This window comes from Ceratotherium simum, chromosome 15 (genome assembly GCF_057802395.1).
Source record: "Ceratotherium simum simum isolate JZ-2026a chromosome 15, ASM5780239v1, whole genome shotgun sequence".
In the NCBI taxonomy this organism is placed as follows: domain Eukaryota; kingdom Metazoa; phylum Chordata; class Mammalia; order Perissodactyla; family Rhinocerotidae; genus Ceratotherium; species Ceratotherium simum.
The window spans coordinates 37775515-37919693 of record NC_141914.1 but is presented as its reverse complement, the minus strand read 5'-3'; the positions used below and the strand labels follow the sequence as shown (position 1 = coordinate 37919693).

Below are 144179 nucleotides of genomic sequence, written 5' to 3'. Positions count from 1 at the left end.
CTGTTACAAAGATTTGTGTACAAGTCTTTGATGGACATATACTTTCATTTCTCTTGGGTAAATGCCTTTGGAATGGAATGGCTGACTCATATGGCAAATGTATGCTATCATCTTAAGAAACTGCCAAACTGCTTTCCAAAGTGGTTATATCATTTTACTCTCCTACCAGCAGTATTTGCAAGTTCCAGTTCCTCCACATCCTTGATATAGTTGGTCTTTTTAGTTTTGGCTGTTCTAATAGGTGTGTATCTCATTGTGTTTTTAATTTGCATTTTGTGAATGACTAATGATGTTGAGCATCTTTTCATGTGCTTATTGGCCATCTGTATATCTTTGAAGAAATGTCTCTTCAAGTCCTTTGCTCATTTTTTAAGTGAGTTGTTTATCTTTTTGTTGTTGAGTTTTAAGAGTTCTCTGTATGTTCTGGATATTAATCTCTTATCAGATATGTCATTTGCAAATATTTTCTTCCATTCTGTGAGTTGCCTTTTTACTCTGTTTGTAGTGTCTTTTGGTGCACAGAAGTTTTTAATTTTGATGAAGTCAAATTTGTCTATTTTTTGTTATTGTTGCTTATACAACTTTGGTGTCATATCCAAGAAATCACTGCTAAATCCAGTGTCATGAAACTTTTCCCGTATGTTTTCTTCTAAGAGTTTTATAGTTTTAGCTGTTGCATTTTAGGTCTTTTATTGATTTTGAGTTAGTTTTTGTATATGGTGTAAGGTAAAGGTCTAACTTTGTTCTTTTGCATATGGATATCCAGTTTCCCCAGCACCGTTTGTTTAAAAGACTGTCCTTTCCCCATTGAATGGTCTTGACACCCTTGTCAAAAATCATTTGACCATATATGTGAGGATTTATTTCTTGTCTCTGTATTCTGTTCCATTGGTCTGTATGTCTGTCTTTATGCCAGTAGCACATTGTTTTGATTACTGTAGCTTTGTAGTAAGTTTAGATATTAGGAAGTGTAAGACCTCCAACTTTGGTCTCTTTTAAGATTGATTTGGCTACTTAGGGTCCCTTGAGGTTTCATATGAATTTTAGGATGGATTTTTCTATTTCTGCAAAAAATGCCACTGGGATTTTGATAAGGATTGCATTGAATGTATAGATTACTTTGGGTAGTAGGGACATCTTAACAATGTTAAGTCTTCTAATCTATGAACACAAAATGTTTTTCTTTTTATCTTTGTCTTTAATTTCTTTCAGCAACATTTTATAGTTTTCAGTGTACAAGTCTTTTGCTTCCTTGGTTGAGTTTATTCCTAAGTATTTTGTTCTTTTTAATGCTATGGTAAATGGAATTGTTCTCTTAATTTCCTTTTTGGATTGTTCATTGTTAGTGTATAGAAACAGAACTGATTTTTGGGTATTGATTTTGTATCCTGCTACTTTGCTTAATTCATTTATTAGTTCTAGCAGTTATTTTTGTGGAATCTTTAGTTTTCTATGTATAAGATCATATCATCTGCAAACAGATAATTTTACTTTTTCCTTTCTAATTTGAATACCTTTTATTTCTTTTTCTTGCCTAATTGCTCAGGCTAGAACTTCCAATACTGTGCTGAATAGAACTGGTGAAAGCAGTCATTCTTGTCTTGTTTCTGACCTTAGAGGAAAAGCTTTCAGTCTTTGTCTTTCACCATTGAGTATGATGTTAGCTGTGGGTTTTTTTATATATGGCCTTTATTATGTTGACATAGTTTCTTTCTAATCCTAGTTGGAGTGTTTTTATCGTGAAAAGGTGTTGAATTTCTGTGTCAAATGAGATGATCATATAGGTTTTTTCCCTTAATTCTATTAATGTGGCATATATTTATTGATTTGTGAATGTTGAACCATCCTTGGTATAAGTCCCACTTGATCATAGTGTATGATCATGTTGGCCTGTAATTTTCTTTTCTTGTAGTGTCCTTATCTGGCTTCGCTGATAAGCATTACCTTATCTGGTAATGCTGACCTCCTAAAATGAGTTTGGAAGTATTCCCTCTTCTTCAATTTTTTGGAAGAGTTTGAGAAGGATTGGTGTTAATTCTTCTTTAAATGTTTGGTAGGATTCACCAATGAAACTGTCTGGTCTTGAGCTTTTCTTTGTTGGGAGGTTTTTGGCTACTAAGTCAACTTCTTACTAGTTATTGACCTATTCAGATTTTCTGTTTCTTAGTGATTCAGTCTTGGTAGGTTGTGTGTTTTAGGATCTAATTTCCCTTTGGTTTTTTCTTTCATCCTAAGTTTCTAAATATTTGGGAAATTTTCCAGAGATATTTCTGTTATTGATTTCTAATTTATTTCTGCTGTTATCAGAGAAGCTTCTTTGTATGACTTAAATCCTTTTACGTTTATTGATAATTGTTTTATTGACAGAAAATAGTCTAGGTTGGTAAATGGTCCATATGCACTTGAAAAGAATATGTATTCCATTTTTTGGGTGAGTGTTCTTTAAATGTCCATCTGATCAAGTTAGTTCGTTGCATGGTGTAAGTCTTCTATATGCTTTCTAATTATCTGCCTACTTGTTCTCTCATATATCAAGAGAAAGGTATGGAAATCTCGGGCTATAAAAGCTATTTCTCCTTTCAGTTCTATCAGTTTTTGTTTTATGTACTTTTAAGGTATTAGACGCATAGACCTTTAGGATTGTTATGTCCTCCTGATGAATTGACCTCTTTATTATTAGGAAATGATCTTCCTTAACCCTGGTAATAGTCTTTGCTCCGAAATCTAGTGCTATCATGGTTTATTTTTCCGATCCTTTTGCTCTTAACCTATTTGTGCCTTTATATTTAAAATAAGTTTCTTGCAGGCCACATGTAGTTGGGTCTCGCTCTTTTATCTAATCTGACAATCTCTCCCAACCCCTCAACTATTTCAAATATTTCTGTACCATCAATCTTCTCTTCCTTGAGCTAAACATCCTTTTATTATTGTTTGGCTGGTACTTTTTATAAATCTTCCACTATTATTATCAAACTCTTTTGTGCATGTTTTGCTTAAAAGGGATATTACATCACAAAGGATACTTTGAGTTGGCCTTTGCAAAAAAAGCTGACTATTGCGTATTGTGTCAGTTGATTAACATTGTCAACAAAGATCTATATCTATTTGGTTCCTCACCATTTGGTTAAAACCAACCTGGACCATCTGTTTCACTTTTCTTACCCCAGTCATATTTTTATCTTGGCTAACTGCTGACTTTTGGATCTCCAGAAAGATTTCAAAGGGACTTAACAAAAAAATGTATCATTCCTCTGTTTTATCTCAGTTACACCAATTCTGGTTGAATTATTTTGAGAGTGGATCAAATAAAACTAGACCGTAACTAAAAGAATATTAAAATATTTGCCTTTTTTTTCCAGGTAAAAATGTCTCCATCCTGTCATCCATCCAAAGGAGATCCTGCTGTTAGGAAGGTGAGTGAGTTTTAAAGGCAAAAATCCAGCTTCCTCCTTCAGTGTGTTTATTCTCCTCTGGTGAACAATTTTCTCAAAATGACAATGATTTTTAATCATCTTAATGCTTTCAAGCTTCTTTCTGATTGGAGGCCTTAAGGACGTATCTCCAGACTCCCTGGGTCTTCCAGAGAAGCCAAGTGTGGGCTTGGGCCTAGCATCAGTCTCCTGGCAACTAGGAACTGTCATTGTCCTAGAATTCCCATCCTCTCTACCAGGCAAGCGTCCTAGTATCAGTGAGTGGCAGCAAGTAAAAGATATTCTAAGGAGGAGAGCTATATAGTTTTTCTTAATAATACGCTTTCCCTCCAGATAGCTATGCCTAAAAAAAACTGGCCTGAGATATTAACATTTCAGCACATACCACATGAGAAAGTCCTCAATGAACACTTGTGGGATAGAACTCTTACCCATGTCACTTCAATCCCTGTCTGTAAACTTTGTGGCACAGATAGAGTGTGAGTCTTTCAACTGAGCAGTCCTCGGATGATCTCAAGAGAACCACTAAAATCCTTTTCTTTATCCAGTTGCAACAGTGCAGTTGAAACATGGTAAACAGATTGACATTTTTGCTATGTTTTCTTTTACCATTTTTATTTCTCTGATAGTTGAAGTATACATGGATGTAGGTTTTCTTTCCTTGCCCTTCTTTACAATTTCTTCCAGCATTCATGTCAGCGAAGGACTGTAGAACAAAAATAACAACTTCCTGGCTCTGTTGACTAACAGCAGGTTCTAGCTTCAAAGCAATGTGCCAAAAATGGGTCCCTTTTCTCTGCCTTTAGAATCCTCTGAGACTTTTTCAAAAAAAAGAATAAAAACAAAATAAGTTGTGTGAAAAGCCCTACAACATGCTGCACGTGAAAATCTCTTTCTTCTTGTCAAGACAGCAAAGGCAGGCAAGACTGAGGCAATAATTGTTGCTGGTCAGAACCTTCACACCGTAACAGGAGAAGCTGGAAAGTGCATAAGTGACTTAGTCTCACTCAGTAAAAAAATGAGGACATTGGATTCCAGAGAGAAATTTTTTTGCCTAAGCTCTCAAATCAGCTATGGGACACACGTCTAAAGGAGAAGTTAAAAACATGTGCTTTGGATTCAACCAGACTTGGGTTCAAATATTGACTCTTGTACTTATTTATCTGAATAACCTTGAATAAGTCAGCCTCTCTGTTTCCTCATCTGTAAAATGATGATGCTACCACTCAGAATTGTCCTGAAGATTAAATGAGATACTATTGAAGTGCCCAACACTGTGTTTGACACACATTAAGTACCCAGTAAATTATTGACACATAGGAAGTACTCAGTTGTTATTGAAACTAGTATTAAAACACAAGTCTCCCAACTCCTCATCACATGTCCTTTCACTTTATTATTCTACTTGTAGATTATTATCCATTCAGGAACTGTTTCTTTATACTAGATACTGAGCTAAGAAATGGACTACAGAGATGAAAAATACAGTCCTTCTTCACCAGAACCTCAGTGTTTGGTGGGAAAGGTAGACAGGTAAACTGACAATTACCATACAGCTTGACACATGCCATGGAAGGTGCACAGGGTTGAGCATAGAGGGGAGGCTCTGCTTTGAAATGACTATGCTAATTTAGTACAACTCTTACATTCTTTATAGTAGAGTCCAGTGAAGAAGTTTGAGAAATGTTTAGCTGCTCCCCTACAGCCTCGTTATTAGATTATAATGAAAACAAATCCTGCCATATTTATAGACATTCATTAAATATTCATTTAGAAAATGGTTCATGCAACCTATTTTTTAAATTTTATCATGTCCCAGCTCTCTGTCATTTTAAGTGTCTGACCACTATCAGAGATGTAGCAATGTTGCAGAAGGAGGATTGTGCTACTCTTATAATCAGCATTCCTTTTTTGAGCTCTCATAATACCTTGAACTAGTCCCTGCCAAGATACTTACCTGGCTGTGTTGAAATTGCCTTTTTACTTATATGTATCCTCCATTAGACTATATGCCTCATGTGGGCAGCAAACACATCAGTCTTGTTTACTTCTGTATCCCTAAGTGTAGAACCGAGTAATCACTCAGCTGTTGTGTGAAACAGAGATATATGAGATTCCACAGGGCTTCATAGTTCTTTATGGGAAGTGAGGGAAAAAAAGAAGTTTCTGCCTGGATAACTAGAGAAAAAACAAGTGAAACATCATTGCTGTCCCAGGCTTGTATTCCCAGCATGGTCAGTTCCTTAGTGTTTGAGCTCTGTCAGCAATACCCTGAGTGCGATCAGTGTGAACCTCAGCCCCTGGTTGTTCCTTCCCTGGGGCATGTGTTTTTGTGTGTATATGTCTGTGTGTGCATAGATAAGTACATCTACATATGTATTCTGGTTATCATCCTGGAGCTACAGTCTCTCTTCCCAAAGTTGTGTTGACAGATGGAAACACCACCAGTGTCTGTTGAACACACTGACTACCAAAGTGACATGTGTAAGAAACACAAAGGAGCAGTAGCGTTTTGATTTGAGCCAAAGATTCTCTGTTGACCAATAACTGAAGAAAGTGTTTGGTGACTTTGCTGTCAATATTGGCCCTGCCAATGGCTGGATTCAAGTGCCGAGGAAACGGGTCGTGTTCTGTAGGGCTCTGCGAACTTGGGATAGGTGTCTCGTGTAGAGTCATCTGGCAGATTCCGTGAACATGTATACATAACATCTTTTTGCTACACAAGCGTTTTGTATTTTAGATATTGTTTTAGAAAGCTCTGGATTAGAAATATCATATATAGTATATACAGTTTGTATATAATATTTATCTTATGTATATAAAATTTCTTTTTAATGGGCTCTGACTGATTACTTCAATAATAAAATTGGAAGATATACATGTTTCCCTAAGACTTTTTCAGTGTTTGATCATGGATGACCAGAAATTTAAAAATTAGAAGGCATTTCCCTTAGATAAAAATTGCCATAAAAGTCCATTGCAATAAACTCGCTGGAATAGACGCAATGTGGAGGGGTTGACAGTGTTTGAGGTGGATTAAAGGAGTTTAGAGAGTTAGTTTAAGGCAGCATCAAAAACCACTCAGCTATGATGCATCTCTTCTTGACTACTAGAGAAACTCCAACCAGGAGTTTGTGGGACAAAGTGGGGACTGTTACATGCATAATAACTAGAGAAAGCAGTTTGGTCTTATATCATGATCTCAAAAGCATGGTCACACTCTTTGAGCCATCCTCTGTTTTAGATGACCTTTCTTTGCTGGTATGTTTGCAGAAGCCTGAGGAGCCGGATTCTCTGGCTGAAGAGTATCCTTAGGCTGGTGGAACCCACTGGAAGAGTCTACAGTTGATGTTCTCCTCAGACTGACTTCTTCCAGTTAATGGCAGAGTGGAAAGCCTTTCTGATAGTTCTTAGGGAAAGGAGAGAAGCTTAACTGAAGTTTGGTCATCAGTTAACGAGCATTTTGTTCCAGTCAGTCAATGAGGACAAACAGCTCAGCTAATCTTTCATGAGGCAAAGAGTGGGAATTTGGTGGGTTGTGTCTGGCCTTGTCATAGGTAAACACGGGGGCTGAGTCTTCCCTGAGTCTTTGGGGAGGGGTGGTTTTTAAGCTATTTCCCAAAACAGGGTGGGGAGATTTCCTTAACTGCAGCTGTTTTCCAGGAGCTCAGGGCTCAGGTAAAGTTTAACATGGTCATGGGTCTGACTGCCAGGTTCTTTGCCAAGTTCTTTCCTTATTCCTCTCCATGATTGTGACCTGAAGTCCATGACCTGGGCTCTTCTGAGGTAGAGGGAGAGAATGTCAGCAGGAAGCAGTTACTAAGAGGGACAGCGAGTACCATTTGTTTGTGGTACTCACATTTCTCGCCAATAATTATGTGTATCTCTGGCCTGAAAAGTGAGACTAGCTGACAGTTTCAAAGGATCTCAGAATTCTTACCCAATATACAAATCTACTCCCCACCCATTTCTTTTGGATTAAGTGAATATTTTCTAATGTAGCATTTTGATTTCTTTAATGATTTTTTTAAATTAATAGACTTTATTTTTTAGAGCACTTTTAGGTTTACAGAAAAATGGAGCAAGAAGTACACAGTTCCCATATATTCTCCCCCACCCCAGTTTCCCCTATTGTTCACATCCTGCATTTCTGTGGTACATTTATTATAATTGATGAGCCAACATTGATACGTTATTATTAACTGAGGTCCATAGGTTACATTAGAGTTCACTTTTTGTGTTGTACATTCTGTGGGAGCTGACAAATGTATAATGAAATGTGTCCACCATTACAGTATCATACAGAATAGTTTCACTGCCCCCAAAATTCCATGCTCCACCTATTCATCCTTCTGGCAACTGCTGATCTTTTTACTGTCTGCATAGTTTTGCCTTTTCTCAAAATGTCATGTAGTTGGACAGTATGTCCACCTTTTCAGATTGGCTTTTTTCACTTAGTAATATGCATTTAAGGTTCTTCCGTGTCTCCTTGTGGCTTGATAGCTCATTTCCTTTTAGCGCTGAATAATATTTTATTGTCTGGATGTACTACAGTTTGTTTTTCCATTCACCTAAAGGACATCTTAGTTGCTTCCAAGTTTTAGCAGTTTTCAGTAAAGCTGCTATAAACATTTGTGTGCAGGTTTTTGTATGGACATGTTTTCAGCTCATTTGGGTAAATACCAAGGAGCATGACTGCTGGATCGTATGGTAAGAGTACATTTAGTTTTATGAGAAACTGCCAAAATGTCTTCCGAAATGGCTGTACTATTTTGCATTCCCACCAGCAATGGATGAGAGTTCATGTTTTTCTACATCCTTGTGAGCATTTGATGTTGTCAGTGTTTTGGATTTTAGCCATTCTAATAGGTGTATAGCGGTGTCTTGTTTGAATTTGCAATTCCCTAATGACATATGATGTTCAGTATTTTTTCATATGCTTATTCACCATTTGTATTCTTTGGTGAGGTCTCTGAAGATTTTTTCACTAGTTTTTTTTGAGGGTTTTTTTACCGGTACTCTAGGGTTTACCATATGCATCTTAACTTTTCTGGATCACCTCCTCATTTAAACTAGCTTAATTCCAGTTATGTGCAGAAATGTCCTATATAGCTCTATTCCCTTTTCCTCCTTTTTATGGTATTGTTATACATCGTACATCTATTAATGTTACAAACCCAGAAATACATTGTTATAATTATTACTTTACCATCTGTAGTCATTTCCTTAGCCCAGTAAAGCTTTGCCCCCACCCACCTCCTTTGTGCAAATATTACACTTCTATGTCTTATGGCCAACATTGCATTATATACATATTATTTTATACAATTGCTTTTTTAAATCAGTTATGAGAAGAAGGGAAAAAATATATGCATCTATACTGTACGTTATAATTACATAATTACCTTTACCAGTTCTCTCTGTTTTGTATGTGTGGGTTTGAATTACCTTCTAGAATCACTTGCTTTTCATTAGTGACTCTGTGAGCAGTGACTGATAAATTCCATTAGTATTTCTTGTAAGGTGCTAGTAACTTCTCTCAGTTTTTGTTTATTTGGGAAAGTTTTTATTTTATTCTCATTTTCAAAAGATAGCTTTACTGGATATAAGATTATTGGCTGACAATTTTTTCTGTGAACACTTCGAATATGTTATCCCACTGCCTTCTGGCCTGAGAAGTCAGCTGTTAATCTTACTGGGGTCCCCTTGTCAGTGACTAGCCATTTTTCTCTCACTGCTTTCAAGACTGTCTCCTTGTCTTTGAGTTTCAGCATTTTCACTATGATGTGTTTATGGATCTCTTTACACTTATCCTACTTGGAGTTTGTTGAGCTTCCTAGTTGTGTAGGTTATTATTTTTCAATAAATTTGGGACATTTTCAGCCATAATTTCTTCAAATATTATTTCTTCTTCTCTCTCTCTCCCTGCATTTTTGTACTCCCATTTTGCATTTGTTGTAATTTGCTGGTTGTATCCCACATTTCTCTAAGACTGTTCATTTTTCTTCATTCTCTTTTCTCCCTGTTCTTCAGTTTGCATACTGTCTATGCTCCATCTTCAACTTCACCAATTCTTTCTTCTGCCAGTTCAAATCTACTGTTGGGACCCTCGAGTGAATTTTTTATTCAGTTCTTATACTTTTCAACTCCAGAATTTCCATTTGATCCTTTTTTATCATTTTTATCTCTTTATTGATTTTCTCTATTTGGTGCAACATCGCCATCATACTTTACTTTTAAAATTATCTTCCCTTTAGTTTTTCAAGTACATTTATAATGACTACTTTGAAGTCTTTTTCTGTTAAATCTGACATCTGGTTACTCTCACAAGCAGTTTGTGTTGCTGGCTTTGTTCCAGTGTATGGTCATACTTTGCTGTTTCTTTGCATGCCTTGTAATTTTTGGTTAGAAACTGGACATTTTAGGTAATATATTGTAGAAACTCTGGGTATTGATCCCACATTCCTGGGGCTTGTTATTTGCTTGTTTATTTTTTAGTGACTGCTGGGTTATTTTAGTGAAGTTTTCTGTCCCCTCCCGCAAACACACACAGTGTTAAACCTCTGATATTGCTCCTCAGGGAGGCACAGCCTTGGATATGCCCATAGTCACCCTGGGATGGCAGTGGTATTGGTAGGGCTCTCTTTCCCCTTTTCCTTGATCACATCCAGCTGTTAAACTCCTACTGAGTGCTCTGTTGTGTTCAGCAATGCCCTGGGACATAAATTCCTCTACAAACTAATCCAGTCAAATTGTGACTTCGTTGAAGGAATACTTTCTGGGGTCTGTTTTCAATATTTGTTTTGACCTCCTCACCAGGGCTCCTCCCAGCTTTTGTTTTCCTCAGTTCTCTTCTGCAAAGTAGCTAGCCTGCAGTCGAGGTTGTATCTTCATTAAATCCATGAGTCTCCTCCCAGTTGCCTTTTACCACAACCTCCACTGTTCTCTTGTTTTTTTTTTTTTCCATGAGGAAGATCAGCCATGAGCTAACATCCATGCCAATCCTCCTCTTTTTGCTGAGGAAGACTGGTCTTGAGCTAACATCTGTGCCCATCTTCCTCCACTTTATATGGGATGCCGCCACAGCATGGCCTGACAAGCAGGGCATCAGTGTGCACCGGGGATCCAAACCCGGACCCCCAGCAGCTGAGTGCGTGTACTTAACCACTATGCCATGGGGCTGGCTCTGCCTCCACTGTTTTTAAGAGCACACTTAGGTTTGAGCTTCTCCAGACTCATTTGCAAATGAAGTCATTTCTTTTGGGAAGAGATTAGGAGCTGTCTGTTTTACTGCCTGCTTCTCCCCCAAGGAAAAATCTCTGAACCTGGGCTCTGTTGCAGGGGTAGGGACAATGGCAAGCTTCTCTCTGAATGACACCTCCACTCTAGGACTTGAAAGGGGAGCAGGGCGAGTACCTGAGGTCCTCTTGGCTTGCCTTCCCTGGTATGGAGCCACTGCCTCAAAAGCCAGTGTAAGGGTGATCAGAGACCCAGTATTTTTCAGTGCACAGCATCCAAGGTAGAACCTCCATTCCACAAGCAGCATGTGTGTGGAAGAAAAGAGCTCCCTCCACGTCTTGACAGCGCTTGCCTAGGACATAGCCTCAGCAACATGTAGCTGAAGGCAGAATGAAAAATGCTGAAGTCCTGCTTCTACTGGGAAGAAAACCCTCCAGCTGGGAGCCTGGGGGAGAGGGAGCCTGGTGTTCTCGGCCACAGCAGTCTGGAGTGGAGGCTCTACCTCGCCAAGCTGGGAGGGTGGGGAAGGAAGCAATCTTGGTTCAGGTACCACAGACTCACCTTTCTTAATGAATTTGCATAGATTTTTTTTGAATAGTTATTTCTTCATTTGCTGTTTGTCCTTAGGTAACAGTGCCCACAGTTCCTTTCCTCATTCACCTCCACCCTATCATACCACAGCTCTTCAACTACCACCATTGTGCTTCAGGGGAGGTCAAATTTAGAGCAGAATGAGATCATCACTTTCCTTATTCTGGGTTCTGTTTCTGTTAATGGAACCAAAAGTACATTAACTTTTTTAGCAGCCATTTTGCATAGTCGATTCAATGAACATGTTGATAGCAAACTCTTGATTCTGTTCACACATGCTATTGATCCCATCTTATGTAAATAGTGTTGGTTTCTAGAGCCAAGTGCAGGGCTTTTCTCATATTTTGTTTCAGTTTATAACCTTTGGGAATCATGTTTTGTCATCCCATGCGTTGGCCTCTTTTATCTTTATCTAAGTCATTGATAAGATATTTGTATAGAACCAAACCAAAGACAGAGCCCTGCAGCTCATCATCAGAGACCTAGGTAGCATTATTTAATTAGTCACCATACTATGGCAATTGAGAGTTAGGGGGTGTGATTTTTCTGTTTCTTAATATAATACTCCTTCATGAACAGTTGACAAGATTGTTTCCTGTGAGTAGAGTCAGATCATATGAATATCTCACTGTGAGGCTGTATGTGAGATCATGTCAGAGCCAGTGGTGGTTGTTTATGCCATTTTGTACTCTCTCAGTATATGAAAGTGAACTCCCCTATCAAAACAAGTAATGCCATCGTGTCTACCATTTCCTTGGAATTTTGGATCCTACTTCAGTTTAGAGTATTGATCGAGTTACAAATGGGCTTTACCCCTGCAACAGTGTTTCCTGATGAAGCTTTTAGGCACTTCCCACAAGACGTGGTAGGGATTTGTTTTTGTCTTCCGCATGTGTGTCAAAGCAACTAACAACCTGTTATTTTGCATTAAAACAAGTCAGTAGGCCATTCTTAATTTCACTGTGCTGAATTATCACTTATCTGTAAAGGTCATAGAATCCAAACAGCAGAGCTTTGCAGAGTTTGAGCTGTTCTAATGTATGTGATGTTCTTGAGTGGCTGATCTACTGCTACTGCAGAGTATAGCCTTCTGTCTGGAGCACTGTCCCAAATCAGTTAATGTGTCACCCCTGAAAGCTCACACTCCTTTCATATAGTATCAGACATGGGATTGAGTATGTTCAGGAAACAGTGAGAAATCTTTGGTTAATGCAGAAGGAAAGGAAGAGAAGATGTGGTGTGGGCTGGTGCTCAGTGCAGTCTGTTCTGTCTGATAGAAGTCACTGCCTTGGGACTTTTTGTTTGTTGTTTCTACACATATCCTGGGGGCATTCTAGTTGGGATTTACATTGGTTCTTCTATTAGGACATGAATAAGTTTTCGCCTCCTGGTTTTGTAGTGAACTATCTACTAATGGTAGGTATTATTCCAGATATACCGTATCCTTGAAGGAGAGACCCCGCTCTACATGGTTAAATCACTTAACTTTATTTATTGTCTGAGTCAGTTAAGGCTAGCTTTTTATGGTACCAACTGGGGCAGTTCACATCTCTCTCTGGCAACTTTACAGCAACATATAAGAGCAAATGAAGTTATACAGAAATTTCTTTGCAATCTTTGGAAGGAAGCAATGGTCTAATTCCAATGACCTCTCTGTGTTTCACTTTTAGCTCTGAGAAGCCTTCTTCTACATGCCAACCATCTCCTTCTCTGCTCTTCCCGTTTACTTCAATGGTGGTGTCGTTCCCCAGTCAGAATGTACCTCTGCTTCCAAAAGTCTCCTTATTGACCCCACTGCCTCTCTCTTCTGGGGCTCCAGTCCATCCTCCTCCCCCTCTTCTAGTGCTTAGAAAACTTCAGTTACTCCCTGTCACTAACAGAGTTAAGTCTGAATAGGTTTAGATTGACAGTCTAGGCTTTTGATGCATCACCAGCCCACATTTCATCATCATCTTCTCTTCCTTTCCTTCTTCTTTAACCAAAGGAAATTTCTCACTGTTTCCTAAACATAACCAATCCCATGACCATATCTTTCCTCTTCTCCTCCTTTCCGTAATCTGCTATGTCCTTCCTTCCCTCCCCTTGTAAGTGATGCTGCGTTTTTAGCCTCCAGTTCAAATTCTGCTTCACTCATTCAAAAAATATTTCTTGGGCACCTGCTCTGCACCAGGCATGGGTCTAAGTGCAAGGGATCCTGCAGGGAACACAGCTGAGACTCTGCCTTCACAGAGCTCACCTTCTGGTGGCAGGGGTAGATATTAAACAAATAAAGATGGCACATCAGATTTTGATAAGGCTACGGAGAAAAAGCATGATGAGGGAGATAAAAAGGGAGATTGCTGTTTTATGCGGAGTGGTCATGGAAAGTCGATAGGTAACATTTTCTATCTGAAAAAAAGTGAAGGTACAGTCCATGTCAGCATGAGGGAAAAGAGCATTCCTGGCAGAGGGAACAGCAAATGCAGAAGTCTTAAAGCAGGAGAATGCCCGGCATGTCCCAGGAACAACGAGGAGGCCACTGTGCCTTGGCACGTAGCTTGGTAGGTATGGTAGTGAGCACTTTTGGAGGTTCTCTTCCTTCCAGTTTTCTTGTTCACTGAGAAAATAGAAGTAGAATCAATTGAGACTATGGAGGAGGTGAGAAATGTTGGAGGTTTGAAGAGACAGGTGAAGGTATGGAATAAACAGCTAGTAGTGGCAGAGTGACTAGACTAGGGAAATATCGGGGCCCCACTTGCAGTTCATAATCGTGAGTCTTTTATTTAAATGTCTGTGAACTGGTCACCTCTTCCTCTGGATTCTTGTAGCCATCACTGCCCATACTGCATTTGGCACTTGGTGTACACAACCTTCTGTTACTGTTTTTGGTGTCTGGCCTGACTTTCTAACTTGTTATTTGTTGTTGTTTTTAAATGTGTTATACCACCCCTGGCTCCTCAGCTGCTTTGAGGCAACTTGTAATATGCACACAACAGAAAAAGACAAAAATAAATAATCGAGGGCATCAGAAAAAAAAGAAAATATACGTGAGTTCAATAATAGCTTAAAAGCATTTAGGGAAGAGGAATCTTGAATGAAAACTTTTTGTGTGTGTGTGTGTGAGGAAGATCAGCCTTGAGCTAACATCCATGCTAATCTTCCTCTTTTTGGTGAGGAGGACCGGCTCTGAGCTAACATCTATTGCCAATCCTGCTCCTTTTTTTTCCTCAAAGCCCCAGTAGATAGTTGTATGTCATAGTTGCACATCCTTCTCGTTGCTGTATGTGGGACGCCGCCTCAGCATGGCCGGAGAAGTGGTGCGTCAGTGCGCACCCGGGATCTGAACCCAGGCCGCCAGTAGCGGAGCATGTGCACTTAACCGCTAAGTCACGGGGCCGGCCCAAATGAAAACTTTTTTTAATCTTCACTATCTAAAACAGGACAGTTTGTTGAAACTGGAAATTTAAATCATTACTGTGAAAACCCACATTTGCATTGCCTTAATTTTTGTCCCTTCATTCACCTTGATTCCAAGGAAAAAAAGTTTCATATGTACCCAGTATATCGATTCCTTACAATTTACACTACCATGTCAGAAATATTGGGTGAGGCCTGCAGTGGCAGCCGTGAAACTTGCTGAGAAGAGCACATAGAGGCCTGTGTGCTTTTGAGTAAATGCCTGGCATAGTTTTCTCAGGCACAGTCTTCCTAGACAGGCACTGCAGGACCTGGGGCCTCCTGAGTTGAAAATTCAAGTTCATTCCACAAAGGGATCTATAAGGATTTTCCCCCTTGAGAGGCTCTTATTGATGGTCACACTTATAAAATATCCATGATGATTACAGTATGTATTTTTTCTTTCAGCTCGTTAAAAATGCTACTCCACAGCCTTAGGTTTGCATTGTTTCTAATAAGTCATCAAAGGTAGTTCTTATCATTGTTTTCCTATGTTACGGATGCTGTGGTGCCCACTTCTCCCATCTTTCAGGAGAATGAGAAGCACTCATTCCCTCAGCTGCTGGGAGTTATAGCAACTGATCGCTTTCAGCTCATCCTGCTCCAGGAATTGTCCTCGGCTAAAGAGATCTATCTTGCCAACAGTGACAGCCTCTTTCTGAGAGCAGCCTGCATCTAATGACTAGTCACTGAAGGATTATAAAGGCCAGAACACCTTATCTTAATGCAGGACAATTCTTCAAGGCCATCTTAGCTCCCGAGCTTTCCTTGGGATCACCTGGGGCCTTTGTTGTGATTGCATCACAGTTTAACTTCTCCCTCTGCCCAGTTCTGCTTCCTTTACTTCCCCATAGGCTTCCATTCCAAACACCCACCAATAACTTCTGGCAGGCAGATCTCCACCTCAGAGTCTTGCTTCCAGGGAAGCCAACCTGTAACACTTTGTATATAATGTGTCTTTTTTCCCTTTGGCTGCTTTCAAGTTTTTCTTTCTATCTTTGATTTTCAGCAGTGATATACCTAGGTGTAGCTTTCTTTGTGTTTATTTTTGGGGGTGTTCATTAAGCTTCTTGGTCTGTATGTTTATGATTTTCATCAAATTTGGAAAACTTTTGGCCGTTATTTCTTAAAATATTTTTGCCCCAATCTCTCTCCTTCTGGGCCTCTAATTACATGTATATTAGACAGTTTAAAGTTGTTCCATGGGTCGTTGAGGCTTTTCTCATTATTTTTACCTTATTTTCTCTCTGTGCGGCAATTTGAATAGTTTCTATCGTCCTGTCTTCAAATTCACTGATCTTTTCTTCTGCAATATCAAATCTGCTGTCAAGGTCATCCAGTGAATTTTTCGTATCCAATATTATACTTGTCAGTTCTCAATGTCTGTTTAGTTATTTTTGTCTTCCTTCTACTTAAGGTTTGCTTATCTTTTTCTAGCTTCTTAAGTTAGAAACTTAGTTCATTAATGTTAAGCCTTTCTTCTTACCTAATATAAAAATGTAAAATATAAATTTCTAAGCACTACTTTAGCTGCATCCCACAAAGTTTGATAATATTGTATTTTCATTATCATTCACCTTGAAATATTTTCTAATTTACCTTGTGATTTCTTCTTTCACTTATTATTTAGAAGTGTATTATTTTACTTTCCAAATATTTGAGGCTTCTCTAGATATCTTATTATTATGGATTTCTAATTTAATTCTGTTGTGGTCAGCATACCCTGTGAGATATAAATCTTTGGAAAGTCATTGAGACTTGTTTATGGGCAAGCATACAGTCTGTCTAAATGAACATTATTTGTGCACTTGAAAAAAGTCTAATCCACAGTTGTTGGGTGTAATTCCTATAAATATCAATTAAGTGACTGCAGCTGGTTCATGTTATTTAGATCTTCTGTATGCTTACTGATTTTTTTCTGTCTAGTTATCTTATTAACTACTAAGAGAGAACGTTAGAAATCTCCAACTATGATTGTTGATTGTCTTTCTCCTTTAGTTCTGTCATTCCTTGGTGTATTTTGAAGCTCTACTATTAGGCACATATACAATTATTATTGCTATATATTCAGGGCATACTAATCCTTTTATCATTATGAAGTGCTTCTCTTAATCTCTAGTAATACTCGTTCTATCAAAGTATATTATCTATTCATGTAGCCATTCAAGCTTTCTCATGATTAGTGTTGTCATTATCTTTTTTCCATCCTTTACTTGTCAGTTTATTTTTGTCTTTGTATTTAAAGTGCATCTGTTGAAAACAGTGTATAATTGAGTCTTGTTCTTTTAATCCAATCTGACAATCTTTGATTTCAGCTAAAGAGTTTAATTATTTAATATGTACTTTGGTTCTTCTATTGCTTTTTTAGCTATATCTTTTTGCTTGCTTTTTTTTGTGGTAGCTCTGGGGATTGCAGAATACGTCTTTACCTTATCGCAGTCTGATTAGAGTTAATATTTTACTACTTAACATAAAATATAGGAAGTTTGCAATGCTCTAGGTTTATTTACTAACCTCCCATCATTTAGTTCTTTTTATAGTTTCCATTTCTCTGCTGGGGTTCCTTCATGTATTCAATTGTTAGGTTCATCCTTTCCTTTAAATCCTTAAACATATTTATAAAATAAATGTTTTAAATTCCTTGTCTGCTAACCCAGTGTCTCTGTCATCTCTGAGTCTGTTTCTATCAGTTGCTTTTCTGGTTATAAGTCATGTTTTCCTATTCCACATATCTAGAAACTTTTGATTGTTTGCTGGATGCTATGTTGTTGAGCATCTGAATTTTGTTGTCTTCTTTTAGAGACTTTTGAGTTTTGTTCTGGCAGGCTATTAATTTACTGTTAAATCAGCTACATGTTTCTGAGCCTTATTTTTAAGCTTTGTTCGGGCAAGTCTAAAATATCCCTGCTCCTAATACATGGCTTTTTGGTGGTCTCATTGCATAACCAGGGTATTTGTCAAGGTCTTTCCACTCTAGCTGGTTAATATTCCCATGTCTTCCTGTGCTCTGCAACCTCCAGAGTCTCCATTTATCTCACAGCTCCCCAGCAACTATTCTCTGCCAAGCCTCTGGAGTCTTGCCTGCATATGTGCAATTGAGTATTAAGCCAAAAACTTAAGGGGACCCCTGTATACATTCCTAGAGTTCCTTCTCAACTCAGCTTCCTCCTCTTCAAATTCTACCCACTGCCCAGCTCCAGACTCCTATCTCTAATTCCACAGCTCAGTAAGACTGCCATGCTCCACTTGGACTAACCCTCCCTGTGCTGCAGTCCAGAAATTGCCTCCAGGTAGAATGCCAGGGAGGTCACGGGACTCACTTTGTCTGTTTTCCTTCTGTCAAGGATCACAGTCCTATTTCTTTTGTCCAAAGTTTGAAAGCAACTGCTAGATATACTTTGGGTGATTTAATATTTCCTTATGATGGGAGAGCTAGTCTAGTCCAGTACCATTACTTCATAATGGCAAGATTTGGAAGTCTCTAGTTGGCTTTTTTTTTTAGATACAATAAACATTAGCTTAATATATCAATTTCACTCGATTTCCATCTTCTTACTTCACTTCCTGCCCTCCATCTCCTAACAACCAAGTTCTACAAAGAGAAATGTTCCAAAATCTTTTCTCTCTTTTAGACAGCAAATTGGTGTCTAAAATAACCAGAGTACAACCACAAGGCATCCCTGCTCTTTTTCCTTTGGTTTGTAATTACACTGTTACCTTGTATTGGGTTTTGCTAATTTCAGGGTTAAACTTGCTTTTCCAGTTGATTCTATATTCCTCTTGTTATCAGGTAATCATTTTTAGGTCTGTGTAGTTAAGATGGGCAGGAGTACTGGAACTGAAAATGTTTCAGCAATAATGGCTCTGGTAGAAAACCATTAAGGACCCTGCCCTCAGAGGAGCACTTTGTCATAATTGCTATACCTCACAGCAGCATCCATCACGATAATTGTTTGACTTTCTTCTTAAGTAGGCAACAATCAGTTAGATAATCAAAGGTTAGTAAGCCTTAATTACATATGTGAAGGGAATGCTTTCCTGTTTTTATTTTTTTTTAATAAGGCCAATGATAAGACAAAAGGGGATTTCTCACTAACAATAGAAAAATGCCACCTCAGTAAGAAGCTTTCTTTGTAACTCTACTTCCCATAATAAAATTTTCTGGATTTTTTAAGTCTTCCTTTCCTGACAAAAAGAAAAAGCAAGAATGGAGTGACTACAATATACCAGGTAGCAAGAACCCTCAGGAAGGAGAGGTTTGGGGTCCCAGCCTAGTTGTCCTCCATCTCATTTCCCAGTACTGTCACTTTTCATTTCTGTTTATAATGGTCCTAGTCTGTGTCCTGACATCTCCAGATAATGTTGACTCTAGATAATGCCTCCAGTGCACTGGGGGTGGCAACATCCAGCAGTTATTTTTAATCTCTTTAGGAGTTTGAGCCTCCCGTACCCATGGGGAAGCTAAACTAAGATGACCAACCCTTTGTAATAATAATAATCCCTGTCAAGATAATAGGCAGGTTTTAATGAATTTGACCAAGGAACTACGTTAGTTATTTAAAGTTAAAACTACATTCTGCAGTTGCCTAATGAGTTAAAAAAAAATCCATTTTTTTTAGGCACAATGAGATCATCAGTTTATTTTCCCCAGGTTGTTGCCTTTCAAAGCAGGTTAGGCAAGGAGTAGCCAAGCACAGACAGGTAGAGTATAGAGGTATCAGAGACTTTAAACCAATTTGGGGACATCTCTTTTTGTGAGGGAGAAAAGTGGGTAGACAAACCAAACAGGAAAAACTACTGTGTTCTTTTGTGTAGTGACACAGCGTTATGTGGCACTGGCCTTATGGATGGCCCCACCAGGGGTCCTGGTAGGGGACTCAGGCAGATCACCATCAGCCTCCCAGCACGTTGAGCAGCTCCCATTGTCCATGGCAAGTCCGTGATACCTATACCTGTACACTTATAGCACCTTACGTTTGTCACAAGCGTGGTATAGTGGACTCTAGGAATAGACCTATTATCAGGAGCTGCCCTGTCTCTTACAAATTGTATTTTGACATGTCTGAACCTCAGTTTCCTCACATGTAAATTAGACAGTAAAGTCTACCTCATTGGGCTAATGTACCCATTAAACAGGAAAGTAGCTAGAATAAGGCCAGAGACTAAATAAACAACAGGAAATGTGTTTTCTCCATTTCCCTCTACTCCACTCCCCTCACAAGAGCCTTGTGAGGTAGGCTGTACAGATATCCTCTCTGTTTTATAGATAACTGACATCAAGGGTATTACACAACTAATTAGTGTCACTAATTAGCGTCAGAGCCAAGTTCAGAGTTTTCTCTGTGATGGCAGAAGACATTCATGAGCACCCAGTGTGTGCAGTAACGTCTGCTCACGTGTGTGAGGTCTCTCACCGCAGAACTTAGCTTAGATCTTAACATCGCTGGCTCCCACTGGGCTCTGCAGCCCAGTCTTCCAAAATGCATTTTTAAGCCAGACACTAATAGCCTTAGCTCATTTTCATCAGCTGCTCTCTCTCTCTCTCTCCTGGGCCTTTTGTTGAGACGTCATAGGCCTGATGGGATGAATTTCTTTAACTAGAAAGCAGAATCATGAAGGATCCCCAGGAGGAGGTGGGAGGCCGTCAGTGTTTCAAGAGTGTGGCTCAGGCATTGACCTCCAGCTAGTCCTAGTCTGCTCTGGACACAACCATTTGGTCCTTTGAAAGTGACTTTCTGTCAGGCTTCTTCTAGACTGATACCAAGAGCATGGCGAGTGAAAGAAACCTTTGGAATTGCACTGCCCAAATTCAGATCTGGACTCCACCACCAACCAGAGTGACCTTGGGCACATCACTGAACCCCAGGATCTTAGTTTCTTCAACTATAAAATAAGGCTAAGAAAAGTACGGACCTCATAGGGTTTGTGTGATGATTAAATGAGATAATACATGCACAGTGCTTGGAACAGTGGCTGGCACATAGTAATGACTTGCTCAATAACTTAGCTGCTGCGGTGGTGGTGTTGGTTACTGCTTTTCACATCTTAGAAGACTTAAACCAGCATTTTCTTCCTACTGCTGAGAAAAGTCACTGTGTTGTTTCTTTTTAATTGTGGTATTGAAGGTCTGGGTTTTTCATGGATATTTTCCAGTCAGCCTTTCACAATCTCCATCTCCAACCTCAAGCCCTCTCTTCCCTTAGAGCTGGTCATTCTAGAGCTGTGATTACTACTCTAAGCAAAATCTCCAAAGGGATGTCCTGCGAGGTGTTTCTCTCCTCTCTCCAGGCAGCTTAGCAACATACCTGCTTATTGTATTATTTCATTACCTAATTCATTATTAGCTGTGACCTCTTGAGAGTTTTTAGGCATCAGGAAATGAGGGGGTGTGAGAGGTCAGGTTCTGTCTGAGAGCAACTGTGTTGTGGGTGGGAATTTTAGGAAAGGTGTTTTCTGTTTGTGGGGGAGGGATGTGTGGCTTCACTCTTATCTCTGTAGCCAAGGTTTCATTTTAAGCAAAAGCATTAAATATGAAGGACCTGTAGTTTGAAGTAGCTTAGGTAGTGGCAAAAGTCTGAGAGAGGCCTGTAACAGAGAGTAAGATCTGACAGTGAGGCCAAGGGCCAGCAGGGAGAAAAGTGGGGAATAGGCCCCTCATTCCGCTGGTCCTGCTCCACCTCTCCCCGAGCCCCACCAGCAAGTTACAGAAGTAACTTGACAAATACTCAAGTTGCAGAATTACACCAAGCGTCCCATGCCTCTCACAGATTAGGTTTGACCTTCTCGTGTTAGTGTGGGAAGACGATTAGGAAAGGGAGTGTTGGGATTTTGATTTCAGGACCTTATTTATTGTGGAGAATAAGAAATGATCAAGCAGAGCTCAGACTTCTGTGACAGTCCCTGTCTTCGTATATGATTCAGAAAGTTTTGTATCCAGAACCCCTAGTATTTACCTGTATTCCTAGGAACCGATCCTCCAGGGTGGCAGTGGATCATGGTTGTTTTCCTTATCGAAACTCAGTGTGCTGGTTAAGAGCTCTGTGGATCCTGAAAGCCATAGTCTGTTTTCTTCCTTCCAGCGGATGTAATTACAGCTTCCACTCCCACCCGGTCTGTGAGTCACTGGGCTCTGAAATGTGCTGGCACACTGTGTTAGCCCCATGTCCCTCTCCCTGGGGCTCTCCCAGAGCGTCAGGACCTCATTTTCCACTGGATTTACTTTAATGATGAGTGTTACAAGGTTGTTTCCAGGGTTGTCACTGTTTCTTCCTCTAATGTTCAGCTACAGTTTTAATTTTCAGCTCTTTTCACTGGCCTTCATTACATAGGAAGAAAGAAATTTGCTCTAGCAGATCGTATCAAATGTGTTTCTCTTTTTCTTCCAATTAGAAAATCACTCCTAATCAGTTCTATACTGGTGGGTTAGATTTTCCACTGGAGTTACTTTACTGCTGAGTGTTACCAGTCTGCTGGGTTAGATGTCTGGAAACACTGGGAAGGGTGCTTTATGTTTATGGATCTGCCAGACTGAGACTATGCTCAAATTTTGTTGCTTCCACTTTTGTTTTGTGCATGACACTGATTTGGCAAATCAGTTTCTCTGTGCAGCATCTTAATCTGAATCTGTTACTTCTCTTTAGGTCTATCGTGAGTCTTTGTGACAGTGCCTCTGGTTGGTTGCCCTAGTTTGCTTCTGATTATGCAATAAAATCCATGATTAGTTTCAGTAAACATTACTATCTTACTTGAAACTTTCATGCCCTAAATGCCTATTATCTCATGGTGCCTACATCTTCCCTGGATGGTAGAGTGTGGCCCAAGGTGCCATTGCCCTTTGATAAATCGGAACATAGACCCAAGGGGGAGCAATGTGACCTGCCCAGGTCATACAGGGAGCTGTGACAGGATTGGAGCTCAGGTTTCCTGATTCTCAGCCCATGTTCTTTCTTCCAGGTACTTCTCTTCGAAGTACAGTCGTCTCTTGGTATCCACAAGGGATGGGTTCCAGAACCCCTATAGATACCAAAATCCTCAGATGCTCAAATCCCTTATATAAAATGGCATAGTATTTTCATATAACCTACACACATCCTCCCGTATACTTTAAATCATCTCTAGATTACTTATAATACCTAATACAGTGTAAATGCCACATAAATAGTTGTTATACTGTATTGTTTAGGGAATAATGACCAGAAAAAAGAGTCTGTACATGTTCAGTACAGACACAGCCGTCGTAGGCCTTTCAATCCATATTTGATTGAATCCGCAGATGCGGATACAGAGGGCCAACTCTATAGATAACACAGTTGCAGTAATGGATGCCATTTATTGAACATCAGATAGGTGCCAGGCCCAGACATGACCTCTAGTACTCCCAACAATTCTGCAAAGTAGAGTTTTACAGATAAAGAAACTGAGACTGAGGGAAGTGAAGTAACTTGGCCAGAGCCTTAGCTAGACATCACAGAATGCAGGTAGAGCCCAGGTCTGCCCGAGCCGTGCCCTGTGCTCTTCTTACTGCATTGCAGAGGGCTTATGAACGCTCCAGTGAATATGTGTGAAGTAGAAAATCTGCCTGCTTGCCCTTTCCATCCCTTCATCCATTTTATCAGCAGATAACTATTCCACAGCTGCTCTTGCGGGGCATAGTGCTGGGCGCCTGAGAGCAAGAGTGACAGAGGCCCTGTCCTCAGGGAGCTCTCCCCCCACTCTCCCCGTTCTCTCTCTTCTGCAGCATCCACCCATCCCTTTCATTGCCAGGTTCGCCTGTTTTCTCTGCACTGTGCTCAGATGTGTCCTTGCTTTCCATTTCGGTGGCCACGTTAGGACTAGGCATACATGACCGTTATCCCATGTAGGCTGGCTCTGAGTGCAGTGCCTATGAGGCCCTCCTGTGAATAACTCAGTGAGAATGTACAGCATCTGGGCACTCACTGCGTGCTCTGCATGCATGACCTTCTTGCTCACAGAGAAGAGGTAACTTGCCTGAGATGGTGTTGCCAGGGATGGGTGACGTCAGGGTTTGGGCTTAGGCAGGACGGACTCCAGAGTCAGGCTCTTGCCCACTAGCCGCTGCGGTGTCACGGGCGTTTGGGAAGCAGGCCCTGCCCCGGGCAGCAGGCCTCAGTCACACTGAATGGCTCTGCACTGAGAAGTGCCAGGGCAGCAACAGAGAGAGGCTTTTAATCACGGGTTCCCCTGGTTTGGTAAATTTTCCTACCTTTTTAAAAGGGTTGGTATTTATGTTTTCTGACATGTAAAAACTAATCCTTTCCCCAGAAGTGAATTAAATAAAGTGAAATAGATATTTCACTGAGACACAGGACATACATGTCAGAAATCACAAAGAATCTTTACAAAGTCCAAGTTCTTGAAAATGGGAAGACAAATGCTGGTGATTTCACACTGGGCTAGGTGCCTGCTCTTCTGCCTAAAATGGGCAGCTCAGAATAAATCAGGATATAGATTATTCAGCAAATGTCTGTTGAACACTGGTGTAGAGCACTGGGAATAGATGGATGAATAAGCTCCAGTTATGATATTCAAGGAGTTCACAAACTAACGGAGGAGACAGATGAACAGATAATTACGCTACAGTAAGTGCAACAGCACGGTTATGGCCAGGCCGTGTGGAAGCTCATCCATTGACAGGACTGGGCACTCAGAGGAGGCTTTCCGAGAGGTTAGAGCTGAGACTTCCATGTCTCATTATGTGCAAGAGAGTCATCTGGACCCAAAGATGTAATTTCAGGGACATTTGGATGGTTTATGTAGATAATGGGAGAGCATGTTTCAAACAAGGCTGCCCTGGCAGACGTGCAGTCTATGGCTGTTATACCTCAGCAACCTCTCAAACTCTGCTCCTCAACACTGGAGCAGGTGAGAGTTTTTGTGGGTTTTAGTGTGCCAGAATCTGTGAGACGTTCAACTCCTCTTGACTCGCTCATCTTTGTACCCCAGGGCCTGATACAGCAGGGACTCCAGACGTATCTGTTGAACCACAGAACTGGATCCAAGTTCACGAGGCCTGGAGGTGACAGAACAGGAGCCTGTGTAGGCAGGACATTAACCAGCCCAACGGGCCTTCTGTGGGCAAGCTGCCTGCCCAGGAGCCCCATCCCTCCCCACTTTTCGAGCCACAGAACCAGGGAGACGAGTACAGAAATCCTCACCTTAGTGATTTATTAGTCATTCCCTGAATGCTTCCTTTTTAAAAATACTCTGTCTTATTCCAGGAAGGATTTTAAGACAGGTGAGCATCTCCTAGGTCCCAGGCACGCCTACAAACAGCTGTCCCGTTTCACCTCAAATGACTTGTATTCAGATGCTTTTCCACAGAGACCATGTGGCCCAGCCGAGAATAGGGCGTCTCCATCCTGCACTGACTTTGCTTCCAGAGGCTCTCAGGACAGCCCAGCAGTGGCTCCCTAGTTCAGTCCCTGGTTGCCCAGGATGGTGGCTGTGTTATAAGAAAGGACCTGTCACCTTCAATTGTTTCACACCCATGCAACAACCATATTTTTCAATTTCTGAAGGATGTTGTTGTTGGAAAACCCCTTCTCTTGGTATCTCCAAGGAGTTTAGGGCCTAGAGGAGGAATAAGATCACAACAAGCCCAGAGCTCAGTGCCACCCCTGCACACTTATCTGGGCTTGTGATGTTTGAAATTATGAGTTTGCTTGTGTGTGTGTGTGTGTGTGTGTGTGTGTATAGACGTGTGTGTACATGCTTACCTATTGTTACTCCAGGTGTTCTCCCAGCAGAGGGGGAGTAGGGTTTACAAGGTGGAGACGCTGGTATGACCCTTCATTGGTTGTGAATTTTCATTTTACGTTGGGCAGGTCTCCTAGCCTTCTCTTCCTCAGTTTACACAATCCTGTTCACTTATTTGGTAAAATAAGTGTAGGACTGCAATTCAAGAAGATTCAAAATAAATCATGTGGCAGGAACATTTCTTATTAAATTTTCTTATTATACCCTAGGGTTGCTAAGATGCATGTGAACTCAGTGAATGTTGAAAACAACCTACCTACTTGGGACACCTTAGGAAAAAAGTCTGTCCTGTCACCATTAGGACTCAGTGGGGACTGACGGTCTGGCCGCCCTGAGCTGTCCTGCAGTGCAGATTAGCGCCTTGCTGCTCGAAGTGCAGACTGAGGACCAGCATTTGCAGCACCACCTGGGACTGTGTTAGAAACGCAGAATCTCAGACCCCACCCCAGACCTTCTAACCAGAATCTGCTTTTTTTTTTTTTTTTTGTGAGGAGATCAGCCCTGTGCTAACATCCGCCAATCCTCCTCTTTTTTTGCCGAGGAAGACAGCCCTGGGCTAACATCCGTGCCCATCCTCCTCCACTTTATATGGGACGCCGCCACAGCATGGCTTGCCAAAGCAGTGCGTCGGTGCGCGAACCCCGACTGCCGCAGCGGAGCGCGCGCACCCAACCGCTTGCGCCACCGGGCCGGCCCCCAGAATCTGCATTTTAACAAGTCCTCTCAGGGATTCTAATGCACATTAAAATTTGATGCATGCTTCGCTACTGGAGGCCCGGGTTCGGATTCCGGGTGTGCACCGGTGCACCGCTTGTCCGGCCGTGCTGAGGCCACATCCCACATACAGCAACTAGAAGGATGTGCAACTGTGACATACAACTATCTACTGGGGCTTTGGGGAGAAAAAGGGAAAAGAAAGGAGGAGGATTGGCAATAGATGTTAGCTCAGGGCCGGTCTTCCTCACAAAAAAAAATTGAGAAGCGCTGGATCAGAAAACATGGGTTGGACCATTATTTGAGACTTCTGCACTTTCTGCCTCAGTGAGCAAACTCCCAGGGGCTAATCTGTGCCTACAAGAGACTCATCTGCTGAGTAGTATTTCCTGGGGGTGAAAGTGTGATTCTATTTTTAACAGTAGCATTTTCTACATGACCTTCACTTTCCCAAAATGATTTGAGTTGGCTTCCAAAATACATCCAACTGGGTTATAATAGCTCACATAAATGTTTGCACCAAGTCCTGTGCAGCTGCTAGTTCAATGTAGCTGACCACTTAGTTCTGAGTTCCCTAGTGAGAAAAGCAAAAAAGAAAACACAATTAGTAACAAGTATACACAATTAGTACCTGCGTCCAACACAGTTTTTCTCATCGCAGGGTCTGATGGGAATTTCTTCAGTGGATCATCACAAGTGGCCTGTACTATCTACATTTCCATAATAAGTACGATAGCACATTTCATGAGGCTTTTTTCTTACAATAGCCCTTCAAGGCAAAGGGCTGTTTTACAGAAGTACTTCTATAAGGAGAGGCCTTTTCTTGCTCTGCTGCTTTGTCATTTGCTAACTCGGCCTTTACAACCTTCTTTTTTTGTGAGGAAGATCAGGCCTGAGCTAACATCCATGCTAATCGTCCTCTTTTTGCTGAGGAAGACCGGCTCTGAGCTAACATCTATTGCCAATCCTCCTCCTTTTTTTTCCCCAAAGCCCCAGTAGATAGTTGTATGTCATAGTTGCACATCCTTCTATTTGCTCTATGTGGTACGTGGCCTCAGCATGGCCGGAGCGTTGGTGCGCGCCTAGGATCCGAACCCAGGCCGCCAGTAGGGGAGCGCGCGCACTCAACCGCTAAGCCACGGGCCGGCCCCTACAACCTTCCTTTTAATTAACCTGCTTTAACTGCCCCAGCACCACCTTACCTCGCCCATTCCCGACTTGTTTCCATTGTTAAACCCTCCTTGTTAAGCCTATCCCACAGTAATCAGGGAGTGAGCACAGGTGAGCGCAGGGTGCCTGGTCCCTTGTCCTGTGGACTGTGGGGGTGGTGGCCCCGCAGCTGAGGTTTGGAGTGGCCAGTGAAAGGCATGTAGCATCCTTGTCCATAACCCGCCCTGCTCCCCCGTTTAGCCGGTGGTACTAAAGGGGTTAGGAAAATCACGTGGCGGGATCGTGTTTTCCATTGTTAAGTCTCTTGAAGGTAATTATATTTTTTGTCTTTTTGCATTGTTTGAGCTAGGTTTGTAAAAGTATTTCTCAAACCTTCAGATCATCTCTAGCCTGGAACTCCCCGGGGGCTCTTACTTAGTGTCTGTGGGGAGTGTGATACTCCACACACTCTCTCTCCAAGAATATGATCGTTTTTCCTTCCAAATTATATTGAGAAGAAATGTTTTTTTAAAAAGTGTCCGGGCAGGTGTAAACATTGTCAGATTAGAGAATGATCCTTCATGTGTCTGGCAGACTCAGAGACACGAGTCTAACAGAATGAAACGTGGAGCCCCTGGGGGTCCATCCTCTTCTCTTTCTGGCTGCTGTTTGGGATCCTCCTGCCCTGCTCAGGAATCCCCTCGAGCCATCCCCACATCACTGACAGCATCAGGAAGAACTGAGGCGCTGTGCCCTGGGCTGGTCTCCGAAGCCTTGACATTATCTTTGGGGCACCACCGTGGGATTCCAGAAGCCCATGAGATGTGAGCCACCTCCTTACTGACAGCTGCTTTCTGGCTCTTAAAGCAGGTCCTTTTCTTCTAGTTAGCAGATGAAGCTGGGAAGTAACTTCACGCTTGGCCAGCACGGTTTCCTTCAAGGGCAGTGCTTGTTTCCATTCTCTCTTAGCTCTTAGTAGGTTTTTTTCCTAAGAGTGGTGAAAATTTTGAGGAAAAGAAGCTAAGTCCTTCCTGGAAGACAAATTTACATAACCTCTTAAAGCTTTTCAAAGTTCAAATCCTTCTTGGGGGTGGGAAATAGACCTGACAGTACCTTTCTCCTAGAGTGGTTTCGAGGATTTCATGAGCTCACCCATGGAAAACACTTAGTGCACAGGGCTTGGCACATAGGAATGCTCAGTACATGGTAACTATTAGTAGTGGTATTATTTGCTCTGTGTCTCCCCTGCTCATCCACTTGCTTGCCCTGTTCCTGAACTTCTTCCACATCCTGGACACAGGCATTTGTTGTTATCATTGTTTTGGTGGCTGTTCTTGCAAGGAGTTTCCTATAAACAGAGCATGTCTTCAGACCAGCTTTTGCAGCTCCCTTCAACCCCACAGCCCTTCCTCAGCCCACATAGGTACGTGCTCATGTCGACACCCAGATCTTTCATCATTGAAACACTTCTGAAATCAACGTCTAACTAAGGGTATCTCTAAATTGTAGTAATAAAAGCTGGCATCTACTGAGCCATTGGGGGTGCCAGGCAGGTTAAAGACACTTTAAATATGTATCTCACCTAATTTAATTTTCAGTAACCTCATAGGGAAGCATTATCCTCTCTCACTTAGAGGTGAGGCAGTTGAGGCTCAGAGAAGTGACTTGCCTAAGGTCACACAGCAGGTTAGTGTCAGAACTGGCATTCCAATTCACCTCTGACTCCAAAGCCTGTGGCCACCTCCACCAGGATCCCATTTCTTCTCTCTAGCTGTGAGTTGGATCAGATCCACTGAGAGCAGAACCACAGTATTGGCGTGTTCTACCACAGTGACATGTGGAACAAAACCAGACTACTGTAGAAGCAAGTTAGACTTCCCCTCTTTCAAAAAGCAGTAGATTAAAACTGCATCCCCATAGGTGGCTACCAGCTTTATGATGAGGCAGGGAAATGACGTGATTTTTCATTTATAATACATTTCCCACTACCACCACAAAGAAGGGGCATCTTTGCTGGCCATATTCAGTGATGGATATGGGAATGCAAGGCTGGATGGAGCTAAATTGCTCTGCATCGTAAAGGCAAAGAGGGATCAAGAAGCCCTATAGGAAGCTCGTAAGTATGGGAAATGTAGAGACCACATTGGGGAAAAGGTCTACAGAGAGGTCAACGTAGGGGCTGGCACCAAGGGACTGTAGAGGGACATGCTGATTTCTAATTCACGTTCAGTAAAATCTCTCTCCCCAGTTGCTGGTAGCAGGGATTTTCTTCAGAGGGATGAAGGAAGCACCACGTCCTGTTTCACCATTAGCCAAGTACAGGGGCTGCCCGTGGGGGTTATTAACCTTACCGTTTTTGATTTCTCAGGCACCCTCAGAACCTGTTTTGGATCCACAGCAAATCCAAGCATTTGATCAGCTCTGCCATCTCTACCGAGGAAGTTCCAGGGTAATGTTTGCGTGGTTGTCTAAATTTTTATTTCCCTATTTATAATTACTGTTTTGGAAACACAGTGTCCTCAAGTCCTTACTCCAGCCCCTCCTCAGTCTATAAAGTTCCCTGGCATCCCTGGTGTGGCCACGTGGAGCCCTCAGAGGAAGTGGAAAGATATCTGTCCCTTACCTGCCATGTGCTGTGAGGACACAGGAGGGCATCTGTGTTTGTACTTCCTCCAGAGAGAGCAGGCATAAGCCTAATCCCTCATCGGGGAGGCCTTTGTTTATCCTGATGACAGCCAGCTCTGCCCTGAGCCCCAGACCCTGCTGGACATCTGCATTGGTTGAATTTGTTTTGGCCATGAAAGGCAAATGCTAAATTATAGATTATATGGCTTAACCAAGATAGAATTGTAAATGCAGGCATCAACAGGGTACCTTCCATGAACCTCTCTCCAGATTCCTTCTATCCTGTGGCTCTGCCATCCTTAACATATGGCTTATACCCATGGTTCAACATAGTTGCTCCAGCTCCAGGCATCACATCTGCATTCTGGCTAGCAAGATGGAGGAGAAGGAGAAAGACCATAAGTCCTGTAAAGACAGTCCTAAAAATTGTATATACCACTTCCACTTACCTCCATTGTCCAGAACTTAGACACATGACCACACCTAGCTGCAATGGAGACTGGGAAAATTAGTCTTTATTCCAAAAGGCCATGGGCTGAAACTCTTGCTATCCTGTAAGTGTAGAAGAAGAGTACAGATTTGGCGGGCTGCTAGCAGTCCTGCCACAATACCAGTCTGGGTGCCCCACAGGCTCTTCAGAAGCGTACTCATTGACTTGCTCGACCTGTTCTTCCTTGCCTGGTGCCTGTCTCCGGGTTGCATCTCCTCTCATCCAGTCACCCAGAGCAGCACCCTGGACTCATCCCTCCCATTCCATCCACTCACTGGGGACATCCTGTAGGCATCTTCTCTACCTCTCCTGTGTATTTCTCCCCTTCCCTCCAACTCACAGAGGCCACTGCAGGTCGTCTGTCCCTTCTCCGTGCTGCTGCCTGGGTACCCTCTCCAGACCCAAATGTCATGTTAGCCGCTTGCTTAAAACACGTTCCTGGCTCTCCACCACCTGAAGGTGGAGTCCAAACCTCTTCCACTCCCCAAGCCATACCTACATCCCAGCCGGGCCGGGTGTGCTCCCGGAGCGTAGCTTGAGCTCGCGCAGACACTTCCGTGCTCCGCTTCTGTGCCTGGGCCCCCTTCTCCCACTCTCCGTTCTTAGGCAAACACCAGCTAGGTTGCTTGGCAGCCAGAGGAAAACTGGTGTTTCCTTGGAGAGCTGGTCTAGGCAGAGGTTTGTATGCCAGGAGACGTCTCCAGGGCTCTCCTGAATGTGGTCTGGCAGCTCTACTCAACTGGCATCCGCTCCATCCCTTCCCAGCCTCAGCCAAGCTCTGCCCCAGGAGTTGGGTTTCTGGGCCTTCTGAGGAAGTTCTGCTGCTTCACACTGTTGAGCCCTTATTCAGGACTCATCGATTTCCAGATCACTAAGTTACAGAAGTAGAACACAAAAACCTCTCTTTTCTTAGGAAATAGAAAATATTTTTTGTGGTTGATCTTTCTGCCTCACAGGGTCCAGTGTGAAAGAACTTGGAGTTTCTGTGGCGTCTATTGTTGGTTCTGTTCATGGCATTGCAGTAATCATTCTCGTGGAGAACTTCACTGGCCGATGGGCCGCTAAGAGGGTTACAGGAGACAGGCAGTGGCACGAGGTGGGCTCGAGCAGAGCAAGGGCCGTCTCCCTGTAGCCTGCTTGGGCGGCAGTGGAAGTCCCTGGCAGGACTGCTTGAGCGAGTGTACCTCCTGTGTCCTTGGCCAGCTGAGTAACTTTCAGTCGGAGCCTCTGAGCCAGTGTTATGAGTTGGACCACAGACGTGTCTCTGAGCCAGGAGCTGGGGCTGCATGATTTTAGATAAATTGGCACTTTGAACTTAGGGGGCTTCAGATGTCTCCCCAATTACCACAGCCACTGGTAGGGAGTTTTCAACAGAAGTGACAAACAGACGCACGTGAGCCTTGTGCCCTTATTGCCTGCATGAGGAAAGAGCCCCTTGCCAGAGGTCAGAGAAAAGCTAGAAGACACACTTCCTGGCAGAGTAGGTGGGTGGGGAACAGGCAACAGAGAAGTTATCTCCAGGGAAGGCAGAAGCGTAGGCAGCTCGGCTGAGCAGAAGTCACCGCGTGGACCTGAGTTAGAGTCCCACACCACCACCGCTGGGTGACTTGAGGCAAGTTACTTAACTTCTCACGGCTCTGGGTTTTTTACCCAGAGGATTGTCATGGAGGATTAGAAACAACAGACATATAAAGGACCTGGCATAGCACCTGGCCCCTGAAGGGCACTCACTACAGATAGTTACCTGGGGCTGTGAGAAGTACCCGCGGGCTTCGGGGCCAGAGCCCAACACAGACAGACCCGCCCTGCCGTGTTTGGGGCTCACTCCTCACACTGCCCTCTCCGGGTGGAATTCTCTCTTCTCTGACCTTCAAGGGCGTCTCGAGGGCCAGGCCATCAGGCTCCTGCTTCTGCAGAAAGCCTCTCTGAGGTAGAAGGGTTGGCCCCTCTGAATGGCAGAGCCTAGTTGCCCAATGGGCTGGCATTAACCTTTCCTCCTGCCACTCTCTCTCCTTGGCGGGTCTTCAGAACTGAGCCCTGCACAGATTGAGGGTTTTGCTGGGGTCGTTGGTGGAAATAGGGAAGCTGGGAGCAGGGAGGACTCCTAGAGGAGAAGGTGGAGTCTCTGAGTTTCCCTCAGAGCCCCTGAGTTTGAAGTGGCAGCTGGGCATCCATTTGGAGCTGTCTAGGTGACACAACGACAGAGGTCAGAGCCAGTGATCATAATTCCAGGTTACTCACCCCGAGGAGAACTCACTGAGAGGGAGAGTGTGGAATGAGATGAGCAGCGAGTGGAGAAGCTCAGCTCAGGGGGTGGCCACAGGGAGGGAGAGGAGGCCACAGGGTCACACACCAGCGGGAGAAGGAGCACTCAGGGCACAGGAGGGTCAGGGTCAGACAGCTTTCTTTTGTCGGAGAGCATCACAGTTTGATGTGCCCACAGCCTTACCCAGTCTAATCTCATCATTATTAAAGGAGGAAATTTGGGCCCTAAAAGATGAAGTTAACTTGCCCAAAGTCACCCTACTTGTCTGTGAGATGCAGACCTGGGACCCTAAGCCAGTGTTTATTCTCTCCCTGCAGGCAGCACCGTCCCTCATGTATTCGAGGCCGAGGAGTTCAGGCTCCTCTGCCTCTGCTCCACATCCCCCTCCCACGCCACCCACACTGACCTCTGCCCCCGCAAGCCTTGGTTAATGTGTGTCCCCCCTTTGCAGCTGGCTCTTCTTACAGAACTCGCCCAGAATCGCAGCAGCGAGAGCTACCGGCCGTTCAGCAGCTCCCAGAGTGGCCCGGCTTTCAACAGCATCTTCCAGAAGGAGAACTTCCAGCTGCAGCTCATCCCCCCGCCTGTGACTGAGGACTGAAGCCTCTCAGGGGCCTGGCCCTGGAGACCAGAGATGATCCAAGGCAACTGGCTTGGCCCCCACTGCCCCCCACACTCTGAGCAGAGGCTCCCAGGTGGACTTCTGTGTCCGGCCTTTCTCCACGCCCGCCCTTCCCCAAGGAGACTCCCTGTCTCCTCCATGGTGTTGCCGCCACATCACTTCACCAGACTGGTTGATTTTGTTTTGCTCGTTAAGGGCAGGAATGTCACATACCTCCGTCTAGCTTTTTAACAAAATGCGCTTTGCCTGTTGGGACATTTTCCTGTTTCCCCGGAAGCCGAGAGAACAGGCGGAGCTCACACAGATGGCATTCCGGAGGCTGTCGTACCCCGTCTCCTCCAGCTGGTGGGTAACATGAAGGGACTTCAACTCCTCTGCTGTTGGAACAGGGCGCAGTGGTTGGCCAGGCTGCAGTGTAACCGAAACCTGCATTTCCGGGAGCGAAGGACCTTCAGGGCTGGGGCATCCCCTTTTGATGTGTTCATGTTAAAACCCATTTGAATGTCAGATTTTCCCTTTCTAACAATAAATGCCTCTGTGATGAAGTTCTGCAGGCCTGCTGGCGGACTGTCTAGCTCTCAGTCTATCAAGTCAAAAGGGCATTTAGAACCCTTGCTGCCACGATTCAGTTTTATTAGCTCAAAGTCAAGGACCCTGATTGTGGCAACCCTACCTTTATTCAAATCGGCAGCTCCCTCGCAGGCTCCATTCAGAGCAGCCCAACCACCCAAGTGCTCCGATGACAGGGACGAGGCTGCCAGAGCAGTATTTTTACGTTTCTTGGCCCTGGGACTTTGAAAGTCATTGAGCCAACAAGCACAGGAGGTCACCACACGCAGAGACGAGGTTTCCACCTCACAGGCAGAGGTGCTCCATCCCATCAGGTAACTCAGGGATGACCAGACTCTCATGGACTGGCTTACGCTAACCAAGCCCACAGGAAACAGACGTGTAAACTGGATGCAAATACATTGACTTTTAATAGAAAGTAGATCCTGCTTCTGCCACATACTAGCTGTGATCCTGAGCAAGTTACTTAACGTCTCTAAGCTTCAATTTCTTATAAAATAAAGCCATTGTAAAGACTAAATGAGACAATACTTGTAAACATTTAGCTCTGTGCAGGCACATAGCAAATGCCCCCGAAATGTTGTTTTATGTTGTCTTTTATTGTTTATTTCTGCTTTTATTATGTAATTCCTCCAAGACCTGGCGGCACAGGCTGCTGCCTCCTGATGGACGGGTGAGCAGGTCAAATTAGGGGAAGTGGGTGAGCATTAAGTGATCACTGGATGCCGGTTGCAACCCCATTTTACAGAAGAGAAAGCTGAGGCTCAGATATGATAAACAATTTAACCAAGGCAACATTCTCAAGAAGTGACAGAGTGGGGATTTGAACTCAGAACTGTAATTCCAGACCCAGTGATGCTACCTCCCCAAATCACATATCAGAAGGTTTCTTAAGGAGCCTAAAATTAAGGCCAAAGGAGCTTCATATTCTCAAAGCAAAACCTGGTGATTGCCCTTCTTCATTCCATAGTCTAAAGAGCCAGGGCAGCTTACTGAGTGTCAGACCCCTGTTCAAATCAGGGCCAGTAAACACCAACTCCAGCCAGTGTCCTATTTTGTCGGTCCCCAAGAGTTCTTTAACTTGTCATTGGAGTCACAGCACCATTGAATACAGCATGTTCATATTCAGGTCGTGCCTTCCTAAGGATATGGAGTGGATTTGGAGAGCCCTCTTGTCTCACCTGAGGGTAGGTGAGTGCTGGGTAGCACTCGGGCTGTGGCAGGCCTGAGCTGAGCCCCCATCCCTGCCATCTGGAAGCCACTGTCCCTGTCCCCTCTCCTGGCACTTAGCACACGTTCTACTCTGCAGTAATCTCCAGACCCGCTTCAAAGCAGTTCCTTAGGGGCAAAGACTTATCTGGAACTTTCTAGACTCAGCAACAGCAGTGGTTCTGCTGACATTGCTGTGGAGTTCATTGAGGGGAATGGGGGGCGCTCCCCGGATCGAGGAGCAGGCTACAGCAGGCAGCTCTGAGCGCCCCACTCCAGCTGTTTTTCTAGGTCACGTGCTCACCCCTTGGCTGTGACAGCTGATAAGAGGCAAGAGCTGGGGGAGGGAGAGTCCAGAGACCCATCAGCTACCATTTGGGGAGGGCAGTTACCTGGTCTGAACGGTCTCCTCCCATGCTGCCGAGGGAGAGATGAGCCTCTGAAAGGAAATCAGGGCCCTGATTGATGGGAGAGGGGAGAGGAGTCTGGTTGGCAAACACAGCAGTGTGCGTCACAGTTTTGTTTCTCCTTTGAAACAAAGGTTACCTGGTAACCAGTAAAGGTTTAAATGGAGGGTCTATGTCCCACCTGAAAACAGTTCCTCTCAGCTCCCAGCTCTAGCTGAAGGCCGCCCCCCTTCACTCTGCATTGCCCCTCCCTCCTGCCATCAGGGGGACAGCGTCTCACCCAGTTCTCCAAGAGGCAGAAGGGACTGGTGGAAAGAGCCCTGGGCTGCCAATCAGGAGCCCGGGCTCTAGGCACAGACCCACTTGTGAGCTGAGGAGGGCTGTTTGCTCCTCTGAAAACTAAAGATGATGAAAGCGATCTGCTCCATCTACACAGCAAAGGTCCAAGTGACGTGTGGGAAGATGATTTACAAGGGGAAAGGGAACAGATTACCAACCAGAGCCTACCTCGGTTGGAGGTGTTTGTGGAGAGGAAAGCCGGGGGGGCTTCATTAATGATGAATGTTGTAGTCAATAAATAATTCAGAGCTCTGGAGATCCTTTTAGAAGCAGTGTTTCCACTCAGCTCTGCCTGCTGAAAATGGTTTCCCAAAGGTGCATCTCCAGGATCAGATGCCTGTGACAAGCCCAGAGATGCAGGGAAGGCCTCCTGGTATGTTGTCCTCTGGGCAGCCCAGGGCCAACTCCAGGCCCCCAGGGAGTCTGAGCACAGCTGAGCTCCCAGAGGGCGGCCCTGGCTCATCAGAGGTTCATCCCAGCGGCCTCTCCTCTCTGGGGTGTCCGTGGCCATCTTTCTGCCACCAGGCCTTCCACACCCTAATCCTCTGGGAAGCCTCCCCAGCTCCCAGAGGAAAGCGGCAGTTTGACTCACCCTGTTTCCACGCTTGGGTGTTTTCCCGTCTGTCTCCATCACTCCTGAGGGCAGGATTGTGTTCTGTCCACCCCTGTGTCCTCCATAGCACAGTACTTAAAAAGGAACAGGTATCACCATCTTTTCTTTACAGTCACTATTTTTTTTTAAGTAAACTTTTTATAGACAGAAATGCTCACAAACCATGTGTACAGCTGGATTAATTCACAAAGTAAACACATCTATATAACCAGCACCCAGATCAAGCAAATAGAAATGACCAGCACCCAAAGGTCCCCTGAATTCTCTGTTCTTCATGCCCCCAGGTTAACCACTATCCTGACTTCCACCAGCACAGGAGCTTTGCTTGGTTTGAACTTCATATAAATAAAGTACATTATGTACTCTTTGGGGAGTAGCTTCTTTCACTCCAGTTAAACGTTTGTGAGATTTATCCATGTTATTTGTTCTCATTGCTGCATAGTATTCCATTGCATGAATATACTATAATTAATCCATTCTATCGTTAATGGGCATTTGGGTCATTCCCAGTGCTGGCCTATTACCATTCTTCTTCCTGTGTTTTGGTGAACATATGTATGCATTTCTGTTGGGTATAAATTTTAGGAATGATTTGGCAAGGTCAAAGGGTAGGTGTAATGAACACTTTTTAAAATATATGCCCACCTGCATGAATGAATGAATGTCGACAGCTCCTGGGGGCGATGGGATAGATAGGACAGGAGTTGGTGCACACCACCCCCTGCACAGTCCCTTCCCGAGCTTGGCTCTTGGTGCACAGGCCCCGAGGTCTGCCTCCTGCCCCACCCAGGGGGCAGCTGGCTCAGGAGGCTGGCGGGGTCTGCTGTGAAGCTGCTGGTGGGGCTGGGCCTCAGCCTCACAGCAGGGCACTTCTCCACAACTGAGTGCAGCCAGCAGCCCCCGTTCCTACCTGACATCTGTTCCCTCAGAGGTCTGCACTACATCCATCTCAAAGGTCAGGATTTGGTCCTAATAGTCTTAGGAGGCCATGTCCCAGTCCCCAGCAAACTCAAGGACCTCATGCTTTGCCCAACCCGGCCTCTTCTCTCTCTAGAAGAATGAGCTGGCGCATCATCCAAACACTCCCACAATCCACCCTCCCCTCCACCGCAGATGCTGATTTCCAGTCAGCTCCCTCTTTCATCCTCCCCATTGCTGACCTCTCCATGATCCCATTATTCCCTGAGTGGTTGTATCAGACATAACATGGGACCCAGGCGATTTCCTGTTTGAGTCAGGGAATACATTGCAGCCTCAGGAATTCACAGGCTCTCTCTAACTCTTGGATATGTTGATCATCAGGTGAGAATAAATCCTTTGGGGCAGAACTGACCCCTTTGGGACCCCATAATCTGAAAGGACCCCAGTGAATTCTAGTTAGACCCACTAATCTTATGCTGACCTCACAGTGACCTGTCCAGAGACGCCCACTGTGGGGCCCCACATTCATCTAGGGCCTTGGGTTCCTCAGGAAACCCAAATCCCCAGTGTCCCCCCATATACTCAGTGCAGCCCCTAAGTCATGCTAGAGTCACCTCTCATTATTTTAGATTCCCAGATAAAACAGGCTCTGTGGATCCACATGCAAATTCCACTCAGGCCTCAGTGAGCCCACCCTCCAAACACAGCACCATCCCCCAACCCTGGGTCTTCCCAAGGGGTGCTGGCCTGATTGTGTGGCCTCTTAGAGTGGCGCTGCGGACAGACTGTGAGGGCTTTTCCAGGTCCTACAGATACAAGGGTGTGCCTACATTTGCTTTGTGAATTTTGGCCTCACAGTTCACATAGGCAGATCTAAACGTGAGGGCAGAAACACAGCCCTTTGTTTACTGCATGGGGCGCTGGTGAAGGCAGATATCAGATGTTCACGGCTGGGTAATCAGACAGTCAGGGTCCACGTAGTCCCCTGCAGTAGACTGGCCCCAGGAGGCAAGTCCAAAATGAGTGATAACTGAGGACAGGCCTTAGTTGAGGAAGCAGTTGGTATCAAAGGCCTCACCCAACCGGGCTGGGAAGGGGAGGAGGCAGAAGCAGCTGATACCAAAAGTGCTAAAATCTGAGGCCAATTCCTAGAGAGCTCTTACATCTAGGGCCACACCCAAGCACGAGGCAGCACCTGGGTCTTGTCTGGGTCTCTGGCCAGGCCCAGACCCAGACCCAGGTCCAGGTCCAGCCAAGCTGGGCACAGAGCCAGAGCGACCAGACAAGAGCAACATCAGGCGATGCCCAGAGGGCTGAGCTGTGGCTCCTCGATGCTCCACCTAGAGCCATGGCCGGTCTCAGTCTGGGGTGGGCCTGGGTGTGCAAGGGATGGCCTCCCTCGGGTGTCGGGAGGAGACAGGCGAGAGGAGTGGGAACAGGCCTGAGCAGAGCAGGGCAGAGGCTGACTGCTCAGACTCAGGAAGTGAGGGAGTAACAGCGGCTGGATTTGGAGTCAGCAGAGGTTTGGAGCTCCGCCCTGCTACTTACCTGCTGGGTGTGACTGACTGACTTACCTTTAGAGCTGACTTAGCTCTTGGTTGCTTCAGCCATCAACCCACGAAGTTATGCCGCCCTGCCTACCACACAGAGTTGCTGGGCACAGCGGATAAGCTGAGAGCTAGGGAAACGCTTGGTGAGTACCCCCTCAGACGCCTCAGACGCTGCGGTGCTTTGCTGATCCGCGATGCTGCGCTGTCATCATCTTCAGTGACGCTCCAGATCTCTCTCTTGGGATAAATCATCAATCTCTAAGATGTCCCAGCAGAGCCCAAGCTTTCTCATCTCCCACCTCCAAATGCACATGCAGAGCTTCGGGCTGGGGACTGAGAAAGTAAGAAACAAATCCTCTCCTCCCTCCAACCCACCAGGTCAAGAACTTTCCAGCGTGGCTGGAGGCCCGGAATGGGGTCACTCCTCCGTGGAGGCCGGTTAGTCCCAGGACACACACTCCCCAAGCCTGCCCTCAGTCTTGTCCAGTAGGCGCATGAGCGGTGAGCCACTGCCCGGCCTCATGGGCTCTCCACCTCCATCCCACACGCTCAGCAAAGTCAGTCCCCACCTGCACTCGCTGCCCTGCAACTCATCCTCCTCAAAATAGCTTATTGGGTTTGTTTCTGATTATAAAAGTAGTATCAATTCATTTTAGAAAACTAGGAAAATTCGAAAAACAGAAAAATACCATTAATATCTAGGCGTATTTACTTTGCCTGGCTTTTCACTTGTATTTCCATCAAATTCCCTTTTCTGCCTGGTTCCTGAAGAGTTCTGTCTGACCCCTAATCACCCCTCTTGAGCCCGACTGAGGCGAGCCTGAGTCCTGAGGTCCTGTCTTTCCCACTTCATTCCGCACAGAACTGGTGGCACACCAAGCAGTAAAGGAATTAGCAGCTCCCAGTGATGGAACTGTAGTGAGGACGAGATGCTAAATTACAGTTTATTGCGGAATCAAGTGTGTGTAGTCAGCATTTGTAAGAGGCTGCAATGAGATGCCTTCTAGAACTTGGCAATACAACTATGTAGTTAAATTAGTAGAATGCACACACAGTAGATGAGATTAGCTGTCTGCAGAAATCACTTTAAAAGTTATCTTTTGTGCAGACAGACAGAGCTAGCCTAGGATGCTAGTCAAGATGTGATTAAACAGAAGAAGCAACGGCCTAATCAAAGCACTGAGGTATTCACAGAAGGATGGGGTGTGTGTATTTTGGGGGGAGGTCTGTGTGGAACACAGAAAAGGGGAGAGAGGAAGGAAGCCCGTTGGTGTTTTTCTAACACTGCCTGGAGAGCAGCCACACTGGGTGGGGAATGAGCCACCAGCCTGTGGGAAGGTGTTCGCTGGGTTCAGGACAGGAATGAACACCTTCTGCTCTCCTCCCAGGCTCACTAAGCAGCCGCCTGACTCAGCCTCCAAGTCAGGGAGAGTGGGAAGGGGCTACAAGAGTGAGCAACGCAGGCAAAGGGCCCCGAGCATGAGCCCTAGAGCCAAAGGGACCGGGCTCAACTCCTGACTCCCAGTACTTACAAGCTGTGCCACTCTGGGCAAAAATGTTCACCTCTGGAGCTCTTTTCCTGATCTGTGAAATGGGGATGCTGAAATCTCCCTCAGAGAGCTGCTGTGAGGATCACTCGTAGAAAGCAGTAAGGTAGCTATTGAGCTATAATTATTAATAATATTAACAATGACATCATTACTATTACTGATAAATGAATTTATTTAGCAGTCCCTAGGGAGGTTACTCAATAAAAGCCACCCCAGAAGCTGTTCTTTGCTGGGTGTGCTGAATTACAAAACCGAGCTCCTGGATCTGCCATGCTGAGGCTTGGGCCCTGGGCCTGGCGACCATGTGACTGCACCCCAAGACCTGCGGTTAGAACTGTCTTACATGGCATCTATGAACCGAATGCAAAGCTTGTAGCTTTGTGTGAAATAAATACTGTTTGTGGGGACATGTAAGTTTTATTTGTATAAACCTAACGTAGCCAACAAAAACATTCTTATAAATGGTTCTGGGAGTTATGAGCGGTGACCATGAGTGTGTATTATGGATAATAATATTTACCTGCACTTCATAAAGTTTTTGTAAAGTTTAAATGGGATAATGAAGTATACTGCTTATCTCCTGGCATAAAGTAAGCACTCGATATAAATGTTTCACACTGTGCAAATGTGGGTTTTTGTTTTTGTTTAGCTCACATTGTGTTGTTATTTAAATCAGACAAAAAGAACCTCTCCAAAGGGGGGTGGGGGGAGAGAAGACTCCAAACTCCAAAATATCAGATTTGTGCTGGTACAAAAGAAAAAAAATCACATTTATTTTACAAGGTAGTATTTTCCTAAAGTATTATACACAAGGGAAAGTTGAGCTGTCTGTAGGAAAACAGAATATAATTTTAGGAAATTACAGAAGAGTCAACATTGTGCTTAAAACTTTAAAATAGACAGGTTTTAAAAATAGCACAGTAAGTGAATATTGCAAGGTATGAACAGCCTTAGAAAGTGTCTATGAACACAACGATATGAAGCTCAGTATTAAAACCTCTACTGATGATTTGCTTTCAGACTTGTTCAGACTATGAAGAGAGCACTGCTTCAATCTTAACAGAAAAAAGAACTCCGAGCGCTAATAGAAACATGGCCCTTTCCTAATACAGTCAACTCTCAATTATCCGTAACAATGAAAGGGAGCAGTGACATAAAATTTTTTTAAGGTAAATAATTCCAAAATTAACTTCAAGAAGTGCCCTTGTACTTATGTTAGGATGTGAGAAATCTGACATCCCTACAATTCACAGCACTGATGAAGTGAGTAGAACCCCACTTCCCTTCCCCTCCTCCACAGGAAGAGAGACAGTCACATAGGACTTGCTGAAAAGCCTAAAATACAACTGGCCTTCTTAATTCCGGCTCACACCTCCCCCTGGAGAGGGGCGTAGGAAAGAAAACTGCGAAAATCTTGTTTTCCTCATATAAAAAGCCAAAACATGTCAATAAAATTTTGCAAACAAGATGGAATAATCAAGAGCTGACTATATCAATATTATTTTATCTTGTACTTTTTTTTCTTGCCTAGTAGTGTTTATACTGCCAAACATATCTGGGTATGTTGACAGCTTTCTGACTTATCTGGTTACATCCTATTACCCAAATAGAGGAATGTGCATAAAAGGAGTTTGTTACGATCAGTCCCAAAAGAACTGTGATGTTTCAAATAGGCCAGGAAGCGGAGGTTAAGAAATAAAACCACCAGCCGCAAAACAGAATCACATCAAATCCACAAGGGCCTCCAGGGCAACCCCCGCGCAGTTCTGCTCTGGTTCTGGTGGTGCTGTACTGTAGTATCTCGAATTGTAAGTCTCCCCTTTCCAGGAAAGCAACTGTTTTTCTTCAGGGTTTTCATCAAATTCTCATTTCAAATCTTGAAAATTACAAGGTGAAAAAAAACCCTAGATTTGATTATAAAGCCTCATTTGTTAATGTACCAAATAGTCATAAACACAAAAGCATTTTAATTGCTTTGTCATTTCTCAAAAAGTTCTGAGCATATTTGAAACTTGAAAGTTCTAAAATAAATCTTGGTTAGGTAAGAAAGCTGAATTCCACACCGCACTTATTTTGTATCTTCTACCTAACAGCTTTCACAACTTTCAAAAAGTGGGAATGGTGCCAGGTTTCCACAGAGCCCAGGAGAGCAGGCTCTCCATCCCTAAAGCCCAGCCCTTTGCTCCCAGTGAGCACACCACCAGGTCCGAACCATAAAGCTCTCCTCTCTCTCCATGTACAAGATTAACCAAGGCGATTTAACATGACTGTGTTCAGTGTCTATAATACATGTTGCAGTCTAAACATTTTCTAAAGTGCCTATAAATACGCTTATACAAATGAGCAGTATAATATCAGGATTACAGAGAAATTCTCTTACATAATATAGAACAGAATAGGCCTAGATTTTAAGTTGAGACTACACATTTTTATATCCTTATCAGTTGTTTTTGGAATGCAAGCATAAAGAAAGAATTCTGGTTCAATCGTATATGATTTCCAGAGAATTATTAATATTAACAGTGCTAGGACAAAGAAATTCTTGCTTGTGCTTGTTTAGAAAAGGCTATTTTGAGATCCAGGAACATCTGATATTTAGAATCCAATGGAACATCTCCAATTCTATAAAATTGATAGTAGTAAGTGAAGCTTAGTGAGTTTTTAATTATAAACAGATTGTGCAAATATTTAAAATGATTATCAACCATTATTAAATCCAAAAATTCCATTAAAATCGTGGCTAATCTGAATGGCAGTTCAGGAGTTTAAAAAACAGGAACCCAGGCAAAACTTGTAGATACTACTGATAAAGGGCCCAACCCTGAAACAGCCGGCTTCAGAAACCTGGCCTGTGACCACATATTTCCATGGCTTTAGAGACCTAGTGGTTGACTCCAATTATTCTAATGGACAGGAACATGGGCCCGGAGTAGAGAACTGATGGGAACTGTGTAGAGAAAGAAGACCTTCTATGTGCCCACCCAGGAGATGCAGTGTGCCCACCCACGGGGTAGGTGCAGACAGGGCCCAACGGCTACTGCAGGCTCACAGGTGTTTGGCTTCCAAGCCTGCCTTCAGCTGGCCACTCAGTCATGGGAGGCACCGAGGACCTCAGGGCTCATCAGATGTCTGTCCCTAAGCCACCTGGGCCGGGCCGGGCTGGCTGGGGAAGCCCCTCTCTGCACCCCTGCCTCCACCTGCCCTCTCCTGTGCCCTGCTGTCCCTGGAGCTCCTCTCACCACCTTACTGGCTTGACTTGTTGAGTCTTTACATTTCAGTAAGTGGGAACTTTAGGCTGCATTCCCATCTAGCAGAGAAAGCTCTAACTAACACTGTTTTCAAAGGAATATACACGCTCTGCTTTCTAAACCCTACAGATGTTTTGGGCACCTAAACCTAACAAAGTGTTCTAGCCAATAACTTGAACTACACATACAACTAGGAAAGCAGATTTTGTCTGGTGTGATTGGTGCAAGATGTCAAATGGAGGCTTCAGGGAAGAACACAACAGGCCTCTTCTTATGTCTTAAAATACAAACTGACATGACATAGAAGAGGTGTGCCATAATGCTGACAGAGCACACTCACGGATAGTTAGGATCTAAGAAATATTTCTCTATCTCCAACTCTGATAGTTCTAGTTTCATTAGGCCATATTTTAAACTTCCTGGATTCTTAACTATGCCTCACAGAGAGTAGATTTGGAAAAATGGCAGATAACCAACTCACACAAGAACACCTGGTATAAATGGAGATTAGGAGTAGAATTCTGAAGAGAGCTAAATAAGAAAGACCTCTTCACTATTTTGTGTGTGTGAGAAAAGAGAACATGTACAACAGACCGTGACTATTACTGTAGTAAAAGTGAATGTATATTACACAAAATATTTTCTCCTGACTTAGCAGCAAACTATTTCAACTGCTTTTGCATTTGCATAAAAAATCCATGCATCATACTGAATTCTAATCCATTTCTCACCTAAGCCATTCTAATGCTTCATACAACCAAATGAAGCAGAATTAATCAAACCTATTAGATTCATTCCTAATCCCTAAAGGACTGCTGTCTTTAGCATTTCCATGCTAACTAAAACTATTATTGATTTTTTTCTTAAGACGTCAGATGTGGCTGCCTCCTAAATATAATACCTATATAACTTCCTAAAAGTTTGCCCCAGATTTGAAGAACAATTAAGAAAAGCTGAGAAATGTTGGGGAACCCACCCAGGAGGCCAGCTCAAATGTTGCAACACGTTCCCAGCTAAAAGCCAAGTACCTCTCACCTCCCCCTCGGTTCCCAGAGCATCTGGGTACCGTTACCTGTATGTGTTATCTCCCCTGTTAGACTGTGGGTCCCTTTATGTTGGGAGTCAGGTCTTATTCATTCTGTATCCCCACAGCACCCTGAAGAGTGTAGGTCCTCAGCTAAAGCTACATTGAGCATTAAAGTGAGATGTCATCTCTTCTTAAATGAAGGCCTAACTCAGCCCCAGGTCATGAAGGGCTGTGCAGACAGTGGCCATAACTAGGGGCCAAGCTGGCCTCCACTAACCTCCTAGAAGTAAGCTGAGGCAACACTGGCCCGGACCCATGCAGGTGGTGAGAAGGGGAAAGGGAGAGAATGGCATCTTCCAGTGCACACTCTTTCCCCTCACATGAGCTGATTGCCATATGAGACTGGCAGGGGCGGGGTGCCTGTCAGCATGCCAAAAGGAGTGCCAAGGGCTCTTGTGTGAAGAACTGGCTATTTAGAAAATACTGTCTCGTTCACTCTGGGTAGCTCCTCAACCTGATCCACAATACTCTGTGATCATTGCTTCATCGCTTTCAAAGTCCCCAGTGAAATTAAGGCTGGGTCACAATTCATGACACCAGATGCTACATAGAAAGTAAGTGAAGATACAAAAGAAAACCATTTATAAGAAAAAGAATGTCTTCGTTATAAGACTAATTTAAGGGTGAAGCTAATCAGCAGACCACTGGTCGCTCTGGTTGTTAGAGGGGTAGAAATACCAACTGCACTGGAAAAAGGATCCACCAGACAGAAGTACAAAAGCTCCGTGTGGATCAAGGACACGCTTCCTGCCTGGACACTCACACAGTGGTTTCTATCGTTTCAATCACTTCCAGGTCAGACTGCGAGGGGGAGAGGAGGGTGCACTCGTCCGGCTCCCAGCTGCTCTCTGGACTGTAATCTTCCTCTGAACTCAGTTCTGCCCCTTCTTCTGTGTCCTCATCACATGATTCCACATAGTGAGCCCCGATCGCATTGATCCCAGAGTCCTCAGAACTTGAGGGAGAAGAGCAGTGATCTATTTTTGGTGTATTGCTCTCTTTTGAAATTAAGGCATCGTGTGCAGAGACCTCCTCAGGGCTCATTTTGTGGGAATGTGGTGCTGGCTGCTTCTGCACATAACACATCTTCCCATTTATACATTTAACCTGATAGTTGTCAATAAAGAGGTCTGAGATCATGCAGTACCTTGGAGAATCAGGGGGCAGGGGAGGCTGGAAGACAGATGCAAATTTCATAAAGTGTTCGGTGAGTGAGACTGAGATCTGAATGGTGTTTGTGGGTTCCCGAGGCTTCGCAGGAATCTCAGTGCTGGGAAGCTGCTCCACGGGGGTCATAGGCTGATACACATACTTGCCTGTGGGGAACACAAAAAAGGCGCCTGAAATCTAAGAGTATTACACAAACCACATTAACATAGCCATAAGGGTTTCTTTCTGAGGACTCAGAACGTTTTTAAAAATATTTTAATAACATCTCAAAAGACACTAGTAATAGAATCATTCAACACTGTTATAATCAATTAAAAATAGAGCATGGTACATAACATCATGTACCATTAACATTTTCATCTAAGAAACTCAACACACTTGACAAATCTTACTTTATATTTGAGTCTTTCTAATGCCTCTGAAGTAGGTGCGTGGATACTATAATCCTTATTTTACAGACAACTTTAAATGCTTTACCCCTCATAGTAGAATAAAGAATGTCCACGATGTAGTATGGTAAAAACATGCTGTAAAGTAGTATAATATACTACAAAATTATATTTCCACTTTTTATCTTTAATAATTATGTTAATATATATGTTAATATATACATTTATAAAATGGAGGAATATACACCAATTTATTATCAGAATTAGGGAAGACATTCACTTTTTAGGTTTCTATGTTTTAGTCAGAATACATACACATATTTAAAGATTTTATTTATTTAATTTTTTCCCCCCAAAGCCCCAGTAGATAGTTGTATGTCATAGCTGCACATCCTTCTAGTTGCTGTATGTGGGACTTGGCCTCAGGGTGGAGGGAGAAGTGGTGCCTCGATGCGCACCCGGGATCCGAACCCGGGCCACCAGCATTGCAGCGCACGCACTTAACCACCAAGCCACAGGGCCGGCCCCATACACATATTTAATAGGTAACAGCCTGTAGGATCATTGTGGCGACCCTCAATGTCTGGAGTGCAGTGTGGGGTGTGAAGTGATCTCTGTCAGGATCAAAGCTCATCAGTGGCCTAAGCTAGAGATGCTCTTTCTCCCTGACACCAGCTCTACTGGCACTAGGCACCCACGCCACACAGAAGCAAAGCCACAAGGAGGTGCGGGGGGTGACTCCTGGATGTTTCTAGGAAACCAAGAAGCTTATCCCCAAATCTTCCCCTCTGCTCTGAGCCCCCAAGTGTTTCACACAGTTTACACGGGAGTGAAACCTAAATGGATCTGATCCTAATGTGTCTCCTTCCCCATTCTCTTTCACTTCACTCAACATTTAGCAAAGCCTCCCACGTATCAAGTGCTAAGGAAATAGAGGGAGAGATGAAAATTACCCAGTCTGTAAGTCTAAAATGATTTAAAAATAGAAATCTAGGAGAAGAAAACCTGAAAAACCCAAAGACAGTAGCCACAATTGTGGGCACCATCTTGAGTTTTTCCTAATATCGTTGATTTATCAGTCAGGCCATACCATATCTTCTACACGTATTTATGACAGGGTTCTCAACTTCAGCACTATTGCCATTTTGGACCAGATAATTCCTTGTTGTAAGGGGCTGTCCCATGTACTGTAGGAAGTTTAGCAGCATCCCTAGCCTCTACCCACTAGATGCCAGCAGCACCTCCTCCTCAGGCATGATAATCAGAAATGTCTCCAGACATTGCCAGATACCCCCTGGGGGGGAGGGGGTGGAAAATCGCCCTGGTTTGAGAACCACTGATTCAGACATCCTCATGAGCATCTCTCAGCAGGCAAATCACTCACTGTGCATGGCACCTGCTCCTGTTTGTTTTATTTCTTGGTCAGACTGAAAATTCTAGGACAGGAATCACATTCATAAGGAAAATTACCTTAGATTTTTTAATAAGTTACTTAAGCCATGGAAAAATAGGAATTTCAGATCAGAAATGTGAGCAGCAAACTACGCCACAAAGAGTGCAACATCAGTAATCTATTAAGATCAATCAAGCCTGCCTGTATTTTTTACTTCTGTTTCTTGACTCCTGTACAAAAACCAGGCTTAGATTTCACAATTTCTTTGTAACTAAATTACCCTAAAAAATATATTCAGCTTCATTCTAGAGTACCCACATGGAAAACGTACATTTAAAATTGTTAAGCCTTTGGGTTCCCAGGTCTACTTCTAAGCTTGGACACATATCATGCAAACCCCATGGTCTGATAAAAATACAAGTGAGAAGAACCCGTCATACCTGCCTGGAGAATTATGTTTAAAATATGCCAGGTAACTTCATTCCTCTGTTTTCTGTAAAAGACTATGGTACTACGACTTGTCAGGCAAAGTTCAAATCCAGTAAGGTCTAACAGTTGGTACGGTAGGACCTCTGCCTCCAAGCATCACAGGCATTACCAGCTGAAGGGGGCGAAGAAAGGAGACCTTCGCGCCTCCCCTCCAATCCACCAGCCCCAGCATTAGAGAAAGACGTGTTCCGCAAGGGACAGAGAAGGGACTTGGAGAACTTGGGGGACTACTCACTTCTGTCTACAGAGTGGTGAATAAAGCATCTGGAATGGAGGTTTGGTCTTTTCTAGTCTTAGCTGGTGGACCGGTGGTTACTGAGTTAAGGAGGCTGAGGATGGCGGGCTCGCAGGAAATGCTTGTTGCAGAATGCTGATTAAGTTCATTCCAGCCCTAGTGACCTCTGGTTTAGTTATCCGCTTGTCACAGCCATAGGAGGTTCCTGGAAGTTGATCCTTAGACTCAGAAGGATCAGGGCTTTATTTAATCCAAAGATGGAGGAACCATGAAGCCTGACTTTGGGACTTCTCTAACCACCCTCTCCTACTCTCACCTAACCCTCCTCGCCCTGCCCTCTTCTTCCTTCTCCTCTTTTGTGCTTCTTCATAATTCCTTTGCTTTTTCTCTTCTTCTCAGTTCTTCTACCTCTTTCTTTCTCTAATCCTCTCTCCTCCAAAGCTCTATTTTTCTTCCTTCAAGTGTAGTAAAAAAAGAGAAATGCAGCTGATAGAGGAAGATGAATATAGCATTCCAGATTCCATTTTCTTCTACAAGTTACCTCTATTAAATATGCTTACTCAGAGCTAAGGTGACAGCCCATTATCTGGTGAGATGGAGATACAGATGCAAAGAGTAAGGCAGAGAAGAAAAAACAGTAAAGATGACCAGATGAGGAACAAAGTTTAGTAAACATCTTTCAAATATCAATTATTATATAATACTATATTATTTGATTTGCTTATAAACACATAAATAATAAAACAAACTCACATCAAGGATTTAGTTTTGCAAAGAGTCCAGAGGGGTTAATATTTTGCTCCAATCCCCAATAACTTCTACCCTGTGGTATACTACGCTGTGAATCCACATTCACAATGATAGCCCTGAAGCATCACAAGATCCTGAATTATCAGAGAGATTCAATCATGTCCACTCTACTGTATTTAGAGAATAAAATGAACTAACACACTCTGCAATAACAAGGACTGAAACAAAGGGGTTTCTGGCCACTTAGCCAGGAAATTCAATAACCACTATACTCTGTTCTCTGAACAATCCTCCTAATCAAGGGTTTACTACGTTATTTAAAGAAATAAATGGATGGGAACTTTTAAAACTTAAATCTTTACAAGGAAAAAGTACTCAAAGAGAGTCAGGGCTTGGAGAACAGCAAAGTAGAGGGAGAGTAAAAGAAGGATCTAGAGATGATATGATCCAGCAATCCCACTTCTAGGTACATGCCCGAAAGCAGGGTCTTAAAGAGATATTTGTACACTCATGTTCATAGCAGCATTATTCACAACAGCCAAAAGGCAACCCAAGTGTCCATGACGGATGAATGGATAAACAAGATGCGGTATATACATACAATGGAATATTATTCAGCCTTATAGAGTAAGGAAATCCATGCTACAACATGGTTGAACCTTGAGAACATTATGCTAAGTAAAATAAGCCAGTCAGAAAAAGACAAATACTGTAGGATTCCACTTATATGAGGTACCTAAAGTAGTCAAATTCATAGAGACAGAAAGCAGAATGGTGGCTGCCAAGGGCTAGGGGATAAGAAGGTATGGGGAATTGTTGTTTAATGGATACAGAGTTTCAGTTTTGCAGGATGAAAAGAGTTCTGGAGAGGGATGGTGGTGATGACTGCACAACAATATGAATGTTAGTTGATACACTGAACTGTACACTTAAAAATGGTTATGACGATAAATTTTATGTTATGTGTATTTTACAATTTTTAAAATTAAAAAAATTAATCAGTATAATTCACTATATTAACAGACTGAGGGAAAAATCTATATCCAGATCCAGAATATCCTCAATATTCAAGAATGTCCTCAACATATCCAGAATATATAAAGAATTCTTACAACTCAATAATAAGAAAACAAACAACCCAATTTTAAGAATGAGTGTGGCTATACAAGGGCAACATGAGGGATCCCTACAGTGATGGAAATGTTCTGTAACTTGACTATATCATTGTCAATACCTTGGTTATGATACTGTACTATTGTTTTGCAACTATAGCTGTCATTGGGGTAAGTGAGTAAAGGATATATAAGATCTCTCTGTATTTTTCTTAAAACTGCATATGATGGGGCCGGCCCCGTGGCTTAGCGGTCAAGTGCCCGCGCTCCGCTGCTGGAGGCCTGGGTTCGGATCCCAGGCGCGCACGGACGCACCGCTTCTCCGGCCATGCTGAGGCCGCGTCCCACATACAGCAACTAGAAGGATGTGCAGCTATGACATACAACTATCTACTGGGGCTTTGGGGGGAAAAATAAATAAAATTATAAAAAAAAAACTGCATATGAATCTATAATTTTTTTCAAAATAAAAATATAATTTAAAACAGAGGAAAAAACACCATAGAAGTGATGTTGCACCCTCTTCAGTGCATTACATAAGGAGGCACATGCTACTGCCATCTCTCATCACAGATGACGTTAACTGTGAACACTTGGTTAATGTGCTGTCTGGGTTTCTCCATGGTAAAGTTAGTATTTTTCTCTTTGAAATTATTAAATATTTTGTGAAGAGATAGATATGTGAGACTATGCAAATATCCTATTTCTCATCATACTCTCACCTAGAGTAATTTTAGCATACATAGGTGGATCTGGTCTGCAATAATCATTACTGCAGTGTTTGCCAGACAGTGTTTTTCTATTTCCATCATTCTTTCTATATTTATTAATTAGAATTATGTGTAAGCAAGAGCTGGTTCTTCTCCCTCATTTATTTATTTATTCAATTATTTACATTAAACATGGACTCACAGCTATTTATTTTATTCCACGGATTATAATCCGTTACTATCATTACCTATTTTGTTGCTCAAATGGTCCCAGACTTAGCTCTTGAGAGTTCCTTCAAGTTAGCACCTGTGTCCTTTCAACACGCCCATATCCCTTTTGGAAGACTTCCTTACTTTCCAGCACCATAAGACATTACTAGCTTATCTTCTACTTCCCTGCTCCAGTCCAGGAATCAGCCATTTCTCCAAGGAGCCCTAGTTCCTTTTCTTAAGAACTTACACACATTCTTAAGCTTGTTCTCAAAATATTCCTGTGAAGTAGAATCTTGGTTTGCTAATGACTCATTCAATCAGTCACAAAACTCATCCACAGGAAAGTGAAGACTAAACCTCATTACAGTGCTTAACGTCCATCTAAAAAATAATATAAAAAATAAAAATAAATTTCATAAACCCATTAATTTATCTGGAATCTTTCTCAAGGGAACTGAAATCACTTTCTCAATAATGAAACTGACTAATACAACCCTGACTCCTGACTAAAATCACAAAAACCAACTGTGATCAGTAAGTGAAAAAGAGATTTCATACATCTCCTTTCTTTTCAGGGAACCTGGTTCAATGTTCTCAGCTTTTTCTCAACTAAAGGACAATCAAAACCACTAAATAAGTAACTTCCACTATTCTCTTAAAGTCTTGGTTCATAATTTTTCTGATTGTTTTTCCCTTTTGGTGTTTAGCAGTAATATATAGTACATACTTTTTTTCATAATATCTCAATGAGACACTAAACAAGATTTATGATCTTATCCTGATTATTTGGTTAAAAAAAAAAAAAAAACAGAAGAGTTCATTACTTTCTCAAGCTCATGCAACAAGACAGGAGGCAGTTCTAGGACCCAGGCCTGTGACAGCCTGTGTTCTTTCTTCACGAGGATACCCATCACTTTATTCATAAGGTTTAGACAACGCCTATATTAGTTTACACTGTCATTCTCTGCCATCAACTTCAGCTAATACTCCAATTTGTAGCACAGTGTGAACACATCGGGGATATATTTCCTTGAAGGAGCTTCTTTCTTTTGGTTGTAGAGCACAAAGGGAAAGGAAAAAAGCCCAAACAAATGTGGAAAATAATTTATGTGCCCTGTTAAGCTATTATTTTTTTTAGGATCAGTCATGCATTTTGATTCTTAAAAAAGATCCTTGGGGGGAAATGAGCTTTTTGCTGTTACAGATAGTTTTATGACTGTTAAATGTGTGTCCCCTTGACACACAAAGTACAGTGCTCTCAGGGAATGCAAAGTAATTTGAAAATTAGCTAAGCAAAATATAATTAGAAAGGTAAATCTGCTGAAAAAAACAATTGAATAGCATAAGGGAAATTGCATCCACAGTTCAGTTCTTTGATTTTATATAGAGAATCACAATTATGTTTATTTTATTCCCAAGGGCATTCATTATATTGAAAGTGTTAAGTATTCTTATTCAGCTATTTCTGCAATGTGCATTATTTACTAAGTTGAGTAGTACATCACAAACTAAAATCAAAAGAATATAACATTTATTATAACCAATATTATTCGTGGCCTTACTCTCCACTCTGCCCCACAGTCAGTCAATACACCAATATTTTTGTACTTTGATCTATAAGAACATTAAAGGTTACATACTGCCCAAAATGTTGAAGTCCCCAATCAGAAATTCATGCAAGATCCTAGTTTCTTCATTTTTCAAGTTTTATAACCTTTTTTAGTGTGGTGGAACATATTAAGGTAAAGCAAAACCCTAGTGAGACAGAACATCAGAAGTACAGTTTGTTTACTCATTTAACACACATTTATCAAATATCTACCATGTTTGTAACACTAAATCAGATGCTATGAGGAAATAAAAAGAAGTACAATACACAGTCATGCTTCAAGGAGCTTCCAGTCAAACTGGGGGAAGAACATAAAAAATAAAGTAAAAATAAAACAAGAATTGAGTAAAACTGTAAGAATACACACAAGGGTATTCATCAAGAGCAGAACAGGATCCCAGGCTCCACTGAAGGATTTTACATGGCTATTAAAAGACACAGACCTGTGGAGTAGCAAGCAGAACTGCTCCAGACCAGCTTCAGGGCAGAAATGTGTCAGTTTGGCATTTGGGGTTCAAAGAGTTGACCAAGAGAGCAAAGGAGGATAAAGTGCATGAGGAAAATGGAGGCCAGCGGGGGCTTAGAACGCAAGGCCAGAGAGTTCGTGTTTTGATAACAATGCTGAACCACTGAAGATTACTGAGGCATGCAATAACAATAAAAGAAGGATTTTAGAGAATTTAGTCAGGTAAACATGTGCAGATGGACTGGAAAGGGAAAAGAGGGGGGTTAAGAGGCGGCTATTATGGATTTTCAAGCACGATATGCTGATATTCAGTCACGTGGCTGGGTAGAGGAAGGAACACAAGAGACACTCCTGGAAAAGTGGCAGATCCCACCGGTTAAGGGCAAGGGCTGGGCAGTTAAATGCACCTGGATTTTAATCCTAACTCTGCTACTTATTAGCTGTTTGACCTTTATCAAATTGTTAATATTTCCATGCTTTCCATTTCCTCAGTGTAAAAGCAGTCAGTGATATCGCCCTTTTAGAGCATTAACTCGATGTCGGCACATGGTAAACACTCTATTGCTGGTGTTACTTACAGAAGGCAGGAGCTGCCTGGAGGTCTCCAAGCCACTCCAGAGGCTTTCCAGGGCCGAGCCCGTGACCCCCAGTCCTGAGTCTCAGGAATACCCTGAATACACCCAGCTTCCTGATTCAGCTCAGCCTGTAAACTTCTCTGACCACAGTTCTCCTCCACCCTACCTTCATCCCCTACCCCCAAAACCCTGCAATCTCCTTTCACATCTGCTTTCATTCCACTTTTCAAACTAATATTTACTGAGCCTCAATTATGTGCCAGGTACTGAGCTAGGGACACGGGGTTAAAACAGCAAGCAGACAGGCCACATCCCTGCCCTTATGGAGCTTACACTCCAGGAGAGGATATATATTTGAACAAATAATCACACAAAAAGATATATAATTACAAACCATACAGACCAACAGGCAAAAAGTGATAGGAAGAAAAAGCAAAATCAGTGATCAGAAATTATATGTGGGAGGTGTGATTTGGACGGGGGTGTGTGTGTCAGGAAAGACATCCCTGAAAACGTGGCGTTAGGTGGTGCATGTCACCTCAGGACTGAGTGGGAGTTAACCAGGGAAAGAAGAGGAAGAGCCAGAGCAGCTGGAGCATGATGGGCAAGAGGGAGAACGGGAAGAGATGAGAGTGGTGGACGCCAGACCACGCAGGGTCCACCAGGCAGGTGAAGGATTGGGGGGCTTATCCTACGCAGTAGAAAGACATCGCACAGTCTTGAGAGGAGAGTGACATGACCAGCTTTGCCTTTCTACTCACTTCCATTTCTGTCTGCTCCTCTCACGGTACGGGCACAGACAAAGCTAATCTAAAGCACTAAACAGACCTCAACAATCAAGCTACCACCCCTCTCCCAGGTTCACACTCAGATCTGGACTGAAGTCCAGTACATGACAGAGGGAACGGAGGGGATGGAAGAAAGCACCACGGGGCAACCTGCACAGGCAGAAGCCCTTTACCCATAGACTTCTACAATCCACACTGCTCCAGGCCACATTTTTGACACCCTGAAGTATGGGCAGCTGGTACAGTGAGACCTGCCTTAAAAATAACATTTCTAAAACTACCATAAACCGGCAGTAGAGAGAGAAGCTGTTCACCACACTTACAATTTACAGCAGCCAATCTGAAAAGAGATATAATGAGGGCCCTATAGTTTTTTAAACCATGTTTATGCCCACTTGAAGCCAAGCCTTCTGGTTTAAGGCATAGATATTAACAAACTCTTGTGTATTTTAACAAGTACCTACCAGTGAACAACTAGGAGGAAAGAGAAGAAGTGTAAAATGCATCCCTCTTACAATCCAGTGTGGGTCACACAAACACCCAAAAACACCACAAGAGGAAAGATAAGTATTAAGTTGTGGGGTAGAAACTACATAGAGTGTAGGAGCTCAGAGAAAAGTGAGGGCTGGAAGGGCTTCGAAAAGGCTCCACAGAAAACATGGAATGTAAACTGAAGAAGAGGCAGGATTTGGAGAAAAGAAAGTAAAGTGGCACGTCTTATGCAAAAATCCAGAGGTGAAGGAAGTGAGGGACGTGACCAGCCTGACTGGAGCAGAGGGTTCTCCTGCAACCGAGACAAATCTCATCACCCAGGTAATCTGGAGAGAGAGCAACACCCTTCCCTTGCCTTGGGACTGGATACAACGAGAGCCACTCTGCTGAATAAACTGCACAATGGAACTCCTTGAACTTGCAGACACAGATTATTGCAGCTGGGAAAGAGCCCCTTCCAGGGCCAGAGAGTTCAGAAACATCCTGATAGGTAAGTCTGCCTAAAATAGGCCATAGTGAAAAAAAGGCAGAGAATGAGAACTCTCTCAGGCTTCCAGCTCCTCATAGGTGGTCAAATAAAGGTTTCATGGAGGAAATATGTCTACCTCTTTCCACTTCATCTGGAAAGTCCTACTTATCCACCGGGAGCTGTTCTGCAGAGCTGGTTTTAATACAGTAATTAGTAAGAAAAGGGATGGCTGAGGGAGTCTTTTCCCAAGGATGGGTCACTGAGGCTGAGATGAAGCATGAAAACTGTTTAACCAGAAAGAAAAAGATGGCTGCTGACAGAGCACAAAGAGACTCGACCAACATGTATTAAGTGTCTGCACTTTGCAGTACAGGAAAACCCTGAGAGAGAAGCTTGATGGAGGGAAGAGGAATAAATGGGAAAATGGCTGATTATGGCTCCTTACAAGGTGAGAAAAGCTGCATGAGTACCACTCTTTTTTAATCTAAAGACAGATGATGATGATAATAATAGTAGTCATTACCTTTGATTTCTTTATTACAAGCCTTGACCTTACGGGCATTTTATGTGACCATCTCAGCCTCCTGCCTTTCTCTGCAAAAATCAGTAGTGAATGGGATGAGTTACCAAACTGGGCAAAGATTTCTAAAACTGCAGTTAGAAAAAAATCCATTTTGAGGACAAAGAAACTCCCTGTGGAGCATGGGAGGCAGCAAAAGTGGAGACCTGGAACATGCTGACTTTAGTGCAGTGTTCTGCCATTCCACTAGCACATAGCTGTACAGTTCTACAGATCCCAAATAAGTTATTAGCAGCCATTAATTCAATAGACAGATATTCCCAACAGACTAAGGGAAACAGTATAAGACATCTGTCACATTTATTTATTGATCTGGGGGTGAAAAGTTCAGAAATTCACAAGAAAAAAGATGCTAACCAGTCAACCTGATCTAAGAAAAATAAGATCTTGAAGCATCTGAAGCATCTGTCCTTAGCGCAGGGGCTCAGTAGGGACTCAGTAGATGTTTACTGAATTTTTAAAAAATGTATCTTTGTTAAGGGTTATTTTTGTAGAGAACATGTCTGCACATTATTCAAGAACCTCGTTTTCAAATTTATACTAACCAATATGGCATTCTGGAACTTTGATTTTTTTTATTAATCAGTCGTAACAATAATGAAACATTCTAAGTATCAATGAGATGTAATTTAACATCAAATTATTAACATTTATATATAAGAATTTCTATTTCCCGAGATAATGAAATAATGACTCAATTGTAGTAATTACCTCTCACTTCTCTTGGACCTGGGGTTAGGCCAGCCAATTTCAAAATCAGTGCCACTGGGGAAATCCAAAGAGCTAAGGGTAAGAAGTAACAAATTTCATATTGACAGCTAAACGGCATCTCTAGTTAGCTACCCATTGAACTACTCCTGAATGGGGACAAGGAGGCTCACATGATGGTGCCAAAACTCAACCAGGAGCTCTGTTCTTGGACTACTCTTCGTCACAACAGTTGGGTTGTAAAATATATGGAGGGAGTCACTTCAGTTAACACTCTACAGTAAAGAGGAAAAAAGGGGTCCAGATAACGACGAGACTATAAAGGTGCTAGTTATCAATTTATTGCCTCTCAACTGCAAATTTTTCCTTTAACACACGTTCTGCCACAACTGACAGAATTCCTTTAAGCGTGGTTCCTTTACAGTGAGCACGATGCTAAGCTTTCTCAGTCGAGGGCGCTGGAGGGACACTGCAGGAGGAAGGGGCTCTCCTGCTGTTTGCTGCACAGGTGAGGGCTGAGGGGGTGGGAAATCTACTGGAGCTCTGGCTCAGACATGCACCCAGAACATGCGGTACCCTGACAAGCGGGCAGTCTTGGCCTGGCCTGGTGAAAACCTTCCAGTGGCCCTCTCCACATGGAAACCAGCATCCTGAGGCCTTCTGCCTACATCATGCCCTCCTGCCAACCCAAGCTTCTGCCCCCTGTACACGCCCACACCATCAACTGCTGATTGTTCGTGCCTCGCCTGCACTCCAAAGGGTTGCTTCCCGCTTGTCAAGTAATTGCACACCAGTACAGCCTGGGTAAAGCAGCAAACTTCGCTGCTATCCTGTGGGCTGAACGACACTTTCTCCAACAAGGTCTGAACCCCAGCCTTGGAGAGGGACCTCCTTGCACCTTTGTCCTTGCTGGGTATTCTCCCTCAGCCCTAGGGAACCACAGAGAGCTTCCTTGTATCTTACAGTCCTTATCTCTCAGCGTTTACTCATTCTTTATACTTGACTTTCTCTCTGTTTAATCTACTGTGTAGTTTCCACCCCGACTGGACTCAAACTGATTCAGTGACCGAGGTCAAGATGTGGAAGTTTCCTGTAGGTGGTACTTTCCTGATTTGTCTACTGAGAAAACATAAGCATTATATTGAAGAATTAAGTAGTTTATATATTTGGAACCTATACTAATAGATATTAAATGTTATGTGTTAAAATACTAATAATTCTTTAGATGTTTAAAACTGGACAAACTGATAAAAAATTAAGTTAATATTATTAGAGCAGAATTTTAGAAGAATGCATTCTAAACCTAATTTTTAAAAGAACACTGTCTTTGCTACTTGAATATTTCTATATCAATAATTAATGTCAAAAATAACTAGAAAAACAAAGAGAGCTTACTGAATACCCTTGAGTATTCGCCTCCAAAGGAACGACATATAAAACTATTGAACTAAAAGTGCTTTCCATAAAAAAACAAGTAGCAAAAAAACTTCTGAACCCGCCTTCATAATAGACCGACATATGTTAACTGAAAAATTTCAGTGGGTAGGTTGGGAGTAACATTCAGTAGCTTTATGAATGAGAGCAGAGCATCGTGGCTGGCAAAGTATAGTACAGCTCTTTTCCCTGGAGCCTGGAATACAACTGCCTTTGAAGAGAACAATGGAGAGGCATAAGGAGGAAGTACTCCTACCTATAAAACATGTGGAACATAAAAGGCAGAATCAACCATTCGAGAAAAGAAACTCTGATTACATGTGAAGTTCTAGACAAAATGGAGCAGCATGTAAAATAAACCAAAGACATTCAGCACTAGGATGGGCACTGGGGGAGCTTTCTAGTCATTTGCCCACAATGTGTGAGTGGTAATTTATGACCACAGCAGATGCTGTATGGTTTCAGCCTACTGATACATCAATGAGATTTGATAATGTAATAATGCAGATTTTCAAGGCCAAATAAGATTTCTATGGATTTGATGAGATTTTGAAAATATAAAGGAAAAACCGTACCATCAGCACAAGTATAAGCCCTGCAGAGAAACAAAGCCACAGGCCTTCAGGGGACAGGCTGTGGCTAACAAACACTCCCACGGACACCAGCCTCACAACAAGGCTGAAGCACAGCCAGGTGCAGTTGTTCTGAGTGCCTGGGCTAATGCAAGCAAATAAAACCATCCTGGGAATTGTCTAACCATGCAGATGGCTGACTCAGAGAGATCCACAGCTGTTCTCAAAAGAGGTATATCAATTGTGGAATTTTTTTTTTTAATTTTTTGTTTATTGCAGTAACATTGGTCTATAACATTGTATAAATTTCAGGTGTACATCATTATATTTCTATGTCTGCATAGATTACATCATGTTCACCACCCAAATACTAATTACAACCCATCACCACACATGTGCCGAATTATCCCTTTCCCCCTCCTCCCGCCCCTCTTCCCCTCTGGTAACCACCATCCAATCTCTGTCTCTATGTGTTTGTTTATTGTTGTTATTATCTACTACTTAATGAAGGAAATCATATGGTATTTGACCTTCTCCCTCTGACTTATTTCACTTTGCATAATACCCTCAATGTCCATCCATGTTGTCACAAATGCCTGGATTTCATCGTTTCTTATGGCTGACTAGTATTCCATTGTGTGTATATACCACATCTTCTTTATCCTTTCGTCCCTTGATGGGCACTTAGGTTGTTTCCAAGTCTTGGCTATTGTGAATAACGCTGCAATGAACACAGGGGTGCATGTACCTTGATGCATTGGTGTTTTCAAGTTCTTTGGATAAATACCCAGCAGTGGAATAGCTGGATCATATGGTAGTTCTATCGTTGATTTTTTGAGGAATCTCCATACTGTTTTCCGTAGTGGCTGCACCAGTTTGCACTCCCACCAGCAGTGTATGAGGGTTCCCTTCTCTCCACATCCTCTCCAACACATGTTGTTTCCTGTCTTGTTAATTATAGCCATTCTGACGAGCATGAGGTGATATCTCATTGTAGTTTTGATTTGCATTTCCCTGATAGTTAATGATTTTGAACATCTTTTCATGTGTCTGTTGGCTATCTGTATATCTTCTTTGGAGAAATGTCTGTTCAGGTCTTTTACCCATTTTTTAATTGGGTTGGTAGTTTTTTTGTTGTTGAGATGCATGAGTTCTTTATATATTTTGGAGATTAAGCCCTTATCAGATGTATGGTTTGCAAATATCTTCTCCCAATTGTTAGGTTGTCTTTTCGTTTTGTTGATGGTTTCCTTTGCTGTGCAGAAGCTTTTTAGTTTGATGTAGTCCCATTTGTTTATTTTTTCTATTGTTTCTCTTGCCCGGTCAGACATGGTGCTTGAAAATATGTTGCTAAGACCGATGTCAAAGAGCGTACTGCCTATGTTTTCTTCTAGAAGTTTCATAGTTTCAGGTCTTACATTCAAGTCTTTAATCCATTTTGAGTTAATTTTTGTGTATGGTGTAAGGTAAGGATCTACTTTCATTTTTTTGCATGTGGCTATACAGTTTTCCCAACACCATTTGTTGAAGAGACTTTCTTTTCTCCATTGTATGTTCTTGGCTCCTTTGTCGAAGATTAGCTGTCCATAGATGTGTGGGTTTATTTCTGGGCTTTCGATTCTATTCCATTGATCTGTGTGTCTGTTTTTGTGCCAGTACCATGCTGTTTTGGTTACTATAGCTTTGTAGTATATTTTGAAATCAGGGAGTGTGATACCTCCAGCTTTGTTCTTTTTTCTCAGGATTCCTTTAGCTATCCAGGGTCTTTTGTTGTTCCATATAAATTTTAGGAGTCACTGTTCTATTTCTGTGAAAAATGTTGTTGGAACTTTGATAGGGATTGCATTGAATCTATAGATGGCTTTAGGAAGTATGGACATCTTAACTATGTTAATTCTTCCAATCCAAGAGCATGGAATATCTTTCCATTTCTTTGTGTCTTCTTCAATTTCTTTCAGCAATGTTTTATAGTTTTCCATGTACAGCTCTTTCACCTCTTTGGTAAGTTTATTCCTAGGTATTTTATTCTTTTTGTTGCAATTGTAAATGGGATGGTATTCTTAATTTCTCTTTCTGCTACTTCATTGTTTGTGTATAGAAATGCAACTGATTTTTGTATGTTGATTTTGTATCCTGCAACTTTACCATATTCGTTTATTACTTCTAAAAGTTTTCTGGTGGATTCTTTAGGGTTTTCTATATATAAAATCATGTCATCTGCAAATAGTGACAGTTTCACTTCTTCCTTTCCAATTTGGATCCCTTTTATTTTTTTCTCTTGCCTGATTGCTCTGGCTAGGACTTCCAGTACTACATTAAATAGGAGTGGTGACAGTGGGCATCCTTGTCTGGTTCCTGTTCTTAGAGGGATAGCTTTCAGTTTTTCACCATTTAGGATGATATTAGCTGTGGGTTTCTCATATATGGTCTTTATTATGTTGAGGTACTTTCCTTCTATACCCATTCTATTCAGAGTTTTTATCATAAATGGGTGCTGTATCTTGTCAAATGCTTTCTCTGCATCTATTGAGATGATCATGTGATTTTTATTCTTCATTTTATTAATGTGGTGTATCACGTGGATTGATTTGCGAATGTTAAACCATCCCTGCGTACCTGGAATAAATCCCACTTGATCACGGTGTATGATCTTTTTAATGTATTGTTGTATGCGATTTGCTAGTATTTTGTTGAGGATTTTTGCATCAATATTCATCGGTGATATGGGCCTGTAATTGTCTTTTTTTGTGTTGTCCTTGTCTGGTTTTGGTATCAGGGTAATGTCAGCTTCATAGAATGAGTTAGGGAGCTTCCCCCTCTCCTCAATTTTTTGGAAGAGTTTGAGAAGAATAGGTATTAAGTCTTCTTTGAATGTTTGGTAGAATTCACCAGGGAAGCCGTCTGGTCCTGGACTTTTATTTTTGGAGAGGTTTTTGATTACTGTTTTGATCTCCTTACTGGTGATTGGTCTATTCAAATTCTCTACTTCTTCTTGATCCAGTTTTGGAAGGTTGTATGGTTCTAAGAATTTACCCATTTCTTCCAGATTGTCGAATTGGTTGGCATATAGCTTTTCATAGTATTCTCTTATAATCTTTTGTATTTCTGAGGTGTCTGTTGTAATTTCTCCTCTTTCATTTCTGATTTTACTTATTTGTGCCTTCTCTCTTTTTTTCTTGGTGAGTCTAGCTAAAGGTTTGCCAATTTCGTTTATCTTTTCAAAGAACCAGCTCTTGGTTTTATTAATTTTTTCTATTGATTTTTTGGTCTCTATTTCATTTATTTCTGCTCTGATTTTTATTATTTCCCTTATTCTACTGATTTTGGGCTTTGTTTGTTCTTCTTTTTCTAGTTCCTTTAGGTGCAGGGTTAGATTGTTTATTTGAGATTTTTCTTGTTTGTTGAGATAGGCCTGTATCGCTATAAACTTCCCTCTTAGAACCGCTTTTGCTGTATCCCATAAATTCTGGCATGTCGTATTTTCATTTTCATTTGTCTCCAGGTATTTTTTGATTTCTTCTTTGATTTCTTTGTTGACCCAGTCATTGTTCAGTAGCATTTTGTTTAATCTCCACGTATTTGTGGCTTTTCTGATTTTCTTCCTATAGTTGATTTCTAGTTTCATACCGGTGTGGTCAGAAAGATGCTTGGTATTATTTCAATCTTCTTAAATTTATGGAGACTTGTTGTGTGGCCTGATATGTGATCAATCCTGGAGAATGTTCCATGTGCATTTGAAAAGAATGTGTATTCTTTGGTTTTTGGATGGAATGCTCTGTATATATCTACTAGGTCCATCTGTTCTAGTGTGTCATTTAAGACCAATGTTTCCTTATTGATCTTCTGTTTGGATGATCTATCCGTTGGTGTAAGTGGAGTGTTAAAATCCCCTACTATTATTGTGTTACTGTCTATTTCTGTTTTTATGTCTGTTAATAATTGCTTTATATATTTAGGTGCACCTACATTGGGTGCGTAGATATTTACAAGTGTTATATCCTCTTGTTGGATTGTTCCCTTGATCATTATGTAATGCCCTTCTTTGTCTTTTTACGGTATTTGTTTTAAAGTCTATTTTGTCTGATATGAATACTGCTACCCCAGCTTTGTTTTCACTGCCATTTGCATGGAGTATCTTTTTCCATTCCTTCACTTTCAGTTTGTGAGTGTCTTTAGGTCTGAAGTGTGTCTCTTGTATGCAGCATATATATGGGTCTTGTTTTTTATTCCAATCACCCACCCTATGCCTTTTAATTGGAGCATTTAGTCCATTGATGTTTAAAGTAGCTATTGATAAGTATGTACTTACTGCCATTTTTTAACTTTTTTTTTCTGTGTTTTAGTAGTTCTTCTCTGTTCCTTTCTTCTTCTATACAGAATTGATGGTCTCTTTAGTTTGACCTCTGTCTGAAAGCTCTACTCTTTAACTCCCCTCCTCCCTCCTTTTATGTTTTTGATATCATATCTAACCTCTTTTTTGTGCATTTGTATCCATTACCTTCTTATCAAGGAAATAGATAATTTTTCCTATTTGTGGTCTTCTCTTTTCCCCTTAAATCAATCCCTTTAACATTTCTTGTAGCACTGGTTTCTTGGTGACAAACTCCTTTAATTTTTGCTTGTCTGGGAAATTTTTGATCTCTCCTTCCATTTTGAATGATAACCTTGCTGGGTAGAGTATTCTTGGCTGTAAGTTTTTTCTTTTTAGCACTTTAAATATATCATGCCATTCTCTTCTAGCCTGTAAGGTTTCTGCTGAGAAGTCAGCTGATAGTCTTATGGGGTTTCCTTTGTATGTAACTTGACTTTCTCTTGTGTCTTTTAGAATTCTCTCTTTATCTTTAATTCTGGACATTTTGATTATGTGTCTTGGTGTGGGCCTCTTTGGGTTTATCTTGTTTGGGGCTCTCTGTGCTTCCTGTACCTGGGGTGTCTGTTTCCTTCCTTAGGTTAGGGAAGTTTTCATCTATTATTTCTTGAAATAGATTCTCTGCCCCCTTGTCTCGCTCTTCTCCTTCCAGGACACCTATAACACGGATGTTAGTGTGCTTGATGTTGTCCCAGAGGTCCCTTAGACTGTCCTGACTCTTTTTAATTCTTTTCTCTTTTACCTGTTCACCTTGGGTAATTTCTTCTAGTCTTTCGTCCAGCTCACAGATCCGTTCTTCTGTATCTTCTACTCTGCTTTTGAGTCCCTCTAGTGAATTTTTCATTTCCAGTATTGTATTCTTCATTTCTGATTGGTTCTTTTTTATATCTTCCATTTCTTTGTTGACATTCTCACTGAGTTCATCTATTGTTCTCCCCATATCAGTGAGCATCCTTAACACTCTTTGTTTGAACTCTCTATCAGGTAGGTTGCTCATTTCTGTTTCACTTAGTTCCTTTACTGGGGTTTTGTTCTGTTCCTTTACTTGGAATGTATTCCTTTGCCTCCTCATTTTGCCTCTTTTCCTGTGCTTGTGTCTACATATTAGGTAGGTGAGCTACGTCTCCTGCTCCTGGATAGGTGACCTTATGTAAGGGATGGCTTAGGAGGCCTGCAGTGTGCTTCCCTCTGTTCTCAATGTTCCAGGGGTGAGCCCTATGTGGGCTACATGTGTCCTTCTGTAGTGGCCTGTTTGCTCTCCCTGTAGGCGCCCAGGGAGGCCGAGTTTTGCTCCTGGCCAGCTGTTGTAATGCTCAGCTGCTTGTAGTTGTTGTGGGCCCTTCAGTCTCTTTATCAGGTATGGGGAGCCCCAGCACAGTTGGCTGTAAGTTCTAATACCACATTTGTGTTACAGTATTTCTTTTAAGTGAGTAGGCCCCCAGTGTGGCAGGTTGTTAGGCTCAGGGGCTTACAATTGCTATAAGCCTCCAGCCTTGAGGTCTCTTGTCAGCTCTCTGAGGATTACAGCTGGGTGGGGCTGGCCTCAGGCACGGGAGCACCCAATTGTTTCAGGCTTTGGAAGGTGGGGCAAACGTCCTATGTGGGTCTTTGAGAAGCACAAGTCTTCTGCAGCTGACAAGCCCTGCCGCCCACAGGTCCACACACACAGTCAACACAGTCCTGCCCCATGTGCGCGCAACGACCTCCTGAAGCGGACCCAGTCTCTCCACGGCAGGAGCCCCACACACTCCACCACCAGCCCACACTCTCCACCTGCTCCTTGTGCACGCCCTGCCCCACTCAAGTCAGCTTACTTGCCAGGCTGCAGAGAATCCAGTCACCAATCTATGCAGGCCCACAAGTTGCCTGAGGGCTTGTTGTTGGGTGGGGCCAGTCTCTAGGGTGGGCTGGCTGCCCTGGCTGAGCTGGATTAAATCGGTGCTCTAGGGGGTGGGGCAGACCTGGGCTAGCAGGCCTCAGGGAGAACTCCAATGGCGTCTGTGTCAGGCCACAACAATGGCCGCCGCCAATGTCCCAGTCCCTGGAGAGGTCTCACCTCTCACCGAGATGCACTCAGGGCCTATCAGGTGAGTCTTTTCACCAAAGCACTGTGCACCTTTCCTTCTGGTGATTTTAGGTTGCTTTCTGAAATGGGTGAGTTTGCGCGTGGGCCCTTTAAGAGCCGGTTTTAATTTCTTTGTGAACCAGCTTTTCTGGGGGTGCTCCCCAGTGTTTTAGTAGCAGGCAAAGTCAGATATTATGCCACTCCTCTCGATTGTGCTGGGTCCACAAAATGCCCACAGCAGGGGCGCTCCCGGCTCAGGGCCCCGCTCCTCCAGGAAGGGCTGCGTACCTGTGGGCTGCTCCTGGGTGGCCGTTACACTGGCGGCTTGTGAAGGCGGCATTTTTCCTCTCCAGAAGGGAGTTTCTGCCTCTTCTACCTCAGTTAGGATTGTCCGTTGTTGCAGGAGTTCCTCTTATCCAGTTTTCAGTTCTGTCTCAGGGGTAATTTTTCCACGAGTAGTTGTAAATTGGCTGTGTCCGCGGGAGGAGGTGAGTTCAGAGTCTGCCTATGCCGCCATCTTGACTTCTTCCGTGGAATTTTTTTTTAAATGTTGCTAATAAACAACCAAACAGGATTTCTGTGAATCCTCTGCAAAGACCATGAACCTAAAATGTCAGGTGATATGATCCTGATGGTTTCAAACAAAGAGATTAATGAGGCTTTTATTGCTTCTTTCTGGAATATGAGCAGGCCACATTCTAATCAAAACAAATATCTCCTAGAGTTCATCAATAAATGCTAATAATTCAGAAAATCTATAGTTTTCCCATAAAACCTCAAAGGATTACAAAATGTGATAAAGGAAGAAAGCATTTTCCTTTACAATAAACATTTTTATGAACCCACAGAGAAAAAAGATATATTCACATATTGTACTGTACTAATTTCAAAACTATGCATTACTGCTTGGTGGATGTGATAGTTAATTTTATGTGTCCATTTGGAGGGTGTTTTTGAATGAAACTAACATTTAAATCTGTGAATTTTGGGTAAAGCAGATTGTCCTCCATAATGTGGATAGGCCTCACTCAACCAGTTGAAGGCCCGAATAGAACAAAAAGACCAGCCTTCCCAAGCAAGAGGGAATTCGCCAGTAGACTCTCTTTGGACTTCATCTGCACCAATGGTTCTCTTGGGTCTCCAGCCTACCAGCCCACACTGCAGATTTTGGACTCACCAGCCTCCATAACTGTGTGAGCCAATTCCTTATAATAAATCTCTTCCTATATGTACACACATCGTCTTGGTTCTGTTTCTCTGGAAAACTTTGACTAATACAGTGGAACTCATTTTACCTGCAATGGTGATAATATATTGCCATGGCAATATAACCAAATATGTCCAACTTTAACTTCCACTAATGGGGAAAATGTACCCAATTCTTTAGTCCAGTGCCCTTTTTCCTTGATGATACCACCCTAAAGGGGATCTTCTACTTCATCTTCAACTGTTGTCAGGACAGCTGGGAGAAGCAGCACTGAGATGTCCCCATTTTCCTTCTTTTAAAGGCAAACATGCATGAGTATTATATATTTTAAATTGATTAAATTATATCACTAGATCTGTCCAATTCCCCTATAATGAAATGATGGAATTCACATACATCAATGGGTTCTTTTCTTCAGATATTTCCATCAGGTTTTCTAATAAATATTGTCAGCATGATTATTTTCCCCATTTGCTTTAGTTATCAATATTTCAGATTCTTAAATATTTTAAAATATTGATTTTCTTCTGACATTATTCTTTATGCAATTTCATTCTGGTTGTGACAGCAAATAAGGCCAAACTGCATTCTGAGCCTTATGTTCCAATTCAATGTTATAAAATCAAATGAAAATTATGTTAACTACCTCAAATATTTTGAGGTATTTCATTTATTTTCAATTATTTCCTTTAGGTATTTTAAGTTTTGATACTGGGGCTCATAATATTCTGGTCCAAATTCTGCATCCCTTTTCTAGTTACACAATGCCTCTATAACCCAGGATCATCATGAGAAAATGGCTGTCATTTCTATCTTGGATCATAGTCCAGAAATAACAACTGCAATGCAGTGCGGTAAGTGCTGTAACAGGATGATGTATAGAGTTCAGAGGAGGAGCAGAGAAACAGAGAGGAATCAACTGCAGGAGGGCAGGAGACACTTGTAAGACATGGTACCTGAGCTGAGTGTGGTAGCTCGAGGCTTGGTGGGGTCAGGCATTTCCAAGGAGACAGTGTGGTGTGTAAAGGTACAGGGGTGCAGAAGAGCAAAGGTTTTCAGAGAATTAAAGCACTTTCGTAGGGCTGGAGTAAGTGGCTATGAGAAGGGAAAGAGCTCAAAGAGATGAGCAGGGGCCAGCCCACAAAAGGTTTTGTGGCCATGCTATGGAGATTGGATATAGAGATTTCATCCAGAAGACAATGGGAAATCACTGAAGGATCTCGAGTGAAGAAGAAAGAGGTCAGAGCATATCTGTGCTCTAGAAAGACCACTCTGTCAACAGTATGGAAGAAAGACTAAAGGGTCAGGAAGACAGGAAGACAACTTAGGTTGCAGGACAGAAATGAATAAGAGCCTGAACTAAGGCAGTGGCAAAGGAGTAGGTTAGAAAGGAATCAATTCTGTAAGACTTGATAACGTGGTATGTAAAGTAAGGGAGAACGAAGGGCCAAAGGTGATCCTCAGGTTTCTGGTTTGAGCAAAAAGACAGCAACAAAGAAAACCCAACAAACAAAATACAAGAAACAATGGTTTTTAAGACACAGGACATCAGAAGACAAAAAACAATTACCCCTGAGAGACAGAAAACAAAAGAGATAAGCCTTACAAGTTTCCAAACTTACTGACTTGAGACAATTTCCTGGCCACAGCGCAAGAAGGGGAAACTAGGAAAAGCCTCAAAAAAATACTCTCTGAGATGTGAAGACAAAGCTGAAAGTCCAGGGAGACCAAGAAAGCCAGAGCACCATGGAGTAGAGAGATGCACAGAGAGCGTAATCAGAGACCTGCAGAGGGCCCCTTGAGTACTCAACAGCACACGGATGAGGACACTACCTAAGGCCAGAAAAAGACTGAAAAGGATTAGAGGAAAGAGAGCCCACCACTCACACAGAGCTGTTCCCACCAGGTAGATTAGAAAAACTCATCATTCACGGGGTGTTGAGGACAGTACTCAGGAAGGTCTTGCCTAGTACTGGAGAAAAATTAGCCCTGGAAGGAGCATTGCTCCTGACCCACTTAAAAAATCATAAAAGCAAACCCTGAAACATTAATTGTTTCCAACTAATTTAATTACATCCCAGAACTAAGCTCAAGAACGTTTACAGGAATACAAAAATATCCATCAACCAACAAGGTAAAATTCACAATGCCAGCAACTAATCAAAGATTACCAGACGTATCAAATAAGGAGGAAAATACAACCTATAATGCAGAAAATATCAATCGAAATCCACCCAGAACTGACACAGATGTTAAAATTAGCAGAGACACTAAGACAATTATTATAACTGTATTCAATATGTTCAACAGGTTAAGTAGATGCTGAGACAACTGAATACCCAAATGTAAAAGAAGGAAGTTAGACCCCTACCACACAACATGTATGAAAATTAACTCAAAATGTATCACAGACCTAAATGTTAGAGGTAAAACTATAAAACTCTTAGAAGAAAACATAGGATTAAATCTCTGTGACCCTGAGTTAGGCAATGTTTTGTCAGATATGACATCAAAAGCACAAGCAACAATAGAAAAACTAAACTGAATTTCATCAAAAACTTTTGTACTTCAAGAAAGTGAAAAGACAACTCACAAAATAGGAGAAAATATTTGAAAATCATATATCTGATAAAGGACTTGTATCCAGAGTATATAAAGAGTTCTTACAACTCAACAAAAAGACAAAAATTTAACTTAAAAACAAGCAAAGAATTTGAATAGACATTTCTCCAAAGAAGAAATACGAACAGCCAATAAGCATGTGAAAAGGTGCTCAACATCATTAGCCATCAGGGAAATGCAAATCAAAACCACAATGAGCTACCACTTCACAACCACCAGGATGCTACAATCAAAAAGCTAGTCGATAATAAGCATTGGCAAGAACAAGGGGAATTGGAACCCTGATACATTGCTGGTGTGAAAGTAAAGTCGAGCAGCTGCTTTGGAAAACAATTTTTCAGTTTCTCAAAAAGTTAAATATAGAGTTACCACATGACATAGCAATTCCATTCCTAGATATATAACCAAGAGAATGGAAAAGATATGTCTACACAAAAATTTGTGCACAAACATACACAGCAACATTATTCATAACAGCCAAAGAGTAGAAACAACCCAAATGTCCATCAGCTGATGAATGGATAAACAAAATGCAGTATATTCACACAGTGGAATATTATTTAGTCATAAAAAGGAATAAAGTATTGATACATGCTACAACATGGATAAACCTTAAAAACATTATGGTAAGGGGACGGCCCGGTGGCATAGTGGTTAAGTTTGCACACTCCACTATGGCGGCCTGGGGTTCACAGGTCTGGATCCTAGGTGCGGACCTATGCACTGCTTATCAAGCCATGCTGTGGCAGGCATCCCACATATAAAATGGAGGAAGATGGGTACAGATGCTAGCTCAGGGCCAATCTTCCTCAGCAAAAAGAGGAGGATTGGCAACAGAGATTAGCTCAGGGCTGATCTTCCTCACAAAAAAACAAAAAATTATGCTAAGAAAGCAGACACAAAAGACCACACATTGACTGATTCCATCTATATGAAATGTGCAGAGTAGGCATATCTATAGAGGCAGAGAATAGATTAGTGGTTGCCCAGGGCTGGAGAGATGGCAGAGGTGTGGGGAGGGGAGTGGAAGGGGAGTGACTGACAAGGGGGTACAGGGTTTCTTTTGGGGTGATGAAAATATTCTGGAATTAGATAGTGGTGGTGGTTGTACAACCTTGTGAATATAACAAAAACCACTGTACACTTAAAGGGGTGAATTTTATGGTAGGAAAATTATATTTCAATTTTTCAAAAAAGCAGAATTAAAAAGAACACAGAAAAAACGTAGGCCCATCCATAACCCACAGCTCCTCAAACTATCTGTGGTAAGAGAACACTTGGTGGTGGTTGTTATTAGTTTTCATTTCCAATCTGTTATAGATACTTCTGTAAAATCCAATAGAAATGAATACTAGAATGTAAAACGGAAAAAGACATACAAAATACAAGCCTACATTTTTTACAACTGGTTTCAATAAACATGAAATTATTTTTAAAAAAATTAGTAATAAAGGGAAATAGATTTTTTAAAGTTGCCAGAGTAAAAAGACATACAATCTGCCCTCTGTATTCGTGGGTTCCACTTCCATGGATTTAACCAATCGCAGATCATGTACTACGTTTACAATCCACAGGTGGTTGAAGCCACAGATGCAGAACATGCAGATACAGAGGAGGGCCAACTAAGGGACTTGAGCATCCTCAGATTTTGGTATCTGAGGCTCAGGGGGCGGGGGGATCCTGGAACCAATCCTCTGTGAATATCAAGCGACGACTATACAGAGGAACAAAGATAGGAATGACAGCAGATTTCCTGTCAAAAAAAAAATGCAAGCAATAAACCAGTGGAACATTATTTTAGGTACTAGCAACCTAGAATTTACACCCAGAGAAAACATCTTTCAAAAGTGAAGGCTAAATAAAGGTATTTTCAGACACACAAAAGCTGAAAGAATTCACTACCAGCAGATCCATGCTACCAAAAAAAAAAAAAAAAAAAAATTAAAGGAAGTCTTTCAGGCAGAAGGAAAATGATACCAGATAAAAATCTGGATCTGCACAAGGGAATGAAGAACACTGGAAACAGAAACTATATGTATAAATATAGAGAAATTTTTTCTTACTATTTAAACCATATTAAAAGATAAATGACTATCTGAACAAAAAAAAATCAATGTATTATGGAATTCATAACACATGTGACAGTAGTATGCATGAAAACAAGAGCACAAAGGCCAGGAAGGGAGAAACGGAAGTATACTATCACAAGGTTCTTATACTATCTGTTCTGTGATATAATATCACTTGAAGATAGGCTATGATAAGTTTAATACTTTAAACCCTAAAACAACCACTAAAATAACAAAGAATCATGGCTAATTGGCCAACAAAGAAAATGAAATGGAATCACAAAATTTCTCAATTAATTCAAAAGGAGGCATAAAAAGAGGAAAGGAGGAGCAAAAAACAGAAAATAAAAATAGTAAGACGACACTCTGAAACCTAAGTATATCAATTGTCACATTAAATGTAAATGGTTTAAATACCAGATTAAAAGACAGAAACTATTAAACTGGATTGAAAGACCTAATACTATGCTGTCTAAAAATATGCATTTCAAATCAACACAAATAGGTTAAAAGTAAAAGGATATAATTAATACTAAACAAAAGAAAGCTAGAATAGCTATATGAATATCAGACAAAATAGATTACAAAACAGAAAATATTACCTGGGATTTTAAAAGGTCATTTCACAATGATAACAAGGTCAATTAAGTACAAGGACATAACAATTTTAAATGTTTATGCTCCCAATAACAGAGTTTCAAAATATTTGAAGCAAAAACTGATAGAACTACAAAGAGAAATGGACAAATCAACAATTATAATCAGAGATTTCCATAGCTGTCTCTCAATAAGTGAAAGAACAAGCAGAAGGAAAATCAGCAAGGATAGTGTAGAATTAAACTACACGGTCCACCAACACGACTTCATTGACCTTTATAGAACACTCTACCCAACAACAGCAGAATACACATTCTTCTCAAGTGTACATGAAACATTTACCAAGACAGACTATATTCTGGGCCATAAATCCAGTCTCAATAAAATTTAAATTTAAAAGGATTCAAGTCACACAAAGCATGTTCTTAGATCATGACGGAATTAAATTAGACCTGCACACTGGAAAGTACAAAGTATTGCTGAGAAAAATTAAGGAATATCTAAATAAATGGAAAGCTATACCTTGTTCATGGGTTAGAAAACTCACTATTGATAAGATGTCAATTCCTCCCAAATTGACATATAAATTCAAGACAATCCCAATAAAAATCTCAGCAACTGACAAGTGATTCTACAAGTCATATGAAAATGTACAAGACCTCAGAATAGCCGAAACAACAAAACTGGAGAGTTAACACGACCTAATTTCCAGACTTACCTTAAAGCTACAGTAATCATGACAGTGCTGTCAACAGCCATACCACCCTGAATGCGTCTGATCTCGTCTAATCAAGGTGGTGCTACTGGCATCAAGATAGACAAAGAGATCAATGGAACAGAATTGAGAGTCCAGAAACAGATTCATACTGATTTTTGACATAGATGGAAAGGCAATCCAGTTAAGAAACACTAGTCGTTTCAACAAATGGTACTGGAACAATTGGATATTCAAAAAAAAATGCGATCCATAGTCGACACCCCATACAAAAATCAATTTAAAAATGGATCATAAATATAAGTGTAAAACTTAAAACTATAAAATTTCTACCAGAAAACATAGGAGAAAATCTTTATGACATTGGGTTATGGAAAGCTCTTAGATGACTTCCAAAGCATGATCCAAAAGAACAAATTGATAAATTGAACTTCATCAAAATTAAAAACTGCTGTTCTTCAAAAATACTATTAGGAGAATGAAAAGACAAGCCACAAGTTGGGGGAAAATATCTGCAAATCACATATCTGATAAAGGACTAGTACCCACAATATATAAAGAACTTTCAAAACTCTAAGAAAACAAACAAGCCAATTAAAAAAATGGGAAAAAGATTTAAATATACACTTCATCAAAAAAGATATAGACAGCAAATAAGAACATGAAAACATGCTCAACATCATTAGTCATTATAAAAATGCAAATTAAAAGCACAATGAGATATCACTACCTGTTAGAACGGCTCAAACTTAAAACACTAACCATACCAAGTGCTAGCAAGGATGTGGAGAAACTAGAACTCTCACACACTGCTTGAGAGAATGTAAAATGGTACAACTACTTTGGAAAATAGTTTGATATTCTCTTTACTTAAACATACAACTACCATATGATCAGATATTCTACTCCTAAGTACTTACCCCAGAGAAATGAAAACACATATCCATACAAAGACTTGTACACAAATGCCCATTGCAGCTGTATTTGCAACCACCACAAACTGGCAATAACACGTATATCCATCAACAGGTGAACAGATAAACAAACCGTGGTATCCCCATACAAAGTAACACTACTCAACAATAAAAAGGAATGACTACTGATACATGCAAAACATGGACAAATCTCAAAGTAATTATGCTGAGAGAAAGAAGCCAGGCAAAAAAAGTGCATACTGTGTGATTCAAGTTACATAAAACTCTTAGAACAGCCATCAGCTAAGCTTTTTCTATAAAGGCTCAGATAACAAATATCTTAGGCCTTGCAAGCCATAAAGTTTCTGTTGCAAATACTCAACTCTGCCATTGTAACACAAAAGCAGCCATACATAATATATAAATGATTGGGTATTATGTTCTAGTAAAACTTTTTTTACAAAAAAGGCAGCAGGCCAGATTTAGTCCATGGGCCATAGTTTGCCAACTCCTGCTCTAGAAAATTTAAACTAATCTATAGTGCAGAAAGCAGACTGGTGGTGGCAGCTGGGGGTGGAGAAGACAAGGGATGGCACAGGGAGAGATGGAAAGCATGGACTGCAAAGAGACATAAAACTTTTGGGAGTGATGGATACATTCACTATCTCAATTGTGGTGCTAGTGGTGTACACATCAGGGGTGAACACATACATCAACACTTATCAAATTGTACTTTTTAAATATGTGCGGTTTATTGTCTGACGCATATATTCAATAAAGCTGTTAGAAAAAGAATTACGAGAGGAGTGGGTTTTGGAAGGCAGGTAGATGATGTGTACATCTTATACATGTTGAACTTGAAGTATCTGTGGGATATTCACCTGCAGACATCTAATATGCAGTTGGCACACGTACCTACAACACAGGAGAGCGAACTGAAGGAGATACAGAATTTGAGGAGTCCATAAGGTATTTGAGGTCATGAATACGAACGTTATCATCACTAACAGTGTATGTTGAGAACAGTAATTCTCAGTTGGAGGAGGAGAGGAGCAGGACCTATGTGGGGACATATAAGAACCTTGAGGGAGAAGTATATGTAGTTTTAAATAGCATGTTAACATCAAAACGTAAGTTTATACTTAGCAACTCTTCAGACACTTACTTAAAGGCTCCTCAAGTTTGCATGGGGACATGCACACATGAATGCACACACAGTGTTACGTAACTTAATTGGCCCCACAGGAAAATTCTTTGCTGAGCCCCTCTGAGGACCCATGCCTTGGATCCATCTTGCCTCAGGTGAACTTACATTCCAGGGAAGACACCAAAAGGATGTAATATACAACCCATCATTCCTTCCCAGCGGTGCCTGAATTCATGTCCCAGGCAAATGAAACAGCCCAAATTCCTCCTCAATTCCCCATCCACACACACAAAGTACAGAGGCAGCTCCAGGTATCCTTGAGTTCCTCCAGATAGATATGTAAGCTAAACTCTAATAACCACCTGATATGATACCTAAGACTGGTTACTCTCTATAAAATTAGCTCCCTGGCAATGAGATGTAATAAAAGGACACTAGGGAAATAGCGATATAATCAGTCAGGCAAAGGCCTATATTATACTTTCTATTTTACATCATTAAACAGCTCAAATACCATACCTTATTGATTCAAATAATATCAGTGCTTTCCCCATTGACAGTTTCTCTAAATTATGGGTCAGGGGAACATTTTGTTCTTTGTCTAACTTGAGACAAGTTTAGTTCTTTACCCTCATTTTAGAATAAAAAACCTTTAAATTAAAGAACTACCATGAAAAGTTTTAATTTTTTGTTTTTACAAGGCAAAAAAATAAGCAAAGGGAAAAAATGTTAAAGTATTATAAATCAAATTATTAATTGGGATATCCCTGGAATCCTGCCAATAGAAAGTCTGAATGACTTCTCAAGAACCTGTGGTCCTACATTTGTCAGTGCAGACAGGATCTGAGATTTACAGCTGGGCTTCTGAGTCACTCCTACTCCAAAAAAGATACAGACTCTCATATGTAGGGAAAGGTACTGACTTAAGCCTTGATGTAAAGCAACATGCTCAGGTAGACCTTTTATTAACAAAAAACCCAAAGACTTCAGTGAACTCCAGGTAGGTCTTCCTTTAGAAAAATTTAGTCCTTGGTTTCTCTTTCTCTTGAATTCCTCCCAGTCCCAAGACTTTGGCCAGTGTCACTGATGACTTTAGTATCAAGTATATGGTAGTCCCTTGTGGCTCATTTTGTGACAATATTCTGACTATAACAAGAAACTGGTTGAGTAAATAGTCATTTGCCACCTGGTTCTCATTTCCCTGTTTCCCAGCAAGCAACTTCTTTCTTTATTCTTGTTTTCTTTCCTTCTGTCTTTTAGACTTGAAACACTCTGCTTCTATTGCCAAATAATTTCACTATTTTCAAATTTCACTAGAAAACTTATTTCTGCAAAATTTTTCAACAAATAATTCATATTAGCGTCTTCAATAGGCTAAAAAATTACTTATGTGTTTGCATATATTCAACCTTTCTCATCAGGTTTACTTTTAATATTTTAAAAATAATTATTATGAAATATCTATCTTATACAAAGGTATAAAGAAAAACATAATGAACTCCCATGCACCCATCACCCAGTTAAAAAATAAAACTAGCAATATAGCTGAAGTCTCTGTGTATTCATTCCCAGTCTCATTCCCCTCTTCTTCCCCTACTCCACTGCTGTAAGAGGTAACTTCTGTCTTGAACTTTTACTTAATATATTTTTCATTACATCCCTCGACTTTGTATGTCTAGACCAATTAAAATGTTTCCTTTTTTGTATATTACATACCACCAAATCAACTCTCACTGTACAATAAATAATCATCAATAATGATCACGGTACTTCAAGAAAAATTCCAGGATCTGCAAATTCAGAAAAAAACTCCCATGACATTATTTCAAACTGGAGTCACTAAACATGAGTTAAACTTTTAACATTTTTATGCCAAAATGATAGTTGTCATTAGATATGCACACAAATCCTATAGAGAAACGTGGCAAAAATAAAGTAGCATATGTAATATTTGCCTTCCTGTAGAAGCTTTTATCTAGACAAAAAGATCTACAATACATAGAATGTTAAAATGAAAAACAAATGAGATTCCTAAAGAACTTACTGTGCCATACTTTTTTCGATAGAATTATAAGAATAGAAGTTCAAAGAAACACAAGATCACTTAAAGAGAGTATTCCTTTTCTTTGAACATGGCTGAAAATTACAGTATCTTGATTCCTGCCTCACCTGAGATTTATTCAGGAAGGAGAAGTTAGGAAAACCTCATCCAGTCATAAAATAATGGACAAGCATAAAAGGGACGATAAGTAACTAATACTAGTAGAAACATTTAATGAAATAACCCTATTCATTAGTCTTAGTGAGTTTCTATTACAATACATTACCAGACAGTGCCAAAAGGAAAATTCCAGTTGTGAAATATAGTTGGCCCTCTGTATCCACTGGTTCCGCATCCTGAGATTCAACCAACCACAGATCAAAAGGCCTATGATGGTTGTGTCTGTATTGAACAGGCACAGACTTGTTTCCTTGTCGTTATTCCCTAAACAATATGGTATAACAACTATTTACACGGCATTTACACTGTATTAGGTATTTTAAGTAATCTAGAGGTGATTTAAAGTATATGGGAGGATGTGCATAGGTTATATGCAAATACTAGGCCATTTTATATAGGGGACATGAGCACCCGCAGATTTTGGTATCTATGGAGCGTTCTGGAACCAGTCCCCCAGGGATACTGAGGGACGACTGTATATGGAAAAAAGACTCCGTGGACTATTAATACCAGAGTATAAAACAGTAATTAAGCCAACCGATATTTATTAAGCACTTCTTCAGTGCCAGGGACAGAGCTCTGTGGGGCAGGGAAGGGGGAGGTACGTAGCTTAATCCCTGGAATATAATAGGCCCTGCCCTTAGAGCCAGAAGCCAAAATAATTTAAATTAACAATTTAAATTTCAAATAATACTTCCTAAGTTGATTATTATAAGGAAATAACTAAATGAACACAAAAATAACTAAAAGAACATAACTGGATGAAGTAATTTTGTCTCGTTTTATTTATATTGAGAAATATTAGGATTACATTAAAAGGACTCAAGCAATTATTCAGATAGTTGAATATATCCAGACTTGGAAATATCCAAGAAGAATCGGCAGCATTTTTCCTGATATTCCCTACCATGTAAACATGTCCTTAGATTCTACATCTACAGTAAATTAGTGAAACAAATTAAAGAAGCTCAGATATTCAAGGCATTATGACTTTAAATGGTGGTAGTATCTAGATTTTATTGATTACTTTAAAGATTTCCCCATCAGAAACCTATCCTAAAATATTTCAATTCAAATGAGTTAATGTATATGAAAGCATCTAGCATCACACTTGCTAGACAGTGGATTCTTAATAAAAGTCAAAACAACAGCAGCAATTAACCCTATCTAAGGAGAAATAAAGCTCATGCTTTTCATTTGAAGCTATAGAAGTACAGAGCTTTACCGACTGAAAAAAACCTTGGAAATGATCTTGTCTAACTCCTTAATTTTAAAAGGCAAGGAAACTGAGGCCCAATGCCTTAGCCAGCTAGTGCCAGAGCCAGGATTAAAATCCAAGTCTCCTGATGGGAGACTAACACTTTTGCAAATTCTTTTGTTCAGCCAAATTATGAAAAAAAGAAATGAATCCACCAAAAGCTTTGTTTTCAACAAGAAGCCCTGGACTCAAGGCAGAAGGCCAGACTCTTACTCCAGCTCTCACTAATTACAGCCTTAAGCAAGTCACCAAAGCTCTATGAGATTCAGTTTTGTATATAAAATGAGAAGGTTAGACTGGATCAGTGATTTTCAATCTTGGCTGTGCAGTGAAATCCTCTGAGTGGCTTTTTACAAAATAGCAATGCCCAGGTCCTACCTACCCCCAAGATTCTATTTTAAATGATCTGAGATGGTGCCCTGGCATCAATATTTTTTTAAAGTTCTCCAAGTAATTCCAATGTGTAAACAAGATTGAGATCTACTGAATTAAGTAATTTTTAAGGTCCCTTTATCATCTAAAATTCCAATTCATTTTTCCTTGTTTTGACTGTAGTCATTTGGCTGTGGGTTAACTGGTGGGTAGATTAGACACAATAAATGCACACAAACCCAGAAAAAAAAACTGTCCCCTTTATACTTTGTAGACATTCACGGTGTGGGTGGATTTTACATATTATTATATTATTATTATTATTATTATTATACATTATTCTTAGCATTTACTGAGGCCTGTTATAGAGAAGGCTTCCTCTTCCCTGATGTATCCTTCCACAATGGGGGAGTGCTCAATTAGTATTAAACTATTGCCTCTCTCTCTGTCTTTCCTCCCTCTATCCAAGGAGAGACAGAATGGTTTATCGGTTGGCAAATACGGAAGAATAAACCATTTACAGTAGTCCCCTCTCATCCGAGGGGGATACGTTCCAAGACCCACAGTGGATGCCTGAAACCACAGATAGTACCAAACCCTATTTATACTATGTTTTTTTCAATACATACATACCTATGATAAAGTTTAATTTATAAATTAGGCACAACGAGAGATTAACAACACTAATAATAAAATGGAATAATTATAACAATGTACTATAATAAAAGTTACTGTAGATCTCAGCAACCTCTGCATATGATTTTTCTTCTTTCCTTATTAAGTTGAGAACTTTCACCTTTTCACTTAAAGGAAGCACTTTACAGCTTCTCTTTGGCATATCCGAATTGCCAGCATCATCATGTTTGCACTTTCGGATCATTATTAAGTAAAATAAGGGTGACTTGAACACAAGCACTGCGATACTGGGACAGTCAATCTGATGACCAAAAGGCTACTAGTGACTAGCAGGCGGGAAGCATATACAGCATGAATACACTGGACAAAGCAGATAATTCATGTCCCAGGCAGGAGGGCACAAGATTTCATCACACTACTCAGAACAGTGCACAATTTAAAACTCACGAATTTTTTTAGTTTTAGAATTTTCCATTTAATATTTTCAGACCTCAGTTGACCACGGGTAAGTGAAACCGAGGAAAGCAAAACCACGAATAAGGGGGGCCTACTGTATGCTTGGCTCAGCTCCCTCCTTTTGCCTCTTGGGAATGAGCCAACCACAGAGAACACAAGTTCGGACCTATTTCTCCAAAAACAGTCTCTGTATCAGGACTCATCTCAGTCCAGTGCTGCTATGACTGCGTGGATAAGCCTTCTAATTCTGAGGTTCAGAATTTGGAAGCCCACCTGTCAGCAAATATAAGCTGCATCCTCTAATTTAGATTTTTTTAGGAAGAGGGTGATATTTTGGTTCCCAGACACTTACTCTTCTCTTATTTCTCAACTGGTTCAGAACTCAGTGAAAGAAGAAGAATGCTGTTTATTGGGTCCCCTCAGAGATCTCAACAAGACCCACTCTGTATTAGATAATACCACAGAATTCAAAGATGAGTGCTTAGTGTCATCTGGCAATGTTCAGAGTGAGTGAATGAACAAATGTACAAATATTATAGTTGTTATGGACCGTTTATGTCCCCCCAAAATTCATACGTTGACATCCTAACCCCCAATGTGATGGTATTAGGAGGTGAGGCCTTTGGGAAGCAAATAGGTCATGAAGGTGAAGCCCTAATGAATGGGATTGGTGCCCTTATAAGAAGAGACACAGGAGAAATGATCTCTCTCCCCACCATGTGAGGATACAGCAAAAACGTGGCCATCTGTATACCAGGAAGAGGGCCCTCACCAAAACACAGCTGTGCTGGCATCCTGATCTCAGACTTCTAGCCTCCAGAACTATAAGAAATAAATGTTTGTTGTTTAAGTCACCCAGTTTATGGTATATTTGTTATAGCAGCCCAAGATGACTAAGACAATAGTAGAGATAGAATGTCATATCTACTCAAGGGCTATATTTTAACCAAAGGAAGTCTTATCAATCTTGCCTTAATTCAGGGTTTCTCAACCTTGTCATCATTAACATTTTGGGCTGGATAATTCTGTTTTCAAAAAACCATTTTATTGAGGTACGACTGACACACAAAAAGCTGTAAATATTTAATGTACACAACTTGATGGATTTGGAGATAACACCGTGAAACCATCACCACAATCTAGTCCATAACATATCTGTCACCTCCAAAAGTTTGGGCTGGATAATGCTTGCTGTGGAGGGCTGTCCTGTGCATTCTAGGAAGTTTAGCCGCATCCCTGGCCTTTACTCATTAGGTATGAGTAGCAACGCCCCTAGTTGTGACAAGCAAAAATGTCTCCAGACATTGCCCAACGTCCCTTAGGTAGCAAAATCACCCACTGCTGAGAACCACTGCCTTAATTTGATGTGCCAGTACAGGAAAGCAAAAGTGTGACTGGCTACCTGTTGAAAAAGCACACACAGAGTCATAGATTACAATGGCCAGAAAGGTCTTTAGAGCTCAGCTAGTCCAACACTCTGCATTTTTAGATGAGAAGCCATAGTTATGGAAATATTAATATTTACTACCAGTCACTGAAGCAGAGCCTCTTACTTTTAAAATCAGCAACCCATGTAATTAGTATTTTGGTGGTGAACATGATGTAGTCCATGCAGAAATAGAAGTACAATGATGTACACCTGAAATTTTTGCAATGTTATAAACCAATGTTACTGCAATAAAAAAATAAAACTTGAGTTTAAAAAAAAAAAATAAATAAATAAATAAAGTTGTTACTTCTTTGTCGTTTAGTTTGCATGGTTTCTGAAGAGAAGTCTGCTGCAATTTTTATTTCTGTTCATCTGTAATGTGTCTTTTTTCATCTGACTTCCTTCAAAAGTTTTTTTTTGTTTAAGCAATTTGAATGTGATAATATGATACATCTATGTGTGCTGGCTTTCTTTTTTCTTTTTTTTTGGAGGGAATTGGATGATAATTTTCCCTGTTGGTGTTTTTTGAGTATATTGGATTTGGTGTCTGTCATTAATTTTGGAAAAAATTAAACTATTATTTTTTCAAAAAAAAAAAATAAATAAATAAATAAATAAATAAAATCAGCAACCTTGTCAATAAAAATGCAAATGGGAGCATAACCTAGGAATTTCCTAGTTGTTTTTTCCTCCTGAAAACATTAGTCAGTATTATTTCTGGAGCTGTGCCATACCACTTTAAAATATGTGAACTATATCTCCTCCAATTCCTGTTCTTATAAGACCTATGAGAACTCTTTAGAAACCATGCCCACTATTGAAGGTAAAAACCATGGCTCTCACCAAATGTTGTGTCACCAAAAATAAATAAATAAAGACATATAAGAATGGCCCTTGACATGACAGAAATGAAGGTACTAAAATGTTAATAAAAAGTACAGAACCTACCATGTATTACTTGGCAAAGAAACAGGTAGATATTAATACAGTCTTGCCTTCTCCAACCTACCCTCCACAGTAACGTTTCTCAAGAAGATCCTTCTAAAACACAAATCTGATTACGTTTCTCTCACCCTGGCTTCAAATTCTTCAATGGTTCACAACACCCATCATCTTCAAGATAAAAACCAAATTCCCTAAGGCCAGCCTGGTGGCATAGTGGTTAAGTTCACACGCTCTGCTCCAGGAGCCTGGGGTTCACAGGTTCGGATCCCAGGTGCGGACCTAGACCCTGCTTACCAAGCCACGCTGTGGCAGGCGTCCCAAGTATAAAGTAGAGGAAGATGGGCATGGATGTCAGCCCAGGGCCAATCTTCCTCAGCAAAAAGGAGAATTGGCAACCAATGTTAGCTCAGGGCTAATCTTCCTCACAAAAGAAAAAAATCCCAAATTCCATAGAATGGTCTGCAAGGCCTTCCATGATCTTGCTCCTGCCCACTCTCCAGCTTCATCTCCTTTCCTTCCCCCACACATACCCTACAATCCAGTCACTGTGTACTCCTTGAAGATTTCTAAAGATACTCAAGAACCTATGTTTTATAAGAACAGTAAAAATGAAACCAACACAATTGGGTGTAATATTTGTACGAGCCCAGCCTTCAGTTGTCAAGTCTAGTGTTACCGCCTCAAGGAGCACTGCCCCAACTCCAACTCTACTACGTGTTCTCACAGCACCTTAGACTTCTCCTTCACTGCATTTATTACAACTATAATTTTTATAATTATTTGACTATTTTATGCATCTCTTTCTCCATATAAACTCCAACAGGGAGGAAGTGTGCTCTGATTTTGCTCTCCCATATGTCCCCAATGTAGGTATTACATATGCCTGGCATACAGTAGATGCTCAATAAATATCTGTCAAATAAATAAATGAATGTTCTTTCATATATACAAGTCTTTTCACAGTGCTATTTCCTATCTATAATGATCCTCTTTTCCTTCTTTATCTGGCCAATTCCTATTTTCCTTTAAAACTAAGCTCAGCACCCTTCACCCTGGAAGTCTTCCCTGACCCCTAAATCCAAGTTAGATACTCCACTTCTGTGCTCTCATAGCATCCTGGATCTATTTTTATAGAACATATAACACTTGATCATACCTTTCTAATTACTTGTCCAACTCTCCCTGTCTCTCCCACTAGACTGTGAGCTCCTTAAGCGTAAGGGCTGTTTCTATCATTTGTATATGCTCTGCAGGTAGCACAAACGCCTGACACAACGGGGCATTCAGTAAATGTCTGAATGCATACAGATGTGCATATACTGCATTTTATTACATAGGTTCACACCTGTCTGTAGAAACCCCTACTAAGTGAAAACATTATAAGGGTAAAATAAAGTTTGAAATAAAACCCAAACATTTAAATTACATTAAAGTTTTTCAGAAAGAACCGTGACCTAACAAAACTGCTTTAAAAAAAATTTTACTGCTATTCTCCTTGGTGTGCTTTAAGAATAACAAAATTTAAAACTGGTATCAGAACATTAAATAGAATTTTTAAAAAACAATTTAAAATAATAAATCAGTTCTAGGAAAATAGGAAAGTTGAATATTGTACTCTGTGCAAGTTGAGTCATTTTAAAACAACGATATTATCTGAAGAACCACTCTACTGTGCTACTCCATTATTGAAAGGATACTTGAAGAATTGCCCTGCAAGTGACTTCACCCCTTTCTAGACAATGGTAATGACTTCTGTAAATTTCTCCAAGGTCCTTGTAATCCAAAGAGAAGAGCTGGTTGCTAAAGCAACTTCATTTTTCTTAACACATGATCTATCCCTCCAGACTTTTGAAACATTAAATGTTCTTCCAATGATTCTTTAATGGACATAATTAAAACAATATAAGGATGGAAGCTCATATTACTCGGCTGCTTCTATCATCACAGTTCATAAATGACTCCACGTTTGCCCTACTTATGAGCTAGTCTCTCCTATACCAAGAACATACGAAACTTTGAAGAAACAAATAAAAGGTTAATGACCAAAAGACTACCTTTTTTCTACATTACCACTTTATTTAAAACGCAATAAAATGAAAACTCAGGGGAGAGAGGGGAAGGCAGGGACAGGGCCTAAAAGAAGAGTAATGGCAAAAGACTCAGCTTCATTCAACTTTGAACCGATAACCCATGGCCAGATCACTCTATTTTACTGAAAAACAGCAATAATTCAATTATACTTATTTAGAAATTTTGTTTCTTTCCTGTATCTGATTTGATTCATGAGGTAAAAATACTGTTTAATAAGCTGTGTTCTTCTAGTTAACACTTACATATGCAGCCCATGATCTCCACTCCTATCCCTGGCCTGGGTTAAAACCCAGAGGCCAATACCCAGTCCAATTACTGTCTCATGGGCCTCTAGTCTTTCAATTCCAATCTCGGAGTTCCCTCTGGCACCAAGAGATTTGCCTTGCCTGCCTTCAAACGTGGCTACACGTGAAAAGATTTTTTGTTGTTGCTATATTTAATCCAAAATTTATCTGGGTTTGCAGCAGGAGGAGGACATTCCTTTATCTTTTCATTCCATTAGCTCACCTGGAAATTTCTTATTTTTATAAGTTACTCTTTAATATGATAAGTCTTCACTAATGTCCCTTAAAAATAAAAGTATTAATTACTTTCTAAGCAGACTTTGTCCCTCTTCCCACCATCACTGTTGATCCTAATGATTGACTGATAATAAATAGGCTCTAACATCTCTTTACTAGTTTACTATCACTCTACATTAGTCATCAAATGTCAAATTTAAACAGTGTACATCTCATTACACAATGCAAATGTGAATATGAACTGAAAGGGCATGTCTAAGTGATTATAAAGTTTTCAGTTAGGCTTTCAATTAATCTAATTCTGAATTTGTCATAAAAGTATATCACTAATCTGTTTTCAGTTTCATGTCTCTTGGTTGTATCTGCATTTTTGACAATTTCAGGTGCTTTTAGAAAAATGAAGCTGTTTTAGAAAGTATCTTACAAAGATCCTATACTTTGTCATATACTAATAATACCACTACAGATTACTTGAGACGTATAAATGCTAATGGGCAAAGGGTAATTTAGCATAAAAACATTTCTGCATAAAGGAAGATATATACAATGGAGCAGGTATATTTGTAAGTTTATGCAACTCCTGGAAAGAACTAAATTTTGAAAAATTATTCATTTGTTCATTCAACAAATATAGAGTATATGCTGGACCTTGTATTTTTAATGCTAACCATTCAATGAAGAACAAAGAGGTAAGATCCCTTTACCTTCATAATGTTGGTGTTTCAGTAGGAGAAGGTAGACAGTATAGTAAACAAAGAGACACACAAAGGAAATAAAAAGAAATTGTGATTATGGCTAAAAGGAAATAAGTATGATTCTGCTACAAAGAACACGGAAGGCCTACTCTAGAAAGGATGGTCAGGAAAGGCTTCTGTGAAGAGGTAGTATTTAAGAAGAGACTTGAAGGACAATAAGGGTATTTACCAGAAGCCTACAGCATGAGAAGCTAGAGTGGGGAAGGGTAGTAGGATATCACGGGGTGTGAGAGTATTCAAGGTAGAGAGAACAGCAAGAACAAGAGTTTATAGCAAGAAAGAATTTTATGAGTTCTACAAACTGAATTAAGGCTAGTCTGACGGGAGAGCAGTGAGGAGGAAGAGTGTAATGAGATATGTGAGGTTGGAGAAGTAACAAGGCCAGATCATACAGGACAATCAAAGAAAGTCATGACCCAGACTGTATAAAAAAGCAAGGCCCAGGCCGGCCCTGTGGCTTGGTGGTTAAGTGCGCGCGCTGCGATGCTGGTGGCCCGGGTTCGGATCCCGGGTGCGCATCGAGGCACCACTTCTCCGTTCATCCTGAGGCCGAGTCCCGCATACAGCAACTAGAAGGATGTGCAGCTACGACATACAACTATCCACTGGGGCTTTGGGGGGAAAAAATAAAATAAATAAAATCTTTAAAAAAAAAAAAAAAAAAAGCAAGGCCCAATAATGTAATGTCTACAAGAAACTCACTTTAAACAAGAAGACATAAATTGGTTAAAAGTAAAAGGATAAAGAAAATATACCATACAGGGCCGGCCCTGTGGCTTGGTGGTTAAGTGCGCGCGCTGCAATGCTGGCGGTCCGGGTTCGGATCCTGGGTGCGCATCGAGGCACCACTTCTCCGTCCATCCTGAGGCCGAGTCCCACATGCCGCAACTAGAAGGATGTGCAGCTATGACATACAACTATCTGCTGGGGCTTTGGGGGGAAAAAATAAAATAAATAAAATCTTTAAAAAAAAAAAAAGAAAAGAAAGAAAATATACCATACAAACATTAACCAAAAGAAAGCTGGAGTGACTGTATTAATATCAAAGTAGAGATCAGAACAAAGGACAAAGAGGGCTATTACATAATGTCCCTTACATAAAAGGCCAATTGACCAAGAAGATGTAGCCACCCTAAATATGTAGAAATCTGACAAGAGAGCTTCAAAACACATGAAGGAAAATCTAATTTCTCCAAATTGATCTATAAATTCAATCCAAATCCTGGGATATTTGTTTTGTTTTGTTTTACAAATCGAGAAGCTGATTCTAAAATGTATATGGAAAGGGAAAGGAACTACATTAGCCAAAACAATTCTGAAAAAGAACAATAAAGTTGGAGGACTCACACTACGGGCATACCTCGGAGATATTGCAGGTTCGATTCCAGACCACCACAAACAAGTGAATATCGCAATAAAGCGAGTCACGATTTTTTTGGTTTCCAAGTGCATACACAAGTTATGTTTAGACTGTAGTCTATTAAGAGGGCAATAGCATTATGTCTAAAAAATCAATGTATACACCTGAATTTAAAATACTTTAGTGCTAAAATATGCTAACCATCATATGAGCCTTCAGTGAGTCGTAATGTTTTTGCCGGTGGAGGGTCTTGCCTTGATGTTGACTAATCAGGATGGTGGTTGCTCAAGGTTGGGGTAGCTGTGGCAATTTCTTAAGACAACAATGAAGTTTGCTGCATTGATTGACTCTTCCTTTCAGGAAGGATTTCTCTGTAGCATGTGATGTTGCTTGATGGCTCTTTACCCAGAGTAGAATTTCACTCAAAATTGGAGTCAATCCTCTCAAACTCTGTCACTGCTTTATCAACTAAGTTTATGTAATACTTTAAATCCTTTGTTGTCATTTCAACCATCTTCACAGCATCTTCACCAGGAGTAGATTTCATCTCAAGAAACTACTTTCTTTGCTCATCTATAAGAAGCAATTCCTCGTCTGTTAAATTTTTATCATGAGATTGCAGCAATTCCACATCTTCAGGCTCCACTTCTTCTTCTTTTTTTTTTTGTGAGGAAGATCAGCCCTGAGCTAAGATCCATGCCAATCCTCCTCTTTTTGCTGAGGAAGACCAGCCCTGAGCTAACATCTATTGCCAATCCTCCTTTTATTTCCCCAAAGCCCCAGTAGATAGGTGTATGTCATAGTTGCACATCCTTCTAGTTGCCGTATGTGGGACGCCGCCTCAGCATGGCTGGACGAGCGGTGCATCGGTGCGTGCCCGGGATCTGAACCTGGGCCACCAGTAGCGGAGTGCGCATACTCAACCGCTAAGCCACGGGGCTGGCCCCCCAGGCTCCACTTTTTTCTTTTTTTTTCTTTCGTGAGGAAGATCAGCCCTGAGCTAACATCCGTGCTAATCCTCCTCTTTTTGCTGAAGAAGACCGGCCCTGAGCTAAGATCTATTGCCAGTCCTTCTTCTTTTTTTTCCCCAAAGCCCCAGTAGATAGTTGTATGTCATAGCTGCACATCCTTCTAGTTGCTGTATGTGGGACGCGGCCTCAGCATGGCTGGACAAGCGGTGCATCGGTGCGCGCCCAGGATCCGAACCCAGGCCACAAGTAGCAGAGGGCGCACACCAAACCGCTAAGCCACAGGGCCAGCCCAGGCTCCACTTCTAATACTAGTTTTCTTGCGATTTCCACCACATTTGCAGTTACTTCTTCCACTGAAGTCTTGAACCCCTCAAAGTCATCCATGAGTGTTAGAATCAACTTCTTCCAAACTCCTGTTAATGTTGATATTTTGACCTCTTACCACGAATCATAAATGTTCTTAATGGCATCTAAATGGTGAATTCTTTCCAGAAGGTTTTCAATTTACATTGCCCAGATCCATCAGAGGAATCACTATCTATGGCAGCTATAACCTTACAAAGTGTATTTCTTAAATAATAAGACTTGAAAGTTGCCCCTTGATCCACCAGCTGCAGAATGGAGGTTGTGTTAGCAGACATGAAAACAATATTAATCTCATTGTACATCTCTGTCAGAGCTCTTGGGTGACTGCGTGCATTGTCAATGAGCAGTAATATCTTGAAAGGAATCTTTTTTTCTGAGCAGTAGGTCTCAACAGTGGGCTTAAAATATTCAGTAAACCATACTGTAAACAGATGTGCTGTCATCCAGGCTTTGTTGTTCCATTTGTAGAGCACAGGCAGAGTAGACTTAGAATAATTCTTAAGGGCCCTAGGATTTTCAGAATGGTAAATGAGCAATGGCTTCAACTTAAAGTCATCAGCTGCGTTAGCCCCTAATAAGAGAGTCAGCCCGTCCTTTGAAGCCAGGTATTGACTTCTCCTCTCTAGCTATGAAAGTCCTAGATGGCATCTTCTTCAAATATAAGGCTGTTTCGTCTACATTGAAAATCTGTTGTTTAGTGTAGCCACCTTCATTAACTATCTTAGTTAGATCTTCTGGATAACTTGCTGCAGCTTCTACATCAGCACTTGCTGCTTCACCTTGCACTTTCATGCTATGGAGATGGCTTCTTTCCTTAAACTTCATGAACCAACCTCTGCTAGCTTCAACCTTTTCTTCTGCAGCTTCCTCACCTCTGTCAGCATTCACAAAATTGAAGAGAGTTAAGGCCTTGCTCTGGATTATGCTTTGGCCTAAGGGAATGTTGTGGCTGGTTTAATCTTCTATCCAGACCACTAAAACATTCTCCATATCAGCAATAAGGCTGTTTCATTTTCTTATCATTCATGTGTTCAGTGAAGTAGCACTTTTAATTTCCTTCAAGAACTTTTTCTTTGCATTCACAGCTTGGCTAACTGTTTGGTTACAAGAGGCCTAGCTTTTGGCCTATCGCAGCTTTCAACATGCCTTCCTCACTAAGCTTACTCATTTCTAGGTTTTGATTTAAAGCAAGAGATGTGCAATTCTTCCTTTCACTTGAACACTTAGAGGCCATTGTAGGGTTATTAATTTGCCTAATTTCAATATTGTGATGTCTTGGGGAATAGGGAGGCCTGAGGAGAGGGAGGGAGATGAGAGAACAGCCGGTCAGTGGAGCAGTCAGAACACACACCACATTTATCAATTAAGTTCGCCGTCTTAAATGGACGCAGTTCATGGCGCCCCAAAACAATTACAATAGTAACATCAGAGATCACTGATCACAGATCACCATAACAAATATAATAATAAAGGAAAAGTTTTAAATATTGCGTCAAGTACCAAAATGTGACACAGAGACACAAAGTGAGCAAATGCTGTTGGCAAAATGGTGCTAATAGACTTGCTCAATGCAGGGTTGCCGCAAACCTTCAATTTGAAAAAAAAAACCACACCATATCTGCAAAGCACAATAAAACGAGGTATGCCTGTACCTGATTTCAAGGCTTACAACAAAACTACACTAATCAAGACAGTGTGATATTGGTGAAAGAACAGACAACAGATCAACGGAACAGAAGAGTCAGCCTCAGCACATTTATAGTCATGTATTTTCAACAAAGATGCCAAGGCAATTCAACGGAGAAAGGAGAGTCTTCAACACATGGTGCTGATACATTGAATATCCATATATAAAAAAAAAATGAATCTCAACTAATACCTAACACCATATACAAAAACTAATTTGAAATGAAGGAGTCACAGAAATATGAAATTTATACTATAAAATTTCTAAAAGAAAACATAGGAGGAAATCTTGTGACCTTGGATTAGGTAAAGAATTCTTAAATAGAACACAAAAAGCATGAACCATAAAAGAAAAAATTGTTAAACTGGATGTCACCAAAACTTAAAACTCCAGGGGCCGGCCCTATGGCTTAGCGGTTAAGTGCACGCGCTCCACTACTAGCGGCCTGGCTTCGGATCCGGGCGCGCACTGACGCACCGCTTGCCTGGCCATGCTGAGGCGGCATCCCACACACAGCAACTAGAAGGATGTGCAACTATGACATACAACTATATACTGGGGCTATGGGGAGAAAAAGGGAAAAAAAAGGAGGAGGCTTGGCAATAGATGTTAGCTCAGGGCTGGTCTTCCTCAGCAAAAAGAGGGAGATTGGCATGGATGTTAGCTCAGGGCTGATCTTCCTCACACACACACAAAAAAACTTAAAACTCCTTTCTAGATACTATAAGAAAATGAAAAGAAATCCACAGACTGAGAGAAAATATTTGCAAACACACATCTGACAAAGGATGGATATTCAGAATACATAAAAAAAAAACTCTCACAACTCAACAGTAAAAAAATAAACAACTCAATTAAATGAATAAATGAGCAATTTGAACAGATATTTCACCAAAAAAGATTATACAGATGGCAAATAAATACATGAAAAGACACTCAACATCATCTGTCATTAGAGACATCACATTAAAACTACAATGAGATACTAGTATACCCACATTTAAATGGCTAAATCTTTTTTTTAACTGACAAAACGAAGGATGGCAAGGACACAGAGCAACAGACACACTCATTCATTGCTGGTGGGAATGCAAAATAGTATAGCCACTTTGGAAAAACAGTTAGGCAGCTTTTTAAAAAATTAAACATACACTTACATAATCTAGCAATCCCATTGCTAGATACTCACTCAACAGAAATGAAGATATAGGTCCCCACAGAAACATGTATGCAAGTGTTTATAGCAGCTTTATTCTTAATCGGCAAAAACTAGAAACAACCCAAACGTCCAACAACCGACAAATGGATAAACAAATTGTGGTACGGCTATACAATGGAATACGAAGCTGTAATATATAGGAACAAACTACTGATACACTCAACAGCACGGATGAATCTCAAGAGCATTATGTTACATGGAAGAAACCACATACTCTATAATTCCATTTATATAACATTCTGGAATATTATAAAAAGTATAGTAAAAAAGTTGCATATTGTATGATTCCATTTATAAAACACTCTGGAAAAGACAAAACTCTAGGGAACAAAAACAGATTAGGGGTTGCTAGGGCTGGGGGTAGAGATAGGAGACTGACTACAAAGGGGCTTGAGAGAACCTTCTAGGGTGACGGAAATATTCTACACGTTGATGTGGTGGTGGTTACCCAACTATATACATTTGTTAAAAACGCACAGAACTGTACACCTAAAAAAATGTGAATTTTACTGCATGTAAGTTATACTTCAATAAACCTGACTTTCTAAAAAAGAAAAGAAGGATCATGATAAGTACAAAAGGACACTAATGAAAAAATGAAGGTAAAAATGATAAGTATCTTACAATTCTCTAATGCTCAACTTTTCTAAGCAGTTTCTTATATATTTTCTCATTTTAAGACTACTCTTTAACTTAATTAATTTCTTGAATTTAAAAAATATCAATTGAAGCCAAGACTTGGAAGCAACCTAAGTGCCCATCAAGGGACGAATGGATAAAGAAGATGTGGTATATATACACAATGGAATACTACTCAGCCATAAGAAATGATGAAATCCAGCCATTTGAGACAACATGGATGGACATTGAGGGTATAATGTAAAGTGAAATAAGTCAGAGGGAGAAGGTCAAATACCATATGATTTCCTTCATTAAGTAGTAGATAATAACAACAATAAACAAACACATAGAGACAGAGATTGGATTGGTGGTTACCAGAGGGGAAGTGGGGAGGGAGGAGGGTGAAAGGGATAATTCTGTACATGTGTATGGTAATGGGTTGTATTTAGTATTTTGGTGGTGAACATGATGTAATCTATGCAGAAATAGAAGTATAATGATGTACACCTGAAATTTTATTTTTACAATGCTATAAACCAATGTTACTGCAATAAACAAAAAATTTAAATAAAAAATATCAATTGATATAATAATACAGTGGTCTGAGTTCAGGCTGCCAGTGTCTTTACACAGCTAACAAACTCTGACAGCTGACATCTTGTTGCAAGATGATAAAAAGGATATGTGAGTCACAGACTGAAGGAACTGTCTTTTCAGACAAGTTAAACTCAGGGATATATGACAAAATAGCTATAGAACAAGGTCATTACTGTTAGAGTAAGAAGTCCCAATTAACCTCCCTGGGTGCCTCCAGGTACATGCAGCTGGGAAGAAAGACCTGGGAAGTAACGCAGAAAACAGAAGTAACATTGCATCCCCGAGAGGCTCAGAATGGACTTCCACACGTTTTAGTTCACCTTACCTTCAAACAATCCTGGGAAATAGGTATTATTTTCTTTTATATTAAGGGTATATGTGTTTCTTTGCCTTAAGTGGAACATTCATAGTAAAAGGCAAGACTGGCTACATCATCTGTGGGTCCTAGTACAAAATGAAAATGCAGGCCCCTTGTTCAAAACTTAAGAATTTTAAGATGATGACAGCAAATCATTAAACCGAGCACGAAGCCCTTCTAAGAGTGGGGCCTGTCCAACTACACAGTCACATGCCCACAAAACCAGCCCCAGGGAGAAGGTACAGTCCACTGACAAATTCATAAACATGCAAGAGATCTCTTGTCCATTCCCTTACTGCACTGATAATTACACCATAAAAATATTATTTAAAATCTTAACATTGAAATCTCCAGAGGGGATTCTATAGCTTTTTTAAAATCCATTTTACTGTCTCAGGAAAGTTCTCCAGGTATCTATTATCTACCTTTTCTATTGAAATTCCCCATCTCCCTTATCTCATACTCAGGAATAACAGAAAATATCTTTCCATCACCTTCTGTAAGATGTCCCTTTTATATACCTGAAGATCATTATGGGCTGTCTGTCTAGAACCATAGGATGTAACAGTAAAAGTAAAAAACTAATTCATTCTGACATTAGAACTAAAATAAGCTAATTCTTCTGGGAAGAAATTAATCAGTTTAAAGAGTGAGCCTAAAAATGAGATAACAAATAAGAAAGCACTATTGAAAAGCCAAATGTGTTGTAGAAATGTAACCTTTTAATAATTTTTATCTCAATTTTTAATGAGAAGTCTAATTAACTCCTTGAGAAGATATATAAGATTAATTTACAGAAAAGAACTAAGAATATCTAGAGATTATTTATTAAAAAAATAGTTGTTTGGGGGCCGGCCTAGTGGCATAGTGGTTAAGTTCGTGCACTCTGCTTCAGTGGCAGGGACTGCAGGTTTAGATCCCAGGTGCAGACCTACACACCGCTTATTAAGCCATGCTGTGGTGGCATCCCACATATAAAGTAGAGGAAGATGGGCACAGATGTTAGCCCAGGGCCAATCGTCTTCAGCAAAAAGAGGAAGACTGGCAAGAGATGTTAGCTCAGGGCTAATCTTCCTCACCAAAAACAATTTTAAAAAAAACACTTGTTTCTTAAACATCCTAGTAAACTGATCCCCTCAAAAAGTCCACATAATCGACATGTAGAGAACATGCAGAGTAGATTAATACAGGCATTAAAAGATTGAGAAACAACTTTTATGAGTTAAGGTCACGGGATGATTTGGCCCGGAAGATTTTCCCCTCCAGGTTAGCTGCAGTGTTTTCACTAGGATGCTATCACTGAAACACAAATGTAAAATGTAAGAAAAAATGTAAGCCTCTTATGCTTATAGCTCTTACACAACTACAAAGCAGAAATTAATTTTCAAATTAAATACACAAGCCACAAAAGCATTAATAATCAAATTAGCAACATTAATTTAATGTGACAAACAATGCTGTTTTTTAGACAGTTAATTGCTGCTGGAAACCTGACCGTGGTACTCACTGTCACAGTACAGATTCTTCTCAGTGTCAGTCCTGAAGGCTTTAATGAGTGCTTTATAAAATAGTAAAATAGTAAAACAACCAAGTAAAAAGTGAAATTTTTCATCAAACCAGATGTGGTACCTTATGATCCACAAATCTATGAAACATAGTTAAGAACATAAAATTCTTAATTCTAAAATTTAATCAGAAATTAATTTTAAATTATATTCTGTTGTAAATAAATTATTCATAGCACACCCTTCATTTCTGGGATAACTAAGTTAAGAACTGTAGTTGTAAAAACAATGCCTCTAAAAACATTTTTAAAATAACGTCATGAAGAAATAGTGTACATCCATGTGGAAAGAAATATCTGTAAGCCCAGAAATTATTTAATAATTTATCCCTACCCTATCCTAAAAATGCCTTAAACCAATAAACAACTTGCCAATAGGTCCCTATGTTCAATAACTTTAAGACAGGCAAGCAGAAACAGCTAACACATTGCGCCACATCTTTGAAAGCAGAACACAAAAAGCGAGAATAGAAAAAACTCCTACGCCATGACATCAAAATACCAAAAATGGCTCAAAATATATATGATTTGTTATACTAGGAGTTAAATCTTGAATAGAGAATCTAGACACTGCATAACTTCCTCTACCCTGCTACTCTGGCCATATCTACTTCTTCCTCTTCCCATTTTTGGTGGTAACAAACTATATCACCTCAGACCCAGATACAAAGTATCCAGCCAGAGAACCTGCCTTCCCTTTCCAATCCTGCTGACTCACTTACTCTGTGAACCAGAGTAGTAAATAATGGTTAGGTGACACATTTTCAAAGAGAGGGAAGCAACTGTTTTTTGCTTATCAGATCTTCTCCAAGTTTCTGCTAAACTAGAATAACAAAGACAAAGTACTGTGAAATTTTTCCTTAAACGATTTTCACTTACATTGACATAGGATATGAGTAACTGAAGTGATTCCTAATTGAGACAGATGATAAGAAAAAGTAAGGCTCTCCAGGACAGATAAGGAAGGAATCCACGGTCTAGTACCCTCCAAGCTCGACCCATTCAGCTGTTCTCCTTCAATACTCACGTTCTCCACTCTCCACTTGTTCAGTTCAATAAGTGTCTATTGAGTGCCTACGGTGTTCCCATCACTGTCTTGGGTACTGGCACTACAAGATTATTAAAACACAGTCTCTGCTTTTTAGGACTTTTCCTTCTGGAATATCCCTTTTTCAAGTGGAATTTCCTTCATCTGTCTAGATCCAGATTAAGGACTCCTTCATCTGTCTAGATCCAGATTAAGGACTCCTTCATCTAATCCCCAGTGCAGAATTAGGTACTCCCTCCTCCGAACTGCTACTAACAGTTTATATTTCTCTTAAACTCTGTGCTTCCCATTGTCTTATATCAATGTCCACTGAGCGTTAAGGTGAAAGGAAAGAGAGAGTTGAATTCCAGCTCCATCAATTAATAGCTATTTAACCTTTGCCAAGTTAATTACCTTCTCTGAATCCTAGTTTCCTCATCTGTAAAATAACGGCAAACATTTCTTGAACACCTATTACGTGCCACATCATTTTCTACCCACTTTGTTCATATTAACTTAATCAATCCTCACAAGAACTCTATGAGGTTGGGTGTATTATTATATCTCACAGATGACGAAACTGAAATCCAGAGAAGTAAAGTAGCTTCCTTGCTGCCTGAGGTCATGCAGCTAGTAAGTGTTGTAGTCTGAATTTTAACCCAAGTAGTCTGGCTGTTAACCTCATGTTCTGAACCCCTATACTATCTGCCCCTCAAAACGAGGTAATGATACCCGCTCACAGAGGATCACATAAGATAACATATGGGAAAGCTTTTAACAGTGCCCAGGACACAGCAAGTGCTCATTAAATCTTAGTTTTCTTCCATCTCTAGGAGATTCTAAATTCCCTAAGGCTGTTTCTCACTCATCTTTCTCTCTCCTAACAAATCTAGGTCCGTGCTTGTCAGATAAAAGGTGCTCAATAAATGAGTAAATGAGTCTATGCTTCACGCGCTTGACACACAGAGACAAAAACCGTCCACATAATGGACAGCGGAAGGGTCTCTTCCAGAGCCAGTTGCCACCCCCATGTGGACACAAAGACAATGCTCTTTTATTTTCCAATTTAAGGTATTACTGGTCTAACAAGGTTCTCTTGTCCTATGAAGACAGTATTGGAAAAACAGAAGAATTTGTCTTCTTTTACCCAAGTAGAGAGACACTGTTGGATAAGGAATAGGGCAGCAAGACCTATAATGCCAGTTTATAAGTGATAAATCAGAAAGAGGATCCTAGTAAACTCAGGATTCACATTTTATAGTGAAGTATAAATTGGTTCTGTTGTGACTGACGTAGATAGCTTTTTACATGGAAATTGCTGAGATCACCTATTTCTGAGTATTTTGCAACTTGCACGTGAGAATAAAGATGTTATATTCCATTTAGTAACCTATAATAAACCTTTCTTTCTGAACATAAAGATATACAACTTTTCATTTCTCTTCATTCTCAATAAATAAATGTTAAACAAAATATTTAAGCACTATCAGTTTAGGAGAATGCTAAATTAAAAGCCTGCTCAGGGCACGATGTGTCTTGGTTCAGCCTTGGTTCAGTACAAAGAGATTCTGTTTCAGAAGCAAATATATAGCTACTGCATTGCCATCCCTAAAGTTATCCCTTCTCTTTGCCCAAGGAACCCCAAGTTTAGGTATGCTACTATTAATACAATAAAGGCAATCATCTGAAACATTTTTAAGTGCTAAATAAAATTTTAGTGGCTACTTTAGCACCCTAATTACAAGTTAGAACAGTTTCTAAGAGAAAGTATACTCTACCTAACTTAAAAAGCAAACTTATTAACACTGTCAGCCAGCTCCTAAGTGCTAGACTATCTACAGTGTTGAAATAAAATTTGAAATTTGAAATGTGACTAAGGATAAACAACCACATTTTAATATGTAAGTAAAATCTTAAGAAATAAAAAAAAATCCAGGGGCTGGCCCCATGGCCTAGTGGTTAAGTGCAGCGTGTTCCACTTCAGCTGCCCAGGTTCACAGGTTCAGATCCCTGGCACGGACCTACACCATTCATCAGCCATGCTGTGGAGGCGAGCCACATACAAAATAGAGGAAGACTAGCAATGGATATTACCTCAGGGCGAATCTTCCTTAGCAAAAAAAAAAAATCCATTATGAATTTTACCCTTACACTGCTGTGTATTGTGCTGTTGTGTGTATAGTACAATTGTGATGTATCTCCTGAGAGTTATATTTTCAAGGTCTCTGATTCAAGACAAAAGGAATAAAGTATGCTCAAACAATCTCGATTAATCAACATGAAGCCAGGCAGCACGGTATGAGGTGAAGAAAGGCTGGTCTTAGTGAAAGGTTGTACCCACCAGTCTACAAGGTCATGTCAGAAGCTGAGATGGAAAACTTTGCACCCTAGACCCGTGGTCACAGCAGCCAACAGAAATTCATAGCTGTGGCCACACAAATAACAGATAAAGAGTTTTTGCTGCCTTTTAAATTACAGCTGTTGAAGTTGGTCTGATCAACCTTTCTGCACATGAAAGGCCTCATTAGCCTCCCCAAATGCTCCTGTATTGTTAGTATCCAGACCCTCTCCCAATGAATGGAATAACTTGGATGAATGTCCAGAAGTCTTTGAATCTTGGGCTCTACGCCCTGCCATTTTATTGTCACTGTCATTGTTGGCTAGGAATCTGGATTACAGAGAATATAATGACAATTATAATAATGGTAGTTGTCAATACTAAGTAGTACCACATTATTTCTAATTCTCACAATAACTCTACAATGTAAGTATTACCTCCAGTTGACACATTAGTAAACTAGGCTCAGAGAAGTTACTTACCCAAGACCACACAGTCAAATGAATATAAGTGGCAAAGCCAGAATTCAAACTCAAGTCTATCTGACAATAAAGACCATGTTCTTTCCATATTCACTGCCTTTTAGTATCTGTGTGATCATAATATGTTATCCAAACATTATTTATTAAAAAAGAAACTGTATACACACATACAAAAAATCTTCCTAGTACCTAAGACAATACCCAAAGACTGGTTTTTTTTTTAAATGACTATGATCTCACAAAAGCAACAAACCTTATGTATCATCATTGTTAATAACCACTAGAAAGTCCATGAGGATAGAGATTTTGGTGTTTTCCACACTGTTGAAGCCTCAGCTTCTAGAACAGTACGTGGCACCATTAGGTATTCAATAACTATTTGTTGAATGAATAACAAAAATGTATGCTGGTAAATTTTTCTTTAAGTATTAAAAGCACCATGTTTTGTGCAACACACATTCTGTAAGTCTCTTTCAAGTCAAAATGTGACTAAAGGTGGAATATGTACAAGAACGAACAAATCAAGCACTAGTTCTTGCAGTAATTAAAGAAAGAACAAATTTGCAGGGAAAAGAACATATAAACTTTACAACATCTCAACAGTTTGTATTTTGAGAAAACTGAAATATACAAAAAACAGATTTTAGGTTTGTATTAAAATGTATGAAATACTGCAAATACATAGCGTTTGCTTTGTTGACAGATTGTGCATATAAAACATTACAGTTCAGGGAAGACTGTAAGGGATAAACAGAGATGCAGCCCATGTGTACACTATCCACAGAGTAGACACTCTCCAAAAGAACTCTAAGGGCCACAAAGGCATTAGACATGGAATTTAAAATGTCTTTGGAAATCGTCCCATTGGCAACAACATGGATGGAGCTGGAGGGTATTATGTTAAGTGAAATAAGCCAGACAGAGAAAGACAAACACTGTATGACCTCTCTCATATGTGGAATATAAACTAATGCACGGACAGAGAGAACAGTTTGGTGGCTACCCGGGGGAAGGGAGTTGGGGGGTGGGCACAAGGGGTGAAGGGGCGCATTTATATGGTGACTGACAAATAATAATGTACAACTGGAATCTCACAATGTTACAAACTATTATGACATCAATAAAAAAAAAAGTCTTTGGAGAGTTTAACTAACAAATGAAGGGACTCATTAAGAAACAGGAATGGGGGGCCGGCCTGGTGGCTTAGTGGTTAAGTGCACGCGCTCCGCTGCTGGCGGCCCGGGATCGGATCCCGGGCGCGCACCGACATACCGCTTCTCCGGCCATGCTGAAGCCGCGTCCCACATACAGCAACTAGAAGGATGTGTGACTATAACATACAACTATCTGCTGGGGCTTTGGGGGGAAAATAAATAAATAAATAAAATTATAAAAAAAAAAAAAAAAAGAAACAGGAATGGTAAGAGGTCTTAGAATACTGAAAGGGGTAAAGGAAACTAAAATTCATAAGGCTGTCTTCTAGGTTCAAAAGAATGTAAAGTCACTTACTTCAGCAATCACTGTACCTAAATCTGACGGCAAACTTTTGGTAGAAGTTCCTTTTAAAATCGCCCAATACAACCAGCAATTTTATAAATCAAATAGTATTCTTGGTCACAAGTTACACAGAAAAGAAAAAGAGGGAAAGAGAAATAGAGAAAAAGAAAAAGAAAGGATCTAAAAGAGAGAAACGTTATTAGTGATATTATTATTGCACTTTATTTGTTTACAAAACTAGCAGCATGCTTGGAACTTGATGTAAGAAAGTTACGTTCACATATTGAAGAATATAAGACATCTTTACATGTTCTTTCAGGAATGTACTCTGGGATATTGCCAAGTACATTTCCCCTTACAACGTGACAAATACTCGGATTCCTCTGTAATCTTGAGTATGCCAGATTCCTCCATTTCCTGTATTGTGCGTAAACGTAATTAATCCATCAGTATAGAAATACTCATGCCAAACCAAAGAATAAACTAACAAATGAAAGGGTAAGCTTATAGTAATTGAAGTAAAACTACAATTTTCAGGTATCATGAAACATTTGAAGAAGCTTAAATTAATAAAAAGAATGGTTTAGAAATTGAAACAAACTAGTTCATCTTCTATTTAGCAAATACTATCATCAATGAGTTTGAGAGTTCTCTAGAGTTTTCCATCTCTTTTTCTGAAAACAAATTTGTATCTGATTGACCTCGTAAAGGGCACTAAGTCCAGAAAACATAAGTTTCTTTGTTTTATGATTTTGATGATTTCAATTTTTCCCTTTCATGTAAAACAGATAAAGAGACACCTGGCGGAAGTGGGAGGGGGGGTTCAAAACAGGTCACTATCACTGTGAATTTCCCAGGCACCTTCATCAAACACTACCCTGCAGCATAATTCGAAAAACTCTGAAATAGATGATCTCTAGGTACTTTCTTTTCCAAGTTCTAGAATTCAGAGATAACTTGGATTCAGAGATAACTATCACACTACGAATAGTATGGTATTTAATCTAATAGTTAAAAATAATGTTATCTGAGTTTAACCATTTAACAAATATTTACTGAGGTTTCTCTATACTGATCATAATTTTTTAATTCAATTACCTATTTTATTTAAACAGAAAGTTGCTAAGTATATAAGCTTGGTCTTTATTAAATTCTTGAGACATGAAATGATTGAATGAGATTAGTGAATAAAGTATCACTTTTACACCCTTTTCAAAATAAAGGGCTATCAAAATGATAGCTGTACTTAAAATGGAAAACTTCTCATGGAGGCTCATACGAATCCATGATTCTGGTTCAAGTAAACCCAAAGTTAAATGCAGAAATTAATGACACTGATCATAGCGTTAAAGTAAAATGTGAAGATAAGTATCTTACCTGTAGCCATAATTTCACATGCACAGTTTGAAATGTATATCAATTCTAAAAAACAGCTTCTTGAGCTGCTAAAAATTGTTTAATAAGTCTTTGTTATTTAAATTAAGTTTGATACTGCTAAATGAAGTTTGTAGAATAATAAAAACACTTTACAAGTAGATTCACTGTCAGTTAACATCAAATTATACTTAATTATAATAAAGGCCTTAGCTCCTTAATATAAATATAATATTTAATATTATCTCAAAGCAAGCAACAAGACTGAGACAAAACTTCATTTTTGGTAACTTTTCTAACATACTCAATAGTTCCTGAACAAAAAGTTATTATAGGCGCCGGCCCCGTGGCTTAGCGGTTAAGTGCGCGCGCTCCGCTACTGGAGGCCCTGGTTCAGATCCCGGGCGCGCACTGGTGCACCACTTGTCAGGCCATGCTATGGCGGCATCCCATATAAAGTGGAGGAAGATGGGCACGGATGTTAGCCCAGGGCCAATCTTCCTCAGCAAAAAAGAGGAGGATTGGCAACAGATGTTAGCTCAGGGCTGATCTTCCTCACAAAAAAAAAAAAAAAGTCATTATAAATAACATCAGCAAGTATCTACTGACTATTATTGTAAAAAAAAAGACTACCACCATTCAGAAATTTAAAAAAATAATGACTCTAACACTGGGATAGAAGAGGAATAGTTTACAGTTTGTATTGTTCTCAAATTGAAAACTGAGAGATCATAATTCTTTTTTGTGTGTGTGTGAGGAAGATCGGCCCTGAGCTAACATCTGCCAATTCTCCTCTTTTTTGCTGAGGAACACTGGCCCTGGGCTAACATCCATGCCCACCTTCGTCTACTTTATATGGGACGCCGCCACAGCATGGCTTGATACGCGGTGGGTCAGTGCGCACCCGGGATCCCAACCGGTGAAGCCCGGGCCGCCACAGCGGAGCGCATGCACTTAACCGCTTGCGCCACCGGGCCGGCCTCAGAGATCAAAATTCTATAACAATCTGATTGCAATCTATATTAAATGTTCACTTTGTTAAAAAGCTATTTTATCAGTTGTATACTCCCTGAATTCAATCATGAGGAAATATCAGACAAAACCAAATTGAGGGACATCCTACAAAATAACTGGCCAATACTCTTTAAAAGTATCAAGGTCATGAAAGACAAAGACTGAGGAATTGTCCCAGATTAAAGGAAACTAAGGAGACATAACAGTTAAATACAACATGGCATCTTAGATTTAATCCTGGACCAGAAAAAGGATATTAGTGGAACAACTGGGGAAATGTGACTAGTCTATGATTAGCTCAGGGGTCAGCAAATTTTTTGTGTAAAGCACCAGATAATAAATATTTTAAGATCGTGAGCCACATAAGATCTCTGTCCCATATTCCTCTGTGCTTTTTTCTTTTAATACAATTGTTTTATTTTTTTATTTTTATTTTTTGTGTGTGTGAGGAAGATCAGCCCTGAGCTAACATGCCACTCCTCCTCTTTTTTCTGAGGAAGACTGGCCCTGGGCTAACATCCCTGCCCATCTTCCTCTACTTTATATGGGACGCCACCACAGCATGGCTTGATAAGCAGTGCGTCGGTGCGCACTCGGATCTGAACCAGTGAACCTCGGGCCACCACAGCGGAGCGCGCGCACCCAACCGCTTGCACCACCAGGCCAGCCCCTTAATACAACTGTTTTAAAATGTACAATTCATCTTACCTTACAGGCCTTAAAAAATATGTAGTAGGGCTGATTTTGATAAGGCATACCAGAGAAATGTAATATTAATATCTGGGGAAATCTGGACGAAAAGTGTACAAGAATTTGTACTATTTTATAACTTTTCCTCAGTCTGAAATTATTTCAAAATGAAGAGTTAAATAAAAGTTAATTAAATAAAAAAGTTAAAATGCAAACCCTGATTAGATCACTTCCACGTCCAACAAACTGATAAATAACTATGACAACAACAAACACTGACACTGGCCTTTTTTGACATCCTTGAAACCACCAGTCTTCTTTCCTCCCCAGGGATCTTCATGCAGCCTCCCCTCTGTATGGATGGCTCTCTCTTTCCCTTCCAGGTCCCCGGAGTCCCTTACGTAGTTAGTTCCTATCTATACTTCAGCTCTGGACTCAGGTATCACTTCCTCAAACAAGTTTCGCCCTTGTCATCCCATCCCTTGCCTCGCTATCACACTCTAAGCAGTCTGTATCTTTCCTTCTTAACAGAAATGGCAGTTGTAATTAAATACTTAGTTGTGTGATAAGTTGTTTAACGTCTGCCTCATCTGCTAGAAGGAAAGCAGTAAGAGAGCAGGAATCACGGCTATCTCTTTCAATGCTATATTTCCAGCACTTAGCTCAGAGCTTTACACACAGTGGGTACTAAATAAAGCACTGTCAGGTGGAGGGGCAGATGGAGGGAGCAGACCTCTTCAGTGTAGCTCTAGTAGAGAGCTAGGATGGAGAGGCAGATATTAGAGGTGGACTAGGAAGTGAGACTTCTCAATAGAAGAAATAACTTGCTAATAATAATACTGTCCAAAGATGAAAGCAAAAGCTTTCCAGGCCTCAACAAAGGCAGACAACCATCTTGAAAAAAGGATGTAGAAAATATTCGAAGTAACAAGTTAGACTCAGATGGTTTTTAAGTTTCTCCAATTTTATATTCTTCTTAAAATTATTTACAAGCAGTTAGAATCCTCATATATTATACTAAATAATGAATTAACAGAATCATGACTATAAATCTAAGAACATTTTATAAAACTGGCCACTATAAAATGTAGGTAGAGCAACACAACTAACAAGACAAACATTGTGCCATTAAACAAAATTAATAACAAGAGAAGAACAAACAACAACTTGCTATGGCAAAACGGCAAAGTGGAAGTATAGGGAATGTATGAACTGATAAAGTTACATACCACAAAAGGCAGTGATTTTAACAACAAATATGATAATACTAATAATCTGTTTAATTTAGTCTACTTACTGTCTAATTAAGAAGGCAATTTTAGACTTGTCCTATTATCAAAATATTTACATTCAAACAAAAGAAAATTATAACATGCTTGTTCATATCTCTCTGTGTTAAGAGCAGATTGTAGAGCAATAAGTGATATGACATACAAAAGGTAAAGTCTATATCACAACTAACAGATTAAAGCATTAGTAGTAGTTCCTCTTTGGTTATATAACGAAAACTAAACACTCACTGAAACTTCGGCTTAGAGACTTTCTCAAAGTGAGCAACTAAAATAAGAGCCAGCTCCTCCTTCAGTGCACCTGTTGAAGTACAATCTTTTAATTAAGGTAAATTGGTACTACTTTAAAAAAAAACCAAACCTCTATTTTTCCTGTTGATTTCTTCCTATGAAACCATTTCATGTTATGTAATTATATAATAAAATGACCCTGAAAATATTTTCCTAAAGTTTGGGCTAAAAATAAATATACTGAAGGAAATCCATTTTTCAATATAAGCTATTTTTTTTTTTCTGGTGAGGAAGATCAGCCCTGAGCTAACATCTGCCAATCCTCCTCTTTTTGCTGAGGAAGACCGGCCCCAGGCTAACATGCATGCCCATCTTCCTCCACTTTATATGGGACGCCGCCACAGCATGGCCTGACAAGCGGTGCGTTGGAGCGCGCCCGGGATGCGAACCGGCGAACCCCAGGCCGCTGCAGCAGAGCACGCAAAATTTTTTCCATACAACTTTTTATTGGTATAATTTACATACTCTAAAATTCATCCTTTTAAAGTATATGTCAGTGGTTTTTAGTATATTCACAAAGTTGAGCAAACATCACCACTATCTAATTCCAGAACATTTTCATCACCCCAAAAAAGAAACCCAATACCCACTACAGTGCCTCTCTGTGATGGTTTATGTGTTAATTTGACTGAACATACGGTGCCCAGATTAAACATTATTTCTGGGTGTTCTGTGAAAGTGTTTCTAGATGAGATTAGCATTTGAATCGATGGACTCAGTAGAGTAGACTGCCCTCCCCAATGTAGGTGGACATCATCCAACCCATTGAGGACCTGAATAGAACAAAAGGCAGGAGGAGAAAGAAGTCACTCATTTTGCTTCCTGCCTGCCTGCTTGAGTTGGGACATCTCATCTCGTCTTCTCCAGCCCTCAGAATGGGATTTAAGCCATCAGCAACCCTGGTTCTCAGACCTTCAGACTCACACTGAATTACACCACCAGCTTTCCTGGGTCTCCAGCTTACAGACAGCAGATCATGGGACTTCTCAGCTTCCATAATCACATGAGCCAATTCATCATAATAAATCTCCTTTAGTGTGTGTATGCGTGTGTGTGTGTGTTTCTTACTGGTTCTGTTTCTCTGGAGAACCCTGACTAATACACTCTCTATTCTTCCCTCCTCTAGCCAGTAGCAACCACTAATCTACTCTCTGTCTCTATGGATTTGCCTATTCTGGACGTTTCATATAAATGGAATCATACAATATGTTGCTTTTTTACCTGGCTTATTTCACTTAGCATAATGTTTTCAAGGTTAATCCATGTTATAACATGTATCAGTACTTCATTCCTTTCTATTGACAAATAAAAGTCCACGTATGGATATACCACACCTTGTTTATCCATACATCAACTGATGGACATTTGGGTTGTTTCCACTTTGGGGATATTATGGATAATGGTTCCATGATGTTTGTGTACAAGTTTCTATGTGGACATATGTTTCATTTCCCTTGAGTATATACTTAGAAGTGAAATTGCTAAGTCATATGGTAACTCTACCTTTAATATACTGAGTAACTGACAAACAATGGTTTTAATTTCTCTACACCCTCACCAGCACTTGTCATCATTTGTCTTTTTTATTATTGCCCTCCTAGTGGGTGTGAAGTGGTATCTCATTGTGGCTTGAAAAAAAGTAACTCTTATATGATCTGACATTCTAAAATTGTAAACAATCAAATGACTATGACCCTAGCCAAGTCAAAATAATTTTACAGAAGTTCTTGTATTTTAACCAAAAAATTAACCATAATAAATCTATGATTAGGTGATAATTTCTCCAATGTTCTGAATGGAGGCTCTTACTACTCAACAAAAAATAGCCAAATGATAATGTACTGTTATAACAGAGTTTGCCTGAAGTCTAATGTCTGGTTAAACAGATCATTAATATACTTATTGCCTCTTATTATATTGAATTCATGCATGTATTTATATACCATGTTGTTCCAAAAAAGCTTCAAAGTAACTTTTAAAAAAGAAATGTCATAAAATAGGAATTTTAAAAATAGACTTGCTTCTGACTGTATGTTATAGTAGGCAACCAGACTAATCCTCCTACCAAAAACAATTTAAAGATGCTAGAAAAAGATGTTAATACTCGCGCTACATTGAGGCACTGACAAAAAAGTATGGGATACTCAGGCCAAAACCCAAGTAAAGGTAGAAACTCAGAGAGGTGAGTGCAAAAGTGACCATGATATTTACTTTGACAATATTTGCAGAAATAGGTGAATGTGAGTTTTGGTTTCTATGACCTTTTGGGAGATGAGGGTTCAAGAGACAAAGCTTAAGGCTTACCATAAATAGTCTAAGAAATTCCCCATAAAGTTGGTATAAGAGTAAACTAGAAATAAGCCTGCTCCTACAACGGTTTTACATATTTTGAACTTAGGAGATATGAGGAGAGAGGGGAGAAAAACCATAACTCATAAACAAAAGCTGTCACGCAACAGGTTTCAGCCAAACTTCATACTTCCTAGGTGGTCCAAACATGTCAAACTATTTGTTTAATTTAAAGCAATCCTGCACTAATAATGCTCCTAGACACGTGGCAAGAACAAAAGCAAATCCTGTCTGGAGAAATTCCCAGAGATAACATTCCAAGAAATAGGAGCTCACAGTTAAAAAAAAATCATAAAATATACAAATGAACAAGGCACTTAGTAAAATCCAGTAGAATCAGATCTGCAAAGCCTCAAATACTGGAGCTATGAGAAACAGAATATAAAATAAATATGCTTGTTATGTTTACAGAAATAAAATAAATTGAAAATATGAATAAAAACTATTAAAAATGAGCAAGTCTTTTTCAAAATGACTATTTGAAAAAGTACCAAATAGAATATCTATAAAATAATACAATAAGTAAAGTGAAAAACTCAATGAATCAATTTTATAACAGATCAAACCCAGTCCAAAAGTTGGTAAACCGGAAGGCGTATCTGAAGAAATTATTAAAAATGCAATATAGAGTGACAGAGGGATTCACAATATGAAACAGAAGTTAAAAGACATGCATGATAAAGTGAAAACATAAAAGATATCTAACTAGAGTTCCAAAAGAAGAAAACACTGAGAATAGGAAAGAGTGAGTAATCAAGTATTCAAAGAGTGAGTAATCAAGTATTTTCTGAAACTGAAGAAAAACATCAATCCCCAAATTGAGGAAGCTAAATGAATTCAAAACAGGATAAAGAAAAAGAATTCCACATATAGATGCTCAGTGAAATGTAGAACATCAAAGACAAAGAGCCTATCTTAAAGGCAGATAGAGAGAAGAGACAGTCAAAGGAATGATAAACTTTGACAGCTGACTTCTCCACAGCAACAATGCAAGCCAGAACAAAGTGGAACGCTATCTTCAATATACTAGAAGTCTATACTCAGTGAAAACATCTTTGAAGAATGGGGGTAAAAACAAACAAAAATGTGCTCAGTTTACTCATAATATAATAAATGAGAATTAAAACTACATTGAGATACATTTCTAACCTATCACAATGGCTAAAACTCAAAAGCCTGACAATACACTCTGTTGTGAGGCTGTGAGGAAACAGGAATTCTTAAATGTTGCTGCAAGCAGGACAAATGTTACAACCCACATGGAGCAGAATTTGGCAATATCTAATAAAACTATATATGTATTTATTCTTTGATCCAGCAATCCCACTTCTAGACTTTACAGATATACCTCTACAAATATATAACAATATATGCACCAGTTATTCACTGCAACATATTTGTAATAAAATATGAGAAACAAATAAAACGCCCAGCAATAAGAAATCGGTTAAAAACCTATTCATGGGCCGGCCCCATGGCTTAGCGGTTAAGCGTGCACGCTCCACTACTGGTAGCCTGGGTTTGGATCAGGGCGTGCACCGACACACTGCTTCTCTGGCCATGCTGAGGCCACGTCCCACATATAGCAACTAGAAGGATGTGCAACTATGACATACAACTGTCTACTGGGGCTTTGGGGGGAAAAAAAGGAGGAGAATTGGCAATAGATGTTAGCTCAGAGCCAGTCTTCCTCAGCAAAAAGAGGAGGATTAGCATGGATGTTAGCTCAGGGCTGATCTTCCTCACAAAAAAAAAAAAAAACACCTATTCACATATAGACACAATAGAGTACTATGCAAGCATAAAGAAATGAGAATAATATCCATGAATGGCTATGGAATGATTTTTAAGATATACTGTCAAATGAAAAAAATACAACGTAAAAAGTAATAGAACATGACTAGCTTTTGCTTATGAAAGGAGAAATAAGAATGTGTATGTGTACATAAATACACACATACATATACATACGTGTGTGTACACATATAAAATGCACTAACTTTTACAAAAAGAAACACAGAAAGAATAAAACAGAAAATTAATAAAAATGAGTAACTAGAAGAGGTGGACTGGAATGGGATAGAAGGTACAGAAATACAAATGAGACTTTTCTCAGTATTCTTTTTTATATAGTTTTGACTTCTGATACATATCCAAAAACTAAAATCAAATAAAAAAGATAGAGACTAATGCTTCCAGGAAGATGGAGTAGACATACTTTTTCCTAATCTTCCTCACTAAGTACAACTAAAAACCTTAGACATTATATATAAAACAAACAGAAGATGACTCTGAAAGGGGGTGAGAAGACTGACCAACTAGGGACCTCGGCCCAAGCAAGGACATGGTGGTGAGTTCCCAGGGTTTTTTGTGTGGGTTTATATGCCAGGTTTGGAGATGAAGAATCTGTAAACCAGAAAAAGCCAATGGGAGCAGACAAAAGACACGCCAACGTCCTTTGGCCTGCACCCTCTGGCCAAAGGACAAGGAAAGGAGCAACCTAGCATGACAGAAAATTTTTAAACGATAATTGCTCTACTCCAGCCAAACATCAGTGAAAGAACTGTGTACTCTACCCCGATCCATGACAGCAAAGGTGGGAGAGAAGGAAGAACCTGGACTTCTATCTATGAAAGGCTCTAACAAGGTATCTCAATACTCTGGCCAGGTGATGTCAGAGACCAAGTGGAAAGTGAGGTAATAAGGTCATCCCCATTGTGGTGTCAGGGGAGACCACACGGAGAGCCAGAACCCCCACTCGTACCCAGCAGTAACAAGAAGCACCCCCTCCATTGGGTGTCGATGGAGGCTAAGTGTGGAACCTGGACTTCTACCTCTTCCTGGCAGTAATGAGGGAGCACCCCCACTTCCCCTGCTGGAGTGGTGTGCAAAAAAAAGCCAGTAAAAACAGAAGGTTTAAGATCAAGAGTCTTATAACGTAATATAAAAATGTCTTGGTTTCAATTGAAAATCACATGTCATAACAAGAAACCAGGGAGAACTCAAACTGAATGAAAACTGACAATTAAAAGATGCCAACACTGAGACAACAGAAATGTTAGAATTAGCTGACAAGAAATTTAAAGCAGCCACAATAAAAACAAAAAACAAAAAACAAAACTTCAGTGAGCAATTACAAACATGCTTGAAACAAACAAAAACATAGAAAGCCTCAGAAAAATAGTCTCAGCAAATAAATAGAAGAATAAAGAACCAAAGAGAAATACAAGAATTGAAAAATACAATAACCGAAATAAAAAGATCAGTAAATGAGTTCAACAGAAGACTGGAAGAGGAGTTTCAGTGAACGGAAAAATGGAACAATAGAAATTACACAACTTGAACAACAGAGAGAAAATAGACTGAAAAAAATGGACAGAGCCTCAGGGACCATAGGACTATAACCAAAAAACACTAACATTCATGTTATTGAGGTCCCAAAAGGAGAGACAAAAAAAAAAAGGCAGGGCTGTAAAAGTATGAGAAGAAATAATGGCTGAAAACTTCCCAAATTTGACTAGAGACATAACCTACAGATTCAAGAAGCTGAAGATAAACAGGATAAACCCAAAGAAATCCAGGCCCACACACATCATATTCAAACTTCTGAAAACTAAAGAAAAAGAAAAAAATCTTGAAAACAGTCAGAGAAAAACAACTCCTTACCTATAGGAGAAAAAGAATTCAAATAACAGTAGGTTTCTCATCAGAAACCATAAAGACCAGAAGGAAGTGGCACAATTCTTTTCAAGTGCTGAAAGGAAAGAACATCAACCCAGAATTCTATACCCTGTAAAAATATCCTTCAGGAATGAAGGAGAAATCAAGGCATTCTCAGAATGAAAGAAACCTAAAAGAATCTGTCACCAGCAGACCTACTGTAAAAGAATGGCTAAAGGAAGTTCTCTAAACATGAAGGGAATAATAAAATAAGGAACTTTCAAAAATAAGGAATAAAGAATGAACACAACAGGCAAAACTGTAGATAAATACCTTCCTTCTCCTCTTGAGTTTGTAAAATCATATTTGACAGTTAAGACAGAAATTACAACCCTGTCTTATATGGCTCTAAATATATAGAAAGAAAATGTTCAAGATATTTATATTATAAATGGGTGGAGGGCAGAGGGATAAAAAGGGAAGTAAGGTTTCTATACTTCACTCAAACTGGTCAAAGGACACTAATAGACTGTAGCAAGCTCACTTGCGTGCACGTGCTCTCTCTCTCTCTATATATATATACACACACACATATATAACGCAATACCTGTAGCAACCTCTAAAAAGCTACACAAAGAGAAAACTCAAAAATATTACAGGTAATCAAAATAAAATTCTACAAAATATCCAAGTAACTCATAGGAAGGCAGAGAAAAGAAACAGAGAAATAAAAAATAGGGAAAACAAATAGAAAACAAAAATTAATACGGCAGACAATCCCTAACTTAATAATTACATTAAATGTAAATGGTCTGAATATAATCAATTAAAACACAGAGATTGGCAGAGTGGCTTAAAAAACAATTTACGCTGTTTATAAGAAACTCACTTCAAATTTAACAGTATAGGCCAGTTAAAAATAAAAGGAGGGGGAAGATAACGTCATGCAAACATTAATCAAAGGAAAGCAGGTGTAGCTATATTAATATCAGATAAAGTAGACTTCAGAGCATAGACAATGACCAGAGACAGACAGGGACATTAGATGATGATAAAAGGGTCAATCTAGCAAGAAGACACAAGGATTCTAAATGTGTATGCACCAAACAACAGAGCCACAAATATATGTGAAGCAAAAACTGACAGACTTGAAAGGAGAAATAGACAAATCCACAATTTAGTAGGAGACATCAACACTGTTCTTTCAACAATTGATAGATCATATAGATAGAAAATAAGCAAAGATGTAGAAGAATTCAAGAACACAATCAACTAAAAGGATCTAATAGACATTTATAGAACACTTCACCCAACAATAGCGGAATACACATCTTTTTTAAGTGTCCATGACACTTGGACCATATCCTGGGCCATAAAACACACCTCAACAGGTTTAAAAGAATTACAATTATACAAAGTGTGTTCTCTGACCACATGGAATCAAACTAGAAAACAATTAACAAAAATATAACAGGAAAAAACAACAAGTATTGGAGAGGATGTGGAGAAATGGGAACCCTCATACACAGCTGGTGGGAATGCAAACTGGTGCAGCCTCTATGGAAAATGGTATGGAGATTCCTCAAAAAATTAAAAATAGAAATACCCTATGATCCAGCTATCCCACTACTGGGAATCTATCCAACGAACCTGAAATCAACAATCCAAAGAGGCTTATGCACCCCTACGTTCACTGCAGCATTATTCACTATAGCCAAGAAGTGGAAGCAACACAAGTGTTCCTCGACTGATGACTGGATCAAGAAAATGTGGTATATGTATACAATGGAATACTACTCAGCCATAAAAAAAGATAAAATCGTCCCATTTGCAACAACATGGATGGACCTGGAGGGTATTATGTTAAGTGAAATAAGCCAGAAAGAGAAAGACAAACACCCTATGATTTCACTCATATGTGGAATATAAACCAACACACGATCAGAGAGAACTGTATTGTGGTGACCAGGGGCAAAGGGGGTGGGGGGTGGGCACAAGGTGTGAAGAGAGACATGTATATGGTGATTGACAAACAAAAATGTACAATCAAAATTTCACAATGTTATAAACTATTAAGACATTAATAAAAAAATTTTTAAAATATACATATATAATAGGAAAATCTCCAAACACCTGGAAACTGAACGACACTTCTAAACAATCCATGAATCAGAAAGACATCTCAAGGGAAAACAAAACACACACTGAACTGAAGGAAAATGAAAATAAAACATATCAAAATCTATGGTACACAGATAAAGCAATGCTGAGAGGGATTTTTCTAGCAATAAATGCATACCTGAGAAAAGAGAAAGTCTCAAATCAATAATCTAAGTTCCCACTCTCAAGAAGCTTATAAAAAGCAGCACAGGGGCTAGCCCGGACCCCAGGCCCAGACCTACACACCGCTCATCAAGCCATGCCGTGGCAGTGTCCCATATATAAAGTGGAGGAAGATGGGCACAGATGTTAGCTCAGGGCCAGTCTTCCTCAGCAAAAAGAGGACGACTAGCAATGCATGTTAGCTCATGACCAATCTCCTTCACCGAAAAAAAAAAAAAAGCAGGACACCATAAGCCCAAAGCAAGCAGAAGGAAGGACATGATAAAGATGAGAGCAGAAATCGGTGACATTGAAAACAAAAAAAATAAATGAAACAAAAAGTTGGGTCTTCGAAAAGGTCAACGAAATTGACAGATCTCTCGCAAGACTGACAAAGAATAAAGAGAAAGGACACAAATTACCAGCATCAGAAGTGAAGCAGGGAATGCTAAAGACCATGCAGACATCAAAAGCATAATCAGGGAATACTACAAACAACTCTACACAAATAAATTGGACAACTTAGGATGAAATGGACCGATTCCTCAAAAATTACAAACTACCACAACTTATCCATTGGTAATAATTTGAATAGCCTCTTAACTATTAAGGAAATTGAATTAGTAATTTTAAAACACCCAAGAAAGAAATCTCCAGGCCCAGATGATTTCACTGAAGAATTCCACCAAGTGTTAAAAAAAAAAAAATTAACATCAATTCTAAACAATCTCTTCCAGAAAGTAGTAGAGGGAGAAAAACTTCCCAATTCATTGTATGAAGCCGGTATTAACCTGATGCCAAAGCCAGACAGAAGCAGTACAAGAAAGGAAACTATAGACCAACATCCCTCATAAATATAGACATAAAAACCCTTAGAAAACTATTAGCAAAAAGAACTCAGCAATATACAAAAATAATTATACACCATAACCAAGTGGGGTTTATTCCAGGGATGGAAGTCTGGTTCAGTATTTGAAAATCAATCAATATAATCCACCATATTAACTAGCTAATGAGGAAAAATCACATGATCATATCAATTAAATTTAATACTCATTCATAATTAAAAAAAACTTTCAAAAAATAGAAACAGAGAGGAATTTCCTCAACTTGAAAAAAAGCATCCACAAAAAACCTACTACTGAGATTATACTTAAAGATCAAAGAATTAACGCTTTCCTCCTAAGGAGGAAATACTCCTACTCCTAAGGAGTAGGCTATACCATCTAGGTTTGTGTAAGTACACTCTATGATGTTTGCACAATGACGAGATCGCCTAATGATGCATTTCTCAGAACGTATCTCCATCATTAAGTGATGCATGACTGTACTTATGTGTAACAAACAAAACATGTACAGGACTTATATGGTAAAAACTAGACAATGATGATGAAAGAAATCAAAGATCTAAATAAATGGAGAGCTACACCATGTTCAACAGATTGATAGTAAAGATTCCACAGAGTAAAGATTTCAATTCTCCCAAAATTGATATACAGGTTTACCATACTTCCCATCAAAACTCTAGCAAGATTTTTATAGATATAGACAAGATTATTCTACAATTCATATGGAGAGGCGAAGTAACCAGAATAGCTAAAACAATTTTGAAAAAGAAGAATAAAGTGGGAAGAATCAGTCTACCCAATTTAGAGATGTATTATATAATAAGCTATAGTAATCAGTGTTATGTGATACTGGCAGAGGGATAGACACACAGATCAGTGGAACAGAATAAAAAATCTAGAAACAAACCAATATAATATGGTTTTTGGCAAAGGTACAAAAGCAGTTCAATGGAGAAATGATAGCCTTTTCAACAAATAGTGCTGAAGCAACTTGGACATCCATAGGCAATAAAAAAAAAAAAACGAACCTTAATCTAAACTGGACACCTTATACAAAAATTAACTCAAAGTGGATCATGGACTTAAATGTAAAACTTAAAACAAAAACACTTTTAAGAAAACAATAGGAGAAAATCTTCAGGACCTCAAGTTAGGCAAAGAGTTCTTAAAAGCACCAAAAGCACCATCCATAAAAAGGAAAAATTGATAAATCTGACTTCATCAAAATTTTGATCTGCAAAAGACTCTGTAAGAGGATGAAAAGACAATCTATAGAACTGGAAGCAAGTATTTGCATACTCTTCCGACAAAGGACAAAGGGCTGGTACCCAGGAGATATAAAGAATTCTCTAAGCTCAACAGTAAAAAACAAAACAAACAAACAAAAAACCCCAACAGTAAAAAAAAAAAAACTCAACAGTAAAAAAAAAAAAAACAATTAGAAAACAATAAAAGAAGTCTCTTCAACAGATGGTACTGGAACAACTGGACATCCACGTGCAAAAATATAAATCTAGACCCAGACCTTACACTCTTCACAAAAATTAACTCAAAATGGATCATAGACCTACGTGTAAAATGCAAAACTACAGAACTCTTAGAAGATATCATAGGAGAAAACCTAGATGATCTTGGGTATGGCGATGCCTTTTTAGATACAACACCAAAGACACGATCCATGAAAGAAATAACTAAGAAGCTGGACTACATTAAAATTTAAAACTTCTGCTCTGTGAAAGAAAACATCAAGAGAATCAGAAGACAAGTCACAGACTGGGAGAAAATATTTGAAAAAGACACGTTTGACAAAAGACTGTTATCCAAAATATACAAAGAACTCTTAAAACTCAGTAAATAAGAAGACAGACAACTCAATTAAAAACTGGGCCAAAGACCTTAACAGACACCTCATCAAAGAAGACATACAGATGGCAAATAAGCACATGAAAAGATGCTCCACACCACATGCCATCAGGGAAAAGCAAATTAAAACAACAAGCTACCCCTACACACCTATGAGAATGGCCAAAACCTGGAACACTGACAAGCCCAAATGCTGGCGAGGATGTGGAGCAACAGGAACTCTCACACACTGATGGTGGGAATGCAAAATGCAGTTTGGCAGTTTCTCACAAAACTAAACATACACACCCCTTGGTACTAACCTGGGCTGCCGAAGCGGAGCACACCGAACTTAACCACTAAGCCACAGGGCGGCTCCTGGTTTTTTTTTTTATTTCTTAAGATTTTACTTACATATCAAAATGTGCTGGTTTACCCTTAATCACAGAGAATAGACTGGTGGTTGCCAGAGGTAGGGGGTGGGAGATGAGAGAAATGGGTGAAGGTGATCAAAAGGTACAAACTTCCAATTAAAATAAGTCCTGGGGATATAATGTACAGCATGGTTACTATAATTAATAATACTGTATTCTATACAGTAGCCCCCCCTTATCTGTGGTTTCATTTCCCAAGGTTTCAGTTAGCTGAGGTCACCCACGGTCTGAAAATATTAAATGGAAAATTTCAGAAATAAACAATTCATAAGTTTTAAATTGCACACTGTCCTGAGTAGCAGGATGACATCTCATGATGTCCCACTCCATCCCACCCAGGACATGAATCATCCCTTTGTCCAGCACATCCACGCTATAAAGCTACCCACCCCACAGTCACTTAGTAGCAATCTCAGTTATCAGATCGACTGTCGCGGTGTTACAGTGCTGTCTTCAAGTATCCCTTATTTCACTTGATAATGGCGCCAAAGCACAAGAGCAGTGATGCTGGCAATTCGGACACGCCAAAGAGAAGCCAGAAAGTGCTTCCTTTAAGTGAAAGGGTGTAAGTTCTCACCTTAATAAGGACAGAAAAATAAATCATATGCTGAGGTTGCTAAGATTTACAGTAACTTTTATTACAGTATATTGTTATAATTATTGTATTATTGTTGTTAATCTCTTGCTGTGCCTAATTTATAAATTAAACTTTATCATAGGCATGCATGCATAGGAAAAAACATAGTATATATAGGTTTCAGTACTATCCGGGGTTTCAGGCATCCACTGGAGTTTTGGAATGTATCCCCCACAGATAAGGGGGGACTACTGTATTCAAAGTTGCCAGGGTAAATCATAGAAGTTCGCATCACACACACAAAAAACATTGTAACCGTGTGGTGATGGATGTTACCTAGACATTGTGGTAATCATTTCACAACATATACAAATATCAAATAATTATGTTGTACATCTAAAACTAATTTAATGTTCAACATCAATTATACCTCAATAAAAAAAATAAAATAAAAACTGTGGGGGCCAGCCCGGTGGCACAAGCGGTTAAGCGCGCACACTCCACTTCAGGGGCCCGGGGTTCACGGGTTCGGATCCCGGGCGCGCACTTGTCAAGCCATGCTGTGGCGGCGTCCCATATACAATGAAGGAAGATGGGCATGGATGTTAGCCCAGGGCCAGTCTTCCTCAGCAAAAAGAGGAGGATTGGCAGATGTTAGCTCAGGGCCAATCTTCCTCACACACACACACAAAAAAAACTGTGATACATCCACATAATGCAATATTATTTGACACTACAAAGAAATGAGGCATCAAGCCATGAAAAGACATGAAGGAACCTTAAATGCACATTAGTAAGTGAAAGAAGCAATCTAAAAAGGCTACATTCCAGTTATATGACATTCTAGAAACAGCACAACTATGAAGACTTTAAAAAGATCAGCAGTTTCCAGGGGTGGTGTGGAGGGGAGAGGAATCGGCAGAGCACAGAGGATTTTTAAGGCAGTGAAAATAATCTGTATGATATTATAATGATGGATATATGTCATTATACATTTGTCCAAATCCATAGAATGTACAATACCAAGAGTGAACCCTAAGGTAAACTACAGACTTTAAATGATTACAATATGTCAATGTTGGTTCATCCTTGCTAAAAAAATATGTACCATTCTGGTGAATGATGTTGATAATAGGGGAGGCTATTTATGTGTGGGGGTAAAATATATGGGAAATCTCTGTACCTTCCTCTCAATTTTGTTGAAAACCTAAAACTGCTCTAAAAAAATAAAGTCTTAAAAAAAAAAGATAAAAGACATTTCACCAAAGAGAATATATAAATGGCAAATAAGCACATGAATGGTAGCCATTAGGTAAATGCAAATTAAAATTAAAATGAGTTAGCAGTACACACCTATCAGAGTGGCTAAAATAAAAATACACCACCACCAAACGCTGCCAAGAATATGGTGAAGAAACCGGATCGCTCATACACTGCTGGTGGGAATGTAAAACGGTACAGTACCTATGGAAAACAGTTTAGTGGTTTCTTAAAAAATTAAATATGCAACTAGTACACTACCCGTCAACTGCACCCCTGGGCATTTATCCCAGAGAAATGAAAACTTTTGTTCACACAAAAACCATACACAAATGTTTATGGCAGGTTTATTTGTAATAACTGAAAAAACCCAGATGTCCTTCAATGGGTAAATAGTTAAACTGTGGTACATGTATACCACGGAATACTACTCAGCAATAAAAAGAAACAAACTATTGATACACTCAACAACCTCGATGAATCTCCAGAGAGTTATGCTGAGTGAAAAAAGCCAATCCCAAACAATCTTACATACTGTATGATTCCATTTATGTAACATTCTGGAAGTGACAAAATTATAGAAATGGAAAACAGATTAGTGATTGCCAGAGATTAATGAGGAGTTGAGGCAGCAAGGAAACTGAGTGTGGCTATAAAAGGGCACCATGAGGTATCCTTGCAATGACAGAAATGTTCTTTATTGTGACTGTATCAATGTCAACTTCCTGGTTGTGAAATTGTACTACAGTTTTGCATGATACTCCCACTGGGAAATTGGACAAAGCATACATGAGATCTCTGTATTAATTCTCACAACTGCATGTAAATCTACAGATTACCTCAAAATAAAAAGTTTAATTTAAAAAGGATGAAAAAAGTAAACCTGAAATTGATCAGAATCAGAAAGAAATGAACCTAACTGATAATAACTATACAGAAAAAAATAATTCAAGAAACTTTTGACACAGTGCTCTGACTATATATCCTTTCTAAGATATAGTCTACAGACCAAAACATGCAAAGAATCTTGAACCTTATTCATCAGTTTGTTGTTGGCAGTGGTACTTACGTAATAATTCCCAAACTATCTTGTGTGTAGTTGAGGAATGGAAAATGAGTACACATTATGATGCACTGGAAACCAAGGTTTTTACCCACAGAGAAGGGAGGTACAAATATAGAATGGGGAAAGGTGATGGACACACACACACACACGCATGCACATACAAATTTCCTAAATCTGTCCACTGAAAGGGCCTAAATGCAGTAACATCTCAGTAGAAATAAGCACACTGAAAGCCCAGATAATAGTTTCCATACCATTCTTCACTAAAAGGAACCTGGGCTCCTTGGAAAAAGAGCTGATTTCTGGTCTAGGGTTCAGAAATTACTAGGTAAGCCTGGAACATGTTGTTCCAGAGAGCAGGGAAGTACTCAAAAAATGACAGGAACATGTCAAAAGGACACAGGAGCCAGCCCAAAGGGGCTCTCACTAGCCAAATTTAAGACAATTTGAGCATCAAAAAGAATTATGATACTTGATTATAACATGTTCAAAAAAATAATCAAGTCGTCTACAGTAATACCTAAAAAAGAAGGGATGCAGGTAGAGAAGAGAAACCTCATCTTTAAATAAGAATGCCAGCAAATGGTAGAAGGAATGACAATTAGAAAATCACTATTTTGCAACCACCAATGTAATAAGTGATTCATGCAAGAATCTTCAGTCAATACTAAAATCACTGGGTTAAACTTTGTCGGGAACAGGATATTCACTCAGTGTCAAAGTATCACCCCACAGATTACCTGTTAAAAACAAAAAATAATTTTTTTTTTTTTTTTTATTGCAGTAACATTGGTTTATAACATTGCAAAAATTTCAGGTGTACATCATTGTACTTCTATTTCTGCATGGACTACATCATGTTCACCACCAAAATACTAATTACAACCCATCACCACACACATGTACCGAATTATCCCTTTCACCCTCCACCCTCCCCCCTTCCCCTCTGGTAACCACCAATCCAATCTCTGTCCCTATGTGTTTGTTTATTGTTGTTATTATCTACTACTTAATGAAGGAAATCATACGGTATTTGGCCTTCTCCCTCTGACTTATTTCACTTTGCATTATACCCTCAATGTCCATCCATGTTGTCACAAATGGCTGGATTTCGTAGTTTCTTATGGCTGAGTAGTATTCCATTGTGTATATATACCACAGCTTCTTTATCCATTCGTCCCTTGATGGGCACTTAGGTTGCTTCCAAGTCTTGGCTATTGTGAATAAGGCTGCAATGAACACAGGGGTGCATGTACCTTTGCAAATTGGTGTTTTCAAGTTCTTTGGATAAATACCCAACAGTGGAATAGCTGGATCATATGGTAGTTCTATCCTTGATTTTTTGAGGAATCTCCATACTGTTTTCCATAGTGGCTGCACCAGTTTGCACTCCCACCAGCAGTGTATGAGAGTTCCCTTCTCTCCACATCCTCTCCAACACGTTGTTTCCTGTCTTGTTAATTATAGCCATTCTGACTGGCGTGAGGTGATATCTCATTGTAGTTTTGATTTGCATTTCCCTGATAGTTAGTGATTTTGAACATCTTTTCATGTGTCTGTTGGCCATCTGTATATCTTCTTTGGAGAAATGTCTGTTCAGGTCTTTTGCCCATTTTTTAATTGGGTTGGTAGTTTTTTTGTTGTTGAGATGCATGAGTTCTTTATATGTTTTGGAGATTAAGCCCTTATCAGATGTATGGTTTGCAAATATCTTCTCCCAATTATTAGGTTGTCTTTTCGTTTTGTTGATGGTTTCCTTTGCTGTGCAGAAGCTTTTTAGTTTGATGTAGTCCCATTTGTTTATTTTTTCTATTGTTTCTCTTGCCCGGTCAGATGTGGTGTTTGAAAAGATGTTGCTAAGACCGATGTCGAAGAGCGAACTGCCTATGTTTTCTTCTAGAACTTTCACAGTTTCAGGTCTTACATTCAAGTCTTTAATCCATTTGGAGTTAATTTTTGTGTATGGTGTAAGGTAAGGATCTACTTTCATTTTTTTGCATATGGCTATCCAGTTTTCCCAACACCATTTGTTGAAGAGACTTTCTTTTCCCCATTGTATGTTCTTGGCTCCTTTGTCAAAGATTAGCTGTCCATAGATGTGTGGGTTTATTTCTGGGCTTTCGATTCTATTCCATTGATCTGTGTGTCTGTTTTTGTGCCAGTACCATGCTGTTTTGGTTACTATAGCTTTGTAGTATATTTTGATATCAGGGAGTGTGATACCTCCAGCTTTGTGNTTNNTCNCAGGATTCCTTTAGCTATTCGGGGTCTTTTGTTGTTCCATATGAATTTTAGGATTCTTTGTTCTATTTCTGTGAAAAATGTTGTTGGAACTTTGATAGGGATTGCATTGAATCTATAGATGGCTTTAGGAAGTATGGACATCTTAACTATGTTAATTCTTCCAATCCAAGAGCACGGAATATCTTTCCATTTCTTTGTGTCTTCTTCAATTTCTTTCAGAAATGTTTTATAGTTTTCGTGTACAGATCTTTCACCTCTTTGGTTAAATTTATTCCTAGGTATTTTATTCTTTTTGTTGCAATTGTAAATGGGATGGTATTCTTAATTTCTCTTTCTGCTACTTCGTTGTTAGTGTACAGAAATGCAACTGATTTTTGTATGTTGATTTTGTATCCTGCAACTTTACCATATTCGTTTATTACTTCTAAAAGTTTTCTGGTGGATTCTTTAGGGTTTTCTATATATAAAATCATGTCATCTGCAAATAGTGACAGTTTCACTTCTTCCTTTCCAATTTGGATCCCTTTTATTTCTTTCTCTTGCCTGATTGCTCTGGCTAGGACTTCCAGTACTATGTTAAATAGGAGTGGTGACAGTGGGCATCCTTGTCTGGTTCCTGTTCTTAGAGGGATAGCTTTCAGTTTTTCACCATTGAGGATGATATTAGCTGTGGGTTTCTCATATATGGTCTTTATTATGTTGAGGTACTTTCCTTCTATACCCATTTTATTCAGAGTTTTTATCATAAATGGATGCTGGATCTTGTCAAATGCTTTCTCTGCATCTATTGAGATGATCATGTGATTTTTGTTCTTCATTTTATTAATGTGGTGTATTACGTTGATTGATTTGCGAATGTTAAACCATCCCTGCATCCCTGGAATAAATCCCACTTGATCATGGTGTATAATCTTTTTAACGTATTGTTGTATGCGATTTGCTAGTATTTTGTTGAGGATTTTCGCATCGATGTTCATCAGTGATATTGGCCTGTAATTTTCTTTTTTTGTGTTGTCCTTGTCTGGTTTTGGTATCAGGGTAATGTCAGCTCAAAGGGGCTCTCACTAGCCAAATTTAAGACAATTTGAGCATCAAAAAGAATTATGATACTTGATTATAACATGTTCAAAAAAATAATCAAGTCGTCTACAGTAATACCTAAAAAAGAAGGGATGCAGGTAGAGAAGAGAAACCTCATCTTTAAATAAGAATGCCAGCAAATGGTAGAAGGAATGACAATTAGAAAATCACTATTTTGCAACCACCAATGTAATAAGTGATTCATGCAAGAATCTTCAGTCAATACTAAAATCACTGGGTTAAACTTTGTCGGGAACAGGATATTCACTCAGTGTCAAAGTATCACCCCACAGATTACCTGTTAAAAACAAAAAATAATTTAAACAAAGTAAAATAACAAAGGGGAAAGGGCATCTTTATAATGGACAGATTTGGCAGTTATCACCTAGCATTAGCAATAGTGGAACAACCTGACATTACATGTCTCCTCATGGGATGCTACAAGAAGGATACAATATCACCTATGTATAACTCAACAAAGACGTTTAACCTAAATCTAATCATTATGAAACAATTAGGCAATTTTAAAATATGAGACATTCTATAGACGGTTAACCTGGACTCTTCAAAAATTTCAAGGTCATCCTCAAAAAAGTGTGATTACTCCAGAATGATTAAAGGAGACTAAAGTGATATCATAATGAAAAGAGATGTATTTGTCTTGATTGGACCCTGGACTGAAAAAAAAAATGGCAGCAATAAAAGTCATTTTTTGACAACTAAGGAAACTTTTTATTACATGGTATTACTGAATCAGTGTAAATTATCTTAGGAGTGATTAGTATCGTCATTATACAGGAACATGTCCTCATTCTTAAGAAAGGCGTACTGAAACATTTAGGTGTGAAGTGTCATGATGTCTATAACTTACTTTTAAATGTTTAGGAAAAAGTAAGTGTGTGTGTGTACACGTGTGCAAGTGTAAGTGCATGTGCCTGTGTGTGTAGACAGCAAGAGATAATAAAGCAAATGAGCCTAACAGAATTTTCCAGGAAATACCAAATTATTACCTACTCTTAGTGTTTTTATTTCACCAAAGGTTTGTTAAAATGAGATACAGAGGAAGAAATACATCTATATTACACCAAAACATCCAGTTTTAAATGGACAAATAAGCAGTAGGAAGTTCAAGAATTCGTCCTGAATAGAGTGTTTTGGGGCATTGTGCAGACAGAGCTGGAGGGATTTATTATACATTGTTGGCACTCTGTATATTACAGTTTTTGGCAGTATGCTTACAGAATATTGTTCAATATCAGAAAATTCAAGAACAAACCAACAATAAGAACAGGAGAAACACAAAACAAAAATTCTGTGAATTTGAGTAAAGTAACTTGCAAAGAACAAAATTAAGTCTACTTTGTCCAGCATTCTAGCAGCTCTATTACCTAGCACTTTTGTCATTTTTCTATACAAAATCAGTATTCCAAATGATGGCCAAGTATTACCACAGGAGCCTGACAAGACTTCTAAATCATTAAAGTTAACTATGTTCAGTTCCACTTGAACATGATGTAAGTTTTGTAATCTTGTGATCCTTTGAAACCTGTTGACCCATATTTGATATATATGATAGCTCTCTATTAACTGGTATATTTGATTAACCAGAACTATCCGTTGCTTAACAATGGTGGAAAACAGCATGGAGTAGGGGAGCAGGAGTTGGAGCACAACATAACATTTCACGATAAAAAGTAGATATTTATCACAGAGTAACTATTACAAAATAGACCTTCCAACAAAGGTGGGCAATAAAAAACTCAACAATTTCTAAATGTAATATTCAAAATGTATATTTTTACCATCTTTGTGGTTTCTGAATGTTTAACTGAACAAATGGTCACAAAGTGAATTCCAGATTAACCAGGACATTTGTGGAAGGGGGAAGCAGTTGGAGTTGGGGACTTTTGACAATCATCACACTATGACGCTGGTACTATTATTATTCCCATATTGAAAGTGAGGAAACTGAAAGAGAGGTTAAGTAACTTCTCCCAAACCACATAACTAGTGAGTGGGCCCAGCCAGGATTCAAACACAAAGTCCAACCCCAGAGCCCAACACAGGATGACTACAGCATCCAGTATTTCCACTGTGTGCTTGCTTGTTTGAGGAGGGGCTGATGCCACCCTTCATTGAATACCTGCACTGAGGGCTTTGCTTGTGTCATTTCATCTTCACAACAACACTTTGAAGCAGGATTTTTATTCCTATTTTTCAGAAGAGAACACTGAAGCTGAGAGAAATTGAGTAACTTGTCCAAAGTCACATTGCCAATAAAGGGAAGAACCAGGATTCAAACCCAGGTGTGTCTGACTCCACGGCCTTGTCCTTTCCAGGACTACCCTCTGCCTTTCACATTCTGTGTATACATCTTTTCTTATTTTTCAAGAAAGCAAGTCTTCTACTAAACAACTTTTGGTTGTTAAACGTGTGTTCCTATATTTGTCTGGAATTAATAACACAATTTCTCTGAAAATATTCTTTGCTGTAATTAATGAGATTCCACAATATGAGAGAACAAACAAACCAAGTCAGGGGTTTATAATGTAGGAAATTATCATAGAAAGGCCCTCAAAAGCTATCTGGTTCAAATCCCCAAGTTCAACAGGGTCGGAAGCCAGTAATAATTAATGGCAGGTATACAAATCTAACAAAAAAAAGGGCTTGCACCAGTTAGGGATCAGTTGAGGCTATGACATGACTGAAGCTTCATATAATACAAACACATTATTAAATGTTTTTTAAAAGCACGATTCTAAAGAGTTTGCAACCACCGCAAAAACATTCATATTGCATATAATTGCCCTTCTCTTAAAATCAGAAAGCATTCTCATTTTACTTATTTACTTAATTCCTATTTGTTCCAAAAAGAATTTTAAACACCTGAAATCATCCTCATTGTACCTTGTGAGGAACCAAGAAACCCAGAGCCCTGTAGCCATTGGTCTGTAAGATTCTGATGTACATTTATCATATGGGGCCAGAACTCCTATGTGTCACCTGCGGCAAGTCTCCGAATCTAAAACATGAGGATAACAACAGTACCTACCGCATAAGGTTGCTGTGAGGTTTAAATGAGCTGACACATGCAGAAGACTACAACTGTGCCTGCATAGAAGCATCAGTGTGTTATCTGTTACTGCTGAAGATGACGTATGTCCACGATGGAAGCACCACTCAGACAGAAAAGCACCCACCAGCTTTCTCTCTCTCTGAACAGCTTGGAGGAAACTCACTCAGAACTTGACCCCACACTTGTCCTCTTAACATCTGTATCCTGTCCCTTCAACCACCAGTCATGGTAAGAACCCTCATTCTTAGAAAAATCTTCAGTTGACGACTCCACCCACACTACCACTCCATTTTTTTTTTTTTTTTTTTGCTAGTTCTCACAGTCAAACTTCTTGAATATATTTTCAGTAGCTACTGTTATTGATATGACTGAGATGTCCCTTAGGAAAACCAGCTGGCATTACCCTGGGGAAGTCAGAACTTGATTCCGTCCCCGAGTTGCACAGAAGCAGGAAAACAGAACAAATAAAATACCACAGAAATCACAATGTTAATATACTAACGGAGAGAAGTCTATTTGCCCTAAGGTCCTGACAGTTAAATTCTCTAATCAGCTCCTTCTCTCCCTATGGGAAATCTATCAATAGGAAGCCAAACTATAACCAAATGTTTGCTGGGATAGTCCAGTATTAGGGACCAGACATTTCAGCCTCTAGGCAGTGTACCACCTTCTCTGAACAGTCCTGAAAAAAACACTTCCAAATTCTGCCTTTCCAACTCCCAATTTTCTATATTTCCATGCTGCCCATCCACCTTCTGCTGTGACAGCCTTTCTTTAGATATGTTAATATCATCTATTAGATTACATCAAGTGCCACTCTTCCTGCTTTCAACCTGAAAAAGACATCTTTTAAGATGTCTTCTGCAGAAAAACGGAGCTCATCTGTTTGTGATTTTATTAAGTCAGCTCTGAGTTCTGCTGGTGGCACCTACCGCATACCACGTACACTCCCCCATTCCCACCCACCTGTCACCTTCTCATCACTTTTGCTTCCTTAACCCTTAACTTGGATTTCATTCTCCACCACATCCAGTGACCTCTTTACGGTTCTCCTTCTTCTGTATTTCACTATTGCAGTTGATACAATTTGCCAACCATTTCTTTAAAACTTTCCCCATCACTGGCTTTAACAGAGCCAAAAAATCTCCATTGATTTTGCTCATTAATTTTAAATTACTCTATAGTACCTAGGGTGGTTAAGAGTCCAGGTCCTAGAATCAGACAGACCTGGATCCAAATCCAGGCTCTATTCCTTACTAGCTATGTGCCCATGGGCAAGTTACTTCTCTAAGCCCTTTTCCTCAACTGTAAAATGGACATAACGACATAATTGGCTATTAAGTGCTAGCATAATAAGCTTACTCTGGCACAAAGTAATCACTCAATAAATATTACTTATTATCTCTGTGTCCTAATTCTCAGCTCCTGGCATTCTATTCTCTTTCTACCTTGAACAGTTCACTGTCTCAAACAGCTTTGACTAATACTGCAATTAAGTACATGCCTGAAGTTACTGTTGCAGGATTAAACCTTTCACCTTCTTCTTTAGCAATAAAGAAAACCACTACTTGTATATTCCACCAATATCTAAGAAATAGCCTGCTGAAAACTGATTTCATCTTTGTACTCTTTCTTAAAACACTCATTTCCCTTGGCTCTGCAATACCATTATTTCCAGACTTTTCTTATCTGTCCATCTCTTCTTAGACTCCACTGCCAGCTCATCCTCCTATACCCAGACTCTAAACGTCATTGTTCTAAAGAGAAAGCCTAAGGGTTTTCTTCATTTCTCATACTATGGTCTCTCCCCTTGGAGATCTCATGCTTCATCAGCACCACAACCGCAATCTATAAATAAGTAAATGACTTCCACATTAGGTGTCTGGTGCAGACCTCTCCTCTGAGTTCTAGATCCCTATATCCAACTGCCTACTGACATCACCATGCGACGACAAGGCAGCTTAAACTCAATAGATCCCAAACTGGATTCATGGTCTTCCTGGATTCACAATCCATGATCAACTAAACCTAGTTCTTCTCGGATATTTTGTTGCTGTTAGTGAATGAATGGCACCACCACCCATCCAAGTTGCATAATGCAGAAGTCTAGAAGTTATCCTTTATAACTTTCCTCTTCCTCGCCCTCCAAATCTAATCTATTCCAACTTCTATTACATGGATATTGCTGCAAGAATTTCAATCTATTTTTTATACTAATACCAAAATAATCTCCCTTGCTGGCTTCATTCCCCTACTCCCATGTTATCACTGTGATGCCAAGATCTCTACCAACTCAAAACTCCACACTTCCCCACCTTTCCTGTTCATACCTCCCTCACATCTCAACAATCTAATTTCTTATTCCTTCTAAATACTTTGTCTACTCCAGCCACAAAAATCTGCTTTACAATATCTTCATACGATTTATTCTTTCCTATCCCTCTTCACTAGCCAAGCCATGTCTTTTTCTCTCTCAAAACTCCTCTTGGAATCCTTTACTTATTAATTCAACCCAATATCACTCCTTACTGGGAGAAAAATAAAGTTACAGATTCAGGGCCATAGTTTATTCAGCCCCATAATCTATCTTTTGACAGTGACACCAACAGAACATATTATAGTTTCCCTCCCAGACACAGTCCTCAATATCTGTCATTACCCAATACACTAATTATTTCCTTTAATAATACATCAATCACTGCATCTATGAATATATATGTTCTATATGTCTTTTATGAACATGTATGTATTTTTAGCCTTTCTATTTCATAAGGTTATGAATTTCACAAGTTTAACATCAACCATATAAAGCTGAATAAAAGCTGAATATAAAGCTTCCTTTGCCTGTTCTGGTAGCATCAAGATAGTCCTCTCGTCCTAGCATTTTCTGATTTGGTGAACAAGCAGATAGTTTTCTCACCCATATCACTTGTGATTTTAAGAGAATACAAAAATAAACACAGCACGAATCATACCCTTATCCTCGGCTTAAAGGGCATGATCCAGCTGTACTCATATTTGTATTCCTAATTTCCATAATAATATCTCATAAAGAGAAGGTGCTCAGTAAACATTCAACAGAATTAAAGGAATTCTGCTTAGGACTGACGCTATAATGTTCATGAACGCCAAAAAGAAAGCAGGACTTCTCAAATACGTTAACTCTGCTTCTTTTCAAGAAAAATTATATTTCGGCTAAAAAAGGGTAGATACAATTGATGCCCAGTATACGTGAGGAGACTATAACACAGCACCTTGCTGCTCTAAATGAAATGAAGCTCCTCCTGAATGTGATCACTGAATCACTGCCAGCATAGGATGCCTGGAGACCCAGAGAGCTGCCAAAGACTGGAAAAGAGCAAATACATGTAGATCTGATTTTTTAAAAAAACAGAAAGAATTGCCAACAATAATCCAGTATACTTGACAGCAATCTTTTTCTAAATTCAGATTTTAAAAACAGCTTCTAATCACTTAGAAAAGAAAGTGGTAAGCATTTGTGGAACCAACTGGAGTTATACCAGACTAATTTCCTTTCTTTTTTTAAGAGCATGTTTATAGATAGATCATACATAAAAAGCAGTAAAAGTAGTGTGTCGGTAGGATTTCAACAAGGTATTGGACCCGGTTCTCATTATACCTATATGGATAAGATAAATATAAGCTAGATAACAGTACAATTAGGTGGCTAGGTAATTGTATGAATGACCATAACAACAAGTGCCCATTAACAGCCTGCTATCAACCTGAAGGGCCGATCTACCGGCAAGCTTCAGGACTCCATCTGTAGCCTCCTCCTGTTCAACAATTTTATCAATAACTTGACTGAAGACGTAGAAGGTTACTATACTACTGTTGGTACCCAATATGCAGTTAACATGAAACCAGAAAGCTCATAATATATATTATGAAAGAGCCAGGATCTAAAAACACAATGATAAACCAGAAAAATGGGCTAATTCTAATAAAATGAAATTTAATAGGGAAAAATATCTAAGGGATCGATCAGTACCTGTGTCCAAAACTATATCTATAACTGTGAGACAGGCAAGTGCTGTGACTTACTTGCCACATATGTAAAACAAACAAACAAACAAAAGGGCTTTGTGGCTTTAGTTGACTGCAAGTTTAGTTCAATCTGACAGCAGCAAGCTCACTATGATGCGGATATCAGAAAAGCTCATGTGACGCTGGCTGCAGCAGTAGTAGCATCTCAAACATGGGTGATAGCAGTCCTGCTCAACTCTGGACTGATCAGACTACAAATGGGATATTATGTACCCTTCCAGGGCTCACAGTCTTCAAAGGATCATAACCACATTGGCACAAGTTCAGAATAGAACAACCAGAATGCTTAGGAGCCTGGATATTATTCCATAAAAGGAAAGGCAGAAGGGAATAGAGATTTATAAATAGAATAAAACAATGTCTTGAGAGGAAAATGATGGCTACCTTCATTCAGTCATTCAACAAACATAAATTCCAAACCTATTTCAGGCCAGACATTGTGACAGTGGCTGGGGATACAGAGAGAAGATAGTCTATGTCCATGAGAAATTCATACGTATATCTGAAGAGTTGAAACAGCCATGATCTAAAAAAGGATTAGATTGTTCTATAAGATTTCATGAGGCAGGAACAGGACCAATGCAAAGAAATTAGAAAGTAACCGATTTCAGCTCCACATAAGGAAGAGTATTATCAAAGCCGTCTAATGAAGGAAGAAGCTGCCCGAGAAGACTGCAAGGCTCCCATCAGTAATGGTGTACTTAGAAGGGAGATGCTGAAATAAGATAGGCAGTGAACTGGACCATCTTTAATGTTCCTCACATTCTACACTATGATTCCACACTTCCTCAGGAAATGGACTCTCACCAGATTCACCCCACTGTCTACTTCAGCATCTCAGGTTTCCTGCAGTTGCCACTTCCAACTTTGTACTCTGTCCCCTACTGAAGTGACGCCTTATAATTGGGAATGAATCTGAGCTCAATAGGAATAATGAGATATAGGAAGAAACTGACCCATCAGCACACGGAATACAAAAAATCAATACTGTTCCACGTGCCTTGTATTTGAAAAGAAAATGTAAAAATTCTCTATCCTTTAAATCATAAATTCAACTTAAAATATTCCACTATGTTCAATTAATGTAAATAAGGATTTATTATGTACTGCATCTCTTGTTGGTAGCCATTTTTTCCTAACCAACAAGGAAAAAATTTTAACTTAAGATCACTTCGAGAATTTGTTCTAAATAACCTTATAATAGAGGGTTTTGGAGTGTTTATGTGGCAACTAAGTTTAGAATATATGTCTAAAAAGAAATTATTCATCAGATACAGCAGGCCAAATAGCATGAACTGATCAAATTGTAGTATTCTTATTAAATGGCTACTTAAATTTAATCCATTTTAAAAACCATAGGCAGGATAAACATAGAGAAAAGGCCCAGACCATTTAGTTCTGGCTTTCATAAATTGGTTTAAGATTATTTAAGCTTACTTTCATTGATTTTATTTTGTAATTTTAAAACAGTCTTATATATCGGGTCTCTATGCTGCAGCTGGGTATGTAAGGAGTTCACCCTTCCAAACTGTTAATATTAACTTCTTAGAAGCAGTCCCTCACACTTGAGCGCTTTCTCACTCTGGATACAATAAATGGGCCACGATTCGATTTCCAGGGGCTCTTTCCTTTAAATAGCAGCCCAGAAAGACAAAAGTGAGACAGAAAGAGGAGCATCTGTAACTACCAGCCCTGAAAGAAAGGCTTCCCCTCCGGTTGTCGTCAACTCTGACGGCTGTCTACCATTTCTCAACACACTGCCGTCTCGGTTAAAAAAAGAAAAAAAAAAAAAAATCATAGATCCCAGTTTTCCCGGGACGGGGAGATCCCCTTCTGTAGAAGTGGCTAAGTCTCCCCGCGGAATTTCATCTCGTTGCCAAGGCAGCGCCAACCCGAGCCGTCCGGCGGCGCGAGGACAGCTCCCGCCGGCCCGGAGCCCAGGGCGAACCCCGCCGGCGGTCGAGCAGCCCCGGCCCAGCCCGGAGGCCCCGCGGCCGCAGAGTCCCAGCCGCGACCCCAGACGGCTCCGCGGGCGCCCCGGGACCGCGGCAGAAGGCGGGGAGACGCGGCACGACTTACAGTGACACCATCCTAGGTGACAGCACCAGTGCAGCTTGAAGCACTTGCCATGGCTGTGCGTGGCACAGATGGAGAGCCCGTCGCACGGCTGGAAGTCGGGTCTGCGGGCAGCGCAACTCCGCGCCAGGGCCTGAGCCTCGTCCACTTTCTCGCTCTTCCAACCCCGCTCGGGCGCCGGCGCCGCCGCACTCATCTCCTCTCCCTCCGCGGAGCCGACACCGGGAGACCGGGAGAAGCAGCGTCTGGGCGGGCAGGAAGCCGAGCCGGCTGCAGACGCGGGAGGGCGCGGCGCGGGCCGGGAGTCACGCCAGCGCGCGGCGGTGGCGGTGGCGGTGGCGGGAGCGACGCGGTGCCAGGCTCGCGGAGGAGCCGCCCCGGGCGCTGCGACCGGGGGCTGGGCCTGCCGCCGCCCCCCTCCCTCTCTCCCGCCCTCCTCCCTCTCTCCCGCCCTCCTCCCTCTCTCCCGCCCTCCGCCGCGGCGCGCGCCGCGCCCCCACGCGCACACGCACGCGCACACGCGCGCGCCGGCCAGCCCCGGCCGACGCCGCGCGTCCTTCGGCAAACCCCGCCTCTTGACGGCCAGCCTGCGGGGAAGCGCGGTCGTCGGCGTCCCCTCCTCTCACAGCGAGTCCCTGCCACACACGCACTCCTTCCTGGGAGACTGGCCCCGACCGATAGGAACGTACACACGCCTCGGCGGCTTGGTAGTCACACGCACACCAGCTTACACGGACGCTTCCCACACACGCTGCCCTCCGAGCTGGGTCGTCTCGGGAACGGCCACACACACTCACACTCCACGGAGGGCTGGGCGCACCGAGGACACGCCCAACCGAACCGCTCCGTGGGCTAGGCCCTGCGCGTCCGCCAGCGAGGTTGTCTCACACACACAGCCTCTCCCCGCACGCGTCTCACAATTCCCTCGTACACACTTCCCAGAGTGTCTGGGCACAGAGACCCTCGAAGGCGCGGGCACGTGCACACGCGCGCTCACTCCCCCAGGGCCTGCCTCCCGCTCCGAGCGGCCACTGGGGCGCACTTCAGGCTACAGCCGCCTACCCCGGCCCAACCCTCAACCCTCAACCCCAGCACCACATCCCGCGCCGGCCCGCAGCTGCCGCTGCCCGCCGCAATCTCGGCGTGGGCTGCAGCCCCCGCCTTGCTGAGCGGGAAAGTAACCAAGCTGGGTGCGTGTGTGTGTGTGTGTGTGTGTGTGTGTGTGAGAGAGAGAGAGAGGGAGAGAGACAGAGAGAGAGAGATGCATGTGTGGTGCACGGGACTGGTATGTGGAATGTCTTGCATGTGAATTTGCGAGTTTGGTGTGTGTGATGTATGTGTTGTGTGGGTGTATGATTGTTATGTGGAGTATATGAGGTATGTGTGTACAGTTAGATGTGTTAAGTGGGTACACGATACAGTGATGTGTGTGTGGTGTGCGTGATGCAGGTAACTTATGTGGAGTGTGATGAGATGTATGTATACATGTGTATGTGGCATAGATGTATATGACCAATGTGGAGTGTGGGTGGTGTGTATGTGTGTAGTATGTGTGTAGTAGAGTGTATGTGATGTGTGTAGTTGAGTATGTGTTTGTATTCATGTGTACATGGTGTGTGGGTGGGTTTGGTTGTTATACAGAATGTATGTGTGTGTAGAAAGTGTGTGGCAGTGTGATGTGTGTGACTGGCATGTCGAGTGTGTGTGTGGCGTATATGGGTGGAGTTGGGTGTGTGTGGTACGTGTGGGTGTGGCACACAGACAGGACTCATGTTTGCCTTGGACTCTGTGTGTGCCTTTGAGTGTTAACGCAGGCCCTGGCCAGCTCGTATGACTGGCCCTGATGGAGGCTGCAGCTCCCCCACACCGTCAGCTTGCCTTCTTCCCTACTGGGGACAAGTTGCTCCAAATAGATTTTCCACGCCAGGCTCAGCTGCTGAGAACCCACCCCTGGCTGGATTTAGTGAATAGAAAACAAACCATTTGCTCCCAGGGAGCACGGTTGGGAATTAGTGTTTCCCTCCAACAAGGCCAGAGCCCAGCCTGAACACAGAAAAGGAGGGGACTTCCTCTAGTTATTTGCCAAATGTTTTTCAGAGCAGAGGAAAAGGCCTGTAATTGCCAAGGTTTAGGGAACAACAGCAAAAAGCCTTTCAGCACAAATGCATGTGGGAACATGTTTATGCCTGGGTCCACGTTCACCATTACTTTATTCCTCTCTTGCTTTGCACTGACAAGGAGACTCATCGTGGCTTTGAGATAACCAAATGCATCTTCAAGCACTGAAAATCCTTGCTGCCATAAGCAGTCTTTCATAGTTTTCCCTTTTATTTAACCTTGGCTTAAGAAGGGAAATGTAATTTGCATATATCTGACTCTAGTCAAGTCTTCATTTATTAGGAGTTGAGAGATACTCAATTTGGTGGCAAAAATATTTTCAAGAAAGGTTTGAATCAAAATCTCAATATATGGTTCCCCCGATAACCTAATATTGAAACAGTTATTAACGTGAAGCATCATCTCTTCAGCTTCAGCCCCAGGCACCCCTTCCCGAAAAAAATTTTAAGCAAGTACATCCCTGACTCATAAAATCTATCCATCCCTGCTTTTAATTTCGCAGTCTGATCTATCTCAGAATAATATGAGTAAAAGGAAGAAAAAACTTAATCAAAGAAATTCATAATCCATTGTTGTTGTAGTAAACCAACTCAGAATTTTTCAAACAAAGGGGCCTGCCCATCTCTCTTACCTTATTTTTCTCCTTCCCCAACCTATAAACTCAGTCTAACACTGTCCAAATTGAATCCTTTCAGTATTTCAGTAACCCAATGTTTGAACAGGATCTTTCACTGGCTTTTTACTCTAGAATGAACATGTAAGATTCTACTATATATGAAACCATACCATCTCAGCTAGTGAAAAATGAGCGTGAAAAATAATGTAATAAAGCACCTTAGCCAGGAGGCAAGGTTAATTACCCAAATATCCTACTTTATGTTAGCCACGTAATTTGAGGCTGAGAAGCCTTTACATTTTCTATAACATAAAACTCGTTCTGTCCCCTTGCCCTAAAGATGTTATTAACTTCTACTGCCTGCAGTGGAGCAGGAGGAGATAAATGTGCTGTGACTTCAAACATATAGACACACAGTCTTCAGGATGTGTTGTCAGAATACAAGTTTGTCAGGTTTTATTATGGAAAACGAAATGTATACAAAAGTAGAAAGACTGGTATAATGAAGCTTATGTACCCGTCACCTGGTTTCAATAATTATTAACTCATTTGGAAAATCTTGTTTCATCTATAGCTCCACCCACTCCTGACTCCCACCCTGCCACTGGATTATTTTGAAGCAGATCCCAGACATCATATCATTTCATCCATAAATATTGTAGCATTTATCTCTAAAGGAATGTTTAAAAACCATAACCCACAATACCATTATGACATAATAGGATACAATTCGATCATAAATATGACCTTATCCCATAGCTGCTGACCACTTCTCTTTAAGAAGGTCACTCCTTCTGCCTGGAATTTTCCTCTTTTCCCCCTCTTTCTCTCCTGCCTATCTCTTCAGTTTATGTGCCACTTTCTCAAAGAAGCTTTCTCTGACCAACCCAGACAAAGTTATATACACTCTCCCTTCATATCACTTAACTCAACTTTAAACAAATAATTAAAGAAGGAATTATTGAACTAATGTCTTTCCCCTTTTTCCCTCTCCCCTGCAGTAAACTGTAAGCTCCTTGAGGGAAGGAATATGTCCTCGGTCTTGTTCACTATCTTGTTGCCAGTACTTCAGAGAATAAATAATTGCTAAAGTGGTGAAAATTATTCCATCTCAGACTCCCCAAAGCTGGAAAAAGTCCATCTGTGGTAACTTGTTTGCAAATATGTGTGAATAATTCATATAACCACACCTTTGTATATTCTGCTCTCTGCTGACTGTGAGCTTACCTACATGTATTAGTTATCTATTGCTGTGTAACAAATCACTCCCAAATTAAAACAACACACAGGTTCTGTGGGTCAGGAAACCAGGCATAACTTAGCTAGGTTCCCTGCTTCAAAGTCTCTCACAAGGCTGTAATGAAGCTCTGGGCCATGGTTGCATTTCTCACTGGTTGTTGGCTGGAGGGTGCCCTCAGCTCCTTGCCACATGGGTCTCTCTATAGGGCAGCTTGCTTTACCAGAGCAAGCAAGTAAAAAGAGTTAGAGAGTGTCACAAATTTTTATAACCCAGTCTCACAAGTGATATCCCATCACTCTTGCCGTATTCTATTTGTTAGAAGCAAATCATTAGGTGATTTGCAAATCTCCTCACACAAGGGGAGGAGATTACGCAAAGGCGTGAATATCAGGAGGCAAGAATCACTGAGAGCCGTTTCAGAAGCTGCCTACCGCATCGTGGGACTTGCTTTAGCCAACAGAAGAAAAGCAAACATGGCATAGTACAAGTTGCCAAAGAACATGTTCATTGGGGTTTGCTTTCTCTTTCTGTGCTTGGAACCCTGAGACCACCATGTGTACAAGCCTGAGCAAGCCCACTGGAGGATGAAATGCCTTGCAGAGGAAAATGGAGGTGCCCCAATTGACAAGCAGCCAATCCTCAGCCAATGGTATATCAACCCCTAGAACTATCAGTGGGGCTATCCTAGATCATCCTAGACTCAGCAGGTGATCACAGAAGCATGCGAGAGTCTGGTAGAGATCTGCTGAGCCAGTCCTGACCAGAACAACCACTGCGACACACTACAGAATCGGGAGCTACATAAAACGATGGTTGTTTTAAGCTGCTAAGCTTTGGGTGGTTTCCTACGTAGTAAAAGCTAACTGTAACACTCACCAATCCTCTCATGTTGTAGACAAAGTCATTGAGGATTCAAGAGGCTAAATGACGTGGTTGATGTCACTGTGCAGCAAGCATAGTGGGAAAAGTTGTCTAGGACCTGGCGTCAGAACAATGAAGCGGGTTCAAGTCTAAGCTCTATCATTTTCTGTCTGGGAGACCTGGGCAAATCCCTCATGCGTTCTGGACTTCAGTTTCTTTTTTTTTTTTGTGAGGAGGACTAGCCCTGAGCTAACATCCGATGCCAATCTTCCCCTTTTTTCTTGAGGAAGATTGGCCCTGGGCTAACATCTGTGCCCATCTTCCTCTACTTTATATGGGACGCCGCCACAGCATGACTTAACAAGCGGTGTGTCGGTGCACGCCCGGGATCCGAATCTGCGGACTCAGGGCCGCCGCAGCAGAGCGCGCGCACTTAACTGCTGCACCACCAGGCCGGCCCCTGGGCTTCAGTTTGTTTAACAGCAAAACAAAACAGAAGGTTTTCCAGAATATCTTTTAGCACTCAAACTTATGACTTGTCCGGTTGGATATAGATAGAGCTAGGGTTAGAATCCTTTTGGTTCAGATGTCATTTTTGAATAGTCAGATACTCCCTTCTTATTTTCTTGCACGTATTTTTCTAACGCTTATGTAAGTTATGTCTATGCACACCAACCATTCTGAACACTTTGATAAAACGAGTCCTTACAAATCAGTTACTTTTTGGTTGCTTGATTGAACCAAGCAACTAATTCCACCATAGCTATAAATAACCTGCTAGTAATTGGTCAATTTGTCATATTAAAGCAATTAGAATGATGAAGTGGATGGAGAAGCTTCCAAATGAGGTGCAAGTAAATTAGGAGTCTTCTGCGGGGCGGGAGGACTCCTCTTCAGCATTGCCGCTGGCATAATTCAGACCCTCACCATCCCCTTTGGCATAAAGCAAAGAGCAGCAGCTTTGGAATCAGACAGAATGGAATCAAAGCTCAGCTCCACTACCACCTAGGTGGGTGATCTTGGTCAAGTTCTTTAGCCTCACTTCTGAAATGAGAATTATAATTCCTACCTTGTACACTTGCAGTGAGCACTAATATGGTAACACACGTGAAGAGCCTAGCACTGTATCTGGCACATTGCAGATCCTCGATAAATATCAGTCCTCCTCTTCCCAGCACCTCCAAATGCCCTCCATGTCCACAGGCTCTATGCTCTAAGCCTTCCTTCACAATGTGAGAAGAGAGCTCTCTAAAATCTGATCGTATCGTATCATACCCGGCCTTAAAAACCACTGACGCTTCTCATTGCCTACTGAAAAAAATTCAAACTCCTTAGTAGGCTATTCAAAGCCCTCCCAACCTCTTCATCAGCTACCCTTCCCCATCCCTCCAAATCTGTACCCTCCCCGGATTATTGTTTTGTTTCTGGATATGTAATATCCTCTCCTGCCTGCCTCTGTGCCTTCCCTCATCCTCTTCCCTTTGTCTTGAATTGCATGGCCTCCTGTATGCATGAGGAATCCTGCTTTTCCTTCAAGTTCTACCTCAAATGCTACTTGAAGCCTTTTCTTAGTTCACTCCCTCCTCCATACTCAAGGATATACTGTGCCTACTGCTTGGTACCTCAAGTACTGAGGCAGGCCAAGTATATTTCCAGTGTCTGGCATTGTGTTGGGTACTAGGAAACTCTCAACAAATATTTTTAAATGGACACATTGAAAGATTTATGACTAAAAATTCGTAAATAGTATGGAAAAGCAAAACATCTGTTTTGCAAAGTTGAAGCCCCCAGAACTAGGAGATTCCTTTGAAGCCTTTGAAATTAAAAAGAAGCCTTACTTAATACACTGGCTTAGAATCTTACTGAATGTCTTACCTTTATAGGTGACTCAAGCTGCAACAGCTGCAGACTCGAAGAGGTATTTTAGACATTGCAAAAATGACAGATCCATAATAGAGAAATATTCACGGTCCCTCTCTACACTTCTGATATTGCACCATGAAGGGCAGCTTTCCTGCAAAATACCCATTATGCCACCATCAAAGACAAAAGAGAAAAACAAACAGACCCCGAGACAGTCCAAAATCGCATTTCTTAGATTTTTAAAGGGGTAGAAGTGGTTGATGTTTGTGGATCGCCTTAATATGATTTTCAAAAGTCACCATTCTGTCCCTCGGCTGCTCTTTGAAAGGGGCACATCAGTTTTGTGCCAATTTTTTTATCAATGAGAGAAATATTTTTATCGATGAAAAAATTTTACCTCCAGAGTATGTCTTGAACATAAAAGGGGAAGGCAAAAAGGCCCGTCATTAACTTGCCAAGCAATCAGCCTCCTGTGGGCATCAGCACACACCCTCAGTGTTCAAGCTGACAACCACTGAACTTTTCCTGAGTGATGTGGTGTGACACTAATAGAGGTAGGATCTGGGTCAATTTTGTGCTCCACACAGCACAACCCGTTCTTTACGCTCCGATGGTCCACACTTACTTCTGGAAGCAATGGACCTATCATAATTTTGAAACAAGAACACTGTTTCTTTTAATGGTAGGATAACACACACATTCTTCCATTTCCATAAAAAAAAAAAAAAAAAACTTTTTTCTTGATGATTAGCAATTAAAATAATTCAGCTTTAATTAGCTCATTTCGGTAAGCAGCTAAAGGCTAAAATGACAGTGAAGAGCAATCTGGAATACAATGACTGACTCATGGATTATAAATGAGGCAACCGAGGTACCACATGCAACCTGTGAAGATGCTGGGCTGCGGTCAGCACTCTGTCCACACCCAGGGCCCCAAGCACTGAGGCAGTGTCCAGCACACAATGCCGGGCTCATTTATCCACTCCACAAATAGCTATTGAGTGTTCTATGTGCCAGCCTCTGGGCTGGATGCTGGAGATAATTTAGAGGGGAGACATAAACCAACTGTAAGAGTATAAAAGATAATCGCTTTGATTAAGGGGTTTAAACAAAGCACAACAGAAGAATGAGGAAGACACAGATAAGTCTGCTTGGAGCCATAAAAAAACATTTTATGGATAGGAAGAGTTAGCACTGGTGATGCTGACAAGTGAGGGTAGGGTATTATGGGAGAGGGAACAGCATGCATGCAGGCAAGCAAGACAAGGGCCGCTCTGTAAGTCTGTCTTCCTTGAAAGTACTGTGGGCCTGAAGGAACAGTCAGACAAGAGGGGGAATTGGTGGGCGGGGCCAGATCAGGAAAACCCCTCAAAGTTTCCATGTAGTCCTCTAAACCAGTACTTTCTGAACACCTTTCAGCTAGAAGCACTTTGTTCAATGGAAACACCTATCAGAAATCATAAATGAAACAGATTTGTAAAGTCCAGCTGCTCCCATTGAGGCTGATACATGTTGGTGGAGAATGTTGGACCCCCATTTGTTTGTAACCCCCACAACACTAGACCCAAACCACTGCTTCAGGAGGGAGATGTTGTAGTAGGCAGCCGCCAGCATGGCCCCCAGTGATCACCACCTCCTGGTATTCACGCTCTGCATAGTTCCCTCCCTTGAGTGTGGACTAGACTTAGCAACTCCAAAAATAGTGATGGAGTCACTTCCAAGATTAGGTTACAAAGACTGTGGCTACTGTTGTCTTGGTCTCTCTGTCTCTCTCCCTTTCAGAGATCTCACTCTGAGGGAAGCCAACCGCCATGTTGTGAGTGGCCCTATGAAAAACCCCACATGGGAAGGAACTGACATCTCTAGCCAACAGCTAGTGAGGACCTGAAGCCTGCTAACAACCACATGAGCGAGCTTGGAAGCAAACCCTCCCGGCTGAATCCTGAGATGAAACCACTGTTCTAGCCCACACCTTGAATGCAGCCTTGTAGGAGACCCTGAACCAGCTAAGCTGCAGGTTAGACACCTGACCCGCAGAAGCTGTGAGATAATAAATGTTTCTTGTTTTAAACCTCTAAGTTGTGGAGCCATTCTTTATGCAGCAAGAGATAGCTAATACAGGGGCCACTGAGGAATTCTGAGCACAGAGTGACAGGATCAATTGTGCATTTTAAATGCTAACTCTGCAATGAGCCAGGAGGAGAAATTGAAGGGGGCAAGACCAGAGATAAGCAATTGCTAGTCCAGGAGGAAGATGGATAGGGCCTGAACATTGGGGGCGGAAAGGAGGGGAAGTGGTATAAATCCTGAAGAGGTAAAATCAATAACATTTGGGATTATTTGGTTCTGGAAAGCAAAGCAGTTTCAGGGACCATGCCAGAAACTTTGTTCCCCCTAGCCAGGGGAACAAAGAAGGAGGAATATGTTTGGAAAGAAAGAAAAAGAGTTCAATTTGAGATGTGTGGAGATCGAAGTGGGAGTCATTCTTATGGAGAACACTAGTAATAGCTACTTGGAGGCATGATTCAAAGAAATCTGAAATAGGATACTCTGCATAAGAAATTATACTTACAAGGGCTGGCACGGTGGCGCAAGTGGTTAAGTGCGCACACTCCGTTGTGGCAGCCCGAGGTTCGCAGGTTCGGATCCCAGGCGCGCACCGACGCACCGCTTGGCAAGCCATGCTGTGGCGGGATTCCATATAAAGTGGAGGAAGATGGGCACGGATGTTAGCACAGGGCCAGTCTTCCTCAGCAAAAAAAGAGGATGATTGGCAGGTGTTAGCACAGGACTGATCTTCCTCAAAAAAAAAAAAAAAAAGAAAAGAAATTTTACTTACAAGTTAGGGCACTTCACTCACAGAGGCTGCAAACTCCAATGCCTTTGGGGGCCAAGAAACTAACAGAAGAGTGAAGAGCTCTGAGCATAAAGTAATAGGGAGTGGTGGCGACTGTTGAACTGCAGAGGGCCTGCCTTCCTTAAAGTTTTCGAAGCCAAACATGTTTGAAACGCTGTGCTGCCTGCAAGGCTGAATTCAGTTTCAAGAGAAGTTGGTCAGTGAACTAAAACTCTGCCTTAGGAAGGTGTCACAGCAGAGTGGAAAGGACATGAGCTTTGGAGGCAGGCAGCACTAAGTTCAAATCCTGCCTCCACTGCTTGCTAACTGGTGCCACTGGACAAGTTACTTACGCTCTCTGAGCCAGCATTCATTTCCTTAGCTGTACACAGGGTTAGTAATACCAGTTTTAGTGGGGTCATTGTGATTGAGTGAGATAATGATTGTTAAATGCCAAGCACAGTTCCTGGCACAAAATAGGCACTTAAGAAGTGGTAGCTGGGGCCGGCCCCGTGGCTTAGCGGTTAAGTGCGCGCGCTCGGCTACCGGCGGCCGGGTTCGGATCCTGGGCGCGCACCGACGCACCGCTTCTCCGGCCATGCTGAGGCCGTGTCCCACACACAGCAACGAGAAGGATGTGCGACTATGACATACAACTATCTACTGGGGCTTTGGGGAAAAAAAGGAGGAGGATTGGCAATAGATGTTAGCTCAGAGCCGGTCTTCTTCAGCAAAATGAGGAGGATTGGCATGGATGTTAGCTCAGGGCTGATCTTCCTCACTAAATAAATAAATAAATAAGAAGTGGTAGCTGACATTATGATGGTGATGTAATAATGGCCATCATCTCCCATTGACGGGCACTTCAATTTTGCATTCCCGAGAGTGAGAATTTGTTTCGACCACTGCCTTAGCAGTCATCTTCACCTGAAGGAAGAGAAGGGGTGGTCATGTCATGTAAAGCCTACCCAAACTGCTCCTTTAGCAGGAGCTATGGGTGGACAGTTTCCCATAGAAGGAATTATGGGCATGGAGGCACCATGATTGACATGCCTAATATAGTGCATATGTGAGTGTGTATCCAGGAGGCCAGGAGGCTGGAGGTGGCAGGGCAGATCAGAAATATGATACCATTATTTCGTAAGTCAGTACAACAATATTATTCAGCCATAAAAATAAAGGAAATCCTGCCATTTGCAACAACATGGATGGACCTTGAGGGCATTATGCTAAGTGAAATAAACTAGAGAGAGAAAGACTAGTACCATATGATCTCACTTATATATGGAATCTAAAAAACAAAAAAACTCCAACTCATAGATACAGAGAATAGAGGAGTGGTTGCCAGAGGCAGCGGGTTGAGGGAGGGCAGTGGGAGGCAAAATGGGTGAATATGGTCACAAGGAACAAATTTCCAGTTATAAAATAAATAAGTCCTGGGGATGTAATGTACAGGATGGTACCTATAATTAACTATGTTAACTATATTGTATATTTGAATGTTGCTAATATAATAAATCTTAAAAGTTCTCATCAGAAGAAAAAAATTTGTAATTATGTGTGGTGATGGATGTAAACTAGACTTATTGTGGTGATCCTTTCACAATATATACATATATTGAATCATTACATTGTACACTTGAAACTAATATAATGTTATATGTCAATTATACCTCAAAAGAAAGTCAGTATGAAATTAGTTGCAGGAACATGACGTAACATTACAACACTAGAAACTTATTCCAGGAGGCCCTGTCTTTTCCCTTCACCCTCAATAGATCAGGTACAAAGAATCATCAATGCAGGTACCTCCAAACATAATGTCTATGGTGTTGCACCTAGGTTCTTTACATAGCTGTCTGGAAAATGAATCCCTTCTCTGCCCCAGCTTCAAAGGGACAAGGATATGACTTGGTTTCTTTCTCTGCTACTCATTCCTACTTGGCTTGGGTGTATATCTGTGTGGAATTTGGGACACTGCTTACTCCAGTCCTGAGCAGAGCTAGTCCCTCTAGGGTGTGATAGGACCAAGGCTTCTTCTCCCTCACTGGCAGCTGGCTTTCCCCAGGGAGCTGCTGTCCCTGGGACTTTCATCCTCTACTTCCCAGAGAGAAAGCCAAGCCCCACTGGCAGCTGTTGTGATTTCCAGGAGGCACAGAGCTAGGGACTCCCCTCCCTCCTCACATCTCTCATGGGTGTCCATCCAAATGCACATGTTTCTCTTTGGAAGCTGAAGGTGTCAATAGCTTTGAAAGTGACTGAGAGGAGAGATTTGTGGATTCATAGATTGACAGGATTGGAGTAAAATGCCCCTTTTATTACTCAGAAAAGTGGAGTCACAAAAAAGTGATGAAGTAACTTGCCGAGGTCATGAAACTACTCATTCCACAATCTATTCCTGGTGGAGAAGGAAATAGAGATATTCGGTGATTCTAAAGCCACTGGTCTTCCTTCTGCCTTAGAAGTGTGAAGAGGAATTGGCTTCTGCTTTTATGCATTTTACATTTGGATTATTCCTTTTCACTCTCTACTTATTGTTGGTTATTAGGGTGATGTTTTGATACTGTGATACTACAGCCAAGTACCCAGCAATGCCCAAACCCTGCTTGCCTGGCACTCCCGTCTCCCTTTTCCACCAGGCTCCAAGGAAGCTAAGCAGAATAAATCATCACAGATTGTGAAACAAGATACCTCTCTATTAGGATGGCCCAGGCGCCCACACACCAGTCTAGAGCTCTCTGGTAGAAAAGTAAGTGAGGCCTACTTCCTCTTAGGCTATCCCTGCCCTCTGACCATATGCAAAGAGGAGGAAGTCAAAGAAATAGGGGAACTGGCCAGGTTTGCACAATAGGCCTTGGCTTACTTACTCACCCAAATGCATGTTAGGAGGAAAGTAGAAGAGGGAAGAGACTGTCTAGGCCTGATCCATGTAGAAGTGATACAGGAAGCCCAAGAAAGGAGTACATGGGTTCACACCCTTTAGTAAACGTAGGCTGTCTTAGTTACCTGGTGCTGCATAACAACTCACTCCAGAATGCAGTGGCCTACAACAATAATCATTGATTATCTCTCGCAGTTTCTGCGGGTCAGGAATTCAGACAGCTGGTAACAAGAATGTCTTTTCTCCTTCACAATTTCCGGAGTCTCCACTGGAAGACTCAAAGGGTAAGGACTGGACCTGTCTGAAGGAGCATTCACTCACATGTCTGGTAGTTGGCTGTCGGCCAGAACACTCACATGTGGCCTTTCCATGTGGCTTCCTCAAAACATGGCAAATGTCCAGAGAGAGAGCCAAGCGAAAGTCATGTTAACTTGTAGGACCCAGCCTCAAACATCATGCAGCATCACTTCTGCTGTATTCAATTAGTTGAGGCAGTTACAAAGGTCTGCCGAGGTCCAGAGGGAAAGAATAGACTCATAATGAAGCGTGTCAGCATCATATTTTAGGACAAGAGAGAGAGATGAGACATTTTTGGAAACGACAATCTGCCGCACAATCCAATCGATGTCTTGGACTCTGACTATTCAGATTAGAAACTTCTTCCTTATTCAATGCGGAGCAAGGAAGAAAGGTTATTTGAGATAAGCATGGCTGGAAAAAGGGCCTAAAATTTTATTTCTCA

At 40.6% G+C, this 144179-nt stretch overlaps 2 protein-coding genes and 1 long non-coding RNA gene across 5 annotated transcripts in view; 2 read left to right on the top strand and 1 right to left on the bottom strand.

The window, feature by feature from the left end:
• VPS8 (VPS8 subunit of CORVET complex) overlaps positions 1-33887 on the top strand; it is a 244235-nt gene extending 210348 nt beyond the window's left edge. For both annotated transcript variants that reach the window (XM_014783113.2, XM_087439905.1), the window contains exons 45-47: positions 3360-3413; positions 29704-29784; positions 33168-33887. In XM_014783113.2, coding sequence (XP_014638599.1) covers positions 3360-3413; positions 29704-29784; positions 33168-33317 — 285 coding nt within the window. In that variant the 3' untranslated portion in view covers positions 33318-33887. The remainder of the gene's footprint in view (positions 1-3359; positions 3414-29703; positions 29785-33167) is intronic.
• A 6851-nt stretch (positions 33888-40738) lies between these two features.
• C15H3orf70 (chromosome 15 C3orf70 homolog) lies at positions 40739-131346 on the bottom strand. The gene is made up of 2 exons (XM_004424626.3): positions 131026-131346; positions 40739-46148 (listed from the first exon to the last, which is right to left on the bottom strand). Exons 1-2 carry the CDS (start codon positions 131216-131218, stop codon positions 45592-45594), a joined length of 750 nt encoding a protein of 249 aa, XP_004424683.1. The 5' UTR covers positions 131219-131346; the 3' UTR covers positions 40739-45591.
• Positions 65374-66656, top strand: LOC147915173 (uncharacterized). 2 transcript variants are annotated; one of them, XR_015554390.1, is made up of 2 exons: positions 65374-65442; positions 66419-66656. It is a non-coding gene; the product is annotated as an uncharacterized LOC147915173 (long non-coding RNA). The 2 variants fall into 2 exon arrangements; XR_015554389.1 differs by having other exon boundaries at positions 66416-66656.
• Positions 131347-144179: the final 12833 nt, after the last annotated feature.

Coding starts and splice junctions, on each gene's coding strand:
- C15H3orf70 (XM_004424626.3), bottom strand. CDS start 131,218: ATGAGTGCGGCGGCGCCGGCGCCCGAGCGGGGTTGGAAGAGCGAGAAA. Junction 46,149..131,025: donor TCACCTAGGATGGTGTCACT/GTAAGTCGTGCC, acceptor TGTTCCCCACAG/GCAAGTATGTGTATCAGCCT.